The 144,179-nt window shown below is 46.4% G+C and overlaps 1 protein-coding gene across 1 annotated transcript; it reads right to left on the reverse strand.

Moving 5' to 3' along the window:
* Window positions 1–67,314: 67,314 nt before the first annotated feature.
* Window positions 67,315–97,542, reverse strand: LOC141172028 (uncharacterized). The gene is made up of 5 exons (XM_073655807.1): window positions 97,408–97,542; window positions 96,475–96,594; window positions 82,513–82,668; window positions 72,612–72,758; window positions 67,315–69,813 (listed from the first exon to the last, which is right to left on the reverse strand). The coding sequence occupies exons 1-5, from the start codon at window positions 97,457–97,459 to the stop codon at window positions 69,674–69,676; spliced, it is 615 nt and encodes a 204-aa protein (XP_073511908.1). The 5' UTR covers window positions 97,460–97,542; the 3' UTR covers window positions 67,315–69,673.
* Between the last annotated feature and the right edge of the window lie 46,637 nt (window positions 97,543–144,179).

The raw sequence follows: 144,179 nt of genomic DNA on the forward strand, positions 1-144,179 counted from the left end.
TTGCGGAATCATTTCACCACTTTTTTAGCCCATCCTTTGCAAGGCCACAGGAGACAAGAAGTCTGACACATAGTCAACGCCTAGAGACGATGGTATAGGAGTATCTCCAAGTAAACATTGAAGCCATGACTGTGTCACTGGACCCTTGCTCTTTTTGGGCTTCCAATCTGGATAAATGGCCGGAGCTAGCCACTTACGCCTTGGAGATCTTGTCATGCCCCGCAGCCAGCATTCTGTCTGAACGTGTGTTCAGCGCTGCTGATGGTGTGCTGACAGATAAGCGCACGCGGCTCTCCACTGATAATGTAGACAGACTCACGGTCATAAAGATGAACAAATCATGGATCCGAAACGACTTTTCTACCCCTGTGTCATCCTGGGGAGAGTAAAAGCTTGATGATTGGTTAAAATCACCCTACCAACCGTTTTAAGCTTTCAAATTACTAATCATGTTTATCTGTATCTTGGCTAGAAAATAATTTGGGCTTTGTAGCAGTGTGCAGCACTGATTCTATTAGGCCATCTATAATAAGCTCCACCAGATTTAAAATTACTAATCATGTTTATCTGTATCTTGACTGGAAAATAATTTGGGCTTTGTAGCAGTGTGCAGCACTGATCCTATTAGGCTATTTATACTAAAGCTTCACCAGATTTAAAATTAATAATAATTTTTAGCTGCATCTAGCCCGGAAAATAATTTTGTGGCTCCGAGATGCGCAAGACACATAAGTGCCTTCTTGCTGCACTACCTGCAGCATGACCCTCATATTGTCAGAATTCGAAGTAATCATGACTACTGGGTTGCCACACTCTTAGATCCCCCAAACTTTTCGATCAACCTTTTCATTTTAATAAAGACCAAAAACATGGTCATTTTTGAAATTATAAGCATTAGCAGGTTGTTAGAAACTGAAATCAAACAGTTTTCAACTCAAAACTTTATTCTAGGTGATGTTACATTTTCACATAGGACCCCTTGTTCGAAAGGAGCTTCTGAACTCTCTCATCCATTGAATTTGTCAGGTTTTGGATGGTTTCTGCTTCAATTGTTTTGCATGAGGACAGAATACCCTCCCAGAGCTGTTGCTTAGATGTGAACTGCCTCCCGCCATCATAGACACCCCTTTTAATGATGCTCCAAAGGTTCTGAATGGGGTAGAGGTCAGGGGAGTATGGGGGTCACACCATAAGTTTGTCCCCTTTTATGCCCATATCAGCCAGAGATGCAGATGTTTTATGTGCAGCATGAGATGGTGCATTATCATGCAAAAAAATGATCTTCCTGTGAAATACACGGTTCTTCTTCTTGAACCATGGCAGGAAGTGCTGTTTGAGAAAATCCACATACATTATGGAGTTCATCTTTAGCGCCTTCAGGGATCCTAAAGGGGCCGACAATCTCTCTCCCCATGATTCCAGCCCAAAACATTACTACTCCTTGTTGGCGCTGTAGCCGTGTTTGCGTGGGGTGTCCATCAACCAGCCATCCTCCACTCCATCCATCTGGACCATCGAGCGCTGCACGGCACTCATCCGTGAACAAAACAGTTTTGAAATCAGTCTTCATGTAATGTTTGGCCCACTGGAGCCATTTCTGCTTGTGTGAAGTGGATAGAGGAGGTCGACAGGATGGCGTATGCACAGCTGCAAACCTCTGAAGGACCCTCCATCTTGTTGTTCGGGGGACGTTGGAGGCACCAGCAGCTTCAAAAACTTGTCTGCTGCTATGACAAGGCTTTTTTGCCGCTGCTCTTTCAACCTGACATAATTGCCTGTAGGAAAGAGTCCTCAATTTGCCCTTATCAGCACGCACACGTGTGTACTGTGAATCAGCTACATACTTCTTGATTGCCAAGACACTTCATCCTGATCATCGCACAATGTTAATTGTAGTCATGCCTTGACCTAAACACTAGTGTTGAGCCACCCCCGTAGTGTTCGAGTTCGGTTCGGTTCGTCGAACACCCGTGTGTTCGCCGAACTGTTCGTCGAACTGTTCGTCGAACACCTTCGAACACCGTTAAAAACAATGGCAGGCAAACAAAAACACATAGAAACACATAGAAAACACCTTCAAAGGTGTCCAAAAGCTGACAAACTGCTCAGAAGACACAACTAACACATGGAAAAGTGACAAGTACATATAGTCATGCGAAAAGAAAAGAGGTGGAGGAGTAAAAGGAGGGGGAGACACAGATATAGGCATGTCATGCCCTTCTAAAATCCAAAAAGTGAGAAGCCGAGACGGCCAGTCCGCTCCTGCCCGTGCCACCTCCGTGTCGCCGGGTTTGTGCCAGAGCCGCGGTGAACCCTGACGGCCAGCCCCCCTCTCCCAATACTGGTGCCTGTCCGCTGGTGGGTCGAGAGAGCCCCCCTGTGGTGGAGGCAGCTCTAAGCTTTTTAATTTAAATTGTCCCTCTAATTTGAATGAATACACTTTAAATCCATTTACAAGGATCTATTGGAGGGCAAGTCTCATGCCAGCAGCCGCGTAATTCCAGCTCCAGTAGCGTCCACTAAAGCTGCTGCAGTTAAAAAGCTTTTATAAGGATCGAGCTCGGCTGTCCACCGCAAGGCATCCTAGTGCCAGTCCCAGCCCCTATGCCTTGGGGTGCCTCCTGATGCTCTTCACTAAGTATCCCGTGGTCCCGAAGCATTTCCTTTGAAAAAATTAAGTGTCCAAACTACAGGTGGTGTAGCTTGCTTAACAGCCGGGATAATCCGCTGACTAGCAGACACTGCTACTAGGCACAAAGTATTTCCTGGGCTAGATGCAGTTAAAAAATTGTAAGTAGATACTCTCGTTGGATGCTGAGAAAGCATTCCATAGAGTCTCCTGGCACGCCATATATGATTCTCTTAAAAAGCTTGGGGTAGGGGTCTAGGGGACCCTTTTATAGCCAAAATCACGGCCCTGTATCACAATACGTCACCTAGGCTGAAGATAAATGGAACTGTAGCACCGAGGGCTCGGTTGCTACAGACGTATTGCACCTCACCCAGAGGTGTGATATCTCACTCTCAGATAAGGATGGAGTGTGGATCAGGACCCGACACCTGCATGCATTACACCACATTGCCGTGGGGCAGGGCGACCAATATGCCCCTGAGATGGGCACGACAGTCCCTGTCCCTGGCTGGAGTGGGGGGAGGGAACACTGAGGAAGGGGAACCCTGCAGTGCAGGAGCAGGGAGGAAGCAGTTCCTGGGTGCATTGAGAAGGGAGTATAAAAGGTGGGCACCATCTTAGTTCAGTGCAGAGAAGTCTGAGCAGAAGTGGCAGGGAGCAGGGGCTCTGCATGAGCTCTGCTCCGGAGGCGGGCCTAGTAACAGAGGCCCAGGCCTGCAAGAGGGAGAAGGAAGGAAGAGGAGCGGAGAAGGCTCCAGGAACGAGGAATGAAGGGATCCCAGGGGTGCGGACAGGCGAGTCGCCACCGCACGCCCGAATCCACCTGCGTGGAGGGGTCAGGCCAAAGGGGGAGACCGGTCCCCGAACTAGTGGAGGCAGGAAACGACCCTAAGCTAGAAACCGGAGGCTCTGACATTTTATGTGGTGCAGCCCCTTGCTCCACCCGCTAGGAAGGCACCACATAGGGTCAGGGAAACTGGCGCCAAGTTTACCAAGAGGAGGCCCGAGGCAGCCGGACAGAAGTGTTGGTAAGAAAGGCCAGACAAAGGACACACAAAGGGGGTCCTGTGAAGCGCTCCAAAGTTATCTGGGAGTTGTCTGAGCCCCTCACCTGGTGAGCACAGTACGACGTGGGCAGCCGTTACCTGCAGACGTGGTCTGGATAATAAGAACTGTGAGTAAAGGCCCTGAACTGCATCACTGACTCCGTGTCGTTACTGCTGCTGCCCTGCACCATCACCCCCATCCTCCGCATACACTGCCCTGAGGCTATACTCCTCCCGTGGGGAGTTATGCTACGCTCTGCTGCACCCACAACACCAGCCTTAGCGGTCTGCCCTGTAGCGGCGGTTCACTCTGACCGCAATCCACGGGTGGCGTAGTCGGACATTTAAACATCAAAACCACATAAATAGTTCCGCCACTGGTTTGACCGCCCTGAGCCACGGAACCGGATCGCCACCACGAAGACTACAACCACCAGCATCCACCAAAAAGTGTCCGGCTCCGGGTGTCCCAAGGCCCAGGGGGTGCGTCAGAACATTTTCATCACCTTTCACAATCACCAATGGGACAAGGCAGGGATGTCCTCTGTCCCCTCTCTTATACATCCTAGTGACGGAGCACCTGCTCTCATCAATTCGCCATAACCCCAATATTAGGTGGATTGAGGTGGGAGGCACCGAGTACAAGTGCTCTCTATTTGCTGATGATGTCCTAGTATATATCACTCAATCACATATATCCATCCCTGCTGTTATGGCTGAAATAGATCACTTTGTTACATGGTAAAATTTTAAAATCAATGCAGCGAAGTCTGAGGCCCTCGATGTCTCCCTCCCTAAATCCATATAGGATTCCATCCAGTCCAACTTTCCCTTTGCCTGGCCCTCACAGGGTATCAAATACTTAGGAATTCCTATTCATAGAGACCTCTCCCATCTATGTTATCTTAATTTTGGGCCCTTTATTGAACAATTCCATACAGACCACGGTTGGCAAGTTAGAACTGTAAGATTCACTACGTGAACCACTGGTGTTTTGTGGAAAAGCACATGTACACCGCGTTCCAAATTATTATGCAAAAAGTGTTTAGGAGTGATAAGGGAAGAATTTGTTTGTTTGTCAGTTAAACTCATTGATGGTGATGTGTGTCAGGGCTCTTTATATCACTGTAAGCAATTGCAGACACCTGTGCTAATTAGTTTGGCAGGTGTGTCCAATGAAAGGCAAGACTACTTAAGAAGGCTCTCTCACATTATTAAGCAGCCTACATTTTCTGCCAAAATGGGAAAGAAAAAGGATGTGTCGGCTGCTGAGAAGCAACAAATTGTGGAGTGTTTAGGTCAAGGCATGACTACAATCAACATTGTGCGATGATCAGGATGAAGTGTCTTGGCAATCAAGAAGTATGTAGCTGATTCACAGTACACACGTGTGCGTGCTGATAAGGGCAAATTGAGGACTCTTTCCTACAGGCAATTACGTCAGGTTGAAACAGCAGCGGCAAAAAAGCCTTGTCATAGCAGCAGACAAGTTTTTGAAGCTGCTTGTGCCTCCAACGTCACCCGAACAACAAGATGCAGGGTCCTTCAGAGGTTTGCAGCTGTGCATATGCCATCCTGTCGACCTCCTCTATCCACTTCACACAAGCAGAAACGGCTCCAGTGGGCCAAACATTACATGAAGACTGATTTCAAAACTGTTTTGTTCACGGATGAGTGCCGTGCAGCGCTCGATGGTCCAGATGAATGGAGTGGACGATGGCTGGTTGATGGACACCCCACGCAAACACGGCTACAGCGCCAACAAGGAGGAGGTGGAGTAATGTTTTGGGCTGGAATCATGGGGAGAGAGATTGTCGGCCCCTTTAGGATCCCTGAAGGCGCTAAAGATGAACTCCATAATGTATGTGGATTTTCTCAAACAGCACTTCCTGCCATGGTTCAAGAAGAAGAACCGTGTATTTCACAGCAAGATCATTTTTCTGCATGATAATGCACCATCTCATGCTGCACATAAAACATCTGCATCTCTGGCTGATATGGGCATAAAAGGGGACAAACTTATGGTGTGACCCCCATGCTCCCCTGACCTCTACCCCATTCAGAACCTTTGGAGCATCATTAAAAGGAGTGTCTATGATGGCGGGAGGCAGTTCACATCTAAGCAACAGCTCTGGGAGGGTATTCTGTCCTCATGCAAAACAATTGAAGCAGAAACCATCCAAAACCTGACAAATTCAATGGACGAGAGAGTTCAGAAGCTCCTTTCGAACAAGGGGTCCTATGTGAAAATGTAACATCACCTAGAATAAAGTTTTGAGTTGAAAACTGTTTGATTTCAGTTTCTAACAACCTGCTAATGCTTATAATTTCAAAAATGACCATTTTTTTGGTCTTTATTAAAATGAAAAGGTTGATCGAAAAGTTTGGGGGATCTAAGAGTGTGGCAACCCAGTAGTCATGATTACTTCGAATTCTGACAATATGAGGGTCATGCTGCAGGTAGTGCAGCAAGAAGGCACTTATGTGTCTTGCGCATCTCGGAGCCCCAAAATTATTTTCCGGGCTAGATGCAGCTAAAAATTATTTTTAATTTTAAATCTGGTGAAGCTTATTATAGATGGCCTAATAGGATCAGTGCTGCACACTGCTACAAAGCCCAAATTATTTTCCAGTCAAGATACAGATAAACATGATTAGTAATTTGAAAGCTTAAAACGGTTGGTAGGGTGATTTTAACCAATCATCAAGCTTTTACTCTCCCCAGGATGACACAGGGGTAGAAAAGTCGTTTCGGATCCATGATTTGTTCATCTTTATGAACGTGAGTCTGTCTACATTATCAGTGGAGAGCCGCGTGCGCTTATCTGTCAGCACACCACCAGCAGCGCTGAACACACGTTCAGACAGAACGCTGGCTGCGGGGCATGACAAGATCTCCAAGGCGTAAGTGGCTAGCTCCGGCCATTTATCCAGATTGGAAGCCCAAAAAGAGCAAGGGTCCAGTGACACAGTCGTGGCTTCAATGTTTACTTGGAGATACTCCTGTACCATCGTCTCTAGGCGTTGACTATGTGTCAGACTTCTTGTCTCCTGTGGCCTTGCAAAGGATGGGCTAAAAAAGTGGTGAAATGATTCCGCAAAATTGATGTTACCAGCAGATACTGTGGTTCTGTTACGGTTTGAGTGCTGAACACTTGACGGTCCCACGGTTGGCAAGTTGGAACTGTGAGATTCACTACGTGCACCACTGGTATTTTGTGGAAAAGCACATGTAAGATTCTGCAACAGTCTCTGCTGATACTCCTGCATGCGTGCATCCCTTTCTATGGCAGGAATAATTTCTGCAAATTTACTTTTGTACCGGGGATCTAACAGTGTGGCAACCCAGTAGTCAGGATTATTTCTAATTCTCTCAATTCGAGGGTAATGTTGCAGGTAGTGCAGCAAGAAGGCACTCATGTGTGTTGCGCATCCAGGAGCACCAAGTCCCTGTTGTGTTGGTGGCGAGGTAACAATCAAGCTTCCTTCCTCTGTCCTCTTCCCCCAACCTCGCACAACAGAAATGTGATCAAGGTCTCCCTCATCTGATGAGTCTTCCATCAGTTCGTCCTCCACTTCTTCCTGGGCTCCTGCACCTTCCTCACTAGTTTGGCTGCTACCATGCGCCCTGGTAAAACCATCTCCCCCACCCTCACATGCCTGCCGCCTTGGTGCTGCCGACCGTCTGGACCTTGCAGATGTTAGCCCTTCCGCATACAACTCCTCCTCCTCTACTTCCTCCATCTCCTCTTGTGCCACCACCTGACTCCGAATTCTGTTTATCATGTGCTCCAGCATGTAAATCACCGGAATAGTCATGCTGATAATGGCATCGTCAGCACTAAACATCTTCGTCGCCATTTCAAAACTGTGCAGAAGGGTGCATAGGTTCCTGATCTGAGACCACTCCTCCAGCGTGATTTGCCCCACCTCTGAATCTCGTTGGCCCAGGCTATACGTCAGAACGTATTGCACCAGGGCTTGTCGGTGCTGCCACAGTCGCTGCAACATGTGCAGAGTTGAATTCCACCGGGTAGGCACATCGCATTTTAGCCGGTGAAGTGGCAGGCCCAACGACTTCTGTAGAGATGTAAGTCGCTGAGCTGCGGGATGCGAACGGCGGAAGTGAGCACACAGCGACCGTGCCCTCTGCAGAAGGCCATCTAGTCTGGGATAGTGGGCTAAAAATTGCTGGACAACCAGGTTCAACACGTGAGCCATACAAGGCACGTGTGTGACATTGCCCCGGCGAAGGGCCGCACCCAGGTTTGCAGCATTGTCGCACACGGCCTTCCCTGGTTTCAGGTCCAGTGGAGACAACCATTCATGAAATTGGTTCTCCAGAGCTGACAACAACTCCTCAGCTGTGTGACTCACATTTCCCAGACATTTCAATGTAAAAACCGCCTGATGACGTTGAGCCCTACTGCCAGCATAGTAAGGAGGTGTGCAGGATCCCTTCTGCGCAGTTAGAAAGCTTGTGGCATGACCAGACAGGCTTTGGGTGCAGGTGGAAGACCGAGAGGAGGTTGAGGAGGCAGAAGCAGTGGAGGAACTTTGACATAAAGAGGATTGACGCACAACTCGTGGGGACGGCAAGACTTGGACAGCAGCCCCTTGTCCTGCTGTCACCATAGTTACCCAGTGCCCAGTCAGCGACATGTAACGCCCCTGTCCATGCCTACTCGTCCAAGTGTCTGTGGTGAAATGCACCCTGTCACACACAGAGTTTCTCAAAGAAGCGGTGATGTTGTGTGCGACATGCTGGTGGAGCGCAGGCACACCTTTCTTTGAGAAGTAGTGCCGACTGGGCATCTGGTACTGGGGCACTGCGATGGACATAAGGTCTCGAAAATCCTCTGTGTCCACCAGGCGGAAAGGCAGCATTTCTGTAGCCAAGAGCTTGCAGATGGTGAAATTCAACCTCTTAGCTTTCTCATGGCTAGGAGGAAATGGTCTTTTACTTGTCCACATCTGAGGGACCGAGGGCTGGCTATTGTGCTTAGACGGGGTTGATAAGGGTGTCCCCGGCAAACTGCCGGTCTGTGAGGAAGATGCAGGCGGACATGTTAGGTTGCCTTGATCCAAAGGTGGTGCTATCGATGTCGGACAGCGCTCAACACCAGCTGGTGTTACCACCTCCAAAGAAAATGATGACCTGCCAATCACGCTGGCTGTTGCGGGTAAAGAGGTGGCAGGTCTGCGCCCCAAAACAGGTGTGACTGCTGTCCCCCCAGTCACAGAGGATGAAGAGGCCGCGGATGCACAAGATATGGCAGACGGTGATTGGCCCGGCCGGCTAGGCCGCATTGTAGCACACTGAGCTTCCCACTGCAACTTATGCTTCATGTCCATGTGCCGGTTCATGCATGAAGTACTCAAACTATGTATTTTTTGGCCTCTACTTAGCTTTTGCTGACAAATGTTACAGATAACACGAGTTGGGTCATCTTTATCGATCTGAAAAAATGCCCAGGCTATGCAAGCCTTAGCACCCATGCGACCTGAAGAGCCACCACGACTTGTGGTGAGAGGCAGAGTTGTGTTTGAGGATGCAGTTGTTGACGTGCTTCCAGTACTACGTCTCTGTCCAGGAAGGCGCAACCTGACCTCGTCGTCACTAGCATCTTCCTCCACCAACTCTGCTGACCTCATCTCTTGGCTGACTGTGGGTTGACAGTAAGTGGGATCTCCGACCTCATCATCATCACCCTGTGCGTTATCACACCCGTCGTCCTCAGAGCCAACCTGTTCCTGCCCTGACAAAAAACTAAAGTTGTCGCTCCAATCAGGTATTTGAGTCTTATCATCGTCTTCCTCATTGTCTCCACCAACAGGAGTTACAGTTTGGGAATGAGGGTCTACATTATGGTCAGAACCTTCTGCGTCTGGTCCTGGATCCGACTCATAAAGATTCTGGGCATCAGTGCAGATCATTTCCTCGTCTGGATTCACAGAAGCGCTGGAGTCGACCTCTGATTCCCAGGCTATAGTATGAGTAAACAGCTCTGCAGACTCAACCATCTGTTCTACCTCATACTCAGACGGGCAGCTGGAGATTTGGGAGCTGTGAGGAAGCAAGTGCGATTTGGGTGACACCTTTGAGGACTGGAGTATTTGTGATGTTGAAGTTGATGTGGAGGAGAGCCCACTTAAAGGAGCACTTGATATCCGTTGAAGCACCTGCTGTTTTTGTGCCTCATCTGGAATTTGTAGCGATTGGCGTGGCCGTAAGAAAGGGATCTTATCACATTGTCCGCTAAAAGAAGTAGACATTTTAGTTTGGCTGGAAGATGGTCTTTCTTCTGCACCTACCCCACGGACACAACCTTTTTTCCCCTTCCCAACACGCCTATTCCCCTTTCCACCAGCAGCAGGCCTTTTTCCACTAATTTTGGTGGTTAACTAATTCACAACTCTGGAGTTGTTTGCACAAAAAAACAATGGATGGTAACCGAGCAGAGCTGAGTGGCCAAACTGTGGTATTAGGCCAAAACTATTGGCTGGGCTAGATGCAGAAAAAAATTATTTTTAATTTGCAACCTGATGGAGGTCAGTATAGATGGACTAATAGAACAAGTCCCACACGCTGCTAGAAGCCCAAATATTTTTTCAGAGATAAATGAAGAAAAAAATTATTTTTAATTTGCAACCTGATGGAGGTCAGTATAGATGGACTAATAGACCAAGTCCCACACACCGCTAGAAGCCCAAATATTTTTTCAGAGCTAGATGCAGAAATTTTTTTTATTCAATTTGCAACCTGATGGAGGTCAGTATAGATGGACTAATAGACCAAGTCCCACACACTGCTAGAAGCCCAAATATTTTTTCAGAGCTAGATGCAGAAATTTTTTTTATTCAATTTGCAACCTGATGGAGGTCAGTATAGATGGACTAATAGACCAAGTCCCACACACTGCTAGAAGCCCAAATATTTTTTCAGAGCTAGATGCAGAAAATAATTATTTTTAATTTGCAACCTGATGGAGGTCAGTATAGATGGACTAATAGACCAAGTCCCACACACTGCTAGAAGCCCAAATATTTTTTCAGAGCTACATGCAGAAAAAAATTATATTCAGTTTGCAACCTGATGGAGGTCAGTATAGATGGACTAATAGAATGATGCTATGCCCAAAAGATTTTACTTCACTAGGTGCAGTAAAAAAATTGGTATTCTATACACAGGTGGTATATCTTACAACACAGATAGGCTACTCCACTGACTAACACACTCTGCAATAGGCCAAAAAGGATTAGCTTTGCTAGATTCAGCCAAATGCTGTGAAAAAAACTTGCACAGCACTGGCACAGACCTGCCTGGCAAAAACTGATAGGAACTGATGTAACCTAGTCCTGAAAAGGACTCCAATTACAATTAGTCTTTACTCCCACAATCTATCTATTTAAGAGCACAGACCTGCCTGATAAAAGTCGTAGGAAATGCTGTAACCTAGTCCTTAAAAGGACTGCAATCACAACTATTCCCTACTCCCAAGCTATCTGTATATTTGTGCGAAAATTGGCTTGAAATTAACAAGGTATAGCGCACACAGCAACAGCGGTGCCGTCTAACACGCAGCTGCAGCAGTGAGAAAATGGTGGCGACGGGGAAAATGGCTTGGTCTTATAGGGCAAGGACATGTGACATACACTGCCAATCACACATGCCCTTGCTTGTGTGAAAAAAAGCACTTCGCTCCGTGTGTGCGCTGCTGATAGGCTGACAGATTCCACCTCCCCACTGCAAATGCGGGAAAGAGAAAAAAAAATGGAGATCTTCATTGTTCCTGCAGAGATCCATCCCCTGCCCCTCCCCCCGCCCCGCTGTACACTCAAACTGCGTATTAACATTAATTTTCATCATTACTGAGAAAAAATCCAGTTATGATTTTGGTGCACGAACAGTTATCGAACATAACCTCGAACAGCCGAATTTTTCTCAAATTGTTCGTGTTCGCCGACCGGCTCGAACACCGCCCAAAACAGCTCGAATTTGAGATTGGCGAACAGTTCGAGTAGAACAACGCTCATCTCTACTAAACACTCCACAATTTGTTGCTTCTCAGCAGCCGACACATCCTTTTTCTTTCCCATTTTGGCAGAAAATGTAGGCTGCTTAATAATGTGAGACAGCCTTCTTAAGTAGTCTTGCCTTTCATTGGACACACCTGCCAAACTAATTAGCACAGGTGTCTGCAATTGCTTACAGTGATATAAAGAGCCCTGACACACATCACCATCAATGAGTTTAACTGACAAACAAACAAATTCTTCCCTTATCACTCCTAAACACTTTTTGCATAATGATTTGGAAGACAGTGTACATGTGCTTTTCCACAAAACACCAGTGGTTCACGTAGTGAATCTTACAGTTCTAACTTGCCAACCGTGGTCTGTATGGAGTTGTTCAATAAAGGGCCCAAAATTAAGATAACATAGATGGGAGAGGTCTCTATGAATAGGAATTTCTAAGTATTTGATACCCTGTGAGGACCAGGCAAAGGGAAAGTTGGACTGGATGGAATCCTATATGGATTTGGGGAGGGAGACATCGAGGGCCTCAGACTTCGCTGCATTGATTTCAAAATTTGACCATGTAACAAAGTGATCTATTTCAGCCATAACAGCATGGATGGATATATGTGATTGAGTGATATATACTAGGACATCATCAGCAAATAGAGAGCACTTGTACTCGGTGCCTCCCACCTCAATCCACCTAATATTGGGGTTATGGCGAATTGATGAGAGCAGGTGCTCCGTCACTAGGATGTATAAGAGAGGGGACAGAGGACATCCCTGCCTTGTCCCATTGGTGATTGTGAAAGGTGATGAAAATGTTCTGATGCACCCCCTGGGCCTTGGGACACCCGGAGCCGGACCCTTTTTGGTGGATGCTGGTGGTTGTAGTCTTCGTGGCGGCGACCCAGTTCCGTGGCTCAGGGTGGTCAAACCAGTGCCGGAACTATTTATGTGGTTTTGATGTTTAAATGTCCGACTACGCCACCCGTGGATTGCGGTCAGAGTGAACCGCCGCTGCAGGGCAGACCGCTGAGGCTGGTGTTGTGGGTGCAGCAGAGCGTAGCATAACTCCCCACGGGAGGAGTATAGCCTCAGGGCAGTGTATGCGGAGGATGGGGGTGATGGTGCAGGGCAGCAGCAGTAACGACACGGAGTCAGTGATGCAGTCCAGGGCCTTTACTCACAGTTCTTATTATCCAGACCACGTCTGCAGGTAACGGCTGCCCACGTCGTACTGTGCTCACCAGGTGAGGGGCTCAGACAACTCCCAGATAACTTTGGAGCGCTTCACAGGACCCCCTTTGTGTGTCCTTTGTCTGGCCTTTCTTACCAACCCTTCTGTCCGGCTGCCTCGGGCCTCCTCTTGGTAAACTTGGCGCCAGTTTCCCTGACCCTATGTGGTGCCTTCCTAGCGGGTGTAGCGAGGGGCTGCGCCACATAAAATGTCAGAGCCTCCGGTTTCTAGCTGAGGGTCATTTCCAGCCTCCACTAGTTTCGGGGACCGGTCTCCCCCTTTGGCCTGACACCTCCACGCAGGTGGATTCGGGCGTGCGGTGGCGACTCGCCCGTCCGCACCCCTGGGATCCCTTCATTCCTCGTTCCTGGAGCCTTCTCCACTCCTCTTCCTTCCTTCTCCCTCTTCCAGGCCTGGGCCTCTGTTACTAGGCCCGCCTCCGGAGCAGAGCTCATGCAGAGCCCCTGCTCCCTGCCACTTCTGCTCAGACTTCTCTGCACTGAACTAAGATGGTGCCCACCTTTTATACTCCCTTCTCAATGCACCCAGGAACTGCTTCCTCCCTGCTCCTGCACTACAGGGTTCCCCTTCCTCAGTGTTCCCTCCCCCCACTCCAGCCAGGGACAGGGACTGTCGTGCCCATCTCAGAGGCATATTGGTCGCCCTGCCCCACGGCAATGTGGTGTAATGCATGCAGGTGTCGGGTCCTGATCCACACTCCATCCTTACCTGAGAGTGAGATATCACACCTCTGGGTGAGGTGCAATACCTCTGTAGCAACCGAGCCCTCAGGGTGCTACAGTTCCATTTATCTTCAGCCTAGGTGACGTATTGTGATACAGGGCCGTGATTTTGGCTATAAAAGGGTCCCCTAGACCCCTACCCCAAGCGTTTTAAGAGAATCATATATGGCGTGCCAGGAGACTCTATGGAATGCTTTCTCAGCATCCAACGAGAGTATCTAATTACAAATTTTTAACTGCATCTAGCCCAGGAAACACTTTGTGCCTAGTAGCAGTGTCTGCTAGTCAGCGGATTATCCCGGCTGTTAAGCAAGCTACACCACCTGTAGTTTAGACACTTAATTTTTTCAAAGGAAATGCTTCGGGACCATGGGATACTCAGTGAAGAGCATCAGGAGGCACCCCAAGGCATAGGGGCTGGGACTGGCAGTAGGATGCCTTGCGGTGGACAGCCGAGCTCGATCCTTATAAAAGCTTTTTAACTGCAGCAGCTTTAGTGGACGCTACTGGAGCTGGAATTACGCGGCTGCTGGCATGAGACTTGCCCTCCAATAGATCCTTGTAAATGGATTTAAAGTGTATTCATTCAAATTAGAGAGACAATTTAAATTAAAAAGCTTAGAGCTGCCTCCACCACACGGGGGCTCGCTCGACCCACCAGCGGACAGGCACCAGTATTGGGAGAGGGGGGCTGGCCATCAGGGTTCACCGCGGCTCTGGCACAAACCCGGCGACACGGAGGTGGCACGGGCAGGAGCGGACTGGCCGTGTCGGCTTCTCACTTTTTGGATTTTAGAAGGGCATGACATGCCTATATCTGTGTCTCCCCCTCCTTTTACTCCTCCACCTCTTTTATTTTCGCATGACTATATGTACTTGTCACTTTTCCATGTGTAAGTTATGTCTTCTGAGCAGTTTGTCAGCTTTTGGACACCTTTGAAGGTGTTTTCTATGTGTTTCTATGTGTTTTTTGTTTGCCTGCCATTGGTTTTAACGGTGTTCGAAGGTGTTCGACGAACAGTTCGACGAACAGTTTGGCGAACACACGGGTGTTCGACGAACCGAACCGAACTCGAACACTACGGGGGTGGCTCAACACTAGTCGCTGCAACATGTGCAGAGTTGAATTCCACTGTGTCGGCACATCGCATTTCAGCCGGTGAACTGGCAGGCCCAACGACTTCTGTAGAGATGTAAGTCATTGAGCAGCAGGATGCGAACGGCGGAAGAGAGCACACAGCGACCATGCCCTCTGCAGAACGCCATCTAGTCCGGGATAGTGGGCTGAAAATTGCTGGACAACCAGGTTCAACACGTGAGCCATACAAGGCACGTGTGTGACATTGCCCCGGCGAAGGGCCTCACCCAGGTTTGCAGCATTGTCGCACCCGGCCTTCCCTGGTTGCAGGTCCAGTGGAGACAACTATTCATGAAACTGGGTCTCCAGAGCTGACCACAACTCCTCAGCTGTGTGACTCACATTTCCCAGACATTTCAAAGTAAACACTGATGCCGTTGAGACCTGCTGCCAGCATAGTAAGGAGGTGTGCAGGATTCCTTCTGTGCAGTTAGAAAGCAGGTGGCATTACCAGACAGGCTTTGGGTGCAGGTGGAGGACCGAGAGGAGGTTGAGGAGGCAGAAGCAGTGAAGGAACTTCAAGATAAAGAGGATTGACGCACAACTCGTGGGGACGGTAAGACTTGGACAGCAGCCCCTTGTCCTGCTGTCACCATAGTTACCCAGTGCCCAGTCAGCGACATGTAACGCCCCTGTCCATGCCTACTCGTCCAAGTGTCTGTGGTGAAATGCACCCTGTCACACACAGAGCTTCTCAAAGAAGTGGTGATGTTGTGTGCAACATGCTGGTGGAGCGCAGGCGCACCTTTGTTTGAGAAGTAGTGCCAAATGGGCATCTGGTACTGGGGCACTGCGGCGGACAAAAGGTATCGAAAATCCTCTGTGTCCACCAGGCGGAAAGGCAGCATTTCTGTAGCCAACAGCTTGCAGATGGTGAAATTCAACCTCTTAGCTTTGTCATGGCTAGGAGGAAATGGTCTTTTTCTTGTCCACATCTGAAGGACCGAGGGCTGGATGTTATGCTTAGACGGGGTTGAGTAGGGTGTCCCCAGCAAACTGCCGGTCTGTGAGGAAGATGCAGGCGGACATGTTAGGTTGCCTTGATCCAAAGGTGGTGCTCTCAATGTCAGAGAGCGCTCAACACCAGCTGGTGTTTCCACTTCCAAATGAACTGACGACCTGCCAATCAAATTGGCTGTTGCGGTTAAAGAGGTGGCATGTCTGCATCCAAAAACATGTGTGACTGCTGTCCCCCCAGTCACAGAAGATGAAGAGGCCACGAATGCACAAGATGGGGCAGACGGTGGTTGGCCCGGCCCGCTAGGCCGCATTGTAGCACAGTGAGCTTCCCACTGCAACTTATGCTTCATATCCATGTGATGGTTCATGCATGAAGTACTCAAACTATGGATTTTTTGGCCTCTACTTAGCTTTTGGAGACAAATATTACAGATAACACGAGTTGGGTCATCCTTATCGATCTGAAAAAATGCCCAGGCTATGCAAGGCTTAGAGCCCATGCGACCTGAAGAGCCACTACGACTTGTGGTCAGAGGCAGAGTTGTGGTTGAGGATGCAGTTGTTGACGTGCTTCCAGTACTCCGTCTCTGTACAGGAAGGCGCAACCTAACCTCGTCGTCAATAGCATCTGTGACGCCCCACTGCGCTTGGTATCACAGATCCTAGAAGAGTGCGTTGATGGAATCCTCCACAATAGGCCCCCATAAACATTCACACATCTCCACCTTCCACCTCAGACCAGCAGAGGGAGTCCGTTAGGGATATAAATTGGGAAGGTGGAGCTAGGCAGTTCAGTTCCTCTGAAGAGTTCCTGCAGTAGAGAAGCCTAAGAGAGGTCAGTCTGCAGTGGAGCTCAGTCTAGTCTAGAGAACTCAGTTAATAGTTCAGCAGTGGAGCACGAGGCTCCTGCTAGCTAGATTCAGGGAGCCCAGTTAGAGCTTAAGGTGTGCCGGTGCCATAAGATCGGTGAAGCACGGCAAGCTGCCGTTAGTGTGTATAGCCTAGTGAGGGCCCGAGTAGGCCGAAGGCGAGTGGCGAGTTAGTACATAAGGGGCAGAGGAGCATAACCAGCTCACCCCGAAGCATTTACCGGACACCGGATCCGAGATTACCCGGATCTCTATGACCCAGTAAGGCATAACCGGGATCCCTGGAGAACTACAAGTCCCAGGATCACTAAGGTGCTGATACGTAACAGAGCCAGGAGACGCTTAGGCCCCGCATACTGGGAGCGTGAACTCGAAGACAAGGCCCTACCATAAGGTCAGCCAGCGCAAGACAGAGACAAAGTTAGGCCTAGCTCCAGGCAGGTCAGAAACTTACTACGCAGAGGCAAGAAACAGGAGGCCCTACACCCGCTCATTGGGGAGGATCCTGATATGCACCCTTCACCCTACAGTGCTCCAGGATGTGCCTGAATTTCCACCAGTAAAAGGTACTGAAGTGACTACCGTGTCCGTTCCCTTTCTTGCTCTGACCCAGCTGGGTCTCGCCTGTCCTGCATTCCCCCTGCATACGCTTTTCTGATGCCTAGCTCCACCTGTGGGGAGCTTTACCATCGAGCTGCCTTATCACCTTTCTCAGTGGACTGCTGCAGCGCTGGTGCTTCTCACCACATACCACAGGTGGCGTCACGAACTCTTATAAAATTAACAATTATCCACCCTTTTAAAGAGTGACCCCAGGGTACGGTCCTGGGAGCCGACCACCACGACATCCCCAAGGCCAGGCAAAGGCCCGGGTACCGAGTCATCCCCATCCCATGGGCTAGTCACATCCTCCTCCACCTCCTCTGCTGACCTAATCGACTGGCTGACTGTGGGTTGACAGTAAGTGGGATCTCCAACCTCGTCATCATCACCCCTCTGTGTGTTCTCACACCCGTCGTCCTCAGAGCCAACCTCTTCCTGCCCTGACCAAAAAGTCAAGTTGTCGCTCCAATCAGGTATTTGAGTCTCATCATCGTCTTCATCATTGTCTCCACCAACAGGAGTTACAGTTTGGGAACGAGGGTCTACATTATGCTCAGAACCTTCTTCATCTGGTCCTCGATCCGACTCAGAAATATTCTGGGCATCAGTGCAGATCATTTCCTCATCTGGATTAACAGAAGCTCTGGAGCAGACCTCCGTTTCCCAGGCTATAGTATGAGTAAACAGCTCTGCAGACTCAACCATCTGTGTTACCCCTTATTCAGACGGGCAGCTGGAGACTTGGGAGCTGTGAGGAAGCAAGTGCGATTGGGGTGACACCTCTGAGGACTGGAGTATTTGTGATGTTGAAGTTGAGGTGGAGGAGAGCCCACTTGAAGGAGCACTTGATATCCGTTGAAGCACCTGCTGTTTTTGTGCCAAATCTGGAATTTGTAGCGATGGGCGTGTCCGTAAGAAAGGGATCGTATCACATTGTCCACGAAAAGAAGTAGACATCCTAGTTTGGCTGGAAGATGGTCTTTCTTCTGCAGATGTTACTCCACCCCCACCGCGGGGGGGCTTGACCCACCAGCGGACAGGCACCAGTATTGGGAGAGGGGGGCTGGCTGTCAGGGTCCACCGCGGCTCTGGCACAAACCCGGCGACACGGAGGTGGCACAGGCAGGAACGGACTGGCTGTGTCGGCTTCGCACTCTTTTGGTTTTAGAAGGGCATGACATGCCTATTTCTGTGTCTCCCCCTCCTTTTACTCCTCCACCTCTTTTCTTTTCGCATGACTATATGTACTTGTCACTTTTCCTTGTGTTATTTGTGTCTACTCAGCAGTTTGTCAGCTTTTGGACACCTTTGAAGGTGTTTTCTATGTGTTTCTATGTGCTTTTGTTTGCCTGCCATTGGTTTTAACGGTGTTCGACGAACAGTTCGACGAACAGTTCGGCGAACATACGGGTGTTCGACGAACCGAACCGAACTCGAACACTACGGGGGTGGCTCAACACTATTGTTAATTCATAGTTTTGATGCCTTCAGTGTGAATGTACAATTTTCATAGTCAAGAAAATACAGAAAAATCTTTAAATTAGATGGTGTGTCCAAACTTTTGGTCTGTACTGTATATTATTATTTAATTCTACCAATTCCTGTTTTGTTCCAGGTACCGTTTTATTTATTTTTGCATATTTCACCTTTCACTGGGTTCACACTTTGTAGCACAATGCACTTTCACTGGGTTTGCACTGTAATAGCACAATGCACTTATTTGTCTTTTTGCACTTAATTTTGATTGCACTTCCACACTTTATATGTATCATAATTTGCATAGGCACGTGCGTTTTTATCTTTTTAATATGTATTTATATTTGTCCATACGTCATCTTTTTGAATAGATCCTTCATTTTTTGCCCTTGGTTGCCAGCATACTTACATACCCTCCTGGTTCCAGGGGCGAGCGCACATCCTGCTGACTCCACTTGATGACACATTTCTTGTCATCGCCGTTGTTCGCCCACCTCGTGATGTTGAAGGTGTCTCATTGGTGACGCGTCTCTGGGCCTCTGTGACGCATCTGATGTGGGCAGCCAGTAGTGATGCAAGAAGCAGAACCACTGGAGCATCTGGGTTGGAGGTCAGCAGCATGTGCTCAATCTATAACCACTTCTCATTGGGTAAGATCCATTTAAAATGCCTGTGTCGAACCTTTTTCATTACCCCTCAGAAGAAGCAAAAACAAAACGCGCGTCAGGGGTACTTCCTGCAGAAACCACACAGGTTTCATGACTCCTCTTACATGTTTCTCATAGGGTTATATGTTTCTCTTTAAGTGTTACTACAGGATAGCCAACAATGTTGAATATGCCTTACTGATATTTGTGGCTGCATATGTATGTGATGTTGAAGGCAGATCTTTTTGATAGACCCTAATAAATGGTACATAGCAGTAGGACTGAGTTCACTGATAATAAAAGTTATGAATAATATGGTCTAGGATCCACTGTTTAATGTATATATATATATTGTACATAATATAAAAGCATGTTTGTTCTATCTGATGGCATATAGCAGTTTATGCCATCTATTGAATGTATTAATTAATTAAAATTGCAGTAGGATTGGATCCACTTTGCACAAAATTGGTTGAAAATCAATTTTTCATATTTACCTTATGAGAACGTGTTGTGGATTTGTATTTACACAGCTACCTTATTTAGTCTTGGATGTTACCATTTAATTTTAAAAATGATATAGAAAATGAGTGGGGTGTAGTATTCCTGGTTATGTCTGATGATCTCCTGTTTTTTAATATATATATTTTTTAATTTTTATATATCATTGTATAAATAATGAAGATTGAATATATTTTTATCACTGGTGTAGCGCTCATATTATTATAGGATTTATGGTTAAATTAATGTCCAGTAGAGATTTAAAAGTGACTTACAAAGCAAATAAGTCTGGGCTATATTTCTAGCTACTGTGTACAACCCTCTGGGGAGACCTGTACCACCAATGTCTCTGTGCACAGTGTACCTGGAACATTTACATGACCAGAAGGACTCTATGAAAGGTTTGCTAGAAGCAGGGAGCACAACATTGATTATGCCATGTCATTAGCTGAGAAGCTTTTCTGTAGCTCATATAATATAAAAACTAATATCTAAAGGACTAAAAGTAAAAACCAAATACAAAACCTTCAGAATCATCCGAGGGCATATGTATCTCACAAATTGAGGTTATGTCACGCCTTGATACCACTAGAAGTGTTATCGATGAGTTGGTCTTCTTGAATCGTTAGGTGTATCAGACTATCAATTATACGCAATATTCTCTTTGTGTAGAATAACATTTTTGAACGAAGCCGAAAGGTCTCCCAAAGGTTTTAAACCACCTTATTACATTTTGAAGCTTTATTCTGCCATTAAAATTATGTTTTATTGTTCTAAGCTAAAGCATGTATTTATAGAAAATCATATTCTACAGTGCTACTCGCCAAATGCAAATGAAGTGGCACTACCAGTGAGGTTTATACGCACTAAGACTGTGCCTGTGGTCATCCTGCCTTCCCCATACCACCACCTCTGGGCATGATTGACTTTCCCTTTGCTGCCTACATCTCCTAAATAATGTTGAGCCACCCCCGTAGTGTTCGAGTTCTGTTCGGTTCGTCGAAAACCCGTATGTTCGCCGAACTGTTCGTCGAACTGTTCGTCGAACACCTTCGAACACCGTTAAAACCAATGGCAGGCAAATAAAAACACATAGAAACACATAGAAAACACCTTCAAAGGTGTCCAAAAGCTGACAAACTGCTCAGAAGACACAACTAACACATGGAAAAGTGACAAGTACATATAGTCATGCGAAAAGAAAAGAGGTGGAGGAGTAAAAGGAGGGGGAGACACAGATATAGGCATGTCATGCCCTTCTAAAACCGAAATAGTGCGAAGCCGACACGGCCAGTCCGTTCCTGCCCGTGCGACCTCCGTGACGCCGGGTTTGTGCCAGAGCCACGGTGGACCCTGACAGCCAGCCCCCCTCTCCCAATACTGGTGCCTGTCCGCTGGTGGGTCCAGCGAGCCTCCCTGTGGTGGAGGCAGGTCTAATCTTTTTAATTTAAATTATCTCTCTAATTTGAATGAATACACTTTAAATCCTTTTACAAGGATCTATTGGAGGGCAAGTCTCATGCCAGCAGCCACGTAATTCCAGCTCCAGTAGCATCCACTAAAGCTGCAGCAGTTAAAAAGCTTTTATAAGGATCGAGCTCGGTGGTCCACCGCAAGGCGTCCTACCGCCAGTCCCAGCCCCTATGCATTGGTGTGCCTCCTGATGCTCTTCTCTGAGTATCCCGGGGTCCCGAAGCATTTCCTTTGAAAAAATTAAGTGTCCAAACTACAGGTGGTGTAGCTTGCTTAACAGCTGGGATAATCCGCTGACTAGCAGACACTGCTACTAGGCACAAAGTATTTCCTGGGCTAGATGCAGTTAAAAATTTGTAATTAGATAGTCTCGTTGGATGCTGAGAAAGCATTCCATAGAGTCTCCTGGCACGCCAAATATTATTCTCCTAAAAAGCTTGGGGTAGGGGTCTAGGGGACCCTTTTATAGGCAAAATCACGGCCCTGTATCGCAATACGTCACCTAGGCTGAAGATAAATGGAACTGTAGCACCCCGAGGGCTCGGTTGCTACAGAGGTATTGAACCTCACACAGAGGTGTGATATCTCACTCTCAGGTAAGGATGGAGTGTGGAAAAGGACCCCGACACCAGCATGCATTACACCACATTGCTGTGGGGCAGGGCGACCAATATGCCCCTGAGATGGGTACGGCAGTCCCTGTCCCTGGCTGGAGTGGGGGGAGGGAACACCGAGGAAGGAGAACCCTGTAGCGCAGGAGCAGGGAGGAAGCAGTTCCTGGGTGCATTGAGAAGGGAGTATAAAAGGTGGGCACCATCTTAGTTCAGTGCAGAGAAGTCTGAGCAGAAGTGACAGGGAGCGGGGGCTCTGCATGAGCTCTGCTCCGGAGGCGGGCCTAGTAACAGAGTACCAGGCCTGGAAGAGGGAGAAGGAAGGAAGAGGAGGGGAGAAGGCTCCAGGAATGAGGAACAAAGGGATCCCAGGGGTGCGGACGGGCGAGTCGCCACCGCACGCCCGAATCCACCTGTGTGGAGGGGTCAGGCCAAAGGGGGAGACCAGTCCCCGAAACTAGTGGAGGCGGTAAACGACCCTCAGATACAAACCGGAGGCTGTGACATTTTATGTGGCGCAGCCCCTCGCTACACCCGCTAGAAAGGCACCACATAGGGTCAGGCAAACTGGCGCCAAGTTTACCAAGGGGAGGCCCGAGGCAGCCGGACAGAAGCGTTGGTAAGAAAGGCCAGACAAAGGACACACAAAGGGGGTCCTGTGAAGCGCTCCAAAGTTATCTGGGAGTTGTCTGAGCCCCTCACCTGGTGAGCACAGTACGACGTGGGCAGCCATTACCTGCAGAAGTGGTCTGGATAATAAGAACTGTGAGTAAAGGCCCTGGACTGCATCACTGACTCCGTGTCGTTACTGCTGCTGCCCTGCACCATCACCCCCATCCTCCGCACACACTGCCCTGAGGCTATACTCCTCCCGTGTGGAGTTATACTACGCTCTGCTGCACCCACAACACTAGCCTCAGCGGTCTGCCCTGCAGCGGCGGTTCACTCTGACCGCAATCCACGGGTTGCATAGTCGGATATTTAAACATCAAAACCACATAAATAGTTCCGTCACTGGTTTGACCGCCCTGAGCCACGGAACCGGGTCGCCGCCACGGAGACTACAACCACCAGCATCCACCAAAAAGGGTCCGGCTCCAGGTGTCTCAAGGCCCAGGGGGAGCGTCAGAACATTTTCATCACCTTTCATAATCACCAATGGGACAAGGCAGGGATGTCCTCTGTCCCCTCTCTTACACATCCTAGTGATGGAGCACCTGCTCTCATCAGTTCGCCATAACCCCAATATTAGGTGAATTAAGGTGGGAGGGAGGCACCGAGAACAAGTGCTCTGCATTTGCTGATGATGTCCTAGTATATATCACTCAATCACATATATCCATCCCTGCTGTTATGGCTGAAATAGATCACCTTGTTACATGGTCAAATTTTAAAATCAATTCAGCGAAGTCTGAGGCCCTCGATGTCTCCCTCCCCAAATCCATACAGGATTCCATCCAGTCCAACTTTCCCTTTGCCTGGCCCTCACAGGGTATCAAATACTTAGGAATTCCTATTCATAGAGACCTCTCCCGTCTATGTTATCTTAATTTTGGGCCCTTTATTGAACAACTCCATACAGACCATGGTTGGCAAGTTAGAACTGTAAGATTCACTACGTGAACCACTAGTGTTTTGTGGAAAGGCACATGTACACTGTCTTCCAAATTATTATGCAAAAAGTGTTTAGGAGTGATAAGGTAAGAATTTGTTTGTTTGTCAGTTAAACTCATTGATGGTGATGTGTGTCAGGGCTTTTTATATCACTGTAAGCAATTGCAGACAGCTGTGCTAATTAGTTTTGCAGGTGTGTACAATGAAAGGCAAGACTACTTAAGAAGGCTGTCCCACATTATTAAGCAGCCTACATTTTCTGCAAAAATGGGAAAGAAAAAGGATGTGTCGGCTGCTGAGAAGCAACAAATTGTGGATTGTTTAGGTCAAGGCATGACTACAATCAACATTGTGCGATGATCAGGATGAAGTGTCTTGGCAATCAAGAAGTATGTAGCTGATTCACAGTACACACGTGTGCGTGCTGATAAGGGAAAATTGAGGACTCTTTCCTACAGGCAATTACGTCAGGTTAAAAGAGCAGCGGCAAAAAAGCCTTGTCATAGCAGCAGACAAGTTTTTGATGCTGCTGGTGCCTCCAACGTCCCCCGAACAACAAGATGCAGAGTCCTTCAGAGGTTTGCAGCTGTGCGTAAGCCATCCTATTGATCTCCTCTATCCACTGCACACAAGCAGAAACGGATCCAGTGGGCCAAACAATACATGAAGACGGACTTCAAAACTGTTTTGTTCACCGATGAGTGCCGTGCAACGCTCGATGGTCCAGATGGATGGAGTGGAGGATGGCTGGTTGATGAACACCCCACGCCAACACAGCTATGGTGCCAACAAGGAGGAGGTGGAGTAATGTTTTGGGCTGGAATCATGGGGAGAGAGATTGTCGGCCCCTTTAGGATACCTGAAGGGGTAAAGATGATCTCCATAATGGATGTGGAGCTTCTCAAACAGCACTTTCTGCAATGGTTCAAGAAGAAGAACCGTGTATTCCACAGCAAGATCATTTTCATGCATGATAATGCACCGTCTCATGCTGCACATAACACATCTGCATCTCTGGCTGATATGGGCATAAAAGGGGACAAACTTATGATGTGACCCCCATGCTCCCCTCACCTCAACCCCATTGAGAACCTCTGGAGCATCATCAAAAGGAGTGACTATGATGACGGGAGGCAGTTCACATCTAAGCAACAGCTCTGGGAGGGTATTCTGTCCTCATGCAAAACAATTGAAGCAGAAACCATCCAAAACCTGACAAATTCAATGGACGAGAGAGTTCAGAAGCTCCTTTCGAACAAGGGGTCCTATGTGCAAATGTAACATCATCTAGAATTAAGTTTTGAGTTGAAAACTGTTTGATTTCAGTTTCTAATAACCTGCTAATGCTTATAATTTCAAAAATGACCATTTTTTTGGTCTTTAGTAAAATGAAAAGGTTGATCGTAGAGTGTGGGGGATCTAAGAGTGTGGCAACCCAGTAGTCAGGATTACTTCGAATTCTGACAATCTGAGGGTCATGTTGCAGGCACTCATGTGTCTTGCGCATCTAGGAGCCCCAAAATTATTTTCCGGGCTAGATGCAGCTAAAAATTATTATTAATTTTAAATCTGGTGGAGCTTAGTATAGATGGCCTAATAGAATCAGTACTGCACACAGCTACAAAGCCCAAATTAATTTCAGCCAAGATACAGATAAACATGATTAGTAATTTTAAAGCTTAAAAAGGTTGGTGAGGTGATTTTAACAAATCATCAAGCTTTTACTCTCCCCAGGGTGACACAGGGGTAGAAAAGTCGTTTCGGATCCATGATTTGTTCATCTTTATGAACGTGAGTCTGTCTACATTATCAGTGGAGAGCCACGTGCACTTATCTGTCAGCACACCACCAGCAGCGCTGAACACACGTTCAGACAGAACGCTGGCTGCGGGGCATGACAAGATCTCCAAGGCGTAAGTGGCGAGCTCCGGCCATTTATCCAGATTGGAAGCCCAAAAAGAGCAAGGGTCTAGTGACACAGTCATGGCTTCAATGTTTACTTGGAGATATGTGTCACCCTGGCCTGGATGCCACATGTGTAATTAAAGCTGTGTCTGAAAGCAAGGGGGAGGTTCTCTAGTCAGGGGAACATTAGCATGCAATGCCTCCTGTCTCAGGCCAGTAGGGGGAGCTGGCTGCCCCTATAAAAGCTGGTACTGGGGGCAGGGTTAGGGAGAACTTGAAGGCCTGTCTCAGGACTGAGACTTGTCCCAGAGCAGAGCAGGGACAGACAGTTGTATTGCACCTTAGAGGAAGTGTGGCAGGAGAAGAACCACAAGCCAGAGACAAGAGGCGAAGAGAGCCTGTCTTGGCACATAAAAGACTTACTTTTCCAGACTTTGGTGTCTGAGCCTGGGAGGATTCCACATCCCCCAGCAGATAACCAGTCCGCAGGGGACTGTATATTCCTTGGCCTAAGAAGCCTGGAGGCCCTGCCACAACCGAAGAGACCAGTAAAGCCGTACAAGGCTGGGAGCAGAAAGGAACCCACGTCGCAGGCCATACAGGCGAGAATACACGGAAAGCTCGGAAACGTGGGCTGTTACCCTATAACGAGGAGATAGCCAGAAGGAGCGCAGAAAGCACGGTAGGCCTACACCCTCACCCCGGACAGGGCCAATTTCCCCATTGCTCTCAGACATCCAGGTCCCCTCCGAGCTGGGACTGTTTGTGGGTCAATTTACCTGTTCTAGTAAAGACCCTGGACTGCAACCTGTTGTCTGCGTGCTCATTGCTCCTCCAGCACTATCAGCACTGGGACTCTCACTACCATCACTCCCAACATCCATTATACTGCCCTGGGGCCGCACTCTTCCTGTGGGGAGTCACACTACCCTAGCTGCACACCTCATCAGCCCCAGCGGTCTGCATGCAGCGGCGGTTCCTAATAACCGCAATCCAAGGGTGGCGTAGTCGGACATTATCAATAGAGCATAGCAGACTACCATTGGTCTGACCACCCTGAGCCACGGAACCGGGTTGCCACTACTACTCCCATCGTTTCCCTACCGCCCGGATCCGAGTGCCCCAGGGCCCAGGGGGCGAGTCAGCCTTGGCGTAGTCGGCAGGATTTCGTGCCCGCAACCAACGGCTACTGCGTGCCTTCAAAATACTGTCATTCCTGCCGTGGTGAAGGTTCCCGCCATCCTGAGCCGTTTCCCGCCATCTTCAGTCGGTTCCCGCCATCTTCAGCTGTTTTCCCACCATCCGAAGTCGTTTTCCCGCCGTCGGACGCCATCTTCCGGATGCCACGCGGGAAGAAGAGGGGCGTGGACGCCGAAAGCGCGCGAGACCTGAAGCTCCGCCCCACGCACCAACGCTGCGCAAGGTCCTGGAAGGGAGAGAGAGCGACGCTGACGTCATCAGGACGCGACGCAAGGTCCTCGTCCAGAGCAGCAGCAGCGGAGCCGCGGCCTACAGAAGAGGATCGTCGGAAGGTAGGCCACGTTTGACTAGGGGGGAGGAAGATGTCGGACACAGAGCCGCCCACTACCACCAGCGCAGCTACAGCAGCGGTGATGTCCTTTTCCCTGCCCTACATCCCTGGAGCTGCCTGGCTGCCCAAGTACTCAGGGGAGCCCCATGCCCTAACTGACTTTAAGGAAAGGCTGTACAGTTTGTTCCAGGTTTACCCCCTGACAGAGGAACAGAAGGTCAGCATACTAACAGGGCAGTTAACTGGCGCAGCCCAAAGGGAGGTAAAATCATGGCCCACTGAGGAGAAAAGCAATGTGGGTATTCTGGCCTGGCTGCGGGGTACCTTTGACACACGTACCTCCGCTGAAATAAAAATGAGGTTCTATGGATGTAAGCAGCGGGCACAGGACAGCATCAGAGACTATGCCCTAAATCTGCAGGAAGCCTTGAGGGCTATTCCACAAACTGACCCTGGCAGTGTGCAGGAAACGAATAAGCTGCTAACAGAACAATTCATAGAAGGTCTGCTGTCTAGCGCCCACAGGGCCCAACTGCGACTCATGTTCTTTCAGAACCCCGACCTGACCTTTGCCCAATTTAAGGACAGGGCCATAAGGGTGCTCCGTGAACCCGCAACAAGTGGCGCTATAAACCCCCGGCGCCCGGCTCTCACCTACTACCAGGAGGCGGCGCCCTCCCCTATGGACTCTGTGGGGGCTGACACACAGGCCCTGAACCAAGCCCCGTCGAAAGATTTGCACCACCAAGTCCAGGAGCTGACCAGGAGCATCACGGCATTGACCAGGACCGTCCAGGCGTTACAAGTGGACCCGTCAAGACCCATCGAGCTGGCTTCAAGTCCGGAGGATGTCCCATGGCATCGACAGAGGAGGATCCCGTCATTCCGAGGGAGGCCCACAGACCGCTACGCAGAGGATGGACAGCCCATTTGCCGTCGATGCAACCAGCCCAGACACATTTCCAGGTACTGTAATTTAAACGGGTCCAACCTGGGGCAGAGGGCCGACCCCCAGGCATAAGATCACCAGGCCCTTCTAATTGGCATAATAAGTACGTTGGGGGGCGCCCGGTTTTACCCGTGGTGCTGGACGGTATCCCCATGAGCGCCTTGCTGGATACTGGGTCACAAGTAACCACTATCCCTTATGTACTTTTTAAACAGTATTGGACTGATGCTGATATCACACGGTATCCAGACAGTAACTTGAGCATCATCGCCAGTAATGGCTTACCCGTGCCGCAGATGGGGTTCAAGGAGATGACCATTAAAATTGGTAAAGTTGAACTGCCGTCACAGGGAGTGATTATTGTGGACATTGACCGTCGTGAAAGTCACCCTAAAATAACTGTGGGTACTAACGTAATTGAAAATTGTCTTTCAGAGGTAATTGTAATCTTACAACAGGTGGCGGTGAATGCTAGTTCCAGCCAACAGAGAGTCCTCAACAAGGAGATAAAAGCCCTGATGAGATGGCAGCAGGTAGAACTGTCTGGTGGTGAGATCGGTAGCGTAAGACTGAGTGACCCATTCCCCATTTCCATGCCTCCCAAAAGTGAAATGATGTTCTGGTGTCGGACTGCAATCGGGTTGAGAGGTAGAGACTACCAAGCCATGGTAGAACCCGTGTACTCAGACAGCAGGCCCACCATTTTGACAGCCCGGGGGGTGGTTGATGTCCGTCATGGGAGGGTGCCCGTCCGCATCCTCAACATTGGGGAGAGGGAGGTACACTTACCCAGGTACGCTACACTCGCCAAGCTGTTTGTGGTCGAACACAAAGCTATCAGGGCCGTGGAACCCTTGCCTCCATCTCCTCAGGCGGAGGGTAATGGCTCCCAGAAACAAAAGGAGGACTGGTGCCAGAAACTCCATGTGGGTGCTGACTCCACTCCCCTGCACCAAAAACAAGGAGTCTACCGGGTGGTACAGGAGTACGAGAGAGTCTTTGGTAAGCACTCGATAGACTTCGGCAGAGTAAAAGGGATAGAACACCACATCCCCACAGGGAGCCACCCACCAATAAAAGAGAGGCACAGACCTGTACCCCCTGCACATTATCAGAACGCAAAGGGCATGCTAAGAGAGATGAAAGAAGCTGGGGTCATTAGAGACAGCTGTAGCCCCTGGGCAGCCCCCTTGGTTCTGGTCAAAAAGAAAGACGGCACCATGAGAATGTGCGTGGACTATAGACAAATCAACCGTATCACCCACCAAGACGCATATCCGCTGTCTAGAATAGAGGAGTCTTTAGCCGCACTAAAATCAGCTAACTTCTTTTCTACTTTGGACCTTACTAGCGGGTACTGGCAGGTTCCTGTGGCAGAGGCTGACAAGGAGAAGACCGCCTTCACCACCCCGATGGGACTGAGCGAATTCAACTGTATGCCTTTCGGGCTCTGCAACGCACCACGGACCTTCCAGCGGCTGATGGAATGCTGTCTAGGGCACCGAAACTTCGAGATGGTCCTCGTTTACCTGGACGACGTGATCATCTATTCGAAGACCTACGAGGACCATCTCAAGCACCTGGCCGAGGTGTTCGAAGCCCTGGCAGGCTATGGCCTGAAGGTGAAACCATCGAAGTGTCACCTGCTGAAACCAAAGGTCCAGTACCTAGGGCACTTGGTAAGCATGGAAGGAGTGGCCCCCGACCCTGACAAGGTCACGGCAATCAAGAGCTGGCCAAGCCCCTCGAACATCAAAGAGGTGAGACAGTTTCTCGGGTTGGTAGGCAACTACCGAAGGTTCATCCCCGGGTTCACTAAGATGGCAGCTCCTATGCAGGACCTCCTGATCGGACAGTCTAAGTCCAGAAGTCAAAAGCCACCCTTCAAGTGGGATAAACCGGAAGAAGAGTCCTTCCGCCAGCTAAAGATGGCCCTCACGGGGGATGAGATCCTGGCCTACCCTGATTATGGCCAGCCTTTCATTCTCCACACAGACGCCAGTAATGTGGGACTGGGAGCCGTACTGTCCCAAAACCAACAGGGCAGAGAACGGGTGATCGCATACGCCAGTCGGAAGCTGAGGCCCACCGAGAGGAACCCGGAGAATTACAGCTCCTTCAAGCTAGAATTCTTGGCGGTGGTGTGGGCCGTGACGGAACGCTTCAAGCATTACCTGGCCTCCGCAAAGTTCACCATGTACACGGACAACAACCCGTTGACACACCTGGACAATGCAAAACTGGGTGCCCTGGAACAGCGGTGGATGGCCCGTCTCTCCAACTATGACTTCGTGATCAAGTACCGGGCAGGCAAAACCAATGCCAACGCGGACGCCCTATCGAGAATGCCTCACTTACCTGAGGGTGACGAAGACCCAGAAGAGCTGGAGGAGGTAGAACTCCCCGCGTTTCACTGGTATGGAGCCGCTCAACACTCTCACCGCGTGAAGGAGGAGGATCTAACAACTGTGATGATCAATCCCCTACCTCACCACAGCTGGGCCGAGACCCAAGATAGTGACCCTGCAGTCCGCCTGGTGAAAGATCTGCTGACCCGGGAAGACGCCCGCCTAGATCCAGATGCCCCAGAGGAAGCCAAGCAGCTATGGAAGGAGAAGAGCAAGCTGTTCCTCTATGAAGGCAAGTTGTACAGAAGGATTGTTAACCACCGGATGCACGAGATGACCTGGCAAGTCGTGGTCCCAAGGCGGGATGCAGCTATGGTCCTGGGGGCTTACCATGACAGAGCGGGACACTTCGGTTGGAAGAAACTGGAGTTCCTGCTAAGGGGAAGGTTCTTTTGGGTCGGCATGAGAGGAGCTGTAGAAAAGTGGTGCAGAGACTGTGGCCCTTGTCACCTAAGGAGGAAGGACCGCACCAGCCAGAAGACACCCTTGAGACCCATCGTCACCACGCAGCCTCTTGAGCTGGTAGCTCTAGACCACGTCAAGTTGGCTTCAAGCCGGTCAGGGTACATCTACGCCCGGACAATCGTGGACCACTATTCCCGTTTTCTCGTGGTGGTCCCGGTAAAAGACTTGACCGCCCAAACAGCGGCCAGAGCCTTCCAGCAATATTTCTGCCGTCCACACGGGTATCCGGAACAGGTCCTGACAGACCAGGGTCCAGCGTTCGAGGCTGAAATCTTCCAGGAGTTCTGCAACCTCTATGGCTGTAAGAAGATTCGTACAACGCCTTACCACCCCCAAACCAACGGGATGTGTGAGAAGATGAACAATATAGTCATTGATCTCCTGAAGACTTTGCCCCTGGAGGAACGCAGCCTGTGGCCAGAAAAACTGCCGGACCTGATAGACCTATACAACAATATCCCGGTGAATGCTACAAACTGCACCCCGGCTTACCTGATGCGAGCTAGACCAGGTAAGCTGCCCGTAGACCTGGAGATGGGAGTCCTAACACCTGAGGACACCTCCCCGGATGCGGACTGGGATACGGAAAGGCAACTGCAGTACAAGAAGGTACAGGAGAGTGTGGAGAAGAGCCTGGCCCAGGTGAGAGAGAGGCAAGAAAAACTCTTCAATCAACACGCCCCTGCTGGTCCCCTAGAACCTGGTGAGCAAGTCCTAAAGTGAAAAAGAAGGCTACATAAGTTGGACGACCAGTGGGAAAGGGAACCCTACACCGTACTGCAGTCTGACCACGACAACCCAAAGGTGTGGGTAATCACCAAGGAGGGAGGAGAAACCACTAGTGTCGTCTCCAGAGACCACCTCAAAAGGTGCCCCGAGCAACTCCGTAGTGCAGAAGAGGATCAGTGACCTTGAACCCGCAGAGGACAAGGAAGAAATGATCAGCACCGTTCTCAGAGCGTTCCCTCAGTCCTGGACTCGCATAAATGATGCCATAGTGGTACCCGTCCTGCATTTCCTGCAACCGGCGCAGCAACAACCAACACCAGAGCCGGAAGGTGAAGAGGAGCAAGCAGTTGCAGAGGCAGAAGAGCCTGTACCAGCAGCCCAGGAGAGTCGACCCTCTGCTGACAGTGAGCCTGCCATGCCTGCGGTAAGCCAAAGAACCCGCAGACAGCTGCCTGCCCTACCTGTACACCCAGCTGGTAGCTGTACCCCTAACGCTAATCGGGAAAGCCAGGTTGGTCCACCACCAGACAGTGGGTTAAGGAGGTCAACCAGGAGCACAAAGGGGCAGATACCCGCTCGCTGGAAAATATAGAGTGTACTAAAATTGTAAATAACCCTGTTGCCAAATGTTGAATTGTTTGCAAAGTTACATGCATGTTTGGTAATTCTGTGTTTCAGTTTCTTGCAGCTACCGTAAGGACTCAAAGGTTATGGACTTTTTATAACCGGGACCCTGTATGGACTGCGTTCGGAGCCTAACCCAGGAATGAACTAAGACTGTAAAGGACTTGGGGTAGGACAGACCCCCACCTGGTTAAGGCTCCCCGTTGTATTGGTGATATGGACACCCGGTCACAGACCACACTGTGACCTTAAGAACTCAATCTGTGCGTCGTCTGTCTGTTATTGTTTTATGGTTATGCATATTGTCTTTGTTTACTGTTTAGTCCCGGAGTACTAAATTTCACTAGGGGGGAATGTGTCACCCTGGCCTGGATGCCACAAGTGTAATTAAAGCTGTGTCTGAGAGCAAGGGGGAGGTTCTCTAGTCAGGGGAACATTAGCATGCAATGCCTCCTGTCTCAGGCCAGAAGGGGGAGCTGGCTGCCCCTATAAAAGCTGGTACTGGGGGCAGCATTAGGGAGAACTTGAAGGCCTGTCTCAGGACTGAGACTTGTCCCAGAGCAGAGCAGGGACAGACAGTTGTACTGCACCTAAGAGGAAGTGTGGCAGGAGGAGAGCCACAAGCCAGAGACAAGAGGCGAAGAGAGCCTGTCTTGGCACATAAAAGACTTACTTTTCCAGACTTTGGTGTCTGAGGCTGGGAGGATTCCACATCCCCCAGCAGATAACCAGTCCGCAGGGGACTGTATATTCCTTGGCCTAAGAAGCCTGGAGGCCCTGCCACAACCGAAGGGACCAGTAAAGCCGTACAAGGCTGGGAGCAGAAAGGAACCCACGTTGCAGGCCATACAGGCGAGAATACACGGAAAGCTCGGAAACGTGGGCTGTTACCCTATAACGAGGAGATAGCCAGAAGGAGCGCAGAAAGCACGGTAGGCCTACACCCTCACCCTGACCAGGGTCAATTTCCCCGTTGCTCTCAGACATACAGGTCCCCTCCTAGCTGGGACTGTTTGTGGGTCAATTTACCTGTTCTAGTAAAGACCCTGGACTGCAACCTGTTGTCTGCGTGCTCCTTGCTCCTCCAGCACTATCAGCACTGGGACTCTCACTACCATCACTCCCAACATCCATTATACTGCCCTGGGGCCGCACTCTTCCTGTGGGGAGTCACACTACCCTAGCTGCACACCTCATCAGCCCCAGCGGTCTGCATGCAGCGGCGGTTCCTAATAACCGCAATCCACGGGTGGCGTAGTCGGACATTATCAATAGAGCATAGCAGACTACCATTGGTCTGACCACCCTGAGCCACGGAACTGGGTTGCCACTACTACTCCCATCGTTTCCCTACCGCCCGGATCCGAGTGCCCCACGGCCCAGAGGGCGAGTCAGATACTCCTGTACCATCGTCTCTAGGCGTTGACTATGTGTCAGACTTCTTGTCTCCTGTGGCCTTGCAAAGGATGGGCTAAAAAAGTGGTGATTCCGCAAAATTGATTTTACCAGCAGATACTGTGTTTCTGTTACGGTTTGAGTGCTGAACACTCGACGGTCCCACGGTTGGCAAGTTGGAACTGTGAGATTCACTACGTGCACCACTGGTGTTTTGTGGAAAAGCACATGTAAGATTCTGCATCAGTCTCTGCTGATACTCCTGCATGCGTGCATCCCTTTCTATGGCAGGAATAATTTCTGCAAATTTATTATTGTAATGGGGATCTAACAATGTGGCAACACAGTAGTCAGTATTATTTGTAATTCTCACAATTCGATTGTCATGTTGTAGCTAGTGCAGCAAGAAGCCACTCATGTGTCTTGTGCATCCAGGAGCACCAAGTCCCTGTTGTGTTGGTGGCAAGGTAACAATCATGCTTCCTTCCTCTGTCCTCTCCCCCCAACCTCGCACAACAGAAATGTGATCAAGGTCTCCCTCATCTGATGAGTCTTCCATCAGTTCGTCCTCCACTTCTTCCTGGGCTCCTGCACCTTCCTCACTAGTTTGGCTGCTACCATGCACCCTGGTAAAACCATCTCCCCCACCCTCACATGCCTGCCACTTTGGTGCTGCCGACCGTCTGGATCTTGCAGATGTTAGCCCTTCCGCATACAACTCCTCCTCCTCTACTTCCTCCACCTCCTCTTGTGCCACCACCTGACTCCGAATTCTGTTTAACATGTGCTCCAGCATGTAAATCACCGGAATAGTCATGCTGATAATGGCATCGTCAGCACTAAACATCTTCGTCGCCATTTCAAAACTGTGCAGAAGGGTGCATAGGTCCCTGATCTGAGACCACTCCACCAGCGTGATTTGCCCCACCTCTGGATCTCGTTGGCCCAGGCTATACATCAGAACGTATTGCACCAGGGCTTGTCGGTGCTGCCACAGTCGCTGCAACATGTGCAGAGTTGAATTCCACCGGGTAGGAACATCGCATTTTAGCCGGTGAAGTGGCAGGCCCAACGACTTCTGTAGAGAAATAAGTCGCTGAGCTGCGGGATGAGAACGGTGGAAGTGAGCACACAGCGACCATGCCCTCTCCAGAAGGCCATCTAGTCCGGGATAGTGGGCTAAAAATTGCTGGACAACCAGGTTCAACACGTGAGCCATACAAGACACGTGTGTGACATTGCACCGGCGAAGGGCCGCACCCAGGTTTGCAGCATTGTCGCACACGGCCTTCCATGGTTTCAGGTCCAGTGGAGACAACCATTCATGAAACTGGCTCTCCAGAGCTGACCACAACTCCTCAGCTGTGTGACTCACATTTCCCAGACATTTCAAAGTAAAAACTGCCTGATGACGTTGAGCCCTGCTGCCAGCATAGTAAGGAGGTGTTCAGGATCCCTTCTGCGCAAATGAGAAAGCTTGTGGCATAACCAGACAGGCTTTGGGTGCAGGTGGAGGACCGAGAGGAGGTTGAGGAGGCAGAAGCAGTGGAGGAATTTTGAGATAAAGAGGATTGACGCACAACTCATGGGGACGGCAAGACTTGGACAGCAGTCCCTTATCCTGCTGTCACCATAGTTACCCAGTGCTCAGTCAGCGACATGTAACGCCCCTGTCCATGCCTACTCGTCCAAGTGTCTGTGGTGAAATGCACCCTGTCACACACAGAGTTTCTCAAAGAAGCGGTGATGTTGTGTGCGACATGCTGGTGCAGCGCAGGCACACCTTTCTTTGAGAAGTAGTGCCGACTGGGCATCTGGTACTTGGGCATTGCGACGGACATAAGGTCTCGAAAATCCTCTGTGTCCACCAGGCGGAAAGGAAGCATTTCTGTAGCCAAGAGCTTGCAGATGGTGAAATTCAACCTCTTAGCTTTCTCATGGCTAGGAGGAAATGGTCTTTTACTTGTCCACATCTGAGGGGCCGAGGGTTGGCTGTTGTGCTTAGACAGGGTTGAGAAGTGTGTCCCCGGCAAACTGCCGGTCTGTGAGGAAGATGCAGGCAGACATGTTAGGTTGCCTTGATCCAAAGGTGGTGCTATCGATGTCGGACAGCACTGAACACCAGCTGGTGTTTCCACCTCCAAAGAAAATGATGACCTGCCAATCACGCTGGCTGTTGCGGGTAAAGAGGTGGCAGGTCTGCGTCCCAAAACAGGTGTGACTGCTATCCCCCCAGTCACAGAGGATGAAGAGGCCGTGGATGCACAACATGTGGCAGACGGTGGTTGGCCTGGCCGGCTAGGCTGCATTGTAGCACAGTGAGCTTCCCACTGCAACTTATGCTTCATGTCCATGTGCCGGTTCATGCAAGAAGTACTCAAACTATGTATTTTTTGGCCTCTACTTAGCTTTTGCTGACAAATGTTACAGATAACACGAGTTGGGTCATCTTTATCGATCTGAAAAAATGCCCAGGCTATGCAAGGCTTAGCACCCATGCGACCTGAGAAGCCACCACGACTTGTGGTCAGAGGCAGAGTTGTGTTTGAGGATGCAGTTGTTGACGTGCTTCCAGTACTACGTCTCTGTCCAGGAAGGCACAACCTGACCTCATCGTCATTAGCATACTCCTCCATCTCCTCTGCTGACCTCATCTCTTGGCTGACTGTGGGTTGACAGTAAGTGGGATCTCCAACCTCATCATCATCACCCTGTGTGTTATCACACCCGTCGTCCTCAGAGCCAAACTGTTCCTGCCCTGACAAAAAACTAAAGTTGTTGCTCCAATCAGGTATTTGAGTCTCATCATCGTCTTCCTCATTGTCTCCACCAACAGGAGTTACAGTTTGGGAACGAGGGTCTACATTATGGTCAGAACCTTCTGCGTCTGGTCCTGGATAAGACTCATAAAGATTCTGGGCATCAGTGCAGATCATTTCCTCGTCTGGATTCACAGAAGCTCTGGAGCCGACCTCTGATTCCCAGGCTATAGTATGAGTAAACAGCTCTGCAGACTCAACTATCTGTTCTACCCCATACTCAGACGGGCAGCTGGAGACTTGGGAGCTGTGAGGAAGAAAGTGCGATTGGGGTGACACATCTGAGGACTGGAGTATTTGTGATGTTGTAGTTGAGGTGGAGGAGAGCCCACTTAAAGGAGCACTTGATATCCGTTGAAGCACCTGCTGTTTTTGTGCCTCATCTGGAATTTGTAGCGATTGGCGTGGCTGTAAGAAAGGGATCTTATCACATTGTCCGCTAAAAGAAGTAGACATTTTAGTTTGGCTGGAAGATGGTCTTTCTTCTGCAGATGTTACTGTTGCTTTAACACCTACCCCACGGACACAACCTTTTTTCCCCTTCCCAACACGCCTATTCTCCTTTCCACTAGCAGCAGGCCTTTTTCCACTCATTTTTGTGGTTAACTGATTCACAACTCTAGAGTTGTTTGCACAAAAAACAATGGATGGGAACTGAGCAGAGCTGAGTGGCCAAACTGTGGTATTAGGCCAAAAGTATTGGCTGGGTTAGATGCAGATAAAAATTATATTGAATTTGTAACCTGATGGATGTTAGTATAGATGGACTAATAGAACAAGTCCCACACACTGCTAGAAGCCGAAATATTTTTTCAGAGCTAGATGCAGAAAAAAATTAGATTGAATTTGCAACCTGATGGAGGTCAGTATAGATGGACTAATAGAACAAGTCCCACACACTGCTACAAGCTGAAATATTTTTTCAGAGCTAGATGCAGACAAAAATTAGATTGAATTTGCAACCTGATTGAGGTTAGTATAGATGGACTAATAGAACAAGTCCCACACACTGCTAGAAGCCGAAATATTGTTTCAGATCTAGATGCAGAAAAATATTAGATTGAATTTGCAACCTGATGGAGGTTAGTATAGATGGACTAATAGAACAAGTCCCACACATTGCTAGAAGCCGAAATATTTTTTTCAGAGCTAGATGTAGAAAAAAATTTGATTGAATTTGCAACCTGATGGAGGTTAGTATAGAGGGACTAATAGAACAAGTCCCACACACTGCTAGAAGCCAAATTATTTTATCAGAGCTAGATGCAGAAAAAAATTAGATTGAATTTACAACCTGATGGAGGTCAGTATAGATGGACTAATAGAACAAGTCACACACACTGCTACAAGCTGAAATATTTTTTCAGAGCTAGATGCAGATAAAAATTAGATTGAATTTGCAACCTGATGGAGGTCAGTATAGATGGACTAATAGAAGAAGTCCCACACACTGCTAGAAGCCGAAATATTTTTTCAGAGCTAGATGCAGAAAAAAATTAGATTGAATTTGCAACCTGATGGAGTTCAGTATAGATGGACTAATAGAACAAGTCCCACACACTGCTAGAAGCCGAAATATTTTTTCTGAGCTAGATGCAGAAAAAAATTAGATTAAAAATGTAACCTGATGGAGGTCAGTATAGATGGACTATTAGAACAAGTCCCACACACTGCTACAATCTGAAATATTTTTTCAGAGAAAGATGCAGAAAAAAATTAGATTGAATTTGCAACCTGATGGAGGTCAGTATAGATGGACTAATAGAACAAGTCCCACACACTGCTAGAAGCCGAAATATTTTTTCAGAGGTAGATGCAGATAAAAATTATATTGAATTTGCAACCTGATGGAGGTTAGTATAGATGGACTAATAGAGCAAGTCCCACACACTGCTAGAAGCCGAAATATTTTTTCAGAGCTAGATGCAGAAAAAAATTAGATTTAAAATGTAACCTGATGGAGGTCAGTATAGATGGACTATTAGAACAAGTCCCACACACTGCTACAATCTGAAATATTTTTTCAGAGAAAGATGCAGAAAAAAATTAGATTGAATTTGCAACCTGATGGAGGTCAGTATAGATGAACTAATAGAACAAGTCCCACACACTGCTAGAAGCCCAAATATTTTTTCAGAGATAGATGCAGAAAAAAATTATATTGAATTTGCAACCTGGTGGAGGTTAGTATAGATGGACTAATAGAATGATGCTATGCCCAAAAGGTTTTACTTCACTACGTGCAGTAAAAAAATTTGTATTCTATACACAGGTGGTGTAGCTTGCAACACAGATAGGCTACTCCACTGACTAACACACTCTGCAATAGGCCAAAAAGGATTTTGCTAGATTTAGCCAAATGCTGTGAAAAAAACTTGCACAGCACTGGCACAGACCTGCCTGGCAAAAAGTGATAGGAAATGATGTAACTTAGTCCTGAAAAGGACTGCAATTACAATTAGTCTTTATTCCCAACCTATCTATTTAAGAGCACAGACCTGCCTGATAAAAGTCGTATGAAATGATGTAACCTAGTCCTTAAAAGGACTGCAATCACAGCTATTCCCTACTCCCAAGCTATCTGTAGATTTGTGCGAAAATTGGCTTGAAATTAACACTGAAAGTATAGCGTACACAGCAACAGCTGTGCCGTCTAACACACAGCTGCAGCAGTGAGAAAATGGTGGCGATGGGGAAAATGGCTGGGTCTTATAGGGCAAGGACATGTGACATACACTGCCAATGACACATGCCCTTGCTTGTGTGAAAAAAAGCAGTTCGCTCCGTGTGTGCGCTGCTGATAGGCTGACAGATTGCACCTCCCCACTGTAAATGCGGGAAAGAGAAAAAAAAATGGAGATCTTCATTATTTCTGCAGAGATCCATCCCCTGCCCCTCCCCCCGCCCCGCTGTACACTCAAACTGTGTATTAACATTAATTTTCAGCATTACTGAGAAAAAATTTAGTTATGATTTTGGTGCACGAACAGTTATCGAACATAACCTCGAACAGCCGAATTTTTTTCAAATCGTTCGTGTTCGCCGAATGGCTCGAACACCGCCCAAAACAGCTCAAATTTGAGATTGGCGAACAGTTCGAGTCGAACACCGCTCATCTCTACTCCTAAATCCCTGGAAATCTGAACTGTAGAAGTTGATTTTGCAAAAATGCATGCATTAATAGAGAATACTGTATTGTTACAGTATGCTCGGTTCTATTATGTTATACAGGTGCATCTCACTAAATTAGAATATCATCAAAAAGTTAATTTATTTCAGTTCTTCAATACAAAAAGTGAAATTGATATATTATATAGAGACATAACACACAGAGTGATCTATTTCAAGTGTTTATTTCTGTTAATGTTGATGATTATGGCTTTGCAGCCAATGAAAACACAAAAGTCATTATCTCAGTAAATTAGAATAATTAGCAAAAAACACCTGCAAAGGTTTCCTAAGCATTTCAAAAGGTCCCTTAGTCTGTTTAAGTAGGCTCCACAATCATGGAGAAGACTGCTGACTTGACAGATGTCCAGAAGGCAGTCATTGGCATTAAGTAAATTTCATTTGGAAATCAAGGTCCCGGAGTCTGGAGGAAGAGTAGAGAGGTAACAATCCAAGATGCTTGAGGTCTAGTGTGAAGTTTCCACAATCAGTGATGGTTTGGGGAGCCATGTCATCTGCTGGTGTAGGTCCACTGTGTTTTATCAAGACCAAAGTCAGCGCAGCCGTCTACCAGGAAATTTTAGAGCACTTCATGCTTCTCTCTGCCGACAAGCTTTTTTGGAGATGAAAATGTCATTCTCCAGCAGCACTTGGCACCTGTCCACACTGCCAAAAGTACCAATACCTGGTTTACACACAACAGTATCACTGTGCATCATTGGCAGCAAACTCGGCTGACCTTAACCCCATAGAGAATCTATTATAGAAAATCTATGGGGTATTGTCAAGAGGAAGATGAGTGACTCCAATCCCAACAATGCAGACGAGCTGAAGTCAGCTATCAAAGCAACCTGGGCTTCCATAACTCATCAGCAGTGCCACAGGCAGATCGCCTCCATGCCACGCCACATTGATGCAGTAGATGTTGCAAAAGGAGCCCCGACCAAGTATTGTGGGCATTTACTGAACATACATTTCAGTAGGCCAACATTTCGGATTTTAAAATCATTTTTCAAGCTGTTGTTATAAAGTATTTTCTAATTTACTGAGATAATGACTTTTGTGTTTTCATTGGCTGTAAGCCAATGATCACTCTGTGATCACTCTGTTTGCAATGACTCTATATAATATATGAGTTTCACTTTTTGTATTGAAGAACTGAAATAAATTAACTTTTTGATGATATTCTAATTTAGTGAGAAGCACCTGTATATTGTGTAGGTGTTAACACTCTCAGGTAGGCACTAGAGATCACACACACACCGGATTCTTGTGTCAAAGCAGTCTCAGGTTTATTAAACTCCATAAACTTTCACAGCCCTTTAAATTAAAACAGCTTTTTCTCGGCATTTACATAATAACAAAAATCAAATTCCTTTTCCAATGAAGGCAAGGCAATAACAGAGTCTCATCCAGAAGGCAATTCAGATCTGGCTTGCACATTGATTCTAATGATTCACAAAAGTGAATCGCAAATTGTTCAAATTTGCAGAAATCGGGCAATTTCAGAAAATTTGACTCCAAGTCAATAATTTGTGGGTCAATTAGATCATCTTTATAGTAAAAACATCATAAAATTATGGCTCATTGTCAAGGATACACAGCCGGGGCAGTCAAGCAGATCACAACGCTGCCACAAATTTGTCAAGGAACAGCACTCCACTGCCTCCAATAGTCAGGCCAATACGCAACTGACCAAAAGATTGATGGACGAGGAGATGGCTGCTTTCACTACTTGGTCGATTACTGGGAACTCACTGTGACTGTATAGTAAATACACCACTTATTCCAATGCATGGAATATATATATATTATAAATATATATATACATATACTGTATATATATATATATATATATATATATATATATATATACTTCGGTATGATCACTGCCAAGTTCCATCCATAGGTGAGACCCCTTCAGCAGCGCCATCCAGGCCTTGGCTTACTTCCACATCATCAGAGCTCGGGTGACAGTCTTGCCCTGCGTCAAATTGTAACAGTTCTGTAATCATTTGTGGCCTGTTTTTTGTTATTGGCCTCAATCTGTTCCATCGTACAGATGGCAGCAAGAACCTCCTTGGCCTGCTGGGTGTACCAGGCCTCCTCAACTGCTGCTATAATTTCCAAACAAAAGACAGGACTGAAAAACAAGAGAGGGGGTAAGGGGTGTAACTGCCACATGCACAGTAATGTCCCTGGTATTATTAAACACTGAGTTTGATCCTAAAACCTCTGTACAGAATCCTCACAGGGACCGTGCAAGTTTTTAGTGCTAGGAATGATTGCTCAAACCAGTTGACTAATGCTCTAAAATCCCACCGCTGCCTCCAATCATGAGGACAATATGCAATGGACCAACTATTTATGGACGAGGTGATGGCTGCTTTCACTACTAGGTCGATTATTGGGAAACTCAAAGTGACCCTGTACAAAATACATCACTGATTCCTACACATGGAATATAAATACCCCTTTAAAGTTACTGACAAGCTCTGCAATAACTCAAGAAAAACTACTAGCTGCCACCACCAATTGCTTTACAGACCTATTGGATACCCATTACAGATAGCATATGGCTTTGGGAATGCAATTTGTTGAGCAAGAGGAACAAAGCTGTCAAATGTTTATATTTAATCCAAACAGTAGCGAGTGTTTATGAAAATATACAAAAGATTTTACAAAGGGGACAAAACAATACAGAATATACAATCACATAACATAAAAAGGAATAATGAAAGAAAATTTCTAAACCTGGTTCACAGAAATGGCTCAGATTTATGGAGGGACTAAATCCAGTGAAACGAGAATCAATTCTACACAGCAATGTATCTTCCTGGCATTGAACCAGAATCATAATTGCCATTTGCTATTTACACAATTTACTCCCACATATCTTCCCTCTTGTGACTCATAACAGGGCTGGACTTCAGAGATCTAAATGTAGTTTCTTAGTCTAAAATACTATGAGATTTCTAACTTTTACAATATCTTCGCTAGTGTTGAGTAGAGATGAGCGTTGTTCTACTCGAACTGTTCGCCAATCTCAAATTCGAGCTGTTTTGGGCGGTGTTCGAGCCGTTCGGCGAACACGAACGATTTGAGAAAAATTCGGCTGTTCGAGGTTATGTTCGATAACTGTTCGTGCACCAAAATCATAACTGGATTTTTTCTCAGTAATGATGAAAATTAATGTTAATACGCAGTTTGAGTGTACAGCGGGGCGGGGGGAGGGGCAGGGGATGGATCTCTGCAGGAACAATGAAGATCTCCATTTTTTTTTCTCTTTCCCGCATTTGCAGTGGGGAGGTGCAATCTGTCAGCCTATCAGCAGCGCACACACGGAGCGAAGTGCTTTTTTTCACACAAGCAAGGGCATGTGTCATTGGCAGTGTATGTCACATGTCCTTGCCCTATAAGACCAAGCCATTTTCCCCGTCGCCACCATTTTCTCACTGCTGCAGCTGCGTGTTAGACGGCACCGCTGTTGCTGTGTGCGCTATACCTTGTTAATTTCAAGCCAATTTTCGCACAAATATACAGATAGCTTGGGAGTAGGGAATAGTTGTGATTGCAGTCCTTTTAAGGACTAGGTTACAGCATTTCCTACGACTTTTATCAGGGAGGTCTGTGCTCTTAAATAGATAGATTGTGGGAGTAAAGACTAATTGTAATTGGAGTCCTTTTCAGGACTAGGTTACATCAGTTCCTATCAGTTTTTGCCAGGCAGGTCTGTGCCAGTGCTGTGCAAGTTTTTTTCACAGCATTTGGCTGAATCTAGCAAAGCTAATCCTTTTTGGCCTATTGCAGAGTGTGTTAGTCAGTGGAGTAGCCTATCTGTGTTGCAAGATATACCACCTGTGTATAGAATACCAATTTTTTTACTGCACCTAGTGAAGTAAAATCTTTTGGGCATAGCATCATTCTATTAGTCCATCTATACTGACCTCCATCAGGTTGCAAACTGAATATAATTTTTTTCTGCATCTAGCTCTGAAAAAATATTTAGGCTTCTAGCGGTGTGTGGGACTTGGTCTATTAGTCCAACTATACTGACCTCCATCAGGTTGCAAATTAAAAATAATTTTTTTCTGCATCTAGCTCTGAAAAAATATTTGGGCTTCTAGCAGCGTGTGGGACTTGTTCTATTTGTCCATCTATACTGACCTCCATCAGGTTGCAAATTAAAAATAATTTTTTTCTGCATCTAGCTCTGAAAAAATATTTGGGCTTCTAGCAGTGTGTGGGACTTGGTCTATTAGTCCATCTATACTGACCTCCATCAGGTTGCAAATTAAAAATAATTTTTTTCTTCATTTATCTCTGAAAAAATATTTGGGCTTCTAGCAGTGTGTGGGACTTGGTCTATTAGTCCATCTATACTGACCTCCATCAGGTTGCAAATTAAAAATAATTTTTTTCTTCATTTATCTCTGAAAAAATATTTGGGCTTCTAGCAGTGTGTGGGACTTGGTCTATTAGTCCATCTATACTGACCTCCATCAGGTTGCAAATTGAATAAAAAAAATTTCTGCATCTAGCTCTGAAAAAATATTTGGGCTTCTAGCGGTGTGTGGGACTTGGTCTATTAGTCCATCTATACTGACCTCCATCAGGTTGCAAATTAAAAATAATTTTTTTCTGCATCTAGCTCTGAAAAAATATTTGGGCTTCTAGCAGTGTGTGGGACTTGGTCTATTAGTCCATCTATACTGACCTCCATCAGGTTGCAAATTAAAAATAATTTTTTTCTTCATTTAGCTCTGAAAAAATATTTGGGCTTCTAGCAGTGTGTGGGACTTGTTCTATTAGTCCTTCTATACTGACGTCCAGCAGGTTGCAAATTGAATATAATTTTTTTCTGCATCTAGCTCTGAAAAAATATTTGGGCTTCTAGCGGTGTGTGGGACTTGGTCTATTAGTCTATCTATACTGACCTCCATCAGGTTGCAAATTAAAAATAATTTTTTTCTGCATCTAGCTCTGAAAAAATATTTGGGCTTCTAGCAGTGTGTGGGACTTGGTCTATTAGTCCATCTATACTGACCTCCATCAGGTTGCAAATTAAAAATAATTTTTTTCTGCATCTAGCTCTGAAAAAATATTTGGGCTTCTAGCAGTGTGTGGGACTTGGTCTATTAGTCCATCTATACTGACCTCCATCAGGTTGCAAATTAAAAATAATTTTTTTCTTCATTTAGCTCTGAAAAAATATTTGGGCTTCTAGCAGTGTGTGGGACTTGTTCTATTAGTCCTTCTATACTGACCTCCAGCAGGTTGCAAATTGAATATAATTTTTTTCTGCATCTAGCTCTGAAAAAATATTTGGGCTTCTAGCGGTGTGTGGGACTTGGTCTATTAGTACATCTATACTTACCTCCATCAGGTTGCAAATTAAAAATAATTTTTTTCTGCATCTAGCTCTGAAAAAATATTTGGGCTTCTAGCGGTGTGTGGGACTTGGTCTATTAGTCCATCTATACTGACCTCCATCAGGTTGCAAATTAAAAATAATTTTTTTCTGCATCTAGCTCTGAAAAAATATTTGGGCTTCTAGCAGTGTGTGGGACTTGGTCTATTAGTCCATCTATACTGACCTCCATCAGGTTGCAAATTGAATAAAAAAAATTTCTGCATCTAGCTCTGAAAAAATATTTGGGCTTCTAGCGGTGTGTGGGACTTGGTCTATTAGTCCATCTATACTGACCTCCATCAGGTTGCAAATTAAAAATAATTTTTTTCTGCATCTAACCCAGCCAATAGTTTTGGCCTAATACCACAGTTTGGCCACTCAGCTCTGCTCGGTTACCATCCATTGTTTTTTTGTGCAAACAACTCCAGAGTTGTGAATTAGTTAACCACCAAAATGAGTGGAAAAAGGCCTGCTGCTGGTGGAAAGGGGAATAGGCGTGTTGGGAAGGGGAAAAAAGGTTGTGTCCGTGGGGTAGGTGCAGAAGAAAGACCATCTTCCAGCCAAACTAAAATGTCTACTTCTTTTAGCGGACAATGTGATAAGATCCCTTTCTTACGGCCACGCCAATCGCTACAAATTCCAGATGAGGCACAAAGACAGCAGGTGCTTCAACGGATATCAAGAGCTCCTTTAAGTGGGCTCTCCTCCACATCAACTTCAACATCACAAATACTCCAGTCCTCAAAGGTGTCACCCAAATCGCACTTGCTTCCTCACAGCTCCCAAATCTCCAGCTGCCCGTCTGAGTATGAGGTAGAACAGATGGTTGAGTCTGCAGAGCTGTTTACTCATACTATAGCCTGGGAATCAGAGGTCGACTCCAGCGCTTCTGTGAATCCAGACGAGGAAATGATCTGCACTGATGCCCAGAATCTTTATGAGTCGGATCCAGGACCAGACGCAGAAGGTTCTGACCATAATGTAGACCCTCATTCCCAAACTGTAACTCCTGTTGGTGGAGACAATGAGGAAGACGATGATAAGACTCAAATACCTGATTGGAGCGACAACTTTAGTTTTTTGTCAGGGCAGGAACAGGTTGGCTCTGAGGACGACGGGTGTGATAACGCACAGGGTGATGATGATGAGGTCGGAGATCCCACTTACTGTCAACCCACAGTCAGCCAAGAGATGAGGTCAGCAGAGGAGGTGGAGGAAGATGCTAGTGACGACGAGGTCAGGTTGCGCCTTCCTGGACAGAGACGTAGTACTGGAAGCACGTCAACAACTGCATCCTCAAACACAACTCTGCCTCTCACCACAAGTCGTGGTGGCTCTTCAGGTCGCATGGGTGCTAAGCCTTGCATAGCCTGGGCATTTTTTCAGATCGATAAAGATGACCCAACTCGTGTTATCTGTAACATTTGTCAGCAAAAGCTAAGTAGAGGCCAAAAAATACATAGTTTGAGTACTTCATGCATGAACCGGCACATGGACATGAAGCATAAGTTGCAGTGGGAAGCTCAGTGTGCTACAATGCGGCCTAGCCGGCCGGGCCAACCACCGTCTGCCATATCTTGTGCATCCGTGGCCTCTTCATCCTCTGTGACTGGGGGGACAGCAGTCACACCTGTTTTGGGGCGCAGGCCTGCCACCTCTTTACCTGCAACAGCCAGCGTGATTGGCAGGTCATCATTTTCTTTGGAGGTGGTAACACCAGCTGGTGTTGAGCGCTGTCCGACATCGATAGCACCACCTTTGGATCAAGGCAACCTAACATGTCCGCCTGCATCTTCCTCACAGACCGGCAGTTTGCCGGGGACACCCTTATCAACCCCGTCTAAGCACAATAGCCAGCCCTCGGTCCCTCAGATGTGGACAAGTAAAAGACCATTTCCTCCTAGCCATGAGAAAGCTAAGAGGTTGAATTTCACCATCTGCAAGCTCTTGGCTACAGAAATGCTGCCTTTCCGCCTGGTGGACACAGAGGATTTTCGAGACCTTATGTCCGTCGCAGTGCCCCAGTACCAGATGCCCAGTCGGCACTACTTCTCAAAGAAAGGTGTGCCTGCGCTCCACCAGCATGTCGCACACAACATCACCGCTTCTTTGAGAAACTGTGTGTGACAGGGTGCATTTCACCACAGACACTTGGACGAGTAGGCATGGACAGGGGCGTTACATGTCGCTGACTGGGCACTGGCTAACTATGGTGACAGCAGGACAAGGGGCTGCTGTCCAAGTCTTGCCGTCCCCACGAGTTGTGCGTCAATCCTCTTTATGTCAAAGTTCCTCCACTGCTTCTGCCTCCTCAACCTCCTCTCGGTCTTCCACCTGCACCCAAAGCCTGTCTGGTCATGCCACAAGCTTTCTAACTGTGCAGAAGGGATCCTGCACACCTCCTTACTATGCTGGCAGTAGGGTTCAACGTCATCAGGCGGTTTTTACATTGAAATGTCTGGGAAATGTGAGTCACACAGCTGAGGAGTTGTGGTCAGCTCTGGAGAACCAATTTCATGAATGGTTGTCTCCACTGGACCTGAAACCAGGGAAGGCCGTGTGCGACAATGCTGCAAACCTGGGTGCGGCCCTTCGCCGGGGCAATGTCACACACGTGCCTTGTATGGCTCACGTGTTGAACCTGGTTGTCCAGCAATTTTTAGCCCACTATCCCAGACTAGATGGCCTTCTGCAGAGTGCACGGTCGCTGTGTGCTCACTTCCGCCGTTCGCATCCCGCAGCTCAGCGCCTTACATCTCTACAGAAGTCGTTGGGCCTGCCACTTCACCGGCTAAAATGCGATGTGCCTACCCGGTGGAATTCAACTCTGCACATGTTGCAGCGACTGTGGCATCACCGACAAGCCCTGGTGCAATACGTTCTGACGTATAGCCTGGGCCAACGAGATTCAGAGGTGGGGCAAATCACGCTGGAGGAGTGGTCTCAGATCAGGGACCTATGCACCCTTCTGCACAGTTTTGAAATGGCGACGAAGATGTTTAGTGCTGACGATGCCATTATCAGCATGACTATTCCGGTGATTTACATGCTGGAGCACATGTTAAACAGAATTCGGAGTCAGGTGGTGGCACAAGAGGAGGTGGAGGAAGTAGAGGAGGAGGAGTTGTATGCGGAAGGGCTAACATCTGCAAGGTCCAGACGGTCGGCAGCACCAAGGCGGCAGGCATGTGAGGGTGGGGGAGATGGTTTTACCAGGGCGCATGGTAGCAGCCAAACTAGTGAGGAAGGTGCAGGAGCCCAGGAAGAAGTGGAGGACGAACTGATGGAAGACTCATCAGATGAGGGAGACCTTGATCACATTTCTGTTGTGCGAGGTTGGGGGGAGAGGACAGAGGAAGGAAGCATGATTGTTACCTCGCCACCAACACAACAGGGACTTGGTGCTCCTGGATGCGCAACACACATGAGTGCCTTCTTGCTGCACTACCTGCAACATGACCCTCGAATTGTGAGAATTAGAAATAATCCTGACTACTGGGTTGCCACACTGTTAGATCCCCGGTACAAAAGTAAATTTGCAGAAATTATTCCTGCCATAGAAAGGGATGCACGCATGCAGGAGTATCAGCAGAGACTGTTGCAGAATCTTACATGTGCTTTTCCACAAAATACCAGTGGTGCACGTAGTGAATCTCACAGTTCCAACTTGCCAACCGTGGGACCGTCAAGTGTTCAGCACTCAAACCGTAACAGAACCACAGTATCTGCTGGTAACATCAATTTTGCGGAATCATTTCACCACTTTTTTAGCCCATCCTTTGCAAGGCCACAGGAGACAAGAAGTCTGACACATAGTCAACGCCTAGAGACGATGGTACAGGAGTATCTCCAAGTAAACATTGAAGCCACGACTGTGTCACTGGACCCTTGCTCTTTTTGGGCTTCCAATCTGGATAAATGGCCGGAGCTAGCCACTTACGCCTTGGAGATCTTGTCATGCCCCGCAGCCAGCGTTCTGTCTGAACGTGTGTTCAGCGCTGCTGGTGGTGTGCTGACAGATAAGCGCACGCGGCTCTCCACTGATAATGTAGACAGACTCACGTTCATAAAGATGAACAAATCATGGATCCGAAACGACTTTTCTACCCCTGTGTCATCCTGGGGAGAGTAAAAGCTTGATGATTGGTTAAAATCACCCTACCAACCGTTTTAAGCTTTCAAATTACTAATCATGTTTATCTGTATCTTGACTGGAAAATAATTTGGGCTTTGTAGCAGTGTGCAGCACTGATCCTATTAGGCCATCTATACTAAAGCTTCACCAGATTTAAAATTAAAAATAATTTTTAGCTGCATCTAGCCCGGAAAATAATTTTGGGGCTCCGAGATGCGCAAGACACATAAGTGCCTTCTTGCTGCACTACCTGCAGCATGACCCTCATATTGTCAGAATTCAAAGTAATCATGACTACTGGGTTGCCACACTCTTAGATCCCCCAAACTTTTCGATCAACCTTTTCATTTTAATAAAGACCAAAAAAATGGTCATTTTTGAAATTATAAGCATTAGCAGGATGTTAGAAACTGAAATCAAACAGTTTTCAACTCAAAACTTTATTCTAGGTGATGTTACATTTTCACATAGGACCCCTTGTTCGAAAGGAGCTTCTGAACTCTCTCGTCCATTGAATTTGTCAGGTTTTTAATGGTTTCTGCTTCAATTGTTTTGCATGAGGACAGAATACCCTCCCAGAGCTGTTGCTTAGATGTGAACTGCCTCCCGCCATCATAGACACTCCTTTTAATGATGCTCCAAAGGTTCTGAATGGGGTAGAGGTCAGGGGAGCATGGGGGTCACACCATAAGTTTGTCCCCTTTTATGCCCATATCAGCCAGAGATGCAGATGTTTTATGTGCAGCATGAGATGGTGCATTATCATGCAGAAAAATGATCTTGCTGTGAAATACACGGTTCTTCTTCTTGAACCATGGCAGGAAGTGCTGTTTGAGAAAATCCACATACATTATGGAGTTCATCTTTAGCGCCTTCAGGGATCCTAAAGGGGCCGACAATCTCTCTCCCCATGATTCCAGCCCAAAACATTACTCCACCTCCTCCTTGTTGGCGCTGTAGCCGTGTTTGCGTGGGGTGTCCATCAACCAGCCATCCTCCACTCCATCCATCTGGACCATCGAGCGCTGCACGGCACTCATCCGTGAACAAAACTGTTTTGAAATCAGTCTTCATGTAATGTTTGGCCCACTGGAGCCGTTTCTGCTTGTGTGAAGTGGATAGAGGAGGTCGACAGGATGGCGTGTGCACAGCTGCAAACCTCTGAAGGACCCTGCATCTTGTTGTTCGGGGGATGTTGGAGGCACAAGCAGCTTCAAAAACTTGTCTGCTGCTATGACAAGGCTTTTTTGCCGCTGCTCTTTCAACCTGACGTAATTGCCTGTAGGAAAGAGTCCTCAATTTGCCCTTATCAGCACGCACACGTGTGTACTGTGAATCAGCTACATACTTCTTGATTGCCAAGACACTTCATCCTGATCATCGCACAATGTTGATTGTAGTCATGCCTTGACCTAAACACTCCACAATTTGTTGCTTCTCAGCAGCCGACACATCCTTTTTCTTTCCCATTTTGGCAGAAAATGTAGGCTGCTTAATAATGTGAGAGAGCCTTCTTAAGTAGTCTTGCCTTTCATTGTACACACCTGCCAAACTAATTAGCACAGGTGTCTGCAATTGCTTACAGTGATATAAAGAGCCCTGACACACATCACCATCAATGAGTTTAACTGACAAACAAACAAATTCTTCCCTTATCACTCCTAAACACTTTTTGCATAATAATTTGGAACGCAGTGTACATGCGCTTTTCCACAAAACACCAGCGGTTCACGTAGTGAATCTTACAGTTCTAACTTGCCAACCGTGGTCTGTATGGAGTTGTTCAATAAAGGGCCCAAAATTAAGATAACATAGATGGGAGAGGTCTCTATGAATAGGAATTCATAAGTATTTGATACCCTGTGAGGGACAGGCAAAGGGAAAGTTGGACTGGATGGAATCCTATATGGATTTGGGGAGGGAGACATCGAGGGCCTCAGACTTCGCTGCATTGATTTTAAAATTTGACCATGTAACAAAGTGATCTATTTCAGCCATAACAGCATGGATGGATATATGTGATTGAGTGATATATACTAGGACATCATCAGCAAATAGAGAGCACTTGTACTCGGTGCCTCCCACCTCAATCCACCTAATATTGGGGTTATGGCGAATTGATGAGAGCAGGTGCTCCGTCACTAGGATGTATAAGAGAGGGGACAGAGGACATCCCTGCCTTGTCCCATTGGTGATTGTGAAAGGTGATGAAAATGTTCTGACGCACCCCCTGGGCCTTGGGACACCCGGAGCCGGACCCTTTTTGGTGGATGCTGGTGGTTGTAGTCTTCGTGGCGGCGACCCGGTTCCGTGGCTCAGGGCGGTCAAACCAGTGGCGGAACTATTTATGTGGTTTTGATGTTTAAATGTACGACTACGCCACCCGTGGATTGCGGTCAGAGTGAACCGCCGCTACAGGGCAGACCGCTGAGGCTGGTGTTGTGGGTGCAGCAGAGCGTAGCATAACTCCCCACGGGAGGAGTATAGCCTCAGGGCAGTGTATGCGGAGGATGGGGGTGATGGTGCAGGGCAGCAGCAGTAACGACACGGAGTCAGTGATGCAGTTCAGGGCCTTTACTCACAGTTCTTATTATCCAGACCACGTCTGCAGGTAACGGCTGCCCACGTCGTACTGTGCTCACCAGGTGAGGGGCTCAGACAACTCCCAGATAACTTTGGAGTGCTTCACAGGACCCCCTTTGTGTGTCCTTTGTCTGGCCTTTCTTACCAACACTTCTGTCCGGCAGCCTCGGGCCTCCTCTTGGTAAACTTGGCGCCAGTTTCCCTGACCCTATGTGGTGCCTTCCTAGCGGGTGTAGCGAGGGGCTGCGCCACATAAAATGTCAGAGCCTCCGGTTTCTAGCTGAGGGTCGTTTCCTGCCTCCACTAGTTCGGGGACCGGTCTCCCCCTTTGGCCTGACCACTCCACGCAGGTGGATTCGGGCGTGCGGTGGCGACTCGCCCGTCCGCACCCCTGGGATCCCTTCATTCCTCGTTCCTGGAGCCTTCTCCGCTCCTCTTCCTTCCTTCTCCCTCTTCCAGGCCTGGGCCTCTGTTACTAGGCCCGCCTCCGGAGCAGAGCTCATGCAGAGCCCCTGCTCCCTGCCACTTCTGCTCAGACTTCTCTGCACTGAACTAAGATGGTGCCCACCTTTTATACTCCCTTCTCAATGCACCGAGGAACTGCTTCCTCCCTGCTCCTGCACTACCGGGTTCCCCTTCCTCAGTGTTCCCTCCCCCCACTCCAGCCAGGGACAGGGACTGTCGTGCCCATCTCAGGGGCATATTGGTCGCCCTGCCCCACGGCAATGTGGTGTAATGCATGCAGGTGTCGGGTCCTGATCCACACTCCATCCTTACCTGAGAGTGAGATATCACGCCTCTGGGTGAGGTGCAATACGTCTGTAGCAACCGAGCCCTCAGGGTGCTACAGTTCCATTTATCTTCAGCCTAGGTGACGTATTGTGATACAGGGCCGTGATTTTGGCTATAAAAGGGTCCCTTAGACCAATACCCCAAGCTTTTTAAGAGAATCATATATGGCGTGCCAGGAGACTCTATGGAATGCTTTCTCAGCATCCAACGAGAGTATCTAATTACAAATTTTTAACTGCATCTAGCCCAGGAAATACTTTGTGCCTTGTAGCAGTGTCTGCTAGTCAGCGGATTATCCCGGCTGTTAAGCAAGCTACACCACCTGTAGTTTAGACACTTAATTTTTTCAAAGGAAATGCTTCGGGACCATGGGATACTTAGTGAAGAGCATCAGGAGGCATCCCAAGGCATAGGGGCTGGGACTGGCAGTAGGATGCCTTGCGGTGGACAGCCGAGCTCGATCCTTATAAAAGCTTTTTAACTGCAGCAGCTTTAGTGGACGCTACTGGAGCTGGAATTACGCGGCTGCTGGCATGAGACTTGCCCTCCAATAGATCCTTGTAAATGGATTTAAAGTGTATTCATTCAAATTAGAGAGACAATTTAAATTAAAAAGCTTAGAGCTGCCTCCACCACAGGGGGGCTCGCTCGACCCACCAGCGGACAGGCACCAGTATTGGGAGAGGGGGGCTGGCCATCAGGGTTCACCGCGGCTCTGGCACAAACCCGGCGACACAGAGGTGGCACGGGCAGGAGCGGACTGGCCGTGTCGGCTTCTCACTTTTTGGATTTTAGAAGGGCATGACATGCCTATATCTGTGTCTCCCCCTCCTTTTACTCCTCCACCTCTATTATTTTCGCATGACTATATGTACTTGTCACTTTTCCATGTGTTAGTTATGTCTTCTGAGCAGTTTGTCAGCTTTTGGACACCTTTGAAGGTGTTTTCTATGTGTTTCTATGTGTTTTTGTTTGCCTGCCATTGGTTTTAACGGTGTTCGAAGGTGTTCGACGAACAGTTCGACGAACAGTTCGGCGAACACACGGGTGTTCGACGAACCGAACCGAACTCGAACACTACGGGGGTGGCTCAACACTATTCTTTATCCACCATCTGCACAATCTTGCGTTGAAATCTCTCATCAATTTTTCTTTTCCGTCCACATCTAGGGAGGTTAGCCACAGTGCCATGGGCTTTAAACTTCTTGATGACACTGCGCACGGAAGACACAGGAACATTCAGGTCTTTGGAGATGGACTTGTAGCCTTGAGATTGCTCATGCTTCCTCACAATTTGGTTTCTCAAGTCCTCAGACAGTTCTTTTGTCTTCTTTCTTTTCTCCATGCTCAATGTGGTACACACAAGGACAGAGGACAGAGGTTGAGTCAACTTTAATCCATGTTAACTGGCTGCAAGTGTGATTTAGTTATTGCCAACACCTGTTAGGTGCCACAGGTAAGTTACAGGTGCTGTTAATTACACGAATTAGAGAAGCATCACATGATTTTTCAAAGGGTGCCAATACTTTTGTCCACCCCCTTTTTTAGGTTTGGTGAGGAATTATATCCACTTTGGCTTTAGGACAATTCTTTTTGTGTTTTTTTCATTGAATACAAATTAAATGAAGAGAATAATACGAAAGAATTTGTGATTGCAATCATTTTCAGGAAGAAACTGAGTATTATCTGACAGAATTGCAGGGGTGCCAATACTTTTGGCCAGCACTGTATATGTGCTCCATCCTGGACCACTTCACATTTTTGTAAATATTTTATTTTATCTTTTTATGGAACAAAAATGGAGATATGACACTTTGATACAATGTAAAGTAGTCAGTGTGCAGCTTTTATAACAGTATAAATTTGGTGTGCCTTCTAAATAACTCAACACACAGCCATTAATGTATAAACCGCTGGCAGCAAAAATGAGGTAAAAATAATAAATTTGTGCACAATTACCCATTTTCCTACTCCGGTGTTATGTGACTCATTTAGTGTTACAAGGTCTCAGGCATGAATGGTGAGCAGGTGTGGTAAATTTGGTGTTATCACACTCACATTCTCATACTTGTCACTGGAAGTTCAACATGGCTCCTCATGGCAAAGAACTCTCTGAGGATCTGAAAAAAAGAATTGTTGCTCTACATAAAGATGGCTGAGGCTATAAGAAGATTGCCAACACTCTGAAACTGAGCTGCAGCACCCTGGCCAACAACATACAGTGGTTTAACAAGGCAGATTCCACTCAGAACAGTCCTCGCCATGGTTGACCAAAGAAGATGAATGCACATGCTCAGCATCACATCCAGAAGTTGTCTTTTCAAAATAGACGTATGAGTGCTGCCAGCATTGCTGCAGAGGTTAAAGGGATGGTGGGTCAGCCTATCAGTGCTCAGACCATATGCTACACACTGCATCAAATTGGTCTGCATGACTATAGTCCCAGAATGAAGCCTCTTCTAAAGATGATGCACAAGAAAGACCGCAAACATTTTGCTGAAGACTAGCAGACTAAGGACATGGATTACTGGAACCATGTCCTATGGTTTGATGAGACCAAGATAAACTTGTTTGGTTCAGATGGTGTCAACTTGTGTGGCGGCAACCAGGTGAGGAGTACAAAGTCAAGTGTGTCCTGCCAACAGTCAAGCTAGGTGGTGGGATTGTCATGGTCTGCAAGAGTGCTGCTGACTGTGGGAAGCTACAGTTCATTAAAGGAACCATGAATGCCATCATGTACTGTGGAATACTGAAGAAGAACATGATTACCTCTCTTGGGAAACTGGGCCGCAGAGCAGTATTCCAACATGAAAATGACCCAAAACACCTCCAAAACCATCACCCCCTTGCTTAAGAAACTGAGAGTAACTGGCCAAGCATGTCTCCAAACCTAAACCCTATTGAGCATCTGTGGGGCATCCTCAATCAGAAGGTGGAGGAGCGCAAGGTCTCTAACATCCACCAATTCTGTGATGTCGTCATAGAGGAGTGGAAGAGGATTTCGATGGTGACCTGTGAAGCTCTAGTGAACTAAATGCCCAAGAGAGTTAAAGGGGTTTTCCCATGAACGAAAGTTGATTTTAATTAATAGATCTTGGAATAATAATAAGTTCCACAATTGGATGTGTTTAAATAAAATGTTCCTGAACTGAGATAATCTTATAAATGTTCTCCTGTGTAATGGCTGTATCTGACTGCATATGGAACATGGTCTGACCATACCACACCTCCTGGGCAGGGGAGGAAGTAAAAGACTATACAGACTTTACAGCACGGGATCACAGCTGATACTTTTTGTGAAGTAAAAGATTTCACTGCCTTTTTTTAAACAATGCTTTACTTCAAAGAAAGAATCAGCTGCAATCCCATGCTGTCCTGTCTGTCCTACTCTCTTTTGCTTCCTCCTTTGCTCAGGAGATGTGGTATGATCAGATCATGTTCCTGTACGGTCAGACACAGCCATTACACAGTACACAGCAGGGGCACATTTATAAGATTATCTCAGCACAGGAACATTTTATTTAAATACATTCAATTTTGGAACTTATTATTATTCCAAGATCTATTGATTACAATGAACCTTTGTTTGGGGGAAAACCCCTTTAAGGCAGTGCTTGAAAATAATGGTGGCGTCACTAAATATTGACACTTCGGGCACAATTTAGCCTTTTTCAATTAGGGGAGTAATCAATTTTGTTGTCAGCGGTTTAGACATTAATGGCTGTGTGTTGAGTTATTTAGAGGGCACTAAATTTACAGTGTTATACAAGCTGTACTCTTACTACTTTACATTGTATCAAAGTGTCAGATCTTCAGTGATGTCCCATCAAAAGTTATAATAAAATATTTACAAAAATGTGAGAGGTGTACTTGTGGCACCCAGGGGATGGGGACTACTCGGCGCCCAGGCCTTGTTGCCTGGTGTTGAGGGATGTCGCGATAGTCGCTCCCGGGCCCGTACCCTGGGGTCTCTTTTAAAAGAAAGGAAATAATCAAAGTTCGTGATGCCCCCTGTGGTTTCTGGTGAGGACCACCAGTGCTGCAGCCATCCTCTGAGACCGGTGTTCTGGCAGCTAAGATGGCGTAGCTCCCCACAGGAGGAGCTGGGCCTCAGGGCAGCGTAGGTATAGAGGATGCAGGACAGAGGGGAACCAGCCAGGTCAGAGTAAGAACAGGGACACACACGATAATCACTTCAGTACCTTTCACTGGTGTTAATTCAGGCACGTTCCGGAGCACTGTAGGGTGAGGGGTGCATATCAGGACTCTCCTCAGTGAGCGGGTGTAGGGCCTCCTGTCTCTTGCCTTTGTTTGGTAAGTCTCTGACCTGCTTGGAGCTAGGCCTAACTTGGTTTCTGCCCTGCACCGGCTGATCTTGAACTAGGGCCTTTGGTTGGAGATCACTCTCCCTGCTTGCAGGACCTCCATGACTCCTGGCTCTGGTACGTATCAGCTCTTGGGTGATCCTGGGACCTGAAGTCTTCTAGGGGTTCCGGTTGTCTCTACAGGGGATATAGGGCCCTGTAGACGCGGACCCGGTGTCCGGTATATGCTTTCTGGGGTGAGCAGGTACAGCTCCTCTGCCCCCTAAGTTATTCACTCCACTAGCCTTCGGCCTACTCGGGGCCCTCACTAGGCTACACACCAGCAGCAGGCTTGCTGCGCTTCACCGATCTTATGGCGTCGGCACACCTTAGGCTCACTATTCTGAGCTCCCTGAGTCTAGACTTGCAGGAGCCTCATGCTCCACTGCTGAACTCTTAACTGTGTTCTTTAGACTGACTGAGAACTGTCCTGCTCTGACTGTGAGCAGGAACTCTGTTCTGGCTGCCTAACTCCACCCTCCGTATATATATGTCCCTATCCGGGCTCCCTCTGGTGGTCTGAGGTGGTAAGGTGGAGGTGTATGTATGCTGTGAGGGCCTCTTGTGGAGAAATCCGTCCATGCAACCCTCTGGGATCTGTGGCACCATTGCATAGCAGGGCGCCACATACTCACTTTTGTGATATACTGTATGTCCCCCCATCTTGTTATATATGTCTCCTATCCTGGGCCCTTCCTGGTATACAGTACAGACCAAAAGTTTGGACATACCTTCTCACTTAAAGATTTTTCTGTATTTTCATGACTTTGAAAATTGTACATTCACACTGAAGGCATCAAAACTATGAATTAACACATGTGGAATTATATACTTAACAAAAAAGTGTGAAACAACTGAAAATATGTTTTATATTCTAGGTTCTTCAAAGTAGCCACCTTTTGCTTTAATGACTGCTTTGCACACTCTTGGCATTCTCTTGATGAGCTTCAAGAGGTAGTCACCGGAAATAGTTTTCACTTCACAGGTGGGCCCTGTCAGGTTTAATAAGTGGGATTTCTTGCCTTATAAATGGCGTTGGGACCATCAGTTGTGTTGTGCAGAAGTCTGGTGGATACACAGCTGATAGTCCTTCTGAATAGACTGTTAGAATTTGTGTTATGGCAAGAAAAAAGCAGCTAAGTAAAGAAAAATGAGTGGCCATCATTACTTTAAGAAATGAAGGTCAGTCAGTCCGAAAAATTGGGAAAACTTTGAAAGTGTCCCCATGTGCAGTTGCAAAAACCATCAAGCACTACAAAGAAACTGGCTCACATGAGGACCGCCCCAGGAAAGGAAGACCAAGAGTCACCTCTGCTTCTGAGGATAAGTTTATCCGAGTCACCAGCCTCAGAAATCGTATGTTAACAGCAGCTCAGATTTGAGACCAGGTCAATCCCACACAGAGTTCCTATCCTAGTATACATGTCCCCCATACTGGCATACATGTTCCACATCCTGGCACCATCCTGGTATAAATGTCCCCCATCCTGGTATATATGTCCCCCATCCTGGTATATATGTCCCCCATTCTTCATCTGTACTTTAACAGATAAAAAAATAAACAATTCTAATCATCTTGCCCCCGCTCCCACACAGTGGTGTCCTCTTCTATAGCATGCCGCTGACTTTAGCGTGCAAGCGATGGATAGCGCATGACGACACTGTCATGCATCCCCAGTCACAGGCATGCCGTCGTCAGCTTCTGGCCTCTGATTGGCTGTTGGCATGTATTGAATATTAGATGACTATTAGATCTGACCTCATTAATTATGTCATTCATTCTCCAGATTTGACTACAGGAATGTATTTTCCTCTTACTTTGTAATAAAATTGAGTCATTTAATAAAGGAAATTGTACTATGACTAAGAGCACATGTGTTCGACATGCGTAGGGTTGTTTATACCTTACTCTTCTTTTTTATTGGACTTCAGCTATTGGTATTTTAACATGGTCTAGTAAAGAATTTTGCTTTTAATTACCTATCATTGATTTAATGCTGGATACAACCTTTTTTTCTCCTTTTTGGATTTATGGCTATGAGAAAAAATCAACACAAGATGACAAAGAGATATCTCAGTACCTGTATTACAAGAACATGCCGAACAATGTGTTTACCCTTTGGCAGGAACAACCTAAAATGCAATTTATGTTAATTAAGAATTTTGGTTTTCATTTACTTAATCCAAAAAGTCAATATTATCTGCAAACACAATAAGTGTGCATAAAGGAGCATCTCCTGACACTGCTGTTAATCCATTGTGCAGTCACTCTTATTATATCCAGTAGGAGGACTAAGCATGAGTCATCCCAAAGTCCAGCCATATTTGTCTTTTCTGAAGATAGAAAGAGAATAAACTTCTCACAGACATCCCTGTCAGTAACTTATTTCTACCACCCAAACAAACATCTCTCTTTCGAGGAGAGTCAAGACTTTCTCACCGTGTGACAGTGACGCGTAGACAATACTAATAGGAATGGATGTCACGAAGCTACTTCAAGCCCAGACACTGAAAAACCTAAGAGGAGGTTAAAAAAAAGAAAAGATCAAACTAGGTTGGAAAAAAAAAACAGAACAAGCCAGACACCTTTTTTTCTTGAAAAGAAAAGACATAATAGCCCTGATCTGTTGCCTTCTTTTAAGTATTTTTTTGTCTTATCTTTCTGATTTTGGTTGTAGACTTTGCATCAAATTGATTAAAATGACAGACAATATTTGATGATGTTACTCAGTTGTCCTGGGCTCCAGTGCCACTCCACACATCTTATTTCCTGAAGGGCTGGTTCTCTGCTCTCGTACGTATTGAGTTTTTAACAAAAAGTAATTAGTTTACGCCATTTAAGCCAGAGTATTCAGTCAGTTCAGCATATGCTGGTTACCCTGTGTTTATACTCAGTGTACATGGTGACAAATTCTCCTCTGCTGTCCTCACATGCAGCTCTACTGTTCTAAAGTGCTGTCTGCACACTCGACCCTGCTATACTAATGTGCTTGTCAACCTACATGGCTGTACTGTCACTAGGTGCTGTACCATGGTACTTCACTACATATTTGGCTCTGCTGCTCTAAGGTGCCTGAGTACATGCACGACGACTCTGATGTGCCAAGGTACCTGACTATATACTTTGTTCCAAGTTGCCTGTCAGCTCAATTTGCTATGCTGTTTCCAAGGTGCATATATGCATATCCAGCTCTTCAACTTGCAATCCAGCAAATCTAGCTTCACTTCTCCATGCTGGTCCATGTCCTGTCCAAATCCAGCTATATGGTTCCAAGCCACCTCAGGTGTTGACTTGCTAATCCAGCTCAGATATTCCACATGCCATTTGGTTATTCTGCTCCACTGTATTCCACTGAACCAATGACTCCAGTCTGAGCTGTTCATCCAGACGTATGTCTTAGTAAATAATCAAGCCGTAGCAAAACTTTTTTTCTGCAAATAATTGATTTTTTTGCTCTTGTGTAAAAAGATGAACAATTAACCTAAAAATGGCAATCATTGAATTTGGAAAATAAATAAAAATGCCTTAAATCTAAACTTTTACTCAAAAATAAAAAAGGCAAAAAAAATTATAAATTGGAATCCTAGAGGGATTTCACCACTTTGACAATCTCTTTCTATATACTATATACCCCAGTGTAACATAAGGTAACAATTACTCGTTTCCCACATCTAGCGGTGTTGACTTCAGGTCTGATTGGGACTTGTGTGACATTATTATGCCACATGAGCACTGCAGCCAATCAGTGGTCTCCTTCAGATGTCTGAGATTCATGCAAAGGTAGTATGAGCAAAGTAGCTCATTAGTGACCTTTGATTGGCTGCAGTGCTCACATGACATAATAATGTCAAGCAAGCCCCTGGAGATACAGCTGAAACTGGGCTGATGCTGGAAGTGAGTATCTGTTTTTTTTATTTTACACTTGGGATTATAGTATTGAAGAAGGGGTTGTCCAAGTGGTGGACATTCATTTTAATGTTTTCCTAATGGGCCACACTGTTGCACACAGCATAGGAAAGGATTAAAGACATGCACAGCAAGAAGAATTCCAATGCACAAGTGCAGTGCAGAAGAAGCTTCAAAGGCATAAATAATAAGCAACATTGCAGAAGAAGTGATAGAGATGGAAGAGGAATTTAGGAGAGCTTTGAAAGACATTAATGGTACCTGGCATTTCAGGGTTCAGAGGCAAGATAGGAGTTTTAAAGACTGAATAGGTATGGGGCAAAATGGAAGTCATGTTGGACGCTTGAATAGCACCAATTATACTAAAAAATGATTTTTCTTTTGTTTTTTATTTGCAACTTACTTCCCATTAAAACTTTTTCTTATTCTCCTATACGTTATGTAGAAGAAAAAATTAAATGGATAGTACCCCTACTTGTACTTGGGGAGCATTTGACAAATAAGTAATTTCCCATCTAAATTTGCAATATTCAATGTAATGGGTAAATTATGCTGCATTTGCGTCAATTTTCTGTTTGGAATATTTAAGAATGCACAATCATTGATTGATTGTCAAATGCCATCAAATTATGAAACATCATCCAAATACAAAAGAGCAAAGCAACCAACATGAGCTCTTGGAAGATAAGAGATGAACGAAGATTTTGGCAACACAAAACATTGCTAGTCGATGACAAATCCAGTGGCTTCATTGAAGTATATTGACTTTTTAATAAAATGTAATTTGTTAGAGCCTTTTGATGTCATAGAATTGGCTCATCATTCGGGAAGCTCGTTGATGCCAACTCATCACACCAAGTCACAAATACAGCAAATACCACACGTGTACATATTTAATGCAAAGGAACTCTGCCATCTCCTAAATCAGTGATCAGAATACAAATTACAAATGTTCAGCTTTTATGTCAAGTATCTAAGCAAAATGACATCATTGTAGGTGGTTACACTGCATAGGAAAGAAAAGTGGCCTAGGACCGCTGAAAGCTTCATCTTTTATTTTCTGCTTCTGAATAAAAGAACTACAAATGCAGCCAATATTATTTCATTCTTGATTGTTTCAGCTTATGTCACTCTAAATACAGATGGATTTTATGATATCATGGCCAAAAATGTAAATGCAACATCAACGATCATTGATTGTTATAAGCACACACACACTAAATTGGGTCATGCAAAAATAAAAATAACAGGAAAGCAATCCCCAAAAATCCAAATTTTGCTTTTTTACTTAGTTTAGAATCAACGATTGCCTTAACAGACTGACCAGTCAGTGATCAATTGAAATTAAGTCGACCGTGTTTAATTCTTTTGGATGAAAATCATATGAAAGATCTGTTCATCCATGAACAATCATTACAAAATTATTCAACAAAGATTGTTGGTTTAACTCCTGGTGTCGGTGAATATTTATGGCCAGGTTCAATGACGACACAGGAAAATTTCGATCAAAATGTTTATGGTTGTGTCGCCATTACAATCGTTCTTATCTTCCCCAAAAATAAGACATACCCCGAAAATAAGCCTTTGCATGATTTCACTGAATTATATAACCCCTACTCCAATAACAGCCAGGGACAATGTTGGTGAAAAACAGGGCAACTGCTTAGGATCCCCACTCCCTTAGGGGCCCCCAGAGTTTCTATTCTGAGGTTAAGACTGCTTAAGGATCTTTGGTGACATCATGGTCTTATGACCATGTTGTCACCAAAGGTCTTTTTAAATGTGGGAGTCTAGAGGAACTGAAGTGGAGAGAAGCTAGTACATACCGTTCGTGCAGTTTTTTTATATACATGTGAATGTATGTGCAGTGTGTGTATATATATGTGTATGTATGTGCAGTGCGTGTGTAACTTAATGTGTATGTGCAGTGTGTGTATATATATAAATATGTGTATGTATGTGCAGTGTTTGTGTAAATACATGTGTATGTTCAGTGTGTGTATATATATGTGTGAATGTATGTGCAGTGTGTGTGTAAATTCATGTATATGTGCAGGGTGTGTATATATGTATGTATGTGCAGTGTGTGTGTAAATACATATGTATGTGCAGTGTGAGTATATATATATATGCATGTATGTGCAGTGTGTGTGTAAATACATGTGTATGTGCAGTGTGTATATATATATGTGTATGTATGTGCTGTGTGTGTAAATACCTGTGTATGTGCAGTGTATATATATATATATATATGCATGTATGTGCAGTGTGTGTATATATATGTGCATGTATGTGCAGTGTGTGTTTAAGTTCATGTGTATGTACACTGTGTGTATATATGTGTGTATGTATGTGCAGTGTGTGTGTAAATACATGTGTATGTGTAATGGGTCTGCCGGATGACATGATTATATTTGAATAATAAGTGTTAACATTTTTGTTCAAAAATAAATGTGGATTGCTGTTCATGGAAAAAAAAAAGTGAGGCATGCTCTGAAAATAAGCCCTGACCCATCTTTTGGGGCAAAACATAATATAATACCTTGTCTTATTTTTTGAAAAACATGGTAGCAATAAGGATAATTGGGAAAAAATAAAGTTATTTTAGCAGTGGCTACTCTGGTTTTTGAAGGCTTCCAGGTAGCAGGATTTTTGTTTCTTCTCCGTAAAGAATAACTGAGAAGGAATCTATCCGGAACTTCAAGAAAAGCCATAAAGATGGGTCTCTACCAGCCTCATCCTGCTCAGCTTGGTTTGATTGATAGGTTTCACCAGTGACGGACTGGGGTTGCCAAGGGCACAACAGAGACAATGAGTCTGGATGCCCTCTGTTCATCTACATGCAAATATTACATTACTCTCATTCACAAATTTTTCTTTGCTTCTATATATCAATAAACTAAGTTATTTTCAAATGAATGATGAGATGCTTTCCATGTCTGTACATAGTGAATTGAGTGTATTGTTTCAACAGCTGCTCATGTAGTGGCTGGATGGTCCACCGGGGACTTCACCTTTTTCCCTGTGGGTCAGTCCGAGCTGGGGTCTCTCACTATTTGTTTATAAAGAGAGATCTGTCATTCAAACCAAGCTGGTAGAAACAAAGCCAATGGGAGTCTGCTAGATGACTGATTTCTCCATTTTTTTAAGCTATACTTTCTAAGAAACACTTTTTTGTGACAGAAGCAAAAGTAGGCGTAAGTTAAAAAGGGATTACTATGGAACTTGTACAGCCTCAAAAATTGTTACAGGGGTTGGCTTATCCAGACAGTTCCATATTAGAACATTTGGATGTTATAGATGTGGTTCGAGGATGGTCCCTTTCCTGAGCCAGGGGAACTCTTACTTTTGTAAAGTTTAGGTAGATAGATAAACTGACAGACTTGAGAAAGGGCCACAGCATTGGACCGAAACGTCGCCACAGCCACATGGGTCAATAAATTTGATATATATTTTTTCTATTTTGTGTGCTGCCTCCATTTTTTCGTGGATATTCATAGGTATGGTATGTACTTGGGTGGCTGAGCATCTCCTGCTACAATTTTTGTGCTGCTTTTGTTTTTTGTTTTTTTTAACTGACACATAGATATAGATAGATAGATAGATAGATAGATAGAAGGATAGATAGAAAATAGATAAGTAGATAGATAGATAGATATAAGGATAGCTAGAAAATAGATAGATAGATAGAAGGATAGATAGAAAATAGATAAGTAGATAGATAGATAGATAGATATAAGGATAGCTAGAAAATAGATAGATAGATAGATAGATAGATAGATATAAGGATAGCTAGAAAATAGATAGATAGATAGAAGGATAGATAGAAAATAGATAAGTAGATAGATAGATAGATAGATATAAGGATAGCTAGAAAATAGATAGATAGATAGATAGATAGATACAGTTGGTACGGAAAGTATTTAGACCCCTTTAAATTTTTCACTCTTTGTTTCATTGCAGCCATTTGGTAAATTCTAAAAAGTTCAATATTTTTCCTCATTAAAGTACACTCTGCACCTCATCTTGATTGAAAAAAACAGAAATGTAGAAATTTTTGCGAATTTATTAAAAAAGAATAACTGAAATATCACATGGTCATAAGTATTCAGACCCTTTGCTCCGTATTGAGTAGAAGCACACTTTTGAGCTAGTACAGCCATGAGTCTTCTTGGGAATGATGCAACAAGTGTGTCACAGCTGGATTTGGGGATCCTCTGCAATTCTTCCCTCCAGATTCTCTCCAGTTCCGTCAGGTTGGATGGTGAACGTTGGTGGACAGCCATTTTCTGGTCTCTCCAGAGATGCTCAATTGGGCTTAGGTCAGGGCTCTGGCTGGGCCAGTTAAGAATGGTCACAGAGTTGTTCTGAAGCCACTCCTTTGTTATTTTAGCTGTGTGCTTAAGGTCCTTGTCTTGCTGGAAGGTGAACCTTCGGCAAAGTCTGAGGTCCAAAGCACTCTGGAAGAGGTTTTGATCCAGGATATCTCTGTACTTGGCAGCATTCATGTTTCCTTCAACTGCAATCAGTTGTCCTTTTCCTGCAGCTGAAAAACACCCGATAACATGATGCTGCCACCACCATGTTTCACTATTGGGATTGTATTGTGCAGGTGATGTGCAGTGCCTGGTTTTCTCCACACATACAGCTTATAATTATCACCAAAAAGTTCAATCTTGGTCTCATCAGACAAGAGAATCTTATTTCTCATAGTCTGGGAGTCCTTCATGTGTCTTTGAGCAAACTCTATGAGGGCTTTCATATGGCTTGCACTGAGGAGAGGCTTCCATTGGGCCACTCTGCCAAAAAGGCAAAACTGGTGGAGAGCTGCAATGATAGTTGACTTTGTGGAACTTTCTCCCATCTCTCTACTGCATCTCTGGAGCTCAGCCACAGTGATCTTGGGGTTCTTCTTTACCTCTATCACCAAGGCTCTTCTCCCACGATTGCTCAGTTTGCTGGACGGCCAGGTCTAGGAAGACTTCTGGTGGTCCCAAACTTCTTCCATTTAAGGATTATGGAGGCCACTGTGCTCTTAGAAACCTTGAGCAATGCATAAATTCTTTTGTAACCTTGGCCAGATCTGTGCCTTGCCACAATTCTGTCTCTGAGCTCTTTGGGCAGTTACTTTGAGCTCATGATTCTCATTTGGTCTGACATGCACTATGAGCTATGAGGTCTTATATAGACAGGTGTGTTCCTTTCCAAATCAAGTCCTATCAGTTTAATTAAACACAGCTGGACTCCAATGAAGGAGTAGAACCATCTCAAGGAGGATCACAAGGAAATGGACAGCATGTGACTTAAATATGAGTGTCTGAGCAAAGGGCTGAATACTTATGACCATGTGATATTTCAGTTTTTTCTTTTTTAATAAATGTGGAAAAACTTCTACATTTCCGTTTTTTTATCAGTCAAGATGGGGTGCAGAGTATATTTTAATGAGAAAAAAATGAACTTTTTCGAATTTACAAAGTGGCTGCAATGAAACAAAGAGTGAAAAATGTAAAGGGGTCTGAATACTTTCCGTACCCACTGTAGATAGATAATATATAGATAGATAGATAGATAGATAGATAGATAGAATCATAGGCGGATTGTAATGAGGGCAATCTGGTCTACCGCCCGGGGCCCCGGGCCATGGCCAGATTGCCCTCATTATAATATGTGTGGCGCCGCGGTACATACCGGCAGTCAGAGGCGGGGGGCCCCCGGACCGCTGCCCCGGCTGCTTCCTCTTTGGCCGGGCCAGCACTACACTTGTTAACTTCCCTGTGTGCTAGCCCAGCTACGTCACAGCTAGGAGACACGGCCATGTGCACGGCCGTGTCTGCTAGTGTGACGTCACCCAGTGCGCAACCTGCACTGCTGCACCGGAGAGGAGCTGGACGACTGGCGCCGAGCCGGGGGTGGTGAGTGAGTGTGTGAGTGTTGAGAGTGTGTGTGTGTGTGTGTGCAGGCAGATATCATTGTGTGATGTCTGTTTATATGTATTTTTGTGTTTCAAATGTGTTTATGTGTGTATGTATATGTCTGCATATATTTGTGTGTGTGCGTGACTGCGTGCGGCCTCCCGCTGTGTATAGATGGTGCTATGTGGCATCCCGCTGTGTATAGATGGCTACGTGCGGCCACCCGCTGTATATAGATGGCTAGGTGCGGCTTCCCGCTGTGTATAGATGACTACGTGTGGCCTCCCGCTGTGTGTAGATGGCTTTGCGCGGCCTCCCGCTGTGTATAGATGGCTATGTGTGGCCTCCTGTGGTGTATAGATGGCTACGTGCGGCCTCCCGCTGTGTATAGATGGCTACGTGCGGCCTCCTGCTGTGTATAGATGACTACGTGCGGGATCCCACTGTGTATATATGGCAACGTGGGGCCTCCCGCTGTGTATAGATGGCTACGTGTGGTCTCCTGCTGTGTTTAGATGGCACCGTGTGGCCTCCTGCTGTGTATAGATGACTACTTGCGGCCTCCTGCTGTGTAGAGATGACTACGTGCGGCCTCCCACTGTGTATAGATGGCACCGTGCGGCCTCCTGCTGTGTATAGATGACTACGTGCGGCCTCCCGCTGTGTATAGATGGCTACGTGCGGTATCCCGCTGTGTATAAATGGCTACGTGCGGCCTCCTGCTGTGTATAGATGGCTACGTGTGGCCTCCCGCTTTGAATAGATGAAGCCGTGCGGCATCCTGTTTTGTATTGATTGCGCCGTGCAGCCTCTCGCTGTGTATAGATGACTACCTGTGGCCTCCCGCTGTGTATACATGGCTATGTGTAGCCTCCCGCTATGTATAGATGGCCACGTGCGGCATCCTGTGGTGTATAGATGGCTACGTGCGGCATCCCGCTGTGTATAGATGGCTACGTGCGGCCTCCTGCTGTGTATAGATGGCTACGTGTGGCCTCCCGCTGTGTATAGATGGCGCCGTGCGGCATCCTGTTGTATTTAGATGGTGCCGTGCAGCCTCCCGCTGTGTATAGATGGCTACGTGTGGCCTCCCGCTGTGTATAGATGGCTACGTTCGGCCTCCCGCTGTGTATAGATGGCCACGTGTGGCCTCCCGCTGTGTATAGATGGCTACGTGCGGCCTCCCGTTGTGTATAGATGGCTACGTGCGGCCTCCCGCTGTGTATAGATGGTGCCGTGCGGCCTCCCGCTGTGTATAGATGGTTACGTGCGGCCTCCTGGTGTGTATAGGTGGCTAAGTGCGGCCTCCCGCTGTGTATAGATGGCCACGTGTGGCCTCCCGCTGTGTATAGATGGCTACGTGCGGCCTCCCGTTGTGTAAAGATGGCTGCGTGCGGCCACCCGCTGTATATAGATGGCTAGGTGCGGCCTCCCGCTGTGTATAGATCACTATGTGCGGCATCCCGCTGTGTATAGATGGCTACGTGAGGCCTCCTGCTGTGTATAGATGGCAACGTGTGGCCTTCTGCTGTGTATAGATGGTGCCGTGCGGCATCCTGTTGTATTTAGATGGTGCCGTGCAGCCTCCCGCTGTGTATAGATGGCTACGTGTGGCCTCCCGCTCTGTATATATGGCTACGTTCGGCCTCCCGCTGTGTATAGATGGCCACGTGTGGCCTCCCGCTGTGTATAGATGGCTACGTGCAGCCTCCCGTTGTGTATAGATGGCTACGTGCGGCCTCCCGCTGTGTATAGATGATGCCGTGCGGCCTCCCCCTGTGTATAGATGGCTACGTGCGGCCTCCTATTGTGTATAGATGGCTACGTGCGTCCTCCCGCTGTGTATAGATAGTGCCATGCGGCATCCTGCTGTGTGTAGATGGCGCCGTGCCGCCTCCCCCTGTGTATAGATGGCTACGTGTGGCCTCCCGCTGTGTATAGATGGCTGCGTGTGGCCTCCCGCTGTGTATAGATGGCTACGTGCAGCCTCCTGCTGTTGTATAGATGGCTACGTGCGGCCTCCTGCTGTGTATAGATGGCTACGTGCGGCCCCCTGCTGTGTATAGATGGCTACCTGTGCAATCCTGCTGTGTATAGATGGCTACGTGCGGTCACCTGCTGTGTATAGATGGCTATGTGTGGCCTTCTTCTGTGTTAAAATGGCAACGTGCGGTCTTCCACTGTGTATAGATGGCTACGTGCGGCCTCCTGCTGTGTATAGATGGCTGCGTGCGGCCTTCTTCTGTGTATAAATGGCTACGTGCGGGCTTCCACTGTGTATAGATGGCTGCGTGCGGCCTTCTGATGTGTATAGATGGCTACGTGCAGCCTCCTGCTGTGTATAGATGGCTACATGAGGCCTCCTGCTGTGTATAGATGGCTACTTGCGGCCTCCCGCTGTGTATAGGAGGATTGTGGCAGCTCATATTGTGTGTACGGTCTCATACTGTATATAGGGGATGTCAGCATACTTAATTGTGCTCAATATTAAGTCATACAATTAATGTAAAAAAATATATAATTAATATGTTAATATTGTACCAATATAATTTCACGTGAACTATCACATGATCTATCACAGGGGATCATGTGACATGTCACGTGATACATTAGGTGTGTGGTGGGGGGCCAGCACCTTCTAAACTGCCCGGCACCTTGCTACTCCTAATTTACCCCTGGATAGAATAGATAGATATTTGTGCTTATAACAATGAAGAGTATGTCACATTTCGGTTGATAGGTATAACTTTGAAGTGGTACTGTACCTTTACACTTTTTGTTTCCCCTAGGTGATCATGGGTTCCTTCAGTTTGTTCTAGCAATTTATTACAGAATAGACATTATTATTCCACATCGCCCATTTATAAATTCATCCTGAAGATTTTGATGCTACTCAAAGTATAATGCGAAATGATCAGACAACTCCTCTGTCTACAGTAAGAAGTGGCCTAGACTTTAATTGGAACAAGCTTGGGTCGGAGACAAAGCAGAAGCTCCTACTAGTGGGTGATTTTTACTGCGCTTCTACACGACAAACGTTTCGCATCTACTATTTTGGTTCCAGGTATAATTCTTTGTACCATAGAACAACCTCGTTGAGTGATGCATCCCATGAAAGAAAACTTGAAATTTGGATAGCCTGTCAAATAATAAAAAAAAAATGCCATTAGTGAGAATTTTTAAGTATAAAAAACACTAATGAGTTTATCATTGGACTGTAAATGTATTTCTACATGCTGGTTATTCAGATGAAAGGCCAACCGAGTCGTACATGGACAATGTAATCCGATTTTATTGGCACATAGAGGGGAATCCCAACTTTGAAACCCAACTCTATGGAATCTATATGCCCTCGAAGGGAGCGACCTAATTGAGCATCAAAGAAATATTCTGTCAGACCGAGCTGGCTGTCAATCAACAACTGTAGGCAGGGTCTTATCTTGGTGCTCAAGGCCATAGAAGCCAGGAAAAGACCGGCCCCCAGGCCGCCCTGAAGAACAAGCATGTTCCTGATTACAGAGAGACAGCCAGCCAGAGAGAGAGAGAGACAAACAGCAAGAGAGATAGAGAGATAACCAGAGAGAAAGAGAGAGACAGCGATCCAGAGAGAGAAAGCCAGAGAGAGAGAGAGACAGCCAGAGAGAGGCAGCCAGCCAGAGAGAGAGAGAAAGCCAGCTAGAGAGAGACAGCAAGGGAAAGAGAGAGACAGCAAGAGAGAGACAGCCAGAGAGAGAGACAACCAGTGAGAGATAGCCAGAGAGAGAGAGACAGCCAGAGGGAGAGACATCCAGAGAGAGAGACAGCCAAAGAGAGAGAGACAGCCAGAGAGAGACAGCCAGCCTGAGAAAAAGAGACAGCTAGCCAGAGAGTGAGAGAGCTAGCCAAAGAGAGAGGCAGCTAGCCAGAAAGAGAGAGACAGAGAGCAAGAAACAGCTTGACAGAGAGACAAGAGAGAGACAGCCAGAGAGATAGACAGCCATAAAGAGAGAGATAGACAGCCAGTGACCCTCTCTCTTTCTGTCTCTGTCTTTCTCTGTTTTTCTCTCTGGCTGTTTCTCTCTCTGGCTGGCTGTCTCTCATAGAATCATAGAATGTTAGAGTTAGAAGGGACCTTGAGGGTCATCGTGTCCAACTCCCTCAATGCAAGATTCACTAAACCTTCTCAGACAGATATCTGTCCAGCCTCTGTTTGAAGACCTTCATTGAAGGAGAAGTCACCACTTCTCGTGGCACCCTGTCTCTCTCATTGGCTGACTATCTCTTGCTGGCTGTCTCTTTCTCTGGCTGGCTGTCTCTCTCTCTCTGTCTGGCTGTTTTTCTGGCTGTCTCTTTCTATAATGAGGAACATGCTTGTGCTTTGGGGCGGCCTGTGGGCAGGTCTTTTCTTGGTTTCTCTGGCCTACAGCACCAGGATAAGACCCTGCCAGCACTCTGTCCCCAAGCACAAACAAATTGTTAACTGAAAACTTCAAACACTGATTACTCATGTACCACAAAAGGGATCTCTTCACCTCAGGTATCAATTTAATCAGTGTAACAGTCCCAACATGACACTGCCTGTAGTTTACTTAGAAAAATCCTGCTGGCACATTCTCTTTAATTAAAATGTACTTTGTTTGTGGAAAAACCCATTTAAATCCTCTTGTTTTATAAAGCCTATAATGACAAAAGTATGTTCAAGGAGTTATACCTTTATTGGCTAACCAAAAAAATTATATTTGCTAGCTTTTCTGGTTAGCCAATAAAGGGATCACTTCCAGAATACTTTTGTTATTTTTTGGGCATAAAAGTATTTACATTGAATTTTCTGGCTAACAAGGTACCACAATATAATTTTTTAATTTTTTATTGTACATCATAAAGACTATTATTAAATTATGGTCAAGTGCAAAGCCAAGAATAAGGCAAGGCCAATTTTGTGATATGGGTAACTGTACGATAAGATGTCTTCCCATAGACACATTGTATAATAATCTAGGATGTTTCCCATTAAAGGAAACCAGAAAGGTCCACCATGCCCTCCAACCCACCTAGACCTCTTTTTAAATTTTGTGTTTCTTATGCTAATTAGGCCATTGACTAGTGGGTGTGATAACATGATTTGCAAGAGCTGTGCATGTTATCACATTGTGAGGATGACAAGCCTCCGAAGTCAGGAAGCGTATGCCCGGCTTCAGAGGAAAAATTATATGAGTGAAGAAAGCCACATGCATGACCAAAGAAAGCCACACATGCGCAAATCATGTTATCAGGCCTGTGAGGCCTGACTAGTCTATGGAAAACAATGCCATATTTTTGTAGCTGTTTTGATTCTGACCCAATAGTCAGACATGCCGGATCAACAGTGAGGCTGAATTAAGAGATTAAGCCCTCCAATATTACATTATTATATCCATATGAGATAAGAAGCATAAGATCTTTGAGCGGAGACTGCAAGACTTGATAACTCTAAACAAAGTATAAGATAGAGAAAGGTCAGGAATCTAGAGTATGTAGAGCAGAGAGGAAAAAAATTAACCCTTCTATATAATTAGTCAAAGGCCTAATTAGCATATGAAATGCAAAGTTTATTAAGACTTTTTTTCAACATGGATCTAAGTGTTTTTAACATTATAGAGGACTTGTTAGGCAGGGCATTTTGCAACAAATAGTATAATACTGGTGTGTAAGAGGGCATTGGGGACCTTTCAGGTTCCCTTTAAGAAAAATGTGATACAGACAAAGCGTTCTGTCACCTATGTTGAAAATTTCCAATATTTCAGAAAGGGCCATCTAAGACATCAAGTTTTTGGGAGTTTGGATGACATAGACCACTAAGTAGACATTACTACATCTTGAACATGGCCCATATTTTAGCTAACCACCACTTCATTGAGGGAACACCTTGTCTGTAACGCTTGGGTTCCAATATATTCTCTATGTATCTTAGGTTATTACCTTCTTTATGCAGTGTTGCCGCAAAGTCAATGCACTCAATTTCGTTTCCTCTACATTCAATGTAGCCTTTGTACATGCAGTCATAGGAATTGTATTCATAGCAGACAGGGCAGATTAATTTATTCAGCGTTGAATTATATGGAGGTACTAAGAGTAAAGACAGTACCACGTGAGCACAAATGCAATATTTAATTTTTATATTAAAGAATCACTCCCATCAAAGTTTTCATCCTCTTAATATACAGTATTGTAGTCATTATAATATACAGCACTGTGTACTTACAATTGCTTATTTTGCCTTTCTACCCAGCTAATTCTTCTCTTTTCTATTAGGCCTACCTCATCACATGATTAAAAACTGACTAGCTTAATCCATTTAAGCTCTATGTAGAAACAGGAGGTCAATTTTGCCTGTATGAGTCAGAAGTCACTGCAAAAGTCCCTGGCAGGGGGAGGAGCAGAGCAGCTTGGTCAGGAATTGAAGAGGGGAATTATTCATGCAGGGACAAGAGACTTCCTTTTTCTACATATAGCAGAGAAAAGAGAATAATTAGCTGGGTAGAAAGGGAAAATGAGCAATTGTAAATACACAGTGCTATATAATATGCTGACTGTAATGTATAAGAAGATAAAAACTTTGATGGGAGGAGGGCTTCTTTAATCTTCTAGCTGGTAAAGATGACAAATCTACTAATGAACTGCACTGTGGATCATCACAATTAGCAATAAATGAATATGCATTAAATTCAATGTAGCTATAATCAATTTTTTTTTTGCATAGCACAAAGAAGAATGATTGACTTACTAATACCGTAAGTGTGAGATAAAATCCCTAAACTAGCATCTTTCAAAGTGTTATTGCACGGAACATTCATGCAGGAGTCACAGAGTAGAGGAAGAATAAGCGTGTGACAAGTGAGAGGGGCGTTGAGTATAATATATATACTTCTTTATTTTTCAACCCCTCGTCTTATTTTTATGATCTGGCATTTTGAGAGACCTTCTAGAGTAATCAAATTCTTTTGCTAGACCTTCGTACACATTTAATTTGTATATTTGAAAAAACTTTCTGCACACGCGCCAGCCAAATTACAGCAAATTTGATAAATTTGAAATTCGTCACATTCGCTCATTCTAGCAAATAAGAAAAATACTGTAAAATAAAAAATAAAATCAACTACTAGTCCAAAATGTAAATACAGTGGAAAGTATTCAGACCCCTTTAAATGTTTCACTCTTTGTTTCATTGACGTCATTTGCTAAAATCTAAAAAGTTCATTTTTTTTCTCATTAAAGTACACTCTGCACCCCATCTTGACTGAAAAAAACAGAAATGTAGAAATTTTTGCAAATTTATTAAAAAAGAAAAACTGAATTATCATATGGTCATAAGTATCCAGACCCTTTGCTCAGTATTGAGTAGAAGCACACTTTTGAGCTAGTACAGCCATGAGTCTTCCTGGAAATGATGCATCAAGGTTGGATGGTGAATGATGGTGGACAGCCATTTTCAGCTCTCTCCAGAGATGCTCAATTGGGTTTAGGTCAGGGCTCTGGCTGGGCCAGTCAAGAATGGTCACAGAGTTGTTCTGAAGACACTCCTTTGTTATTTTAGCTGTGTGCTTAGGGTCATTGTCTTGTTGGAAGGTGAACCTTTGGCCAATTCTGAGGTCCAGAGCACTCTGGAAGAGGTTTTCATCCAGGATATCTCTGTACTTGGCCACATTCATGTTTCCTTCAATTGCAACAAGTCATCCTGTCCCTACAGCTGAAAAACACCGCCATAGCATGATGCTGCCACCACCATGTTTCACTATTGGGATTGTACTGGGCAGGTGATGTGCAGTGCCTGGTTTTCTCCACACATACCACTTAGAATTATCACAAAAAAGTTCTATCTTCGTCTCATCAGACCAGAGAATCTTTTTTCTCATAGTCTGGGAGTCCTTCATGTGTTTTTGAGCAAACTCTATGCTGGCTTTCATATGTCTTGCACTGAGGAGAGGCTTCCGTTAGGCCACTCTGCCATAAAGGCCCGACTGGTGGAGGGCTGCAGTGATAGTTGACTTTGTGGAACTTTCTCCCATCTCCCTACTGCATCTCTGGAGCTCATCTTCTTTATCTCTCTTACCAAGGCTCTTCTCCCACGATTGCTTAGTTTGGCTGGAAAGCCAGGTCTAGGAAGACTTATGGTGGTCCCAAACTTCTTCCATTTAAGGATTATGGAGGCCACTGTGCTCTTAGGAACCTTGAACAATGCAGAAATGTTTTTGTAACCTTGGCCAGATCTGTGCATTGCCACAATTCTGTCTCTGAGCTCCTTGGGCAGTTCCTTTGAGCTCATGATTCTCATTTGGTCTGACATGCACTATGAGCTGTGAGGTCTTATATAGACAGGTGTGTGCCTTTCCAAATCAAGTCCTATCAGTTTAATTAAACACAGCTGGACTCAAATGAAGGAGTAGAACCATCTCAAGGAGGATCACAAGGAAATGGACAGCATGTGACTTAAATATGAGTGTCTGAGCAAAGGGTCTGAAAACTTATGACCATGTGATATTTCAGATTTTCTTTTTTAATAAATTTGCAAAAAGTAGAGTGTACTTTAACCCCTTTACCCCCGAGGGTGGTTTGCACGGGCCAATTTTTACAATTCTGACCACTGTCACTTTATGAGGTAATTACTCTGGAACGCTTCAACAGATCCCCCTGATTCTGATACTATTTTTTCGTGACATATTGTACTTCATGATAGTGGTAAAATTTCTTCGATATCACTTGCGTTTATTTGTGAAAAAAATGGAAATTTGGCGAAAATTTAGCAATTTTCAAAATTTGAATTTTTATGCCCTTAAATCAGAGAGATATGTCACACAAAAAAGTTAATAAATAACATTTCCCACATGTTTACTTTACATCAGCACAATTTTGGAACCAAAATTTTTTTTTGCTAGGAAGCTATAAGGGTTAAAAGTTGATCAGCAATTTCTCATTTTTCCAACAAAATTTACAAAACCATTTTTTTAGTGACCACATCACATTTGAAGTAACTTTGAGGGGTCTATATGACAGAAAATACCCAAAAGTGACACCATTCTAAAAACTGCATCCCTCAAGGTGCTCAAAACCACAGCCAAGAACTTTATTAACCCTTCAGGTGCTTCACAGGAATTTTTGGAATGTTGAAGAAAAAAATGAACATTTAACTTTTTTCACAAAAATGTTAATTTAGACCCAATTTTTTTTATTTTCGCAGGGGTAACAGGAAAAAATGGACCCCATTGTTGTGCAATTTCCCCTGGGCACGCAGATACCCCATATGTTGGGACAAAACCACTGTTTGGGCGCACAGCAGGGCTCGGAAGGGAAGGAGCACCATTTGACTTTTTGATTGTAAAATTTGCTTTAATAATTAGCGCACGCCATGTTGTTTTTGGAGATCCCCTGATATGCCTAAACAGTGGAAACCCCCCACAAGTGACCCCATTTTGGAAACTAGACCCCCCTGGGAACTTATCTAGATGGGTGGTGAGCATTTTGAGCCCCCAGGTGCTTCACAAATTAATATGTAAAAATGAAAAAGTATTTTTTTTTTCACTTTTTCATTTTTACGAATCAATTTGTGAAGCACCTGGGGGTTCCAAGTGCTCACTATGCATCTAGATAGGTGCATTGGGGGGTCTAGTTTCCAAAATGGGGTCACTTGTGGGGGAGCTCCAATGTTTAGACACACAGGGGCTCTCCAAACGCAACATGGTGTCCGCTAACAAATTGAATGGAATATCCGCTCAAATTGTTAGCGGACACCATGTTGCGTTTGGAAAGCCCCTGTGTGCCTAAACATTAGAGCTGCCCCACAAGTGACCCCATTTTGGAAACTAGACCCACCAATGCACCTATCTAGATGCATAGTGAGCACTTGCAATCCCCAAGTGCTTCACAAATTGATTCGTAAAAATTAAAAAGTGGAAAAAAAAATAATTTTTCATTTTTACGAATCAATTTGTGAAGCACCTGGGGGTTCCAAGTGCTCACTATGCAACTAGATAGGTGCCTTGGCAGTCTAGTTTCCAAAATGGGGTCACTTGTGGGGGAGCTCCAATGTTTAGACACACAGGGGCTCTCCAAACTCGACATGGTTCCAATTTGTTAGCGGACACCATGTCACGTTTGGAGAGCCCCTGTGTGCCTAAACATTGGAGCTCCCCCACAAATGACCCCATTTAGGAAACTAGACCCCCCAAGGCACCTATCTCAATGCATAGTGAGCACTTGGAATCCCCAGGTGCTTCACAAATTGATTCATAAAAATGAAAAAGTGGAAAAAAAAATAATTTTTCATTTTAACGAATCAATTTGTGAAGCACCTGGGGGTTCCAAGTGCTCACTATGCAACTAGATAGGTGCCTTGGGGGGTCTAGTTTCCAAAATGGGGTCACTTGTGGGGAAGCTCCAATGTTTAGACACACAGGGGCTCTCCAAGCGCAACATGGTGTCCGCTAACAAATTGAATGGAAAATCCGCTCAAATTGTAAGCGGACACCATGTTGCGTTTGGAGAGCCCCTGTGTGCCTAAACATTGGAGCTCCCTCACAAGTGACCCCATTTTGGAAACTAGACCCCTCAAGGATTTTATGAAGGGGTATAGTGAACATTTTAAACCCAGAGGTGTGACACAGAATTTGATAACATTAGGTCATCATATTGAATAAGTTGTCATTTGTCTTGAGCACAAAAACTCGCTACTTGAGTTTGCATCAGGTACTTGGGTATGCACCATGTACTGCGTATGCTCGAGTGACATGCTCGAGTCCCTGCCTCGCATGTTTCATGGTTATTAGACAGCCAAAAGAAAACATGCGGGGATCGCTCGTGCATGGCAGGCAATCCCTGCAAAGTTATTTTCGCCGCGAAGCATATGGGGCGGAGACTCGAGCATGTCACTCAAATACCCACGATACTCAATGCATAACAGAGCACCCGATGCAAACTCAAGTAGCGAGCACTTGCGCTCAACACTAGTCGCCATATCGCCATCTTTTTTTCTTACTTTTGAAAAAAATCCCAACCCCATGACAACCCTAACCCCAACCCTAACCCCAACCCCAGCCCAACCCTAACCCCAGCCCAACCCTAACCCTAGCCCTAACCCTAACCCGAGAGTTTATTTTTTACGCCGTTCCTCGTGCGGTATAAGTGATTAGACGACTTTATTCTTCGGGTCGGTGCGATTACAGCGATACCAGAATCATATGGGGTTTTCATGATTGACAGCTGTCACACACTAAAAGACGCATTTTTTTGTAAAATCTAGTTTTTGCATCGCCATATTTTGAGAGCTATAATTTTTCCAGATTTTGGCAGACAGTCATGTGATGGCTCGTTTTTTGCGGGATGAGTTGATGTTTTTATTGGTGCCATTTTCAGGCGCTTGACATTTTTTGATCGCTTTTTATTCCGATTTTTGGGAGGCAGAATAAACAAAAACCAACAATTCAGGAACTGTTTTTTTTTTTTTCTTATTCTGTTCGGCGTATGGTAAAATTGATAAGGCAGCTTTATTCTTTGGGTCAGTACGTTTACAGCGGTACCACATTTATATAGTTTTTCTATGTTTTGGTGCTTTTACACAATAAAAGCTATTTTATAGAAATAAATATTTTTTAGCATTGCTTTATTCTGAGAGCTATAACTTTTTATTTTTCTGCTGATGGAGCTGTATGGCAGCTTGATTTTTGCGCGACGAGATGATGTTTTCAGCGGTAGTATTTTTATGTATATTCGTCTTTTTGATCGCGTGTTATTCCATTTTTTGTTTGGCAGTATGGTGATAAAGCATTGTTTTTTGCTTCGTTTTTTATTTATTTTTTTTACCGTGTTCACTAAAGGGGTTAACTAGTGGGACAGTTTTTTAGGTCAGGTCGTTCCGGACGCGGCGATACCAAATATGTGTACTTTTATTGTTTTTTTTTTTTTTTCATAATATTTATTGATGGGTACATTATATTTTTATTTTTGGTGGATTATTTTTTTTATTTTTTTTTAAATATTTTTATAATTTTTTTTTTTTCACTTTCTGACAGTTTTTTTAACTTGTTTACTTTGTCCTCTGGGACTTTAACTTTTTTTCTCTGATCGCCTGCATGGCACAGGAATGGAGCACCATCCCTGTGCCGTGCAGGCTGTCAGCGCTGGACAGGGAGAAGATAATTTGCAAATGCACTGCGCATGTCCAAAAAATCTTCCTGCTGTCTGGTAACCCGGATGTTGTCATGACGACATCGGGTCGTCATGGCAACAACCTGGAAGCCGCGGCAGACATCGCTGAAGGCCGGAAGAGGAGGTGATCACCTCCCCTTAGCCACAGCAATGCTGCGATCGACTTCGAACGCAGCATTGCAGGAGTCAATGTGCCGGGAGCGGTGCGTGACCGCTACCTGCACATAGCAACGGGTGTCAGCTATGACAATCAGCTGACACCCGGCGGCGATCGCGCCCGCACAGCTTGTGTGCGAGCGCGATCGCGATGACGTACTAATATGGCACAGGCTTTTAGAGCCCAGTGCACAAACGCGTATTAGTACGTCATGGGTTGTAAAGGGGTTAATGAGAAAAAAATACAATTTTTAGAATTTACCAAATGACTGCAATGAAACAAAGAATTAAAAATTTAAAGGGGTCTGAAAACTTTCCGTACCCACTGTATATATATATATATAAATATATATATATATATATATATACAGTACACACCAAAAGTTTGGACACACCTTCTCATTTAAAGATTTTTCTGTATTTTCATGACTTTGACAATTGTACGTTCACACTGAAGCCATCAAAACTATGAATTAACACATGTGGAATTATATACTTAACCAAAAAGTGTGAAACAACTGAAAATATGTCTTATATTCTAGGTTCTTCAAAGTAGCCACCTTTTACTTTGATGACTGCTTTGCACACTCTTGGCATTCTCTTGATGAGCTTCAAGAGGTAGTCACCGGAAATGGTTTTCACTTCACAGGTGTGCCCTGTCAGGTTTAATAAGTGGGATTTCTTGCCTTATAAATGGGGTTGGGACCATCAGTTGTGTTGTGCAGTAGTCAGGTGGATACACAGCTGATAGTCCTACTGAATAGACTGTTAGAATTTGTATTACGGCAATAAAAAAAGCAGCTAAGTAAAGAAAAATGAGTGGCTATGATTACTTTAAGAAATGTAGGTCAGTCAGTCTGAAAAAATGGGCAAACTTTGAATGTGTCCCCAAGTGCAGTTGCAAAAACCATCAAGCGCTACAAAGAAACTGGCTCACATGCGGCCCGCCCCAGGAAAGGAAGACCAAGAGTCACCTCTGCTTTTGAGGATAAGTTTATCCGAGTCACCAGCCTCAGAAAGCGCAGGTTAACAGCAGCTCAGATTAGAGAACAGGTCAATGCCACACAGAGTTCTAGCAGCAGACACATCTCTTCAACAACTGTTAAGAGGAGACAGGCAACAAGCAGAAGAGACTTGTTTGGGCTAAAGAACACAAGGAATGGACATTAGACCAATGGCAATCTGTCCTTTGGTCTGATGAGTCCAAATTTGAGATCTTTGCTTTCAACTACCGTGTCTTTGAAGAACCTAGAATATAAGACATATTTTCAGTTGTTTCACACTTATTGGTTTAGTATATAATTCCACATGTGTTAATTCATAGCTTTGATGCCTTCAGTGTGAATGTGCAATTTTCAAAGTCATGAAAATACAGAAAAATCTTTAAATGAGAAGGTGTGTCCAAACTTTTGGTCTGTACTGTATATATATATAAGTTTGGACACACCTTCTCATTTAAAGATTTTTCTGTTTTTTCGTGACTATGAAAACTGTACATTCACACTGAAGGCATCAAAACTATGAATTAACACATGTGGAATTACATACTTAACAAAAAAGTATGAAACAATTGAAAATATCTCTTATATTCTAGGTTCTTCAAAGTAGCCACCTTTTGCTTTGATGACTGCTTTGCACACTCTTGGCATTCTCTTGATGAGCTTTAAGAGGTAGTCACCGGAAATGGTCTTCCAACAATCTTGAAGGAGTTCCCAGAGATGCTTAGCTCTTGTTGGCCCTTTTGCCTTCACACTGCGGTCCAGCTCACCCCAAACCATCTTGATTGGGTTCATGTCTGGTGACTGTGGAGTCCAGGTCATTTGGCGTAGCACCCCATCACTCTCCTGCTTGGTCAAATAGCCCTTACACAGCCTGGAGGTGTGTTTGGGGTCATTGTCCTGTTGAAAAATAAATGATGGTCCAACTAAACGCAAACAGAATGGAATAGCATGCCGCTGCAAGATGCTGTGGTAGCCATGCTGGTTCAGTATGCCTTCAATTTTGAATAAATCCCCAACAGTGTCACCAGCAAAGCACCCTCACACCATCCCACCTCCTCCTCCATGCTTCATGGTGGGAACCAGGCATGTAGAGTCAATCCGTTCACCTTTTCTGCATTGAACAAAGACACGGTGGTTGGAACCAAAGATCTCACATTTGGACTCATCAGACCAAAGCACAGATTTCCACTGGTCTAATGTCCATTCATTGTGTTCTTTAGCCCAAACAAGTCTCTTCTGCTTGTTGCTTGTCCTTAGCAGTGGTTTCCTAGCAGCTATTTTACCATGAAGGCCGGCTGCACAAAGTCTCCTCTTAACAGTTGTTGAAGAGATGTGTCTGCTGCTAGAACTCTGTGTGGCGTTGACCTGGTCTCTAATCTGAGCTGCTGTTAACCTGCACTTTCTGAGGCTGGTGACTCGGATAAACTTATCCTCAGAAGCAGAGGTGACTCTTGGTCTTCCTTTCCTGGGGCGGTCCTCATGTGAGCCAGTTTCTTTGTAGCGTTTGATGGCTTTTGCAACAGCACTTGGGCACACTTTCAAAGTTTTCCCAATTTTTCGGATTGACTGACCTTCATTTCTTAAAGTAATGATGGCCACTCGTTTTTCTTTACTTAGTTGACTTTTTCTTGCCGTAATACAAATTCTAACATTCTATTCAGTAGGACTATCAGCTGTGTATCCACCAGACTTCTGCACAACACAACTGATGGTCCCAACCCCATTTATAAGGCAAGAAATCCCACTTATTAAACCTGACAGAGCACACCTGTGAAGTAAAAACCATTTCTGGTGAATACCTCTTGAAGCTCATCAAGAGAATGCCAAGAGTGTTCAAAGCAGTCATCAAAGCAAAAGGTGGCTACTTTGAAGAACTTAGAATATAAGACATATTTTCAGTTGTTTCACACTTTTTTGTTAAGTATATAATTCCACATGTAATTCATAGTTTTGATGCCTTCAGTGTGAATGTACAATTTTCATATTCATGAAAATACAGAAAAACTTTAAATGAGAATGTGTGTCGAAACTTTGGGTCTGTACTGTACATAAATAAAACTAGGGCTCGTGCACTTGACCGTGTTTTTGGTCCGAGTGTGATCTCTGATGAAACATTAGATCACACTCGGGCCAATGTTGCTCTATGGGGCCGTGCACATGCCTAAATTTTTCCTTGCACTGAGCCCAGTCAAGGAAAAAACTGTAGTGTAGTTGGATCTGATTATAGGATCGCACTTGGCCAAGCAAGTCAATGAGTGCGTAAAATACATCAGACTGCAGTTGGATGATGTCCGATTTTCACAGATTTGCAGAATGAGAAGATAAAGTTATTTTTTCCCATCTTCTCCCCATCCAAGAAAATTGTATCACACTCTGAGCAAACTCTGATTAGAGTGTGATTTGCATAATCATCCCATTCTCTTTGATGACAGAAAATAGGGCTGTGTGACCATAAATCTAGATGTTACAGAATTAATCATTATTAGTTTTGTTTAAGCAATGTTCTCATGAGATCTAGCACTTACTTTTTGCCTTGCATTTATTGCAGTCATTCGACGAACAGCACTTGGTTATAATACGCGCCTGTTTATTCCCACGGCCACTATTCATGACAAAATCCCGGTTACATAAATGCTCGTCGTCATTACAGGCACGTGAAAACGATTTGTAAACATCATTACCTACATGAAGAAAGGTGAAAAAAAATATCACTTTGAGCTACTTGGGTGTTCCTGAGTAGAGATGAGCGTTGTTCTACTCGAACTGTTCGCCAATCTCAAATTCGAGCTGTTTTGGGCGGTGTTCGAGCCGTTCGGCGAACACGAACAATTTGAGAAAAATTCGGCTGTCCGAGGTTATGTTCGATAACTGTTCATGCACCAAAATCATAACTGGATTTTTTCTCAGTAATGATGAAAATTAATGTTAATACGCAGTTTGAGTGTACAGCGGGGTGGGAGGAGGGGCAGGGGATGGATCTCTGCAGGAACAATGAAGATCTCCATTTTTTTTTCTCTTTCCCGCATTTGCAGTGGGGAGGTGCAATCTGTCAGCCTATCAGCAGCGCACACACGGAGCGAAGTGCTTTTTTTCACACAAGCAAGGGCATGTGTCATTGGCAGTGTATGTCACATGTCCTTGCCCTATAAGACCAAGCCATTTTCCCCGTCGCCACCATTTTCTCACTGCTGCAGCTGCGTGTTAGACGGCACCGCTGTTGCTGTGTGCGCTATACCTTGTTAATTTCAAGCCAATTTTCGCACAAATCTACAGATAGCTTGGGAGTAGGGAATAGTTGTGATTGCAGTCCTTTTAAGGACTAGGTTACAGCATTTCCTACGACTTTTATCAGGCAGGTCTGTGCTCTTAAATAGATAGATTGTGGGAGTAAAGACTAATTGTAATTGGAGTCCTTTTCAGGACTAGGTTACATCAGTTCCTATCAGTTTTTGCCAGGCAGGTCTGTGCCAGTGCTGTGCAAGTTTTTTTCACAGCATTTGGCTGAATCTAGCAAAGCTAATCCTTTTTGGCCTATTGCAGAGTGTGTTAGTCAGTGGAGTAGCCTACCTGTGTTGCAAGATATACCACCTGTGTAAAGAATACCAATTTTTTTACTGCACCTAGTGAAGTAAAATCTTTTGGGCATAACATCATTCTATTAGTCCATCTATACTGACCTCCATCAGGTTGCAAATTGAATATAATTTTTTTCTGCATCTACCTCTGAAAAAATATTTGGCCTTCTAGCTGTGTGTGGGACTTGTTCTATTAGTCCATCTATACTGACCTCCATAAGGTTGCAAACTGAATATAATTTTTTTCTGCATCTACCTCTGAAAAAATATTTGGCCTTCTAGCTGTGTGTGGGACTTGTTCTATTAGTCCATCTATACTGACCTCCATAAGGTTGCAAACTGAATATAATTTTTTTCTGCATCTACCTCTGAAAAAATATTTGGCCTTCTAGCTGTGTGTGGGACTTGTTCTATTAGTCCATCTATACTGACCTCCATAAGGTTGCAAACTGAATATAATTTTTTTCTGCATCTACCTCTGAAAAAATATTTGGCCTTCTAGCTGTGTGTGGGACTTGTTCTATTAGTCCATCTATACTGACCTCCATAAGGTTGCAAACTGAATATAATTTTTTTCTGCATCTACCTCTGAAAAAATATTTGGCCTTCTAGCTGTGTGTGGGACTTGTTCTATTAGTCCATCTATACTGACCTCCATAAGGTTGCAAACTGAATATAATTTTTTTCTGCATCTACCTCTGAATTAATATTTGGCCTTCTAGCTGTGTGTGGGACTTGTTCTATTAGTCCATCTATACTGACCTCCATAAGGTTGCAAACTGAATATAATTTTTTTCTGCATCTACCTCTGAAAAAATATTTGGCCTTCTAGCTGTGTGTGGGACTTGTTCTATTAGTCCATCTATACTGACCTCCATCAGGTTGCAAATTGAATATAATTTTTTTCTGCATCTAGCTCTGAAAAAATATTGGGCTTCTAGCTGTGTGTGGGACTTGTTGTACTAGTCCATCTATACTGACCTCCATCAGGTTGCAAACTGCATATATTATTTTCTTCATCTACCTCTGAAAAAATATTGGGCTTCTAGCTGTGTGTGGGACTTGTTCTATTAATCCATCTATACAGACCTCCATCAGGTTGCAAACTGAATATATTTTTTTCTGCATCTACCTCTGAAAAAATATTTGGCCTTCTAGCTGTGTGTGGGACTTGTTCTATTAGTCCATCTATACTGACCTCCATCAGGTTGCAAATTGAATATAATTTTTTTCTGCATCTAGCTCTGAAAAAATATTGGGCTTCTAGCTGTGTGTGGGACTTGTTGTACTAGTCCATCTATACTGACCTCCATCAGGTTGCAAGCTGCATATATTATTTTCTTCATCTACCTCTGAAAAAATATTGGGCTTCTAGCTGTGTGTGGGACTTGTTCTATTAATCCATCTATACAGACCTCCATCAGGTTGCAAACTGAATATATTTTTTTCTGCATCTACCTCTGAAAAAATATTGGGCTTCTAGCTGTGTGTGGGACTTGTTCTATTAATCCATCTATACAGACCTCCATCAGGTTGCAAACTGAATATATTTTTTTCTGCATCTACCTCTGAAAAAATATTTGGCCTTCTAGCTGTGTGTGGGACTTGTTCTATTAGTCCATCTATACTGACCTCCATAAGGTTGCAAACTGAATATAATTTTTTTCTGCATCTACCTCTGAAAAAATATTTGGCCTTCTAGCTGTGTGTGGGACTTGTTCTATTAGTCCATCTATACTGACCTCCATAAGGTTGCAAACTGAATATAATTTTTTTCTGCATCTACCTCTGAAAAAATATTTTGCCTTCTAGCTGTGTGTGGGACTTGTTCTATTAGTGCATCTATACTGACCTCCATCAGGTTGCAAATTGAATATAATTTTTTTCTGCATCTAGCACTGAAAAAATATTGGGCTTCTAGCTGTGTGTGGGACTTGTTGTACTAGTCCATCTATACTGACCTCCATCATTTTGCAAACTGAATATATTTTTTTCTTCATCTACCTCAGAAAAAATATTGGGCTTCTAGCTGTGTGTGGGACTTGTTCTATTAATCCATCTATACAGACCTCCATCAGGTTGCAAACTGAATATATTTTTTTCTGCATCTACCTCTGAAAAAATATTGGGCTTCTAGCTGTGTGTGGGACTTGTTCTATTAATCCATCTATACAAACCTCCATCAGGTTGCAAAGTGAATATATTTTTTTCTGCATCTACCTCTGAAAAAATATTGGGCTTCTAGCTGTGTGTGGGACTTGTTGTATTAGTCCATCTATACTGACCTCCATAAGGTTGCAAACTGAATATAATTTTTTTCTGCATCTACCTCTGACAAAATATTTGGCCTTCTAGCTGTGTGTAGGACTTGTTCTATTAGTCCATCTATACTGACCTCCATAAGGTTGCAAACTGAATATAATTTTTTTCTGCATCTACCTCTGAAAAAATATTTGGCCTTCTAGCTGTGTGTGGGACTTGTTCTATTAGTCCATCTATACTGACCTCCATAAGGTTGCAAACTGAATATAATTTTTTTCTGCATCTACCTCTGAAAAAATATTTGGCCTTATAGCTGTGTGTGGGACTTGTTCTATTAGTCCATCTATACTGACCTCCATAAGGTTGCAAACTGAATATAATTTTTTTCTGCATCTACCTCTGAAAAAATATTTGGCCTTCTAGCTGTGTGTGGGACTTGTTCTATTAGTCCATCTATACTGACCTCCATAAGGTTGCAAACTGAATATAATTTTTTTCTGCATCTACCTCTGAAAAAATATTTGGCCTTCTTGCTGTGTGTGGGACTAGTTCTATTAGTCCATCTATACTGACCTCCATAAGGTTGCAAACTGAATATAATTTTTTTCTGCATCTACCTCTGAGAAAATATTTGGCCTTCTAGCTGTGTGTGGGACTTGTTCTATTAGTCCATCTATACAGACCTCCATAAGGTTGCAAACTGAATATAATTTTTTTCTGCATCTACCTCTGAAAAAATATTTGGCCTTCTAGCTGTGTGTGGGACTTGTTCTATTAGTCCATCTATACTGACCTCCATAAGGTTGCAAACTGAATATATTTTTTTCTGCATCTACCTCTGAAAAAATATTGGGCTTCTAGCTGTGTGTGGGACTTGTTGTATTAGTCCATCTATACAGACCTTCATCAGGTTGCAAATTGAATATAATTTTTTTCTGCATCTAACCTAGCCAATAGTTTTGGCCTAATACCACAGTTTGGCCACTCAGCTCTGCTCGGTTCCCATCCATTGTTTTTTTGTGCAAACAACTCCAGAGTTGTGAATTAGTTAACCACCAAAATGAGTGGAAAAAGGCCTGCTGCTGGTGGAAAGGGGAATAGGCATGTTGGGAAGGGGAAAAAAGGTTGTGTCCGTGGGGTAGGTGTTAAAGCAACAGTAACATTTGCAGAAGAAAGACCATCTTCCAGCCAAACTAAAATGTCTACTTCTTTTAACGGACAATGTGATAAGATCCCTTTCTTATGGCCACGCCAATCGCTACAAATTCCAGATGAGGCACAAAAACAGCAGGTGCTTCAACGGATATCAAGTGCTCCTTTAAGTGGGCTCTCCTCCACATCAACTTCAACATCACAAATACTCCAGTCCTCAAAGGTGTCACCCCAATCGCACTTGCTTCCTCACAGCTCCCAAATCTCCAGCTGCCCGTCTGAGTATGAGGTAGAACAGATGGTTCAGTCTGCAGAGCTGTTTACTCATACTATAGCCTGGGAATCAGAGGTCGACTCCAGAGCTTCTGTGAATCCAGACGAGGAAATGATCTGCACTGATGCCCAGAATCTTTATGAGTCGGATCCAGGACCAGACGCAGAAGGTTCTGACCATAATGTAGACCCTCATTCCCAAACTGTAACTCCTGTTGGTGGAGACAATGAGGAAGACGATGATAAGGCTCAAATACCTGATTGGAGCGACAACTTTAGTTTTTTGTCAGGGCAGGAACAGGTTGGCTCTGAGGACGACGGGTGTGATAACGCACAGGGTGATGATGATGAGGTTGGAGATCCCACTTACTGTCAACCCACAGTCAGCCAAGAGATGAGGTCAGCAGAGGAGGTGGAGGAAGATGCTAGTGACGACGAGGTCAGGTTGCGCATTCCTGAACAGAGACGTAGTACTGGAAGCACGTCAACAACTGCATCCTCAAACACAACTCTGCCTCTCACCACAAGTCGTGGTGGCTCTTCAGGTCGCATGGGTGCTAAGCCTTGCATAGCCTGGGCATTTTTTCAGATCGATAAAGATGACCCAACTCGTGTTATCTGTAACATTTGTCAGCAAAAGCTAAGTAGAGGCCAAAAAATACATAGTTTGAGTACTTCATGCATGAACCGGCACATGGACATGAAGCATAAGTTGCAGTGGGAAGCTCAGTGTGCTACAATGCGGCCTAGCCGGCCGGGCCAACCACCGTCTGCCATATCTTGTGCATCCGTGGCCTCTTCATCCTCTGTGACTGGGGGGACAGCAGTCACACCTGTTTTGGGGCGCAGACCTGCCACCTCTTTACCCGCAACAGCCAGCGTGATTGGCAAGTCATCATTTTCTTTGGAGGTGGTAACACCAGCTGGTGTTGAGCGCTGTCCGACATCGATAGCAACACCTTTGGATCAAGGCAACCTAACATGTCCGCCTGCATCTTCCTCACAGACCGGCAGTTTGCCGGGGACACCCTTATCAACCCCGTCTAAGCACAATAGCCAGCCCTCGGTCCCTCAGATGTGGACAAGTAAAAGACCATTTCCTCCTAGCCATGAGAAAACTAAGAGGTTGAATTTCACCATCTGCAAGCTCTTGGCTACAGAAATGCTGCCTTTCCGCCTGGTGGACACAGAGGATTTTCGAGACCTTATGTCCGTCGCAGTGCCCCAGTACCAGATGCCCAGTCGGCACTACTTCTCAAAGAAAGGTGTGCCTGCGCTCCACCAGCATGTCGCACACAACATCACCGCTTCTTTGAGAAACTCTGTGTGTGACAGGGTGCATTTCATCACAGACACTTGGACGAGTAGGCATGGACAGGGGCGTTACATGTCGCTGACTGGGCACTGGGTAACTATGGTGACAGCAGGACAAGGGGCTGCTGTCCAAGTCTTGCCGTCCCCACGAGTTGTGCGTCAATCCTCTTTATGTCAAAGTTCCTCCACTGCTTCTGCCTCCTCAACCTCCTCTCGGTCCTCCACCTGCACCCAAAGCCTGTCTGGTCATGCCACAAGCTTTCTAACTGCGCAGAAGGGATCCTGCACACCTCCTTACTATGCTGGCAGTAGGGCTCAACGTCATCAGGCGGTTTTTACATTGAAATGTCTGGGAAATGTGAGTCACACAGCTGAGGAGTTGTGGTCAGCTCTGGAGAACCAATTTCATGAATGGTTGTCTCCACTGGACCTGAAACCAGGGAAGGCCGTGTGCGACAATGCTGCAAACCTGGGTGCGGCCCTTCGCCGGGGCAATGTCACACACGTGCCTTGTATGGCTCACGTGTTGAACCTGGTTGTCCAGCAATTTTTAACCCACCTTCCCAGACTAGATGGCCTTCTGCAGAGGGCAGGGTCGCTGTGTGCTCACTTCCGCCGTTCGCATCCCGCAGCTCAGCGACTTACATCTCTACAGAAGTCGTTGGGCCTGCCACTTCACCGGCTAAAATGCGATGTGCCTACCCGGTGGAATTCAACTCTGCACATGTTGCAGCGACTGTGGCAGCACCGACAAGCCCTGGTGCAATACGTTCTGATGTATAGCCTGGGCCAACGAGATTCAGAGGTGGGGCAAATCACGCTGGAGGAGTGGTCTCAGATCAGGGACCTATGCACCCTTCTGCACAGTTTTGAAATGGCGACGAAGATGTTTAGTGCTGACGATGCCATTATCAGCATGACTATTCCGGTGATTTACATGCTGGAGCACATGTTAAACAGAATTCGGAGTCAGGTGGTGGCACAAGAGGAGGTGGAGGAAGTAGAGGAGGAGGAGTTGTATGCGGAATGGCTAACATCTGCAAGGTCCAGTTGGTCGGCAGCACCAAGGCGGCAGGCATGTGAGGGTGGGGGAGATGGTTTTACCAGGGCGCATGGTAGCAGCCAAACTAGTGAGGAAGGTGCAGGAGCCCAGGAAGAAGTGGAGGACGAACTGATGGAAGACTCATCAGATGAGGGAGACCTTGATCACATTTCTGTTGTGCGAGGTTGGGGGGAGAGGACAGAGAAAGGAAGCATGATTGTTACCTCGCCACCAACACAACAGGGACTTGGTGCTCCTGGATGCGCAACACACATGAGTGCCTTCTTGCTGCACTACCTGCAACATGACCCTCGAATTGTGAGAATTAGAAATAATCCTGACTACTGGGTTGCCACACTGTTAGATCCCCGGTACAAAAGTAAATTTGCAGAAATTATTCCTGCCATAGAAAGGGATGCACACATGCAGGAGTATCAGCAGAGACTGTTGCAGAATCTTACATGTGCTTTTCCACAAAATACCAGTGGTGCACGTAGTGAATCTCACAGTTCCAACTTGCCAACCGTGGGACCGTCAAGTGTTCAGCACTCAAACCGTAACAGAACCACAGTATCTGCTGGTAACATCAATTTTGCGGAATCATTTCACCATTTTCTAGCCCATCCTTTGCAAGGCCACAGGAGACAAGAAGTCTGACACATAGTCAACGCCTAGAGACGATGGTACAGGAGTATCTCCAAGTAAACATTGAAGCCACGACTGTGTCACTGGACCCTTGCTCTTTTTGGGCTTCCAATCTGGATAAATGGCCGGAGCTAGCCACTTACGACTTGGAGATCTTGTCATGCCCCGCAGCCAGCGTTCTGTCTGAACGTGTGTTCAGCACTGCTGGTGGTGTGCTGACAGATAAGCGCACGTGGCTCTCCACTGATACTGTAGACAGACTCACGTTCATAAAGATGAACAAATCATGGATCCGAATCGACTTTTCTACCCCTGTGTCATCCTGGGGAGAGTAAAAGCTTGATGATTGGTTAAAATCACCCTACCAACCGTTTTAAGCTTTCAAATTACTAATCATGTTTATCTGTATCTTGGCTGGAAAATAATTTGGGCTTTGTAGCAGTGTGCAGCACTGATTCTAATAGGCCATCTATAATAAGCTCCACCAGATTTAAAATTACTAATCATGTTTATCTGTATCTTGACTGGAAAATAATTTGGGCTTTGTAGCAGTGTGCAGCACTGATCCTATTAGGCCATCTATACTAAAGCTTCACCAGATTTAAAATTAATAATAATTTTTAGCTGCATCTAGCCCGGAAAATAATTTTGGGGCTCCGAGATGCGCAAGACACATTAGTGCCTTCTTGCTGCACTACCTGCAGCATGACCCTCATATTGTCAGAATTCGAAGTAATCATGACTACTGGGTTGCCACACTCTTAGATCCCCCAAACTTTTCGATCAACCTTTTCATTTTAATAAAGACCAAAAAAATGGTCATTTTTGAAATTATAAGCATTAGCAGGTTGTTAGAAACTGAAATCAAACAGTTTTCAACTCAAAACTTTATTCTAGGTGATGTTACATTTTCACATAGGACCCCTTGTTCGAAAGGAGCTTCTGAACTCTCTCGTCCATTGAATTTGTCAGGTTTTGGATGGTTTCTGCTTCAATTGTTTTGCATGAGGACAGAATACCCTCCCAGAGCTGTTGCTTAGATGTGAACTGCCTCCCGCCATCATAGACACTCCTTTTAATGATGCTCCAAAGGTTCTGAATGGGGTAGAGGTCAGGGGAGCATGGGGGTCACACCATAAGTTTGTCCCCTTTTATGCCCATATCAGCCAGAGATGCAGATGTTTTATGTGCAGCATGAGATGGTGCATTATCATGCAGAAAAATGATCTTGCTGTGAAATACACGGTTCTTCTTCTTGAACCATGGCAGGAAGTGCTGTTTGAGAAAATCCACATACATTATGGAGTTCATCTTTAGCGCCTTCAGGGATCCTAAAGGGGCCGACAATCTCTCTCCCCATGATTCCAGCCCAAAACATTACTCCACCTCCTCCTTGTTGGCGCTGTAGCCGTGTTTGCGTGGGGTGTCCATCAACCAGCCATCCTCCACTCCATCCATCTGGACCATCGAGCGCTGCACGGCACTCATCCGTGAACAAAACAGTTTTGAAATCAGTCTTCATGTAATGTTTGGCCCACGGGAGCCGTTTCTGCTTGTGTGAAGTGGATAGAGGAGGTCGACAGGATGGCGCATGCACAGCTGCAAACCTCTGAAGGACCCTGCATCTTGTTGTTCGGGGGACGTTGGAGGCACAAGCAGCTTCAAAAACTTGTCTGCTGCTATGACAAGGCTTTTTTGCCGCTGCTCTTTCAACCTGACATAATTGCCTGTAGGAAAGGGTCCTCAATTTGCCCTTATCAGCACGCACACGTGTGTACTGTGAATCAGCTACATACTTCTTGATTGCCAAGAAACTTCATCCTGATCATCGCACAATGTTGATTGTAGTCATGCCTTGACCTAAACACTCCACAATTTGTTGCTTCTCAGCAGCCGACACATCCTTTTTCTTTCCCATTTTGGCAGAAAATGTAGGCTGCTTAATAATGTGAGACAGCCTTCTTAAGTAGTCTTGCCTTTCATTGGACACAGCTGCCAAACTAATTAGCACAGGTGTCTGCAATTGCTTACAGTGATATAAAGAGCCCTGACACACATCACCATCAATGAGTTTAACTGACAAACAAACAAATTCTTCCCTTATCACTCCTAAACACTTTTTGCATAATAATTTGGAACGCAGTGTACATGTGCTTTTCCACAAAACACCAGTGGTTCACGTAGTGAATCTTACAGTTCTAACTTGCCAACCGTGGTCTGTATGGAGTTGTTCAATAAAGGGCCCAAAATTAAGATAACATAGATGGGAGAGGTCTCTATGAATAGGAATTCCTAAGTATTTGATACCCTGTGAGGGCCAGGCAAAGGGAAAGTTGGACTGGATGGAATCCTATATGGATTTGGGGAGGGAGACATCGAGGGCCTCAGACTTCGCTGCATTGATTTTAAAATTTGACCATGAAACAAAGTGATCTATTTCAGCCATAACAGCATGGATGGATATATGTGATTGAGTGATATATACTAGGACATCATCAGCAAATAGAGAGCACTTGTACTCGGTGCCTCCCACCTCAATCCACCTAATATTGGGGTTATGGCGAATTGATGAGAGCAGGTGCTCTGTCACTAGGATGTATAAGAGAGGGGACAGAGGACATCCCTGCCTTGTCCCATTGGTGATTGTGAAAGGTGATGAAAATGTTCTGACGCACCCCCTGGGCCTTGGGACACCCGGAGCCGGACCCTTTTTAGTGGATGCTGGTGGTTGTAGTCTTCGTGGCGGCGACCCGGTTCCGTGGCTCAGGGTGGTCAAACCAGTGTCGGAACTATTTATGTGGTTTTGATGTTTAAATGTCCGACTACGCCACCCGTGGATTGCGGTCAGAGTGAACCGCCGCTACAGGGCAGACCGCTGAGGCTGGTGTTGTGGGTGCAGCAGAGCGTAGCATAACTCCCCACGGGAGGAGTATAGCCTCAGGGCAGTGTATGCGGAGGATGGGGGTGATGGTGCAGGGCAGCAGCAGTAACGACACGGAGTCAGTGATGCAGTTCAGGGCCTTTACTCACAGTTCTTATTATCCAGACCACGTCTGCAGGTAACGGCTGCCCACGTCGTACTGTGCTCACCAGGTGAGGGGCTCAGACAACTCCCAGATAACTTTGGAGCGCTTCAAAGGACCCCCTTTGTGTGTCCTTTGTCTGGCCTTTCTTACCAACACTTCTGTCCGGCTGCCTCGGGCCTCCTCTTGGTAAACTTGGCGCCAGTTTCCCTGACCCTATGTGGTGCCTTCCTAGCGGGTGTAGCGAGGGGCTGCGCCACATAAAATGTCAGAGCCTCTGGTTTCTAGCTGAGGGTCATTTCCTGCCTCCAGTAGTTCGGGGACCGGTCTCCCCCTTTGGCCTGACCCCTCCACGCAGGTGGATTCGGGCGTGCGGTGGCGACTCGCCCGTCCGCACCCCTGGGATCCCTTCATTCCTCGTACCTGGAGCCTTCTCCGCTCCTCTTCCTTCCTTCTCCCTCTTGCAGGCCTGGGCCTCTGTTACTAGACCCGCCTCCGGAGCAGAGCTCATGCAGAGCCCCTGCTCCCTGCCACTTCTGCTCAGACTTCTCTGCACTGAACTAAGATGGTGCCCACCTTTTATACTCCCTTCTCAATGCACCCAGGAACTGCTTCCTCCCTGCTCCTGCACTACAGGGTTCCCCTTCCTCAGAGTTCCCTCCCCCCACTCCAGCCAGGGACAGGGACTGTCGTGCCCATCTCAGGGGCATATTGGTCGCCCTGCCCCACGGCAATGTGGTGTAATGCATGCAGGTGTCGGGTCCTGATCCACACTCCATCCTTACCTGAGAGTGAGATATCACACCTCTGGGTGAGGTGCAATACGTCTGTAGCAACCGAGCCCTCAGGGTGCTACAGTTCCATTTATCTTCAGCCTAGGTGACGTATTGTGATACAGGGCCGTGATTTTGGCTATAAAAGGGTCCCCTAGACCCCTACCCCAAGCTTTTTAAGAGAATCATATATGGCGTGCCAGGAGACTCTATGGAATGCTTTCTCAGCATCCAACGAGAGTATCTACTTACAAATTTTTAACTGCATCTAGCCCAGGAAATACTTTGTGCCTAGTAGCAGTGTCTGCTAGTCAGCGGATTATCCCGGCTGTTAAGCAAGCTACACCACCTGTAGTTTGGACACTTAATTTTTTCAAAGGAAATGCTTCGGGACCACGGGATATTCAGTGAAGAGCATCAGGAGGCACCCCAAGGCATAGGGGCTGGGACTGCCTGTAGGATGCCTTGTGGTGGACAGCCGAGCTCGATCCTTATAAAAGCTTTTTAACTGCAGCAACTTTAGTGGACGCTACTGGAGCTGGAATTTCGAGGCTGCTGGCATGAGACTTGCCCTCCAATAGATCCTTGTAAATGGATTTAAAGTGTATTCATTCAAATTAGAGAGACATTTTAAATTAAAAAACTTAGAGCTGCCTCCACCACAGGGGGTTTCGCTCGACCCACCAGCGGACAGGCCCCAGTATTGGGAGAGTGGGGCTGGCCGTCAGGGTTCACCGCGGCTCTGGCACAAACTCGGCGACACGGAGGTGGCACGGGCAGGAGCCGACTGAACGTGTCGGCTTCTCACTTTTTGGATTTCAGAAGGGCATGACATGCCTATATCTGTGTCTTCCCCTCCTTTTACTCCTCCACCTCTTTTCTTTTCTCATGACTATATGTACTTGTCACTTTTCCATGTGTTAGTTGTGTCTTCTGAGCAGTTTGTCAGCTTTTGGACACCTTTGAAGGTGTTTTCTATGTGTTTCTATGTGTGTTTGTTTGCCTGCCATTGGTTTTAACGGTGTTCGAAGGTGTTCGACGAACAGTTCGACGAACAGTTCGGCGAACACACGGGTGTTCGACGAACCGAACCGAACTCGAACACTACGGGGGTGGCTCAACACTATTCCTGAGCCCAACATTTCTGCAGTTAGAGTATTGACATGAAAAAACGTGACTACTTCCATCTCAAACTTTCAAACACATTCAGAAAAAAAGATAACCTTACACTTTTCATTCAGATGTATCCCAGAAGACACAATTTGATGTATACTTCGTGCATCAAAGTCTATGGACATTTCCGGGATCTACATGTATACCCTACACATAAAGAACTAAGACGTTCCATTGTCTATACTCTAATTATCTTACAAATAATTCAGATTTTTTTAAGGGTGGGTTTAAGAAATGCACAGATGTTACTCTTGGATAACTATGGTGGCCAACTTGTTTCTTTTTTATGCCATTATTTTCAGGGATTATTTTTCCAAAGAATCTCTAATGATTAGATGCATTTAGTTCTTCTCTACTTCTATTGAGATCATTTGCAACATTTTTGATGATTTTTTACAATTTGAATCATTTTGGGAGGTTGACCAAATTTTTGAGGTTTGGCCAATGTTCCAAGTATTCTCCAATAATGAAATGATGGTTCTTATTGTAGTTCCATGTGGTCCAAAGTCCATGAAATATCTTGGTAATTCTTTCAATATGAATATGAGTCATCACTTCTTCTAGAATATCCTTTGCTACTTTGTGTCTTTGTTTCCACTTGTGGTGGTTCTTCATTTACAATAACAAGGCTAACGATGATCAAACCTGATTGTTTGGTCAATATAATCATATTGTACAGCCATTATTTATTGAAATATTCTATAATGATAGGATGATTTTAGTTCTTCTGTGCTCTATAGGGATATGTTGCAACATTTTTGTTGGTTTTTCACCAATTTTAATCATTATGTTAGGTTAACTAAACCTTTGATGTTTGGCCAATGTTCCAAAATATTTTCCAGTGTTGAGATGATGGTTCTTGTTGGGTTCCATGTGGTCCAAAATCCTTGAAATGTCTTTGTGACTCTTTACTTTCTAATATATTTCAACATTTCTTCTAGAATCTCCTTTGCCACATAGTGTCTTTGTTATGACTCTGTGGTGGTTCTTGATTTAAAGTAACAAGGTTGACCATGATCGAACCTGATTGTTTGATCAATATAATGATACATTTTATTTGGTCTACTTTTTGTCTTCTTTTATCCATTGAAGATGGGAAAAACTTTTATCAGAAATGTAATTTGCATTTCACAGAAAATTCTGTTGTCATTTTTTCCAATCAATGCATATCTACTAACAAATATTTTTTTACTTTATTTAGATTAAGTCTGGATCAAATATTCCCCAGAAAAATAATCAAAAACAACAAACTCACCAATGATTGTTAGTGCATGAGTTTTTATGCAACTTTTTGATCTGGATGGACATTCGTAAAGTTTACCCCTACAAAAGCCTTTAGAGGTGGTGGTACATTCTCGACACTGTAAAGAATTCCCTGTTGGAAAAAAACAATATTGAAATACAGCCAGGATAATATTACAATATTAGTAGCCAATGAGACCTTTTTTATAGAAAGAACTTCAATATTGCTGGTCCTCACAAGCAATTACTTCCCTTTTCTCTTCAGTATATCAATGTCCCCATGTAGGACAGTTATGGGAAGTAGTTTAAAACCATTAGATATTATTTTTTCTCAGAGCAGGTATGAAACCCTTCGTAGTCTGTTCTTCAAAACTAATGGTGACTAGAACTATGAGCAAAATTAAATGGAAAAAATGGCACTACATCCTCCCTATAAAGTATATTCTTTATCTTAAAAAAGCACAAAAACACAGCTATTCAGACAACTGTCGCATTTTGAAATTAAACATTCAAAGTTTCAGTCCGAAACGCTTCAGTGCCTGAATTTCTTGTGTCATTTTTGTGCTTTTTAAGCACATGGGTTAAATAAAAAATAAAGGTTTTTAAGGATGAATTGTTATTTTTTTTTCCATTTTGAATCTTCATCGCTTTGCCCTAGGATGAATTATATGCAGGTGTTGAAAGCTTCTCCTTTCTTAACAATGAATAAAACTAAAGTAGCTCTATGGGCTGTTCAGTAGACCAACACATTTGGCAAACAGTGATCCAATGCAGCACCTGGATTCTGGCGTGGTGGCCCCAGAACAAGCAGAATCAATATATTCAAAAGTTTATTAATGTACAATTATATGGTCATTAACATATTTTTATGAGCCCAGGAAATCTTTAAATTTACTAAACCATTTAAAAATGTTTACTCCTAAAGATATACATAAAAAAAACTTACCTGTAACAATGAAGACCAAGAGAATGGTGAGGACAGGTATGAACTGTGTCATGTTGACAATCTTTAAGCTTCTCCTGTCTTACAATGGTAATTTCCACAGGTTGGGACTTTTATTCGGGGGGAGGGTTTTTGGACAGCAGCTACACAAAATGTTTTAAATAAGGCTGGATATTAATCCTTACATGAATTACCTGGCATGAGATTTTGTAGATGTTGCCAATGTTTGAGTGAAAAAGAAAATGCTTGTAGATATTATTCACTGTTGTATATTAGGTTTTGCCTGCAATAATTTAAGGTTGTCTTTTATTTTTAGACTTTAGCTTCTTCAAAGTCAAGTTTTATCACTTGTTCCTTAGATAAAAAATGTAATGATGCGTTCAATTGAAGAATAATTGGGTACAGATCTCAAAGCTTGCTATATCTGTACAATGTATCATCATAGGTTACGTCTAAATGGGGGAAAATACTTTTGTATTCTGGTCTTTATATCATCCGCCAAAACAATTATATATACTGCAGATACCACCTAAAATGTATATTTTCCTTAGAATTCTAAAAAGATTAAAAGGAAGTTGATTTATAAGTGAGTTCTGAACAATCCGGAAACAGGAGGGAGTGTCTTAGACTACCAAAGTACAGTGGATAAAAGGCAGACTAGGAACCTGGCAGTCATTGTAAATGAATGAAGTGGGAATGATTATCAGATCTATCGCAAATAGACTAAAGATGAGGGTACCAGGTACTCCAGGTACACATTCAACTGTGTAACGGACTGGATGGTGGAACCTCTGTGCCGTGAACCGAGGAGAGCCTGGAGGGGTGTGACTAGATGCCTCACCAAGTTTGACCTCAGACATATGGCGGCTGACGATACCACGATCCAAGGAGAGACGAGGGAGGCAGGAACAGGTTCTACACCAGGACTGACCTCAGGAGAATAACAGCTGACTCACAATTGAAAGGAAGCAGGAATGGTAGACGTGGCTAGTACTGGCTGGCATGGCTGGTATGGTGAGTGGCACGACCGACACAAAGGCAGTCAGGTACTGACGGGTACGGCTGAAGTACAGACCGGTGGGCACGGCTGATACCCAGATAGGCAGATGCAGATGGGCAGGTGCTGGCGGGCACGGCTGATGTATAGACAGGCAGGTGCAGGCGAGCAGGTAGAAGCAGGCACGGCTGCTGAACAAGCAGACAGGTAGACAATACTTTAACACAAGCAGGCACAGCAGGTGGGAATATATATACTGGGATATGAACACTGGGACCTGAGAACTAGCAAGCATGTTTGAAACCGACTAAAACCATTGCACAGGCACCTCCCAGCAAGTGGAGGTGCCTTAAATAATAGTGTCTCCCAGCTATTGGCTGAGGACACTTTAGGATGGCACATGCTGTCCCTTTAATAAGGTGGGACCATGCAAGCGCCCTAAGCACAGTGCCCTTGGAACTGCGAGCTGTGCGAAGATCCCGGGCAGCAGAAGCCGAGGAGGTAGGAAGTGCGGGACCGCGGGGGTGATGAATCGGTGTCTCTGCCAGGGGGGAGAGGCAGAAAGCAGAGACGCTGGAGCTACATACTGTACATGTTGTGTTAAATGTTTCTGGAAAACTGGAGATTTACTTTAACTTCTTCCACTGATTGAATATGGCATGAAATGTCCACAATGTCCACTGTAACAATTAGTAACATTAAGTTCTCCATATGTTTCTTAGGTAACCACTTCATTCTGCTTGGATAACCACATGACTAATAGCTTTATCAATGGTGGATTTACTTTCACATAGTCTAACATATCATTACTGGTGTTTACTCTGGTCTTAACAAAGAAAACAATTCTGAGAGGTGATCTCTCATTTATACCTTTATCTGAAAAAGATCTAATAGGATAAATGAGTGGTTGCCTCCAAAGTCATCTCCAAATGGGGTTGTCTATGGATAAGTCTTTGAGTCCATATATTGTGCTAGATATGGGGCTTACTACAGGATTCTCTGTCTTATTTTTCTTAAACCCATTTTCTTAAACCCATGTTGATCTGTATAATTGAATGGGCAGAACCAAGCACTTAAATTCATTTTCAGCTATAACTGACTTATTTTACTTAGAGATGAGCAGATCAATCCGAGCAAGATTGACTATGAGTTGAATTTCCTCAAATCTGTTGTTCCACGGGAATTCAAACACTTTGAGATTCGATTTGTGAGAATGTCAAAAAGAAAAAAATGCCAGGCACTGTTTCCCACACTGCTGAAGCACCACAGAACAGGCTAACGGCGTCTTACCCAAAATGTCCTACAGCTATGATATCACATGGTCTATCCCAGTTTATCAAGCGGATTATCATACCTTGTACTGTGATGGCCAGTATTTGTGTAATCAGAGATCAGCGGATCACAGTGAGGGATACACAAAAAGAGAGAAAAGACTGTATGCACAGGCAGGGATCACTAAACATCAATTATTTATTAATCAAAAAGACACACATAAACAAACCAAGAAATATATTAAAAACATTTAAAAACAAGAATGTTTACAAATCAGTACCATAGCAAATTATGATATGGTCAACCCTCATGCATACAGGCCAAAGAACAAAGCATTAAGAAATCAATTGTAACAGCAACATCCCATATTATCATCAGTAAATAGAGGGTAATGAAGCAGCATAAATAAAGCTGCAATAAATTGGATAAGAAATATGCTACTGACACAAAGAGATTAAACAAAAGGCATAAGTGCCATGATGAAATATGGCCAAGAACTACTGCAAAATCAGTACATCAGTAGAAAGGCCGTGAATGATATGCCCGGATCAAAAAGGTGAGCCAAAAGCTATACCTAAGAGGGTAAGAAACAGTGGAGGACAGTCGGGGGGGCAGTTTGCACAGCAGAGTTGGATTCCATCTGCAGAGTCACCGGGTAAATGGATTATACAAATCATATTGAAATGAAATGTATCCATTTCTCTCCCACCTCCCTCCTCAAATTACAAAAACTAAGACTGATATAAATGTATTTTTTTGAGTAATTAGTAATTAGACGCTTTACAGTACTGCAATACATGGAAAAAATATTCAACCTAAATTGAATCTTTGGGGAAAAATTTGGCAAAATGGCAAATTCAGATTTTAAACAATCTGCTCATCTCTAATGATATCTGATATTGCTTCACTGAAGCATCTGAGCTTCTGAAACATTCCGTTGACTTCACACTTCATCTAAATCTGTGTGCAAACCAATTTGGTCCATCCCAGGGTCCTTGACTATTCATGTATGGTTTTATCAATCACGATGATCTATGCCACAGTGAACTGACTCATATTTGATTGTGGTTGGTAGAATAATTGGTAGAACCAGATATGATACTTGACCTAATCGAACAAAAAAAGTACAACAAAAAAGTTTAAAGTCTGTGAAGATGTTGACTTGGAATGCCTGAGCTGCTTTCACCATGCGTACATTAGGAGTTCTTTTCACAAGGATTGGTTACTACAGGTGATGGCATAAAAAGGCATAAATGTTAAACAAGCCTTCTGCGCTCATTGCCAGCATTCAATTTACTGCGCAGAAAAATCAACATCTAGTCCTTGACATTTTCACAGTATTAAAAAACCTAAAATGACTGCACCATGATGTTAATGCCCTATTTACTTTTCATTAAACTTAATGAAATATGACTGCCAGCAGTAGAGGGAGTCCACGGTGATCTTGTCCTTCACAAACTTGTGATTATGAGAAGTTCTGGCTTACGTCTATCATACGTGGCCAAAGTTTTTCTTAAAAATATTTTTTTCTTTGAATGTTTTGCATACCTATAATTTTTGAGGATTCCTTCAAATTCAAATTTCAAGGTTTATGTATCTTTAGAAGAAAAACACGCCGGTGATATTCCTAACAACCTCCAAATGTATTTATATCGCAATTCTGTTACCAACTGTAAATTTTTGTTTACCAGGGCTCCAACCTATCCTCAGAATGAAAAGGCCACCAATCTGGTCAAGTGAATGAGGTTGTGCTGGACTTCCTACATCAGCTGCTGACTTGGAGGTTTTCCTTCTCTGGATCGTGGAGGTCCTCACAGTTGGACTATGATAGACCAAGTGCTCCTCTGTATGGGAGAGTCGGACAAGATAGCTACCGGCCAAACGATGGTTTGGCCAACAGCTATGTAAAGTATATGGGGGCTTAACAGAGCCTGGACCCTAACACAAAGTCAGTAACAGAGTCATTCACCTACCATGTAGCACTTACAGTACAGACCAAAAGTTTGGACACACCTTCTCATTTAAAGATTTTTCTGTATTTTCATGACTTTGAAAATTGTACATTCACACTGAAGGCATCAAAACTGTGAATTAACACATGTGGAATTATATACTTAACAAAAAAGTGTGAAACAACTGAAAATATGTCTTATATTCTAGGTTCTTCAAAGTAGCCACATTTTGCTTTGATGACTGTGACGCGCACCCTGGGCCGTGGGGATACCCGGAGCCGGGCCTTGTAAATGCTGGGGGTTGTAGTCACCGTGGCGGCGACCCGGTCCGTGACCCAGGGCGGTCAAACCAGTGGCAGTCTAAGTGTATAAGTTTATATAGTCTGACTACACCACCTGTGGATTGCGGTTATGGAGAACCGCCGCTGCGGAGCAGTCCACTGAAGCTGGTGGTATATGCAGCAAGTGTAGTATAACTCCCCACAGGAAGTGTAGCTTCAGGGCAGCGCAGGTGAATGATGGTGGTTGTGCGGGGTGTCCCAGTGCAGTGAGTGCTGGCGCGGTAAGAAACACGGAGACAAGATGATGCAGTCCCAGGTTCTTTACTCATGGTTATCAGTTTCCAAGTTACACTGCAGATCATAACTTCCCACGTCGTGCTGTGCGTACTCAGTGAGGGGCTCGGTCCACCCTCAGGTATCTCCAGAGCACTTATCAGGACCCTGTTCTGTGTACCTTTGTCTGGCCTCTCTCCTTGTACCTCACACCTAGCGGCACCTCTGTCCAGTGTCCTCGGGTCTTGGCGGGCGACGTGTGTTCCATCCCCTGGCCCTATGTGGTTACCTTCCTGATAGCTGGTGTGGGTGGCCTGCTGTACTTAAAGTGCTGCAGCCTCCGGTTCCCAGTTGAGCCCTGTAGTCTCTGCTGGCTGAGGGATCCGGTTCCCTTTCTTCTGGCCTGACCCCCCTACCTCCTGGCAGCGGCGGGAGTACGGGTGGCAGTTGCATGGCCCGTACCCCTGGGGTCCCTTCGGTTCCTCTCCTGGAGCCTTCCTGCTCCCTCCTTCCTCTCCTTCCTCCTTCAGGCTCAGGCCTCTTGATTAGGCCTGCCTGTGGAGCAGAGCTCGTACAGAGCCTCTGCTCCTGTCACCTCTGACTGACTTTCTCCACACTCCTCACTCCTCTCTGAACCAAAATGGTTCCTACCTTTTATACCTCCTACTCCAGTGCCCCCAGGATCTACGTCCTCCACCCATCCACTACCTAGTTCCCCCTCTCTAGTGGTTCCTCCCCACTCCAGCCAGGGATCACGGACAGTTGTGCTTCCCCACAGGAGCATTGTCGCCCTGTCCCCCGGAAATGTGGTGTAGTAGATGTAGTGTTAGGGTCCTGAGTAGAGATGAGCGTTGTTCTACTCGAACTGTTCGCCAATCTCAAATTCGAGCTGTTTTGGGCGATGTTCGAGCCGATCGGCGAACACGAACAATTTGAGAAAAATTCGGCTGTTCGAGGTTATGTTCGATAACTGTTCGTGCACCAAAATCATAACTGGATTTTTTCTCAGTAATGATGAAAATTAATGTTAATACGCAGTTTGAGTGTACAGCGGGGCGGGGGGAGGGGCAGGGGATGGATCTCTGCAGGAACAATGAAGATCTCCATTTTTTTTTCTCTTTCTCGCATTTGCAGTGGGGAGGTGCAATCTGTCAGCCTATCAGCAGCGCACACACGGAGCGAAGTGCTTTTTTTCACACAAGCAAGGGCATGTGTGATTGGCAGTGTATGTCACATGTCCTTGCCCTATAAGACCAAGCCATTTTCCCCGTCGCCACCATTTTCTCACTGCTGCAGCTGCGTGTTAGACGGCACCGCTGTTGCTGTGTGCGCTATACCTTGTTAATTTCAAGCCAATTTTCGCACAAATCTACAGATAGCTTGGGAGTAGGGAATAGTTGTGATTGCAGTCCTTTTAAGGACTAGGTTACAGCATTTCCTACGACTTTTATCAGGCAGGTCTGTGCTCTTAAATAGATAGATTGTGGGAGTAAAGACTAATTGTAATTGGAGTCCTTTTCAGGACTAGGTTACATCAGTTCCTATCAGTTTTTGCCAGGCAGGTCTGTGCCAGTGCTGTGCAAGTTTTTTTCACAGCATTTGGCTGAATCTAGCAAAGCTAATCCTTTTTGGCCTATTGCAGAGTGTGTTAGTCAGTGGAGTAGCCTATCTGTGTTGCAAGATATACCACCTGTGTATAGAATACCAATTTTTTTACTGCACCTAGTGAAGTAAAATCTTTTGGGCATAGCATCATTCTATTAGTCCATCTATACTGACCTCCATCAGGTTGCAAACTGAATATAATTTTTTTCTGCATCTAGCTCTGAAAAAATATTTGGGCTTCTAGCAGTGTGTGGGACTTGGTCTATTAGTCCATCTATACTGACCTCCATCAGGTTGCAAATTAAAAATAATTTTTTTCTTCATTTAGCTCTGAAAAAATATTTGGGCTTCTAGCAGTGTGTGGGACTTGTTCTATTAGTCCTTCTATACTGACCTCCAGCAGGTTGCAAATTGAATATAATTTTTTTCTGCATCTAGCTCTGAAGAAATATTTGGGCTTCTAGCGGTGTGTGGGACTTGGTCTATTAGTCCATCTATACTGACCTCCATCAGGTTGCAAATTAAAAATAATTTTTTTCTGCATCTAGCTCTGAAAAAATATTTGGGCTTCTAGCAGTGTGTGGGACTTGTTCTATTAGTCCATCTATACTGACCTCCATCAGGTTGCAAATTAAAAATAATTTTTTTCTGCATCTAGCTCTGAAAAAATATTTGGGCTTCTAGCAGTGTGTGGGACTTGGTCTATTAGTCCATCTATACTGACCTCCATCAGGTTGCAAATTGAATAAAAAAAATTTCTGCATCTAGCTCTGAAAAAATATTTGGGCTTCTAGCGGTGTGTGGGACTTGGTCTATTAGTCCATCTATACTGACCTCCATCAGGTTGCAAATTAAAAATAATTTTTTTCTGCAACTAGCTCTGAAAAAATATTTGGGCTTCTAGCAGTGTGTGGGACTTGTTCTATTAGTCCTTCTATACTGACCTCCAGCAGGTTGCAAATTGAATATAATTTTTTTCTGCATCTAGCTCTGAAAAAATATTTGGGCTTCTAGCGGTGTGTGGGACTTGGTCTATTAGTCCATCTATACTGACCTCCATCAGGTTGCAAATTAAAAATAATTTTTTTCTGCATCTAGCTCTGAAAAAATATTTGGGCTTCTAGCAGTGTGTGGGACTTGGTCTATTAGTCCATCTTTACTGACCTCCATCAGGTTGCAAATTAAAAATAATTTTTTTCTTCATTTATCTCTGAAAAAATATTTGGGCTTCTAGCAGCGTGTGGGACTTGTTCTATTAGTCCATCTATACTGACCTCCATCAGGTTGCAAATTAAAAATAATTTTTTTCTGCATCTAGCTCTGAAAAAATATTTGGGCTTCTAGCAGTGTGTGGGACTTGGTCTATTAGTCCATCTATACTGACCTCCATCAGGTTGCAAATTAAAAATAATTTTTTTCTGCATCTGGCTCTGAAAAAATATTTGGGCTTCTAGCGGTGTGTGGGACTTGGTCTATTAGTCCATCTATACTGACCTCCATCAGGTTGCAAATTAAAAATAATTTTTTTCTGCATCTAACCCAGCCAATAGTTTTGGCCTAATACCACAGTTTGGCCACTCAGCTCTGCTCGGTTACCATCCATTGTTTTTTTGTGCAAACAACTCCAGAGTTGTGAATTAGTTAACCACCAAAATGAGTGGAAAAAGGCCTGCTGCTGGTGGAAAGGGGAATAGGCGTGTTGGGAAGGGGAAAAAAGGTTGTGTCCGTGGGGTAGGTGCAGAAGAAAGACCATCTTCCAGCCAAACTAAAATGTCTACTTCTTTTAGCGGACAATGTGATAAGATCCCTTTCTTACGGCCACGCCAATCGCTACAAATTCCAGATGAGGCACAAAAACAGCAGGTGCTTCAACGGATATCAAGTGCTCCTTTAAGTGGGCTCTCCTCCACATCAACTTCAACATCACAAATACTCCAGTCCTCAAAGGTGTCACCCAAATCGCACTTGCTTCCTCACAGCTCCCAAATCTCCAGCTGCCCGTCTGAGTGTGAGGTAGAACAGATGGTTGAGTCTGCAGAGCTGTTTACTCATACTATAGCCTGGGAATCAGAGGTCGACTCTAGCGCTTCTGTGAATCCAGACGAGGAAATGATCTGCACTGATGCCCAGAATCTTTATGAGTTGGATCCAGGACCAGACGCAGAAGGTTCTGACCATAATGTAGACCCGCATTCCCAAACTGTAACTCCTGTTGGTGGAGACAATGAGGAAGACGATGATAAGACTCAAGAAAGAAGACAAAAGAACTGTCTGAGGACTTGAGAAACCAAATTGTGAGGAAGCATGAGCAATCTCAAGGCTACAAGTCCATCTCCAAAGACCTGAATGTTCCTGTGTCTTCCGTGCGCAGTGTCATCAAGAAGTTTAAAGCCCATGGCACTGTGGCTAACCTCCCTAGATGTGGACGGAAAAGAAAAATTGATGAGAGATTTCAACGCAAGATTGTGCAGATGGTGGATAAAGAATAGTGTTGAGCCACCCCCGTAGTGTTCGAGTTCGGTTCGGTTCGTCGAACACCCGTGTGTTCGCCGAACTGTTCGTCGAACTGTTCGTCGAACACCTTCGAACACCGTTAAAACCAATGGCAGGCAAACAAAAACACATAGAAACACATAGAAAACACCTTCAAAGGTGTCCAAAAGCTGACAAACTGCTCAGAAGACATAACTAACACATGGAAAAGTGACAAGTACATATAGTCATGCGAAAATAAAAGAGGTGGAGGAGTAAAAGGAGGGGGAGACACAGATATAGGCATGTCATGCCCTTCTAAAATCCAAAAAGTGAGAAGCCGACACGGCCAGTCCGCTCCTGCCCGTGCCACCTCCGTGTCGCCGGGTTTGTGCCAGAGCCGCGGTGAACCCTGACGGCCAGCCCCCCTCTCCCAATACTGGTGCCTGTCCGCTGGTGGGTCGAGCGAGCCCCCCTGTGGTGGAGGCAGCTCTAAGCTTTTTAATTTAAATTGTCTCTCTAATTTGAAGGAATACACTTTAAATCCATTTACAAGGATCTATTGGAGGGCAAGTCTCATGCCAGCAGCCGCGGTAATTCCAGCTCCAGTAGCGTCCACTAAAGCTGCTGCAGTTAAAAAGCTTTTATAAGGATCGAGCTCGGCTGTCCACCGCAAGGCATCCTACTGCCAGTCCCAGCCCCTATGCCTTGGGGTGCCTCCTGATGCTCTTCACTAAGTATCCCATGGTCCCGAAGCATTTCCTTTGAAAAAATTAAGTGTCTAAACTACAGGTGGTGCAGCTTGCTTAACAGCCGGGATAATCCGCTTACTAGCAGACACTGCTACTAGGCACAAAGTATTTCCTGGGCTAGATGCAGTTAAAAATTTGTAATTAGATACTCTCGTTGGATGCTGAGAAAGCATTCCATAGAGTCTCCTGGCACGCCATATATGATTCTCTTAAAAAGCTTGGGGTAGGGGTCTAGGGGACCCTTTTATAGCCAAAATCACGGCCCTGTATCACAATACGTCACCTAGGCTGAAGATAAATGGAACTGTAGCACCCTGAGGGCTCGGTTGCTAAAGACGTATTGCACCTCACCCAGAGGTGTGATATCTCACTCTCAGGTAAGGATGGAGTGTGGATCAGGACCCGACACCTGCATGCATTACACCACATTGCCGTGGGGCAGGGCGACCAATATGCCCCTGAGATGGGCATGACAGTCCCTGTCCCTGGCTGGAGTGGGGGGAGGGAACACTGAGGAAGGGGAACCCTGTAGTGCAGGAGCAGGGAGGAAGCAGTTCCTGGGTGCATTGAGAAGGGAGTATAAAAGGTGGGCACCATCTTAGTTCAGTGCAGAGAAGTCTGAGCAGAAGTGGCAGGGAGCAGGGGCTCTGCATGAGCTCTGCTCCGGAGGCGGGCCTAGTAACAGAGGCCCAGGCCTGGAAGAGGGAGAAGGAAGGAAGAGGAGCGGAGAAGGCTCCAGGAACGAGGAATGAAGGGATCCCAGGGGTGCGGACGGGCGAGTCGCCACCGCACGCCCGAATCCACCTGCGTGGAGGGGTCAGGCCAAAGGGGGAGACCGGTCCCCGAACTAGTGGAGGCAGGAAACGACCCTCAGCTAGAAACCGGAGGCTCTGACATTTTATGTGGCGCAGCCCCTCGCTACACCCGCTAGGAAGGCACCACATAGGGTCAGGGAAACTGGCGCCAAGTTTACCAAGAGGAGGCCCGAGGCAGCCGGACAGAAGTGTTGGTAAGAAAGGCCAGACAAAGGACACACAAATGGGGTCCTGTGAAGTGCTCCAAAGTTATCTGGGAGTTGTCTGAGCCCCTCACCTGGTGAGCACAGTACGACGTGGGCAGCCGTTACCTGCAGACGTGGTCTGGATAATAAGAACTGTGAGTAAAGGCCCTGAACTGCATCACTGACTCCGTGTCGTTACTGCTGCTGCCCTGCACCATCACCCCCATCCTCCGCATACACTGCCCTGAGGCTATACTCCTCCCGTGGGGAGTTATGCTACGCTCTGCTGCACCCACAACACCAGCCTCAGTGGTCTGCCCTGTAGCGGCGGTTCACTCTGACCGCAATCCACGGGTGGCGTAGTCGGACATTTAAACATGAAAACCACATAAATAGTTCCGCCACTGGTTTGACCGCCCTGAGCCACGGAACTGGGTCGCCGCCACGAAGACTACAACCACCAGCATCCACCAAAAAGGGTCCGGCTCCGGGTGTCCCAAGGCCCAGGGGGTGCGTCAGAACATTTTCATCACCTTTCACAATCACCAATGGGACAAGGCAGTGATGTCCTCTGTCCCCTCTCTTATACATCCTAGTGATGGAGCACCTGCTCTCATCAATTCGCCATTATCCCAATATTAGGTGGATTGAGGTGGGAGGCACCGAGTACAAGTGCTCTCTATTTGCTGATGATGTCCTAGTATATATCACTCAATCACATATATCCATCCATGCTGTTATGGCTGAAATAGATCACTTTGTTACATGGTAAAATTTTAAAATCAATGCAGCGAAGTCTGAGGCCCTCGATGTCTCCCTCCCCAAATCCATATAGGATTCCATCCAGTCCAACTTTCCCTTTGCCTGGCCCTCACAGGGTATCAAATACTTAGGAATTCCTATTCATAGAGACCTCTCCCAGCTATGTTATCTTAATTTTGGGCCCTTTATTGAACAACTCCATACAGACCACGGTTGGCAAGTTAGAACTGTAAGATTCACTACGTGAACCACTGGTGTTTTGTGGAAAAGCACATGTACACTGCGTTCCAAATTATTATACAAAAAGTGTTTAGGAGTGATAAGGGAAGAATTTGTTTGTTTGTCAGTTAAACTCATTGATGGTGATGTGTGTCAGGGCTCTTTATATCACTGTAAGCAATTGCAGACACCTGTGCTAATTAGTTTGGCAGGTGTGTCCAATGAAAGGCAAGACTACTTAAGAATGCTCTCTCACATTATTAAGCAGCCTACATTTTCTGCCAAAATGGGAAAGAAAAAGGATGTGTCGGCTGCTGAGAAGCAACAAATTGTGGAGTGTTTAGGTCAAGGCATGACTACAATCAACATTGTGCGATGATCAGGATGAAGTGTCCTGGCAATCAAGAAGTATGTAGCTGATTCACAGTACACACGTGTGCGTGCTGATAAGGGCAAATTGAGGACTCTTTCCTACAGGCAATTACGTCAGGTTGAAAGAGCAGCGGCAAAAAAGCCTTGCCATAGCAGCAGACAAGTTTTTGAAGCTGCTTGTGCCTCCAACGTCCCCCGAACAACAAGATGCAGGGTCCTTCAGAGGTTTGCAGCTGTGCATGCGCCATCCTGTCGACCTCCTCTATCCACTTCACACAAGCAGAAACGGCTCCAGTGGGCCAAACATTACATGAAGACTGATTTCAAAACTGTTTTGTTCACGGATGAGTGCCGTGCAGCGCTCGATGGTCCAGATGGATGGAGTGGAGGATGGCTGGTTGATGGACACCCCACGCAAACACGGCTACAGCGCCAACAAGGAGGAGGTGGAGTAATGTTTTGGGCTGGAATCATGGGGAGAGAGATTGTCGGCCCCTTTAGGATCCCTGAAGGCGCTAAAGATGAACTCCATAATGTATGTGGATTTTCTCAAACAGCACTTCCTGCCATGGTTCAAGAAGAAGAACCGTGTATTTCACAGCAAGATCATTTTTCTGCATGATAATGCACCATCTCATGCTGCACATAAAACATCTGCATCTCTGGCTGATATGGGCATAAAAGGGGACAAACTTATGGTGTGACCCCCATGCTCCCCTGACCTCTACCCCATTCAGAACCTTTGGAGCATCATTAAAAGGAGTGTCTATGATGGCGGGAGGCAGTTCACATCTAAGCAACAGCTCTGGGAGGGTATTCTGTCGTCATGCAAAACAATTGAAGCAGAAACCATCCAAAACCTGACAAATTCAATGGAGGAGAGAGTTCAGAAGCTCCTTTCGAGCAAGGGGTCCTATGTGAAAATGTAACATCACCTAGAATAAAGTTTTGAGTTGAAAACTGTTTGATTTCAGTTTCTAACAACCTGCTAATGCTTATAATTTCAAAAATGACCATTTTTTTGGTCTTTATTAAAATGAAAAGGTTGATCGAAAAGTTTGGGGGATCTAAGAGTGTGGCAACCCAGTAGTCATGATTACTTCGAATTCTGACAATATGAGGGTCATGCTGCAGGTAGTGCAGCAAGAAGGCATTTAGGTGCCTTGCGCATCTCGGAGCCAAAAAATTATTTTCCGGGCTAGATGCAGCTAAAAATTATTTTTAATTTTAAATCTGGTGAAGCTTTAGTATAGATGGCCTAATAGGATCAGTGCTGCACACTGCTACAAAGCCCAAATTATTTTCCAGTCAAGATACAGATAAACATGATTAGTAATTTGAAAGCTTAAAACGGTTGGTAGGGTGATTTTAACCAATCATCAAGCTTTTACTCTCCCCAGGATGACACAGGGGTAGAAAAGTCGTTTCGGATCCATGATTTGTTCATCTTTATGAACGTGAGTCTGTCTACATTATCAGTGGAGAGCCGCGTGCGCTTATCTGTCAGCACACCACCAGCAGCGCTGAACACACGTTCAGACAGAACGCTGGCTGCGGGGCATGACAAGATCTCCAAGGCGTAAGTGGCTAGCTCCGGCCATTTATCCAGATTGGAAGCCCAAAAAGAGCAAGGGTCCAGTGACACAGTCGTGGCTTCAATGTTTACTTGGAGATACTCCTGTACCATCGTCTCTAGGCGTTGACTATGTGTCAGACTTCTTGTCTCCTGTGGCCTTGCAAAGGATGGGCTAAAAAAGTGGTGAAATGATTCCGCAAAATTGATGTTACCAGCAGATACTGTGGTTCTGTCACGGTTTGAGTGCTGAACACTTGACGGTCCCACGGTTGGCAAGTTGGAACTGTGAGATTCACTACGTGCACCACTGGTATTTTGTGGAAAAGCACATGTAAGATTCTGCAACAGTCTCTGCTGATACTCCTGCATGCGTGCATCCCTTTCTATGGCAGGAATAATTTCTGCAAATTTACTTTTGTACCGGGGATCTAACAGTGTGGCAACCCAGTAGTCAGGATTATTTCTAATTCTCACAATTCGAGGGTCATGTTGCAGGTAGTGCAGCAAGAAGGCACTCATGTGTGTTGCGCATCCAGGAGCACCAAGTCCCTGTTGTGTTGGTGGCGAGGTAACAATCATGCTTCCTTCCTCTGTCCTCTCCCCCCAACCTCGCACAACAGAAATGTGATCAAGGTCTCCCTCATCTGATGAGTCTTCCATCAGTTCGTCCTCCACTTCTTCCTGGGCTCCTGCACCTTCCTCACTAGTTTGGCTGCTACCATGCGCCCTGGTAAAACCATCTCCCCCACCCTCACATGCCTGCCGCCTTGGTGCTGCCGACCGTCTGGACCTTGCAGATGTTAGCCCTTCCGCATACAACTCCTCCTCCTCTACTTCCTCCACCTCCTCTTGTGCCACCACCTGACTCCGAATTCTGTTTAACATGTGCTCCAGCATGTAAATCACCGGAATAGTCATGCTGATAATGGCATCGTCAGCACTAAACATCTTCGTCGCCATTTCAAAACTGTGCAGAAGGGTGCATAGGTCCCTGATCTGAGACCACTCCTCCAGCGTGATTTGCCCCACCTCTGAATCTCGTTGGCCCAGGCTATACGTCAGAACGTATTGCACCAGGGCTTGTCGGTGCTGCCACAGTCGCTGCAACATGTGCAGAGTTGAATTCCACCGGGTAGGCACATCGCATTTTAGCCGGTGAAGTGGCAGGCCCAACGACTTCTGTAGAGATGTAAGTCGCTGAGCTGCGGGATGCGAACGGCGGAAGTGAGCACACAGCGACCGTGCCCTCTGCAGAAGGCCATCTAGTCTGGGATAGTGGGCTAAAAATTGCTGGACAACCAGGTTCAACACGTGAGCCATACAAGGCACGTGTGTGACATTGCCCCGGCGAAGGGCCGCACCCAGGTTTGCAGCATTGTCGCACACGGCCTTCCCTGGTTTCAGGTCCAGTGGAGACAACCATTCATGAAATTGGTTCTCCAGAGCTGACCACAACTCCTCAGCTGTGTGACTCACATTTCCCAGACATTTCAAAGTAAAAACCGCCTGATGACGTTGAGCCCTACTGCCAGCATAGTAAGGAGGTGTGCAGGATCCCTTCTGCGCAGTTAGAAAGCTTGTGGCATGACCAGACAGGCTTTGGGTGCAGGTGGAAGACCGAGAGGAGGTTGAGGAGGCAGAAGCAGTGGAGGAACTTTGACATAAAGAGGATTGACGCACAACTCGTGGGGACGGCAAGACTTGGACAGCAGCCCCTTGTCCTGCTGTCACCATAGTTACCCAGTGCCCAGTCAGCGACATGTAACGCCCCTGTCCATGCCTACTCGTCCAAGTGTCTGTGGTGAAATGCACCCTGTCACACACAGAGTTTCTCAAAGAAGCGGTGATGTTGTGTGCGACATGCTGGTGGAGCGCAGGCACACCTTTCTTTGAGAAGTAGTGCCGACTGGGCATCTGGTACTGGGGCACTGCGACGGACATAAGGTCTCGAAAATCCTCTGTGTCCACCAGGCGGAAAGGCAGCATTTCTGTAGCCAAGAGCTTGCAGATGGTGAAATTCAACCTCTTAGCTTTCTCATGGATAGGAGGAAATGGTCTTTTACTTGTCCACATCTGAGGGACCGAGGGCTGGCTATTGTGCTTAGACGGGGTTGATAAGAGTGTCCCCGGCAAACTGCCGGTCTGTGAGGAAGATGCAGGCGGACATGTTAGGTTGCCTTGATCCAAAGGTGGTGCTATCGATGTCGGACAGCGCTCAACACCAGCTGGTGTTACCACCTCCAAAGAAAATGATGACCTGCCAATCACGCTGGCTGTTGCGGGTAAAGAGGTGGCAGGTCTGCGACCCAAAACAGGTGTGACTGCTGTCCCCCCAGTCACAGAGGATGAAGAGGCCGCGGATGCACAAGATATGGCAGACGGTGATTGGCCCGGCCGGCTAGGCCGCATTGTAGCACACTGAGCTTCCCACTGCAACTTATGCTTCATGTCCATGTGCCGGTTCATGCATGAAGTACTCAAACTATGTATTTTTTGGCCTCTACTTAGCTTTTGCTGACAAATGTTACAGATAACACGAGTTGGGTCATCTTTATCGATCTGAAAAAATGCCCAGGCTATGCAAGGCTTAGCACCCATGCGACCTGAAGAGCCACCACGACTTGTGGTGAGAGGCAGAGTTGTGTTTGAGGATGCAGTTGTTGACGTGCTTCCAGTACTACGTCTCTGTCCAGGAAGGCGCAACCTGACCTCGTCGTCACTAGCATCTTCCTCCACCTCCTCTGCTGACCTCATCTCTTGGCTGACTGTGGGTTGACAGTAAGTGGGATCTCCGACCTCATCATCATCACCCTGTGCGTTATCACACCCGTCGTCCTCAGAGCCAACCTGTTCCTGCCCTGACAAAAAACTAAAGTTGTCGCTCCAATCAGGTATTTGAGTCTTATCATCGTCTTCCTCATTGTCTCCACCAACAGGAGTTACAGTTTGGGAATGAGGGTCTACATTATGGTCAGAACCTTCTGCGTCTGGTCCTGGATCCGACTCATAAAGATTCTGGGCATCAGTGCAGATCATTTCCTCGTCTGGATTCACAGAAGCGCTGGAGTCGACCTCTGATTCCCAGGCTATAGTATGAGTAAACAGCTCTGCAGACTCAACCATCTGTTCTACCTCACACTCAGACGGGCAGCTGGAGATTTGGGAGCTGTGAGGAAGCAAGTGCGATTTGGGTGACACCTTTGAGGACTGGAGTATTTGTGATGTTGAAGTTGATGTGGAGGAGAGCCCACTTAAAGGAGCACTTGATATCCGTTGAAGCACCTGCTGTTTTTGTGCCTCATCTGGAATTTGTAGCGATTGGCGTGGCCGTAAGAAAGGGATCTTATCACATTGTCCGCTAAAAGAAGTAGACATTTTAGTTTGGCTGGAAGATGGTCTTTCTTCTGCACCTACCCCACGGACACAACCTTTTTTCCCCTTCCCAACACGCCTATTCCCCTTTCCACCAGCAGCAGGCCTTTTTCCACTCATTTTGGTGGTTAACTAATTCACAACTCTGGAGTTGTTTGCACAAAAAAACAATGGATGGTAACCGAGCAGAGCTGAGTGGCCAAACTGTGGTATTAGGCCAAAACTATTGGCTGGGTTAGATGCAGAAAAAAATTATTTTTAATTTGCAACCTGATGGAGGTCAGTATAGATGGACTAATAGACCAAGTCCCACACACCGCTAGAAGCCCAAATATTTTTTCAGAGCTAGATGCAGAAACTTTTTTTATTCAATTTGCAACCTGATGGAGGTCAGTATAGATGGACTAATAGACCAAGTCCCACACACTGCTAGAAGCCCAAATATTTTTTCAGAGCTAGATGCAGAAAAAAATTATTTTTAATTTGCAACCTGATGGAGGTCAGTATAGATGGACTAATAGACCAAGTCCCACACACCGCTAGAAGCCCAAATATTTTTTCAGAGCTAGATGCAGAAAAAAATTATTTTTAATTTGCAACCTGATGTAGGTCAGTATAGATGGACTAATAGACCAAGTCCCACACACTGCTAGAAGCCCAAATATTTTTTCAGAGCTAGATGCAGAAAAAAATTATTTTTAATTTGCAACCCGATGGAGGTCAGTATAGATGGACTAATAGACCAAGTCCCACACACCTCTAGAAGCCCAAATATTTTTTCAGAGCTAGATGCAGAAAAAAAATATTTTTAATTTGCAACCTGATGGAGGTCAGTATAGATGGACTAATAGACCAATCCCACACACTGCTAGAAGCCCAAATATTTTTTCAGAGCTAGATGCAGAAAAAAATTATTTTTAAATTGCAACCTGATGGAGGTCAGTATAGATGGACTAATAGACCAAGTCCCACACACTGCTAGAAGCCCAAATATTTTTTCAGAGCTAGATGCAGAAAAAAATTATTTTTAATTTGCAACCTGATGGAGGTCAGTATAGATGGACTAATAGACCAAGTCCCACACACCGCTAGAAGCCCAAATATTTTTTCAGAGCTAGATGCAGAAAAAAATTATTTTTAATTTGCAACCTGATGGAGGTCAGTATAGATGGACTAATAGACCAAGTCCCACACACCGCTAGAAGCCCAAATATTTTTTCAGAGCTAGATGCAGAAAAAAATTATTTTTAATTTGCAACCTGATGTAGGTCAGTATAGATGGACTAATAGACCAAGTCCCACACACTGCTAGAAGCCCAAATATTTTTTCAGAGGTAGATGCAGAAAAAAATTATTTTTAATTTGCAACCTGATGGAGGTCAGTATAGATGGACTAATAGACCAAGTCCCACACACCGCTAGAAGCCCAAATATTTTTTCAGAGCTAGATGCAGAAAAAAATTATATTCAGTTTGCAACCTGATGGAGGTCAGTATAGATGGACTAATAGAATGATGCTATGCCCAAAAGATTTTACTTCACTAGGTGCAGTAAAAAAATTGGTATTCTATACACAGGTGTTATATCTTGCAACACAGATAGGCTACTCCACTGACTAACACACTCTGCAATAGGCCAAAAAGGATTAGCTTTGCTTGATTCAGCCAAATGCTGTGAAAAAAACTTGCACAGCACTGGCACAGACCTGCCTGGCAAAAACTGATAGGAACTCATGTAACCTAGTCCTGAAAAGGACTCCAATTACAATTAGTCTTTACTCCCACAACCTATCTATTTAAGAGCACAGACCTCCCTGATAAAAGTCGTAGGAAATGCTGTAACCTAGTCCTTAAAAGGACTGCAATCACAACTATTCCCTACTCCCAAGCTATCTGTATATTTGTGCGAAAATTGGCTTGAAATTAACAAGGTATAGCACACACAGCAACAGCGGTGCCGTCTAACACGCAGCTGCAGCAGTGAGAAAATGGTGGCGACGGGGAAAATGGCTTGGTCTTATAGGGCAAGGACATGTGACATACACTGCCAATCACACATGCCCTTGCTTGTGTGAAAAAAAGCACTTCGCTCCGTGTGTGCGCTGCTGATAGGCTGACAGATTGCACCTCCCCACTGCAAATGCGGGAAAGAGAAAAAAAAATGGAGATCTTCATTGTTCCTGCAGAGATCCATCCCCTGCCCCTCCCCCCGCCCCGCTGTACACTCAAACTGCGTATTAACATTAATTTTCATCATTACTGAGAAAAAATCCAGTTATGATTTTGGTGCACGAACAGTTATCGAACATAACCTCGAACAGCCGAATTTTTCTCAAATTGTTCGTGTTCGCCGACCGGCTCGAACACCGCCCAAAACAGCTCGAATTTGAGATTGGCGAACAGTTCGAGTAGAACAACGCTCATCTCTAGTCTTGAGCGCTGTCCGACATCGATAGCACCACCTTTGGATCAAGGCAACCTAACATGTCCGCCTGCATCTTCCTCACAGACCGTCAGTTTGCCGGGGACACCCTTATCAACCCCGTCTAAGCACAATAGCCAGCCCTCGGTCCCTCAGATGTGGACAAGTAAAAGACCATTTCCTCCTAGCCATGAGAAAGCTAAGAGGTTGAATTTCACCATCTGCAAGCTCTTGGCTACAGAAATGCTGCCTTTCCGCCTGGTGGACACAGAGGATTTTCGAGACCTTATGTCCGTCGCAGTGCCCCAGTACCAGATGCCCAGTCGGCACTACTTCTCAAAGAAAGGTGTGCCTGCGCTCCACCAGCATGTCGCACACAACATCACCGCTTCTTTGAGAAACTCTGTGTGTGACAGGGTGCATTTCACCACAGACACTTGGACGAGTAGGCATGGACAGGGGCGTTACATGTCGCTGACTGGGCACTGGGTAACTATGGTGACAGCAGGACAAGGGGCTGCTGTCCAAGTCTTGCCGTCCCCACGAGTTGTGCGTCAATCCTGTTTATGTCATTTTTCCTCCACTGCTTCTGCCTCCTCAACCTCCTCTCGGTCTTCCACCTGCACCCAAAGCCTGTCTGGTCATGCCACAAGCTTTCTAACTGCGCAGAAGGGATCCTGCACACCTCCTTACTATGCTGGCATTAGGGCTCAATGTCATCAGGCGGTTTTTACATTGAAATGTCTGGGAAATGTGAGTCACACAGCTGAGGAGTTGTGGTCAGCTCTGGAGAACCAATTTCATGAATGGTTGTCTCCACTGGACCTGAAACCAGGGAAGGCCGTGTGCGACAATGCTGCAAACCTGGGTGCGGCCCTTCGCCGGGGCAATGTCACACACGTGCCTTGTATGGCTCACGTGTTGAACCTGGTTGTCCAGCAATTTTTAGCCCACTATCCCAGACTAGATGGCCTTCTGCAGAGGGCACCGTCGCTGTGTGCTCACTTCCGCCGTTCGCATCCCGCAGCTCAGCGACTTACATCTCTACAGAAGTCGTTGGGCCTGCCACTTCACCGGCTAAAATGCGATGTGCCTACCCGGTGGAATTCAACTCTGCACATGTTGCAGCGACTGTGGCAGCACCGACAAGCCCTGGTGCAATACGTTCTGACGTATAGCCTGGGCCAACGAGATTCAGAGGTGGGGCAAATCACGCTGGAGGAGTGGTCTCAGATCAGGGACCTATGCACCCTTCTGCACAGTTTTGAAATGGCGACGAAGATGTTTAGTGCTGACGATGCCATTATCAGCATGACTATTCCGGTGATTTACATGCTGGAGCACATGTTAAACAGAATTCGGAGTCAGGTGGTGGCACAAGAGGAGGTGGAGGAAGTAGAGGAGGAGGAGTTGTATGCGGAAGGGCTAACATCTGCAAGGTCCAGACGGTCGGCAGCACCAAGGCGGCAGGCATGTGAGGGTGGGGGAGATGATTTTACCAGGGCGCATGGTAGCAGCCAAACTAGTGAGGAAGGTGCAGGAGCCCAGGAAGAAGTGGAGGACGAACTGATGGAAGACTCATCAGATGAGGGAGACCTTGATCACATTTCTGTTGTGCGAGGTTGGGGGGAGAGGACAGAGGAAGGAAGCATGATTGCTACCTCGCCACCAACACAACAGGGACTTGGTGCTCCTGGATGCGCAACACACATGAGTGCCTTCTTGCTGCACTACCTGCAACATGACCCTCGAATTGTGAGAATTAGAAATAATCCTGACTACTGGGTTGCCACACTGTTAGATCCCCGGTACAAAAGTAAATTTGCAGAAATTATTCCTGCCATAGAAAGGGATGCACGCATGCAGGAGTATCAGCAGAGACTGTTGCAGAATCTTACATGTGCTTTTCCACAAAATACCAGTGGTGCACGTAGTGAATCTCACAGTTCCAACTTGCCAACCGTGGGACCGTCAAGTGTTCAGCACTCAAACCGTAACAGAACCACAGTATCTGCTGGTAACATCAATTTTGCGGAATCATTTCACCACTTTTTTAGCCCATCCTTTGCAAGGCCACAGGAGACAAGAAGTCTGACACATAGTCAACGCCTAGAGACGATGGTACAGGAGTATCTCCAAGTAAACATTGAAGCCACGACTGTGTCACTGGACCCTTGCTCTTTTTGGGCTTCCAATCTGGATAAATGGCCGGAGCTAGCCACTTACGCCTTGGAGATCTTGTCATGCCCCGCAGCCAGCGTTCTGTCTGAACGTGTGTTCAGCTCTGCTGGTGGTGTGCTGACAGATAAGCGCACGCGGCTCTCCACTGATAAAGTAGACAGACTCACGTTCATAAAGATGAACAAATCATGGATCCGAAACGACTTTTCTACCCCTGTGTCATCCTGGGGAGAGTAAAAGCTTGATGATTGGTTAAAATCACCCTACCAACCGTTTTAAGCTTTCAAATTACTAATCATGTTTATCTGTATCTTGACTGGAAAATAATTTGGGCTTTGTAGCAGTGTGCAGCACTGATCCTATTAGGCCATCTATAATAAGCTTCACCAGATTTAAAATTAAAAATAATTTTTAGCTGCATCTAGCCCGGAAAATAATTTTGGGGCTCCGAGATGCGCAAGACACATAAGTGCCTTCTTGCTGCACTACCTGCAGCATGACCCTCATATTGTCAGAATTCGAAGTAATCATGACTACTGGGTTGCCACACTCTTAGATCCCCCAAACTTTTCGATGAACCTTTTCATTTTAATAAAGACCAAAAAAATGGTCATTTTTGAAATTATAAGCATTAGCAGGTTGTTAGAAACTGAAATCAAACAGTTTTCAACTCAAAACTTTATTCTAGGTGATGTTACATTTTCACATAGGACCCCTTGTTCGAAAGGAGCTTCTGAACTCTCTCGTCCATTGAATTTGTCAGGTTTTGGATGGTTTCTGCTTCAATTGTTTTGCATGAGGACAGAATACCCTCCCAGAGCTGTTGCTTAGATGTGAACTGCCTCCCGCCATCATAGACACTCCTTTTAATGATGCTCCAAAGGTTCTGAATGGGGTAGAGGTCAGGGGAGCATGGGGGTCACACCATAAGTTTGTCCCCTTTTATGCCCATATCAGCCAGAGATGCAGATGTTTTATGTGCAGCATGAGATGGTGCATTATCATGCAGAAAAATGATCTTGCTGTGAAATACACGGTTCTTCTTCTTGAACCATGGCAGGAAGTGCTGTTTGAGAAAATCCACATACATTATGGAGTTCATCTTTAGCGCCTTCAGGGATCCTAAAGGGGCCGACAATCTCTCTCCCCATGATTCCAGCCCAAAACATTACTCCACCTCCTCCTTGTTGGCGCTGTAGCCGTGTTTGCGTGGGGTGTCCATCAACCAGCCATCCTCCACTCCATTCATCTGGACCATCGAGCGCTGCACGGCACTCATCCGTGAACAAAACAGTTTTGAAATCAGTCTTCATGTAATGTTTGGCCCACTGGAGCCGTTTCTGCTTGTGTGAAGTGGATAGAGGAGGTCGACAGGATGGCATATGCACAGCTGCAAACCTCTGAAGGACCCTGCATCTTGTTGTTCGGGGGACGTTGGAGGCACAAGCAGCTTCAAAAACTTGTCTGCTGCTATGACAAGGCTTTTTTGCCGCTGCTGTTTCAACCTGACGTAATTGACTGTAGGAAAGAGTCCTCAATTTGCCCTTATCAGCACGCACACGTGTGTACTGTGAATCAGCTACATACTTCTTGATTGCCAAGACACTTCATCCTGATCATCGCACAATGTTGATTGTAGTCATGCCTTGACCTAAACACTCCACAATTTGTTGCTTCTCAGCAGCCGACACATCCTTTTTCTTTCCCATTTTGGCAGAAAATGTAGGCTGCTTAATAATGTGAGAGAGCCTTCTTAAGTAGTCTTGCCTTTCATTGGACACACCTGCCAAACTAATTAGCACAGGTGTCTGCAATTGCTTACAGTGATATAAAGAGCCCTGACACACATCACCATCAATGAGTTTAACTGACAAACAAACAAATTCTTCCCTTATCACTCCTAAACACTTTTTGCATAATAATTTGGAACGCGGTGTACATGTGCTTTTCCACAAAACACCAGTGGTTCACGTAGTGAATCTTACAGTTCTAACTTGCCAACCGTGGTCTGTATGGAATTGTTCAATAAAGGGCCCAAAATTAAGATAACATAGATGGGAGAGGTCTCTATGAATAGGAATTCCTAAGTATTTGATACCCTGTGAGGGCCAGGCAAAGGGAAAGTTGGACTGGATGGAATCCTATATGGATTTAGGGAGGGAGACATCGAGGGCCTCAGACTTCGCTGCATTGATTTTAAAATTTTACCATGTAACAAAGTGATCTATTTCAGCCATAACAGCAGGGATGGATATATGTGATTGAGTGATATATACTAGGACATCATCAGCAAATAGAGAGCACTTGTACTCGGTGCCTCCCACCTCAATCCACCTAATATTGGGGTTATGGCGAATTGATGAGAGCAGGTGCTCCGTCACTAGGATGTATAAGAGAGGGGACAGAGGACATCCCTGCCTTGTCCCATTGGTGATTGTGAAAGGTGATGAAAATGTTCTGACGCACCCCCTGGGCCTTGGGACACCCGGAGCCGGACCCTTTTTGGTGGATGCTGGTGGTTGTAGTCTTCGTGGCGGCGATCCGGTTCCGTGGCTCAGGGCGGTCAAACCAGTGGCGGAACTATTTATGTGGTTTTGATGTTTAAATGTCTGACTACGCCACCCGTGGATTGCGGTCAGAGTGAACCGCCGCTACAGGGCAGACCGCTAAGGCTGGTGTTGTGGGTGCAGCAGAGCGTAGCATAACTCCCCACGGGAGGAGTATAGCCTCAGGGCAGTGTATGCGGACGATGGGGGTGATGGTGCAGGGCAGCAGCAGTAACGACACGGAGTCAGTGATGCAGTTCAGGGCCTTTACTCACAGTTCTTATTATCCAGACCACGTCTGCAGGTAACGGCTGCCCACGTCGTACTGTGCTCACCAGGTGAGGGGCTCAGACAACTCCCAGATAACTTTGGAGCGCTTCACAGGACCCCCTTTGTGTGTCCTTTGTCTGGCCTTTCTTACCAACACTTCTGTCCGGCTGCCTCGGGCCTCCTCTTGGTAAACTTGGCGCCAGTTTCCCTGACCCTATGTGGTGCCTTCCTAGCGGGTGGAGCAAGGGGCTGCGCCACATAAAATGTCAGAGCCTCCGGTTTCTAGCTGAGGGTCGTTTCCTGCCTCCACTAGTTCGGGGACCGGTCTCCCCCTTTGGCCTGACCCCTCCACGCAGGTGGATTCGGGCGTGCGGTGGCGACTCGCCCGTCCGCACCCCTGGGATCCCTTCATTCCTCGTTCCTGGAGCCTTCTCCGCTCCTCTTCCTTCCTTCTCCCTCTTGCAGGCTTGGGCCTCTGTTACTAGGCCCGCCTCCGGAGCAGAGCTCATGCAGAGCCCCTGCTCCCTGCCACTTCTGCTCAGACTTCTCTGCACTGAACTAAGATGGTGCCCACCTTTTATACTCCCTTCTCAATGCACCCAGGAACTGCTTCCTCCCTGCTCCTGCACTGCAGGGTTCCCCTTCCTCAGTGTTCCCTCCCCCCACTCCAGCCAGGGACAGGGACTGTCGTGCCCATCTCAGGGGCATATTGGTCGCCCTGCCCCACGGCAATGTGGTGTAATGCATGCAGGTGTCGGGTCCTGATCCACACTCCATCCTTATCTGAGAGTGAGATATCACACTTCTGGGTGAGGTGCAATACGTCTGTAGCAACCGAGCCCTCGGTGCTACAGTTCCATTTATCTTCAGCCTAGGTGACGTATTGTGATACAGGGCCGTGATTTTGGCTATAAAAGGGTCCCCTAGACCCCTACCCCAAGCTTTTTAAGAGAATCATATATGGCGTGCCAGGAGACTCTATGGAATGCTTTCTCAGCATCCAACGAGAGTATCTACTTACAAATTTTTAACTGCATCTAGCCCAGGAAATACTTTGTGCCTAGTAGCAGTGTCTGCTAGTCAGCGGATTATCCCGGCTGTTAAGCAAGCTACACCACCTGTAGTTTGGACACTTAATTTTTTCAAAGGAAATGCTTCGGGACCACGGGATACTTAGTGAAGAGCATCAGGAGGCACCCCAAGGCATAGGGGCTGGGACTGGCACTAGGATGCCTTGCGGTGGACAGCCGAGCTCGATCCTTATAAAAGCTTTTTAACTGCAGCAGCTTTAGTGGACGCTACTGGAGCTGGAATTACGCGGCTGCTGGCATGAGACTTGCCCTCCAATAGATCCTTGTAAATGGATTTAAAGTGTATTCATTTAGATTAGAGGGACAATTTAAATTAAAAAGCTTAGAGCTGCCTCCACCACAGGGGGGCTCTCTCGACCCACCAGCGGACAGGCACCAGTATTGGGAGAGGGGGGCTGGCCGTCAGGGTTCACCGCGGCTCTGGCACAAACCCGGCGACACGGAGGTGGCACGGGCAGGAGCGGACTGGCCGTCTCGGCTTCTCACTTTTTGGATTTTAGAAGGGCATGACATGCCTATATCTGTGTCTCCCCCTCCTTTTACTCCTCCACCTCTTTTCTTTTCGCATGACTATATGTACTTGTCACTTTTCCATGTGTTAGTTGTGTCTTCTGAGCAGTTTGTCAGCTTTTGGACACCTTTGAAGGTGTTTTCTATGTGTTTCTATGTGTTTTTGTTTGCCTGCCATTGGTTTTAACGGTGTTCGAAGGTGTTCGACGAACAGTTCGACGAACAGTTCGGCGAACACACGGGTGTTCGACGAACCGAACCGAACTCGAACACTACGGGGGTGGCTCAACACTAGTCCTGAGCCATACTCCTTCCTTACCTGAGAGAGAGATACTACACCTCTGGGTGAGATGCAATACCTCTGTGGCGACCGAACCCTCTGGGGCGCCACACACCCCCCTGGTAAAACACAGCACGTCCGCAGGCTGGAACAGAGTAAAAGACAGGGTAAATTAGGACATGCAAACTTTTAGGATGCATCCGCATATAAGACCATAAAACAATACTTCTTTCCTTTATGGGAGGCTCTTTTTCTTTTAAAGTTACTTGTTATCAAAACATTATAAATGCACTTTTAATAACATTTTTCTTTCACACATAAGGCATTCTGGAACTCATTTTCTCTGATATCTTATAAAACATTTTCTGCATATAAAACTTTTCATTTAAAACATTTCTTCACATATATTAGACATTATAAACATTTCTTTTGCGTATAAAACACTTCCATCATAAACATTCTTCACATTTTGGCATTTGTCATATCAAAAACAATTTTCACATAAACTTCTCAAGTAAACTTTTGGTCAACTGGTCACAGTGATGTCTGCAACCAGGTGTCCATTTTTCAACAAAGTGCACACTTGCAAGCAAGAATATGAGGGACCCGTCCCAAACCCTCAACGGAGGCCCTGGGGTGGCTGCAGGGCTTAGATGATCCAGATGCTTGACCTCGTCTTCGGCCACCTCCAACGGGTTTTTGTTCTGAGGTACTCGTTGTAGTTCTTATAAAACCAATAGGGGGCACCTGAAGAGGCGCAACTATTTACAAGAAGTGGCTGCTCCCAGTCCTCAGCTGGTTAGTCTTTGGACCCTTTCCGGGTAACTAAGTGCACACAAGAAAACTTCTGATTGTACCCTTCCGGGCAACTGGATAAACATTAACTTTTTGCAGTGTCCCTGCATACCCTGACGGGTAACTTATTTACATCCTAGATGCACAGTTCCTCTTACAGTACTTAGTAAGGGTGCTCCCTGCGAATAGGCTCTTGTTCATCACGGGCTGACCCAGCTGGGTCTTCAGCATGGTGGGACTCTGGCTCCACCCAGTGGACATGTAGGGCATACCAGCCCCTGACTCCGTGGTGCCTGGTGTAGGACACGGTGTCCCCGGGATACAGGTCTCGATCTGGGTGTCCCTCTGGCAGGCGGGACTCTACATCCCTCCTGTTTACAAAGAGGTCTGTGTCCGACGGCGGGTCCCAGACGAAACCCCATCCTGCGTCCAAGTCGAACTTCACCACGGTCCCGGTAATTCTGGGACCACGAGTCGCTCGCTTGTCATGGCGGGTCCGGGCCTTTTCTTCCAGATTTCTGGCCTCAAGTCGCGCCCATCGCTCATGCCGTTGTTTCCGCTCCTTCTCAAACTTGAGCAGCTGTTGGTGGCAGAATTCCTTGCAGCGTGCTGCAGCTGCCCTGGTCTCCTGGGAGAACCCCATTATATCTTCCCCTGAGTGCTCCCACTCAAATTGGGCCTCATCCTCTGGTACCTGGGAAGCGGCGGCGGCGGGCTGAGGAGCGGACAGGAGTGAAGGCCGCTGGTCCTCCACCTCCATGGACCAGTCCAAGGGGGAGCGCCCGCACACCCGTTCAGGTGTCAGAGGGGGCGGCTCCTGCAACGGACCGGCGTCGCTGGTGGCTGGAGCTGGTTCCGGGGTCTGGAGGGCATTTGGAGCTTGCACGTCCTGGTACGCACATGGTGGGCACGTGGCGGTCTCGCCCTGGTTTAAAGGGCCTGGCTCTGGCGTCGTGAGTGGGGCTGCTTCGGTGTCGCCTGGGATCTGAGACTCCACCAGGGGGCCCAGGGGCAGGTCGACGCTTACAGCATCCGGCACAGGACAACTTCTGCTACCTGCTCCTGTGGCAACTCCTGCGTCAGACACAGTCTCCTGATCCCGTTCCCGGTCCTCGGAGGCTGGGGCACTGCCGATGCTGGGCAGCGTTGCTGGCTGCCGGGCCGCCATCCTCTGCTCCATCTCCTTCTTCCAGTCCGCGATGGCATCTCGCTGCGCCCTGGCCTTCCTCCAGCCCAGATCTTCCATGCCAGCTCCACCAGGGTATAAGGCGCTTCGGCCGGCAGCATAGCGCTGGCAGGGTCTCCGGAGCTGCCACGGTCCATCTCCTTTCCAAGGTGTGGCCTGCCTCGACTGGTTCAGACCACACCCTGTCTCTCAGTTTTCTTGCCTCCCCTCCCCGGTTCCAGGTCAGTCTGCTGTTGGTCACCCCCAAGGGCAGCCCCCCCACGTCGATGGACACGTCCACATACATGATCACTGCTGGTGGGGGCGGGCTCCGCTTTTGGCGCCATTCTGGGACCTGGTCCACGATGGGAGGTGACCTTTGGTTGTTGTTTGGCTGACACATTATGGCGTCCATTCTTCAGGGGTGGACGCCACATTCAGTAGAAAACACAGTCTCTTAGGCACACAATACCCGATGGTAACGGGTGGGTTAAGTATCCTGCCAACTATGCCAAAGTTGACGCGCCCCCTGGGCCGTGGGGATACCCGGAGCCGGGCCTTGAAAATGCTGGGGGTTGTAGTCACCGTGGCGGCGACCCGGTCGGTGACCCAGGGCGGTCAAACCAGTGGAAGTCTATGTGTATAGGTTTATATAGTCCGACTACGCCACGTGTGGATTGCGCTTATGGAGAACCGCCGCTGCGGAGCAGTCCACTGAAGCTGGTGGTATGTGCAGCAAGTATAGTATAACTCCCCACAGGAAGAGTGTAGCTTCAGGGCAGCGCAGGTGAATGATGTTGGTTCCATGGTGCATCCCAGTGCAGTGAGTGTTGGCGCGGTAAGAAACACGGAGACAAGATGATGCAGTCCCAGGGTCTTTACTCACAGTTATCAGTTTCCAAGTTACACTGCAGATCATAACTTCCCACGTCGCGCTGTGCGTACTCAGTGAGGGCTCGGTCCACCCTCAGGTATCTCCAGAGCACTTATCAGGACCCCGTTCTGTGTACCTTTCTCTGGCCTCTATCCTTGTACCTCACACCTAGCGGCACCTCTGTCCAGTGTCCTCGGGCCTTGGCGGGCGCCGTGTGTTCCATCCCCTGGCCCTATATGGCTACCTTCCTGATGGCTGGTGTGAGCGGCCTGCTGTACTTAAAGTCCTCCGGTTCCCAGTTGAGCCCTGTAGTCTCTGCTGGCTGAGGGATCCGGCTCCCTTTCTTCTGGCCTGACCCCCCTACCTCCTGGCAGCGGCGGGCGTACGGGTGGCAGCTGCACGGCCCGTACCCCTGGGGTCCCTTCGGTTCCTCTCCTGGAGCCTTCCTGCTCCCTCCTTCCTCTCCTTCCTCCTTCAGGCTCAGGCCTCTTGATTAGGCCTGCCTGTGGAGCAGAGCTCAAACAAAGCCTCTGCTCCTGTTACCTCTGACAGACTTTCTCTACACTCCTCACTCCTCTCTGAACCAAAATGGTTCCTACCTTTTATACCTCCTACTCCAGTGCTCCCAGGATCTACATCCTCCACCCATCCACTACCTAGTTCCCCCTCTCTAGTGGTTCCTCCCCACTCCAGCCAGGGATCTGGGACAGTTGTGCTTCCCCACAGGAGCATTGTCACCCTGTCCCCCGGAAATGTGGTGTAGTGGATGCAGTGTTAGGGTCCTGAGCCATACTCCTTCCTTACCTGAGAATGAGATACTACATCTCTGGGTGAGATGCAATACCTCTGTGGCGACCTAACCCTCAGGGGCGCCACAACTGCTTTGCACACTCTTGCCATTCTCTTGATGAGCTTCAAGAGGTAGTCATCGGAAATGGTTTTCACTTCACAGGTGTGCTCTGTCAGGTTTAATAAGTGGGATTTCTTGCCTTATAAATGGGGTTGGGACCATCAGTTGTGTTGTGCAGAAGTCAATTGGATACACAGCTGATAGTCCTACTGAATAGACTGTTTGAATTTGTATTATGGCCAGAAAAAAGCAGCTAAGTAAAGAAAAATGAGTGGCCATCATTACTTTAAGAAATGAAGGTCAGTCAGTCCGAAAAATTGGGCAAACTTTGAATTTGTCCCCAAGTGCAGTTGCAAAAACCATCAAGCGCTACAAAGAAACTGGCTCACATGAGGACCGCCCCAGGAAAGGAAGACCAAGAGTCACCTCTGCTTCTGATGATAAGTTTATCCGAGTCACCAGCCTCAGAAATCACAGGTTAACAGCAGCTCAGATTAGAGACTGTAGCATCGGCGTCTCTGCCCCTTGCCAGGCAGAGACGTCGCCCCTCTCACCGCCGCGCTCCCCACCTGGTGTTCTCCAGCACTCCTCTTCCTGCTGCTGCCGGCGCGCGCAGCTTCCCGGGCACGGTGCTTAGGGCGCGCGCTCCCTCCCTCTTAAAGGGGACCCACGCACTGCCCTAAGGAGTCCCCGGCCAATTGCCGGAGGTCCTCCCATATATTAGGCACCTCCTCCAAAATGGAGGTGCCCGAGCAATAGTTGTTGCACAGTGTACTTGACGCGCCTCCTGGGCCGTGTGATGGGAAATACCCAGAGCTGGGTATCTGTGTAATGCTAGGGATTGTAGTCTCCGTGGCGGCGACCCGGTCCCGTGGCTCAGGGTGGTCAAACCAGTGGCAGATCTGTTTATTTGGTTTTGTGATGTTTAAATGTCTGACTATGCCACCCGTGGATTGCGGTCACTGAGAACTGCCGCTGCGGGGCAGATCGCTGAGGCTGATGTTGGGTGTGCAGCAGAGGGTACTATAACTCCCCACGGGAGGAGTATAGCCTCAGGGCAGCGTGTATAGATGGTGAGGGTTGTGGTGCCTGGGCACAGCAGAAATGACTCAGAGTCCGTGCAGTGCAGTTCAGGGTCTTTACTGTTGGTAATGAAGAAGGCCCTGCCGGGAGTACAGGCTAACATTAGCGGCCTGGTCAGTCTGTGAGAGAACAAGAGTTCCCCTGGCCAGGTGGAGGTGTAGGCCTTCCCGTCTGACTGCACTCTTCCTGGCTACCCTGCTGTAGTCGTGTAGTAGCCCACGTCCCTGAGTGTACCGTGTGGTGCTCACCCGTATGGCTGGTGAGTTGGGGCCTTTGATGCCTTCCGCTCCTCGATGGCGGTGCAGGTCCCTTGCGTGTGACTGAGCCTCCGGGCTTTCTATGGCCAGAGGACCTGAAATCCCCTGCCAGGTGGTTTCTGCTGCTGGATGTGAATGTCGTCACAGCCTCGGACTCTGGTGACCGGTTCTCTGCGTCTTCGCCCAGGACGAGCTCTGCTCAGCTCCAGTCCCTGGCTTCTTGCTGCTCTGTCCCTTCTCTGGAACTAACTAACTAACCCCGCCCCAGATCCAGTTTATAAAAGGCAGGTTCCTCCCCTCCCTGGACTGGGGCAGAGGTGTTGCATGAAATTGTGCTCCTGACCAGGAAAACCCATCTTCGCTCTCTGACATGGTATTTCTACCACTGTGGCAACCAGACCCCCCTGGGGTGCCACATTCCCCCCTAGTAAATTTTAGCACTCCGGGACTAAACACATTTTATGAAAACATACATAACAGGGTATAAACAATAATACAACAACATATGTACAAGGAGTTCAGTTTTTATAGGTCACGGCGCTATCGTAACCAGGTGTCCTTGTCACCCAAGATGTATTTTGAGGGACCCATCCCAAATCCTCCACGTAGGCCCTGGGGTGGCTACAGGACCACGTCTTCAGCCACCTCCACGGGTTTTTGTTCTGTGGTCTGGGGGGCACTTAACAGGTGCAACTATTTAAAATGTACAGTTCCGGTTATTCATTATCCATAACCTGCCACTCCATAATCCCTGTCGGGTAACTTGAGAAACAGAATTAGTATTCATGCCACAAACATAAAACATTTTAACATTTGCAATATACAGGTATATATATCACATTTAAATTCTCCAGCGGGCAGGTATTTGACCCTTGGTGCTCCTGGTGGACCTACGTAACACACTATCTGGTGGCGCTCTTTCTGGGTCCCCTGTTTCCACACCTTGTGTAGTGGGCTCGCTAGTGTCTGCACTACAGGTGTTTGTACATGTTACGGGTAGGTTGGGCAGCTTTCTGCGTACTCTTTGGCTCACTACGGGCACGGCAGGCTCACTACTAGCAGAGGGTTGATTCTCCTGGGCTGCTGGTTTGGAATCTTCTGCCTCCGGGGCCGGTTGCTCTTCCAACACTACTTGCTCCTCTGTAGGCCCTTGAGGGGCTGGCTGGAGAAAGGTAAGGACGGGTACCACAATAGCATTGTTAATTTGTGTCCAGGACCGGGGAAATTCTCCGAGTACTGTACTGACGATTTCTTCCCTTTCCTCTGCGGGTTGAGGGCTATCTTGGTCTTCATCAGTGCTTTGCAGCTGCTCGGGACACTTCTTCAGGTGGTCTCTGAAGACAGTGGCTGTGGTCTCTCCTCCATTCTTACTGATAACGCATACTTTCGGATTTTCATGGCTTGAGGGCAGTACTGTGTACGGGTCTTTCTCCCACTGGTCATCCAACTTATGGAGCCGCCTCTTCCTCTTCAAGACCTGCTCTCCAGGTGCCAGGGGAACAGCGGGAGCGTGCTGGTTATAAGTCCTCTCTTGCATTTCTCTTGCTTGAGACAGACTTCTCTCAACGCTCTCTTGCACTTTCCGGTACAGCTGCAGCTGTTCTGTATCCCAGTCTGCCTCTGGCGAGGTGTCCTCGGGTGTCAGGACTCCCATATCCAGGTCAATAGGCAGCTTACCTGGTCTTGCTCTTATTAGGTAAGCCGGGGTACAGTTGGTGGAATTTACTGGGATGTGGTTATACAAGTCCACCAGATCAGGCAGTTTTTCAGGCCACAGACTGCGTTCTTCCATGGGCAACGTTTTCAGCAAGTCTAACACCACCTGGTTCATCTTCTCGCACAATCCGTTGGTTTGGGGGTAATAGGGTGTTGTCCATATCTTCTTGCAGCCATACAGGTTGCAGAACTCCTGAAAGACCTCCGCTTCGAAGGCTGGACCTTGGTCAGTCAACACTTGCTCTGGATACCCGTGTGGACGGCAGAAGTGCTGCTGGAAGTCTCTAGCTGCTGTTTGAGCTGTTAAGTCCTTGACAGGGACCACCACCAGGAACCGGGAGTAGTGGTCTATGATGGTGAGGGCGTAGACGTACCCGGACCTTCTTGAAGCCAGCTTCACATGGTCCAGGGCTACCCGTTCTAGTGGCTGCTTGGTGATGATGGGCTGCAGAGGAGTCTTCTGGCTGACACGGTCCTTCCTTCTCAGGTTGCACGGGCCGCAGTCTCTGCACCATCTCTCAATGGCCCCTCTCATGCCTACCCAGAAGAACCGTTCACGCAACAGGAACTCCAGCTTCTTCCATCCAAAGTGCCCTGCTCCGTTGTGGTATGCCTCCAGGACCATAGCCGCGTCTCATCTCGGGACCACTACCTGCCAGGTCAGCTCATGTGTCCGGGAGTTTGACAATACTCCTGCAGAGCTTCCCCTTGTAGAGAAACAGTTTACTCTTCTCCTTCCACAGCTGTTTGGTCTCTTCCGGAGCGTCTGGGTCAAGGCGGGCATCAGCCTGTGTCAGCATTTCTTTTACCAGGCGGACGGCTATGTCACTGTCTTGCGTCTCCGCCCAGCTGTAGTGGGGTAAGGGATTGAACGTGGCAGAGTGCTTGTCCCTTACGCAGTGGGAACACTGGGTAATCCCACGACGGTGGAATGCAGGGAGTTCAATCTCTTCCAGCTCTTCTGGATCTTCCCCTCCATCTGGCAGTTCGTCATCCTGGACAGGGCGTCTGGGTTGGCATTTGTGCGTCCCGTATTTGATGGTAAACTCATAGTTGGACAGCCGGGCCATCCACCTTTGCTCCAGGGCACCAAGTCTTGCAGTGTCAAGGTGTGTCAACGGGTTGTCCGTGTACACGGTGAACTTGGCAGAGGCAAGGTAATGTTTGAAATGTTCCGTCACTGCCCACACCACTGACAGGAACTCTAGCTTGAAGGAGCTATAATTCTCAGGGTTTCTCTCTGTGGGCCGTAGTTTTCCGCTGGCATAAGCAATTACCCGCTCTCTGCCCTGCTGGATCTGGGATAGTACGGCTCCTAGCCCCACGTTACTGGCGTCTGTATGGAGGATGAAAGGCTGGCCGTAATCAGGGTAAGCCAGGACCTCATCCCCCATGAGGGCCATCTTCAGCTGGCGGAAAGACTCCTCTTCCAGCTTGTCCCACCTGAAGGGCGGCTTCTGATTCTTGGTCTTTGACTGACCCAACAGGAGGTTTTGCGTAGGAGCTGCCATTTTGGTGAACCCTGAGATGAATCTTCGGTAGTAGCCTACCAACCCGAGGAACTGCTGCACTTCCTTTATGATGGAGGGTCTTGGCCAGTCCTTAATCACTGTGATCTTATGAGGGTCTTGAGCTACTCCGTCAGCACTCACCACGTGTCCCAGGTACTGTACCTTTGGTTTCAGTTGATGACACTTGGAGGGTTTCACCTTTAGGCCATAGCCTGCTAGGGCATCAAACACCTCTGCCAGGTGTTTCAGATGGTCCTCATATGTTTTGGAATACACGATGACATTGTCCAGGTATAGCAGGACCGTCTTGAAATTCCTGTGCCCCAGGCAGAACTCCATCAACCGCTGGAAGGTTCCTGGTGCGTTGCAGAGCCCGAACGGCATACAGTTGAATTCGCTGAGACCCATTGGGGTGGTGAACGCGGTCTTCTCCTTGTCTGCCTCTGCTACAGGAACCTGCCAGTACCCGCTAGTAAGATCCAAAGTGGAGAAGAAGTTAGCAGACTTTAATGCAGCCAAAGATTCCTCTATCCTAGGTAACGGGTACGCATCTTTGTGTGTGATACGGTTAACCTTTCTATAATCTACACACATTCTCATGGTGCCATCTTTCTTTTTCACAAGAACTAGTGGAGCTGCCCAGGGGTTACAGCTGTCCCTGATTACCCCAGCCACCTTCATTTCTCGCTACATTCCCTTTGCATTCTGATAGTGTGCAAGGGGTACAAGTCAGTATCTTTCCTTTATGGGCGGATGGTCTTCTGTGGGCATGTAGTGTTCTACCCCTTTTACTTGCCCAAAGTCTAGCAGGTGTTTGCTAAAGACTCTTTGGTACTCCTTCACCACCCAGTAGACTCCCTGTTTTTGGTGTGAGGGAGTGGAGTCGGTGCCCACATGCAGCTTCTGACACCAGTTCTCCATTTGTTTCTTGGAGCCATTACCCTCCTCTGGTTGAGATGGAGGCAAGGGTTCCACGGCCTTTACAGAGTTTTGGTTAACGGTGAACAATTTGGCCAGAGTGGCGTACTGGGGCAAGTGTACTTCTCTTTCCCCAATATTTAGGATGCGGACAGGTACCCTCCCATGGCGTACATCGACCACCCCCCGTGCTGTCAAAATGGTGGGCCTACTGTCTGAGTAGACGGGTTCTACCATGGCTTGGTAGTCCCTTCCTCTTAACCCAATCTCAGCCGGGTACCAGATCATCATCTCACTTTTTGGGGGCATGGCGATAGGGAACGGGTCGCTCATACTAACACTACCAATCTCACCACCAGACAGTTCTACCTGTTGCCTCTTCATCAGGGCTCTGATCTCTTTTTGTAGGACAAGCTGCTGGCTGGAGCTGGCGTTCACCGCAACCTGCTGTAATATGACAATTATCTCTGCAAGACAATTTTCAATAACATAAGTACCCAAAGTTATCTTAGGGTGGCTTTCACGACGGTCAATGTCAACAATAATCAGTCTTTGAGTTGGCAGCTCAACTTTACCAAATTTGATGGTCACCTCCTTGAATCCCACCTGCGGTACGGGCTGACCATTGCTGGCGATGATGCTCAGATCGTCATCTGGGTAGTGGGTAATATCTGAGTCATTCCAGTACCACTTAAAGAGCACATAGGGGATGGTGGTTACCTGTGACCCGGTGTCCAGTAGTGCACTCATAGGAATGCCATCCAGCACCACCGGCAAGACCGGTCATCCCCCTACGTACTTATCACACCAGCTGGATGGGCCTGATGGTCTTATGCCTGGGGGTTGGCCCTCTGCGACAGGTTGGGCCCGTTTAAATGACAGTACCTTGCCATATGTCCTGGTTGGTTGCAGCAGTGGCAGATGGGTTGTCCGTCCTGGTCGTAGCGGTCGCTGGGCCTTCCTCTGGACGATGGCATGCTCCTCAGTCGGCGCCAAGGGACGTCCTCTGGACTTGAAGCCAGCTTGATCTTTCCTGGAGGGGACACCTGTAAAGACTGCACAGTTCTGGTTAGCGCGGCAACGCTTTTGGTCAGCTCTTGGACCTGATGGTGCAGGTCTGCAGTCGGGTCTTTGTCCAAAGCCTGTGCATCAGCTCCCACAGGCTCTGCAGACAAGGGCGCCGCCCCCTGGTGATAGGTGATAGCAGGGCGCCTATGAGTTACAGCGCCACCTGGTGCCGGTTCTCAGAGCACCCGGATGGCCCTGTCTTTAAACTGCGCAAAGTCCAAATCAGGGTTCTGCAAGGCCATTACACGCAACTGGGTTCGGTGGGCGCTGGACTGTAGACCCTCAATGAACTGCTCAGTCAACAGCTTATCCTCATTCCGCACGCTGTCAGGCTCTGCCTGATTAATGGCTCTCAGGGCCTCCTGCAAATTCAAAGCATAGTCCCGTATACTGTCTTGTGCCCGCTGTTTGCATCCATAAAATTTTAGCTTGATCTCTGCTGAGGTGCGGGTATCAAAAGTGTCCTTTAGACGGGCCAGTATTTCCTTTACAGTCCCCTTTTCCCTGGCTGACCAGGACTTCACTTCTCTTTGGGCCGCTCCGATTAACTGGCCTGTCAGGATGCTCACTTTTTGTTCCTCGGACAGGGGGTATACTTTCAATAAACTATACAGTCTTTCTTTAAAGTCGCTCAGGGTATGCGACTCCCCTGAGTACTGTGGTAACCATGCAGCTCCGGGGATATATGGCATAGTGAATGGCATCACTGCGGCTGCAGCCGCGCTGGCGGTGGGAGCTCCCTCCATTCCTGGTGTCTTCCTCCCCCCTAGTTAACCATGGCCTACCTTCCGTTGCTTCTTCTCTGTAGGCCGAGGCTCCGCAGGCGATCGTCAGGGTCGAGGACCTTGCGTCGCGCGCTGATTACGTCGGCGTCCGCTGAGCTCCTTCCAGGACCTTGCGCAGAGTCAGTACGTAAGGTGGGGCATCAGCTCTCGCGCCCGTTTGGCGTCCACGCCCCTCTTCTTCCCGCGCGGTGTCCCAAAAATGGCGCCCAAGGGCGGGAAAATGGCTGCGGATGGCGGGAAAATGGCTGCGGATGGCGAGAAACTTCACCACGGTAAGTACCACAGTCTTTCTTCAGGCACGCAGTACCCAGTGGTTGCGGGCACGAAATCCTGCCGACTACGCCAAAAGTTGACGCGCCCCCAGGGCCGTGTGTGGGGAAATACCTGGAGCTGGGTCTCTGTGTAATGCTTGGGGTTGTAGTCTCTGTGGCGGTGACCCGGTCCTGTGGCTCAGGGTGGTCAAACCAGTGGCGGATCTGTTTATTGGGTTTTGCAATGTTTAAATGTCAGACTACGCCACCCGTGGATTGCGGTCACTGAGAACCGCCGCTGCGGGGCAGACCGCTGAGGCTGATGTTGGGTGCGCAGCAGAGGGTAGTATAACTCCCCATGGGAGGAGTATAGCCTCAGGGCAGCGTGTATAGATGGTGAGGGTTGTGGTGCCTGGGCGCAGCGGAAATGACTCAGAGTCTGTGCAGTGCAGTTCAGGGTCTTTACTGTTGGTAATGAAGAAGGCCCTGCCAGGAGTACTGGCTAACATTAGAGGCCTGGTCAATCTGTGAACGAACAAGAGTCCCCCTGGCCAGGTGGAGGTGTAGGCCTTCCCGTCTGACTGCACTCTTCCTGGCTACCCTGCTGTAGTCGTGTAGTAGCCCATGTCCCTGAGTGTACAGTGTGGTGCTCACCCGTATGGTGGGTGACTTGGGGCCTTTGATGCCTTCCGCTCCTCGATGGCGGTGCCGGTCGCTTGCGTGTGACTGAGCCTCCGGGCTTTCTATGGCCAGAGGACCTGAAATCTCCTGCCAGGTGGTTTCTGCTGCTGGAAGTGAATGTCCTCACAGCCTCGGACTCCGGTGTCCGGTTCTCTGTGTCTTCGGCCAGGACGAGCTCTGCTCAGCTCCAGTCCCTGGCTTCTTGCTGCTCTGTCCCTTCTATGGAACTAACTAACTAACCCCACCCCAGATCCAGTTTATAAAGGGCAGGTTCCTCCCCTCCATGGACTGGGGCTGGAGGTGTTTCATGAAATTGTGCTCCTGACCAGGAAAACCCATGCTCGCTCTCTGACATGGTATTTCTACCACTGTGGCAACCAGACCACCTGGGGTGCCACATACTTACCTCTGATTCAGCCCTCAGGTCCCACTGCTAGCCTGACTCCTAGTCCTGCCCGCCAGCCTGACTACCAGTCCAGTCCGCCAGCCTGACTACTCTCCAGCCCGACAGTCTGTCTTCCGTTCAGTCCGCCAGCCTGTCTATGGGCTTTTCCCGCTTGCTTACCTGGAAGCACCTGCCCGCTACCTGCCGTGCCTACCTGGAGGCTCCTGCTTGCTACCTGCCGTGTCTACCTAGAGGCTCCTGCCTGTCACTTGCCGTGACCACCTGTCAGCCTATCTTGAGGCTCCTGTCTATCACTTGCCGTGACCACCTGTCAGCCTACCTGGAGGCTCCTACCCGTCACTTGCCGAGACCACCTGACAGCCTACCTAGAGGCTCCTGCCTGTCACCTGCCGTGACCACCTGACAGCCTACCTAGAGGCTCCCGCCTGCCGCCTGCCTTGTCTGCCAGTCCATCCACCCGAATCACTCGTCAGCCTGCCTGCTGTGCCCATCTGCTATACCGGTCAGTCCGTGCCATCTGTACCATGGGAGTCCCCTGCCCCCTTACAACGTCATCCCCAGAGTAGCACCTGGTCCCTCTGCTCAGATCCTCCCTGGTCACGGAGTTGATTGTCCGCCGTACGACCTAGGTCGCTCCGAGTTGATACCTAGTCACGCCCCTCTGGGTCCCTCCGTGCACCACAGCACAGAGGTTCCACCACCTGGATCCGTAGCAGAGACCAGGTCAATGCCACACAGAGTTCTAGCAGCAGACACATCTCTACAACAACTGTTAAGAGGAGACTTTGTGCAGCAGGCCTTCATGGTAAAATAGCTGCTAGGAAACCACTGCTAAGGACAGGCAACAAGCAGAAGAGACTTGTTTGGGCCAAAGAACACAAGGAATGGACATTAGACCAGTGGAAATCTGTGCTTTGGTCTGATGAGTCCAAATTTGAGATCTTTAGTTCCAACCACCGTGTCTTTGTGCGACACAGAAAAGGTGAACGGATGGACTCTACATGCCTGGTTCCCACCGTGAAGCATGGAGGAGGAGGTGTGATGGTGTGGGGGTGCTTTTCTGGTGACACTGGTGGGGATTTATTCAAAATTGAAGGCATACTGAACCAGCATGGCTACCACAGCATCTTGCAGCGGCATGCTATTCCATCCGGTTTGCGTTTAGTTGGACAATCATTTATTTTTCAACAGGACAATGACCCCAAACACAGACTGTATAAGGTCTATTTGACCAAGAAGGAGAGTGATGGGGTGCTACGCCAGATGACCTGGCCTCCACAGTCACCAGACCTGAACCCAATCGAGATGGTTTGGGGTGAGCTGGACCTCAGAGTGAAGGCAAAAGGGCCAACAAGTGGTAAGCACCTCTGGGAACTCCTTCAAGATTGTTGGAAGACCATTTATGGTGACTACCTCTTGAAGCTCATCAAGAGAATGCCAAAAGTGTGCAAAGCAGTCATCAAAGCAAAAGGTGGCTACTTTGAAGAACCTAGAATATAAGACATATTTTCAGTTGTTTCACATTTTTTTGTTAAGTATATAATTCCACATGTGTTAATTCATAGTTTTGATGCCTTCAGTGTGAATGTACAATTTTCAAAGTCATGAAAATACAGAAAAATCTTTAAATGAGAAGGTGTGTCCAAACTTTTGGTCTGTACTGTATAATCCTGGAATCTTATTTTAAGGTAGACAGGATTTCAGATCTACTTGGCGACCAGGGCCCAATGTGACTGCTACCGCCCCACCTCCTATAGCTTCACCCCTGACTTTAGATGTAGCTCTTTTTTTACCATAAACTTATATATTTAGAAATAGCATCAAAATAATAAGGGAAAAACACCTACTTACTGTGATTTGATATCCAGAGGTGACTCACGAGTTTCTCACCTCTATAGTATTAGGTTATCTTTAGAAAAATAATAGTAAAGAATGTTGATTTAGTATCACACCCTGTATGACTAAGAAGTATGGCAAAATGTCAGGCTATACAGTTAGGTCCATATATATTTGGACAGAGACAACATTTTTCTAATTTTGGTTCTAGACATTACCACAATGAATTTTCAACAAAACAATTCAGATGCAGTTGAAGTTCAGACTTTCAGCTTTCATTTGAGGGTATCCACATTAAAATTTGATGAAGGCTTTAGGAGTTTCAGCTCCTTAACATGTGCCACCCTGTTTTTAAAGGGACCAAAAGTAATTGGACAGATTAAATAATTGAAAATTGCATCTGCACCTCAACTCTATTTGACATTTTCGATTTACTGAACTCAACTCTTCAGCGTCTGCACCAGTCTTCCTAATGTCAACCGACACTTTTGCGTATGATGACACGACAAGCCTTAATATCTTGTCATTAGTCAAAACCTCTAATGATTTTCTCAAGACCCCTTCAGAAGAAATAAGGAGCAGGGACTACGAGAGAGAGAGACGGCGGTTGGTCTCCTATGACCTACATGCAGTTACTCTGGCTGAGTACCATAAACAAGGAAAAATCCCCAGGGGGTTGAGGAGTCACCTCCTCCCTACACTATTCTCCGATAACCCGGAGTATTGTGAAAAATTCAAGAAAATACTTAATAAGTGTTCCCTTGATATTATTATACTTACTGTTGAATTTTTGCAGAAAGCTATCCAAGAAAGTGAGAAATCCATTATCGCCATCGAAGCACAACTGACCGCTAACCTGTCATCAACTGATTGGACTGCCCTGAAGAATAGAACCGATAAGATCCTATTGGAACACCAGCAAACCCTACAGGAACGGAAAAGACATAAGTTCCACCGAGACATCGAGGACTACATCAACAACCGAGTATACAGATGGAACGTCTCTACAGACCCCCAACCTCGCCGCCACTTTCCGGGAAACCGCAATCCGAACTCGCACAGCTCTGGCAGCGATTCCTCTACTGGACTGAACGACCAACGTTTTTTATGGGGAAACCGGAAAGGCGGACGCCGAAACGCAGACCAACAAGGAGGTCGAGGAGGCAAAAGGATGACCACGCGCTCCCAGGTAAGATACCAAACTTGGTGAGAAATATTTCGGGCTACACATTAGCCCCTGCAGAACTCTCGGTCCTACAGAAAGGCCTGTCCTTCTGTCCGAACCCCAACTGGGACTCTTTCCAGCTGGAAAAGGACTTGCAACGGTTCTATCGTTCTATACGTCTCAAGACCCATTTCAGTCTATCTAATGAGATCACCGTGAGCAGGATACCTCCACCCGGGGGTACCCCGGTCCCGGAACTCTCCATTACTACCCTTGGCCTACGTAACCCGAGCTCTTTCAACCCCCCTCATACCAATCATGCAGCAGAAACCACTATAGCCCTGTTTGACAAAGACATCAGGAGTTTAATACACCAACAACGCCTGGGATTTTTTCCAACCCATCAAAATCTCACTATTGACGAGAGACAGGCCCTTAAAAACCTACAGAACAACAAACACATTATTATCAAACCCGCTGACAAAGGGGGAGCCACGGTCATAATGGACAAATCAGCTTACATGGACGAAATTCTTTGCCAATTGGCAGACACTGCTACATACAGACACATAAGCCATGACCCCACCAGTACCATCCACTCCAAAATCCAAACTATCCTGAAAAAATACCTTCATAACAACATCATTGACTCCAAAACTGCTTCCTTCCTGACCAATACCCACCCCATCACCCCCGTATTCTACATCTTACCAAAAATCCACAAGTCTCTTACTAACCCTCCTGGTCGACCTATTGTAGCTTCCACAGATTCCATCCTATTACCACGGCAATCTACCTGGAGAAGATCCTGACACCACTTGTAAAAAATACACGAGCCTTTCTACTCGACACAAATGCTTTTCTAGGAATAATCAGGAATATCCCCTGTCTTCCACCAGGCAGCCGATTGGTCACGATGGACGTGAACAGCCTATACACCTCCATAACCCACGACAAGGGTTTGGAAGCTACCTCACATCTTCTCCTGCAATCTAACTTGGCACCATCATCAATTGAATTTTGCCTGGAACTACTGTCCCTTATACTACATGAGAACTTCTTTTTATTCAGGGATAAATTCTACATACAGACACGGGGGACTGCAATGGGCTCCAACGTAGCGCCAGCGTATGCTAATGCGTATATGCATAAATTTGAGGAGGAATTTGTCTACAACAATGATCTCTTTAAAATATACTGCACCACCTATTACTGTTACATTGATGACGTCTTCCTTATCTGGCAGGGCCCGATTGATACTCTTACCACCTTTTTCACCCATCTCAACTCCATCAGACCAGAGTTACAATTCACTCTTAACCACGATGCAGACAAGATTTCTTTCCTTGATATATTAGTCATTCAGGACGGCCGCGGCCAACTTACCACTGATCTATTCACTAAACCTACCGACTGTAACAGCTTGCTACACTACTCCAGTTGCCATGCCAAAACTACAAAGAATAGCCTACCCCGTTCTCAGTTCCATAGGGTCACCCGGATTGTTTCAGACCAGCACATTCTTCCACAGCGATTACAAGACATGTCACAAAAATTTCAGGAACGCAACTATCCCACCAAACTCCTCATACAAGAAAGGAACCGGGCCCTGACCCCTACATCACAACATCCACCCACCGTAAAAATTGAAAGGATACCATTCGTTCACACATATCACCCTTTTATGCCGAAAATACACGCCACCATCAAAAAACACTGGCCCCTTCTTTCCAAAGCCTATCCAGAGATTCCGGCATTTTCAACCCCGGCTCTTATGTGCACCAGGAGAACACGCAACATTAAGGATAAAATCGTTAGAGCAGACCTTGGCAGCACACGGACACTCCCATCCCAACGTTTACTCAATACCCGTCGCAACGGGACATTCCCCTGTCTCAACTGTGCCGCCTGCTCTAATATCATTAAATCCGACTCTGTCACCCACCCCAGGACAGGAAAGAGTTATCCAATCAAGGGCTTTTTCACATGCGATTCCAACTTCGTCATTTATGTCATCAAGTGCCCTTGCGGCCTACTCTATGTAGGAGAGACGACACAGCACGTACGTGATCGGATTGCAAGTCATAAATCCACAATCCGCTGCAGTAAAAATTGGCTCCCACTACCTGACCATTTCTCTAAAGCAAAGCATACCGTTGCCCAACTCCGTTTTCAGGTTTTAGAACATGTAGCCAGACCCAGACGGGGTGGTAACCACATCAGGCTTCTCAAACAACGTGAGACCTACTGGATCTATACCCTGCAAACCCTCTCTCCTGGGGGACTCAATAGGGAAATAAATTGGACCTACTGACATACTCTTTTTCCTAGTGGGATACATACCTTTCAAATTCTCATAGTGAAATAAATTGGACTTATTAACGTGTTCCCTCTCTTAGTGGTATATTTACCAGACAAATCACCCCCTTGGGGATTCAATAGTATATTAAATTGGACCTTCTAACGCACTCCTTCTTTTACAGACACATTGAAAAATCCCCCTTCCTTCGGGTGAGTACCTACTACCCCACTACCGCTTCGTCTTTATACGCATGACCACTAACCCCCCCCCCCACTTTACATCGTGACAGGCATTACCTGACATTCTCTCTCTCTACCTCTCTATGAGTATATTTACCATATAGCATGTTGTGCATAATTATTCAGGAGAATCGTCCCTATTTGCGATAGCATGTCACTCCCCAATATATAGGGTTACTTTACATTACCTCCTACCTGTTACCATACTATTGCTGTGGGTTACTAAACTCTGTGCTTCTATGCCATGATGGGTCAGTTCATTAGAGATGAGCGTTGTTCTACTTGAACTGTTCGCCAATCTCAAATTCGAGTTGTTTTGGGCGGTGTTCGAGCCATTCGGCGAACACGAACAATTTGAGAAAAATTCGGCTGTTCGAGGTTATGTTCGATAACTGTTCGTGCACCAAAATCATAACTGGATTTTTTCTCAGTAATGATGAAAATTAATGTTAATACGCAGTTTGAGTGTACAGCGGGGTGGGGGGAGGGGCAGGGGATGGATCTCTGCAGGAACAATGAAGATCTCCATTTTTTTTTTCTCTTTCCCGCATTTACAGTGGGAAGGTGCAATCTGTCAGCCTATCAGCAGCGCACACACGGAGCGAAGTGCTTTTTTTCACACAAGCAAGGGCATGTGTCATTGGCAGTGTATGTCACATGTCCTTGCCCTATAAGACCAAGCCATTTTCCCCGTCGCCACCATTTTCTCACTGCTGCAGCTGCGTGTTAGACGGCACCGCTGTTGCTGTGTGCGCTATACCTTGTTAATTTCAAGCCAATTTTCGCACAAATCTACAGATAGCTTGGGAGTAGGGAATAGTTGTGATTGCAGTCCTTTTAAGGACTAGGTTACAGCATTTCCTACGACTTTTATCAGCCAGGTCTGTGCTCTTAAATAGATAGATTGTGGGAGTAAAGACTAATTGTAATTGGAGTCCTTTTCAGGACTAGGTTACATCAGTTCCTATCAGTTTTTGCCAGGCAGGTCTGTGCCAGTGCTGTGCAAGTTTTTTTCACAGCATTTGGCTGAATCTAGCAAAGCTAATCCTTTTTGGCCTATTGCAGAGTGTGTTAGTCAGTGGAGTAGCCTATCTGTGTTGCAAGATATACCACCTGTGTATAGAATACCAATTTTTTTACTGCACCTAGTGAAGTAAAATCTTTTGGGCATAGCATCATTCTATTAGTCCATCTATACTGACCTCCATCAGGTTGCAAATTGAATATAATTTTTTTCTGCATCTAGCTCTGAAAAAATATTTGGGCTTCTAGCTGTGTGTGAGACTTGTTGTATTAGTCCATCTATACTGACCTCCATCAGGTTGCAAACTGCTGGTGGAAAGGGGAATAGGCGTGTTGGGAAGCGGAAAAAAGGTTGTGTCCGTGGGGTAGGTGTTAAAGGTGTTAAAGCAACAGTAACATCTGCAGAAGAAAGACCATCTTCCAGCCAAACTAAAATGTCTACTTCTTTTAGCGGACAATGTGATAAGATCCCTTTCTTACGGCCACACCAATCGCTATAAATTGCAGATGAGGCACAAAAACAGCAGGTGCTTCAACGGATATCAAGTGCTCCTTTAAGTGGGCTCTCCTCCACATCAACTTCAACATCACAAATACTCCAGTCCTCAAAGGTGTCACCCCAATCGCACTTGCTTCCTCACAGCTCCCAAATCTCCAGCTGCCCGTCTGAGTATGAGGTAGAACAGATGGTTGAGTCTGCAGAGCTGTTTACTCATACTATAGCCTGGGAATCAGAGGTCGACTCCAGCGCTTCTGTGAATCCAGACGAGGAAATGATCTGCACTGATGCCCAGAATCTTTATGAGTCGGATCCAGGACCAGACGCAGAAGGTTCTGACCATAATGTAGACCCTCATTCCCAAACTGTAACTCCTGTTGGTGGAGACAATGAGGAAGACGATGATAAGTCTCAAATACCTGATTGGAGCGACAACTTTAGTTTTTTGTCAGGGCAGGAACAGGTTGGCTCTGAGGACGACGGGTGTGATAACGCACAGGGTGATGATGATGAGGTTGGAGATCCCACTACTGTCAACCCACAGTCAGCCAAGAGATGAGGTCAGCAGAGGAGGTGGAGGAAGATGCTAGTGACGACGAGGTCAGGTTGCGCCTTCCTGGACAGAGACGTAGTACTGGAAGCACGTCAACAACTGCATCCTCAAACACAACTCTGCCTCTCACCACAAGTCGTGGTGGCTCTTCAGGTCGCATGGGTGCTAAGCCTTGCATAGCCTGGGCATTTTTTCAGATCGATAAAGATGACCCAACTCGTGTTATCTGTAACATTTGTCAGCAAAAGCTAAGTAGAGGCCAAAAAATACATAGTTTGAGTACTTCATGCATGAACCGGCACATGGACATGAAGCATAAGTTGCAGTGGGAAGCTCAGTGTGCTACAATGCGGCCTAGCCAGCCGGGCCAACCACCGTCTGCCATATCTTGTGCATCAGCGGCCTCTTCATCCTCTGTGACTGGGGGGACAGCAGTCACACCTGTTTTGGGGCGCAGACCTGCCACCTCTTTACCCGCAACAGCCAGCGTGATTGGCAGGTCATCATTTTCTTTGGAGGTGGTAACACCAGCTGGTGTTGAGCGCTGTCCGACATCGATAGCACCACCTTTGGATCAAGGCAACCTAACATGTC

The sequence above is a fragment of the Phyllobates terribilis genome, unplaced genomic scaffold (genome assembly GCF_046119375.1).
Source record: "Phyllobates terribilis strain yellow unplaced genomic scaffold, ASM4611937v1 Scaffold_12__6_contigs__length_324123572, whole genome shotgun sequence".
NCBI classification, from domain to species: Eukaryota; Metazoa; Chordata; class Amphibia; order Anura; family Dendrobatidae; genus Phyllobates; species Phyllobates terribilis.

What these genes read in the sequence shown, in the direction of transcription:
- LOC141172028 (XM_073655807.1), bottom strand. Translation starts at nt 97,459, where the DNA reads ATGACACAGTTCATACCTGTCCTCACCATTCTCTTGGTCTTCATTGTT. An exon ending in TCATGCACTAACAATCATTG is followed by an intron (nt 82,669 to 96,474) that starts GTGAGTTTGTTG and finishes TTCTTCATGTAG; the next exon opens with GTAATGATGTTTACAAATCG. An exon ending in CAATAAATGCAAGGCAAAAA is followed by an intron (nt 72,759 to 82,512) that starts GTAAGTGCTAGA and finishes CTTTACTCTTAG; the next exon opens with TACCTCCATATAATTCAACG.